At 35.9% G+C, this 104,320-nt stretch overlaps 5 protein-coding genes across 18 annotated transcripts; 1 reads left to right on the top strand and 4 right to left on the bottom strand.

The window, feature by feature from the left end:
* Positions 1–2,433: 2,433 nt before the first annotated feature.
* On the bottom strand, positions 2,434–7,368 carry LOC147079366 (DENN domain-containing protein 1B-like). Its single transcript, XM_085940148.1, has 8 exons — positions 7,153–7,368; positions 6,762–6,863; positions 6,293–6,405; positions 5,942–6,050; positions 5,681–5,824; positions 5,388–5,458; positions 4,745–4,991; positions 2,434–4,406 (listed from the first exon to the last, which is right to left on the bottom strand). The coding sequence occupies exons 1-8, from the start codon at positions 7,366–7,368 to the stop codon at positions 4,266–4,268; spliced, it is 1,143 nt and encodes a 380-aa protein (XP_085796274.1). The 3' UTR covers positions 2,434–4,265.
* On the bottom strand, positions 7,276–11,273 carry LOC147079365 (DENN domain-containing protein 1B-like). Its single transcript, XM_085940159.1, has 5 exons — positions 11,093–11,273; positions 10,840–10,998; positions 10,222–10,359; positions 9,877–10,071; positions 7,276–7,410 (listed from the first exon to the last, which is right to left on the bottom strand). Exons 1-5 carry the CDS (start codon positions 11,107–11,109, stop codon positions 7,401–7,403), a joined length of 519 nt encoding a protein of 172 aa, XP_085796285.1. The 5' UTR covers positions 11,110–11,273; the 3' UTR covers positions 7,276–7,400.
* Positions 11,274–13,332: 2,059 nt separating this feature from the next.
* Positions 13,333–22,807, bottom strand: LOC147079364 (DENN domain-containing protein 1B-like). The gene is made up of 12 exons (XM_085940244.1): positions 22,610–22,807; positions 22,357–22,515; positions 21,739–21,876; positions 21,420–21,588; positions 20,761–21,018; positions 20,370–20,471; positions 19,901–20,013; positions 19,550–19,658; positions 19,289–19,432; positions 16,296–16,366; positions 15,653–15,899; positions 13,333–15,314 (listed from the first exon to the last, which is right to left on the bottom strand). Exons 1-12 carry the CDS (start codon positions 22,624–22,626, stop codon positions 15,174–15,176), a joined length of 1,668 nt encoding a protein of 555 aa, XP_085796370.1. The 5' UTR covers positions 22,627–22,807; the 3' UTR covers positions 13,333–15,173.
* Positions 22,808–29,583: 6,776 nt separating this feature from the next.
* LOC147079363 (RNA polymerase-associated protein CTR9 homolog) lies at positions 29,584–57,899 on the bottom strand. 13 transcript variants are annotated; one of them, XM_085940489.1, is made up of 7 exons: positions 57,634–57,899; positions 44,865–45,054; positions 39,873–40,059; positions 33,607–33,848; positions 33,143–33,381; positions 31,916–32,111; positions 29,584–30,024 (listed from the first exon to the last, which is right to left on the bottom strand). In XM_085940489.1, exons 4-6 carry the CDS (start codon positions 33,676–33,678, stop codon positions 32,027–32,029), a joined length of 396 nt encoding a protein of 131 aa, XP_085796615.1. In that variant the 5' UTR covers positions 33,679–33,848; positions 39,873–40,059; positions 44,865–45,054; positions 57,634–57,899; the 3' UTR covers positions 29,584–30,024; positions 31,916–32,026. The 13 variants fall into 13 exon arrangements, with proteins under 13 accessions (XP_085796615.1, XP_085796594.1, XP_085796632.1 ...); XM_085940468.1 differs by lacking the exons at positions 44,865–45,054; positions 57,634–57,899 and adding exons at positions 43,574–44,348; positions 44,555–44,833; XM_085940506.1 differs by lacking the exons at positions 44,865–45,054; positions 57,634–57,899 and adding exons at positions 43,574–43,631; positions 44,555–44,833.
* A 1,483-nt stretch (positions 57,900–59,382) lies between these two features.
* On the top strand, positions 59,383–99,634 carry LOC147079362 (E3 ubiquitin-protein ligase UHRF1-like). 2 transcript variants are annotated; one of them, XM_085940131.1, is made up of 17 exons: positions 59,415–59,670; positions 60,176–60,317; positions 65,436–65,985; positions 67,500–67,643; positions 74,576–74,775; positions 76,072–76,172; positions 77,532–77,736; positions 79,872–79,960; positions 80,833–80,917; positions 81,026–81,152; positions 84,498–84,560; positions 86,530–86,679; positions 87,505–87,643; positions 87,738–88,026; positions 89,937–90,157; positions 96,484–96,582; positions 97,431–98,575. In XM_085940131.1, exons 1-17 carry the CDS (start codon positions 59,521–59,523, stop codon positions 97,572–97,574), a joined length of 2,898 nt encoding a protein of 965 aa, XP_085796257.1. In that variant the 5' UTR covers positions 59,415–59,520; the 3' UTR covers positions 97,575–98,575. The 2 variants fall into 2 exon arrangements, with proteins under 2 accessions (XP_085796263.1, XP_085796257.1); XM_085940137.1 differs by lacking the exon at positions 84,498–84,560 and having other exon boundaries at positions 59,383–59,670; positions 97,431–99,634.
* The last annotated feature ends 4,686 nt before the right edge of the window (positions 99,635–104,320 follow it).

The following is a 104,320-nucleotide window of genomic DNA, read 5'->3' as shown; positions in this document are numbered from 1 at the left end:
AAGTGACACTGACAGCTCGCGCAGATCGCCGCCATTTTAAGTTTGGTGCGCATTCCTGTGCGCATCTCGTGACGTATGCATTTTTTATAGTTTCCTTAATCGGCCGATAAACGGCTTACTACGTTGAACGCGGTTCAAATGTATATGAATACGGCAGTTAGACGACAATCGAACATATTAAATTAATAAAATTCGTTAGGTAGGTAATATAAAGATCATTCCGGGTTGATTTAACACAGTTTGTAGTTTAGAATCTCCGTTACAAAATATAAATAAAATGAAAATCCCGGAAATTTCCGTGATTAATGTTTATTCCGTTTAGTACCGGACCCGGAAATTTCCGGTTTTTTTTCCGGGCCGTAATTAATTTAATATTTTCAGCCATCTATTAACTTTTTCGAAAAACTTTTGATGCAGTCAAGTAAGCAAAGGTTCAATCCACACTTCTGCATCATTTGTTAGTAGATACTACTATTATCGACTGGAAAATATTGTTTACAAAACATCGTTTTTTTCGGGTGATGTCGCGATTTCACCATTCGTGCTTACGTGTTCATTCAAGTGACAGCTAAAATATTTTATGCCTTTCGCAACAGAATTTGTCACTATTCAAAAAGAAGGATAACAAAAAGGTAAGCTTATATGTTTAAATCATTTCTAGAAATATTTTCCTAAGTTTTTGTAAAAATTAAATACTACCTGGAACGTTCATTTTCTAGTTTTTTTCATCTGTCATATTTCTAACCTCAACATCTGTATACAGTTTTGACGTTTATGTTTATTACATTCTATTTCTAATACTTATAAGTATCTAAGAGTTTATTGTTTTTCCATATCATTTCTAGCAATAATATCCTATGTTTTTTAAAGAATTCAGAGTATTCCGAATCGGAGAATCGGAGATATTGGAGACAGTTGACGAGAGTTGGAGACACTTGAAGACAGTTGGAAACATTTGGAGACAGTTGGCGAGAGTTGGGGACAGTTGGAGACAGTTGACGAGAGTTGGAGACAGTTGAAGACAGCTGGAGACAGTTGAAGACAGTTGGAGATAGTTTTAGACAATTGGCGAGGGTTGGAGACAGTTGGCGAGAGTGACAGTTCGGATTCTCCGAATCCCGAATTAAATGAATTCACCGGCAATAATGGATTGTCTGGAATAATATCCAGACATACTCTGAAGGTTGCATCCACCGATTGCAAAAAAACAGTATCCATCGCGAGTCTGTGTATGTGATGTACCTATGCTGCAAGTATGTGCTGCGCATAAGAGGCGAGGAGAGACCAGATACCTTTGTCAAGAGTGCTATGTGCCTCTTCACAAATGATCTTGCTGGCAAAAATACCACACAATAAATAAATATTGATTGCATTGTAAAAAAATCTGAGTTTTATTCCAATGTCCCCATAAATATATCTTTTGTAAGCATTTTAGTACAACACTATGAAATGAAAGATTTTTCTGAAATCTCGCCGGTGTGGGAGGGTTTTCTATTTTTTTTGCCGGTATTGAAAGGGTTAAATCGAACTCTTTGGATAGAACATAATATCTATGGTTGGATTTTGAGATAATAAGACCAAAAGCGGCTTCTTGTTCGCGTATGGTTACTTATGAATAATAGGTATTGATTATTAATCTATAATATACATAGTGTGTAAATGTCTAACATATTAATATGAACACCTCACGATATTATAAATGCCGAATAATGAGGTCCACACAAAAAAAGTTGGAGTTTTAACATTGGGTGATCCAGGTAAATGGACCTACATTTTGATCATGAAAATGTTCAAGTATGGCTGAAAATTAATGTCAATTACTATGATGCGGGAGTGAATAAGTATGCACAGTTAGTTACTTTTTAGTACAATTACTAACAAGCAAAAGTTGGCAGGTAGAATTAGTATCAAGTAAGAGTTGGTAAGTACAACCAAATTTTTATTTCTTGTTGAAATGTATGGTAAAAAGGTGATATAGGTATATACTTTTTATAAATAAATACATTTAAGGAATAAAACGAAGATTTTTTTTTAATATTTCACTCGTCGTGTTCTTTTATTGATTGATTTGGGATGAACTTCAAACTTTCAAATCGCAATATCTCACAAACGGCGAAATGTTAGTTACCGATTTCTGCCAGCAACCCGATGATGTGGCCGAAGAAGAAAGATGCGTGTGTTTGTGTAATTGTTTGACTCTCAGCTTAGCTGTTGCTAATGCAAAAGAGGTAAATAACTATGACCTGAATAGGAAAGACAAATATGCCTTGATCATATAAAATAATGTGGTATAAAATAGTCGATAATAAAAGTCTACACGAAAATTTCTTCTGCCGAGCTCTATGGGTTAATAAATTGTAAAAGTATGTTTATGTGTGTTTGTAGACAATACATAATATGGATACTCGTAAATAAAACAATATATTTGATCATAATGATTTTTAATACTTTTGGTAAGTTTCAACAAAAAATTATCATAAATCGACAATTAACAAAATGTTTCAAATAAACACTCGGTAAACCCATATCCGTAGAGGTATTCATATAATGCAGCACAAGTGCAAATTTCATTGTCTTTAATTGACTCAACGACCGTCTTAAATATAAGACAAAATAATTGCTTCAATGTGAAGCCATTTCTTTATTATTTATCGCAACTCAGACTAGCGACACAAACTAGATATGTTTTATAATTATTAGGAGTGAGATAGCAGCCCGTAGGTCTTACTAATCGGTTATATGTACATAGTAATGATTAAATACTAATACGCATCAATATTTCTAGTGATTTGATTTTACGAAGCTCAAAAACAGTCGCATTGACACGTCAAGAAATAGCAGAATACTGCTATTTCGCTAAATCTATCAGTTCAATTTATTGTTTTGTTCATAATTATATTTTTTTACTAAGTTACTAAATCACAGTCATCAAACGTGAGTATTATTATTATTTAATATTAAATAACACAACAAGAGAAAAGAACGTTAAATGTTACTCTTCTAAATGAACATTACTTTGGTATAGATTAAATAAGAATAACTGAATATAAATAAATTTAATAATATATCTTGGAAATGGAAGTACGTTTATTTACTGGCTACCTAATACAATGTACTTATATTAATTTTTTCATTGATACATTATCAGTCCTTCGTTCTCTATCGAGATCTATAATAATTACATTATGGCACTTCATTGGAAAAAGAGTTGTATAGTATAGTATGCAAAATGCATTAATTAATAGAACAAGATCAACATTCTTAAACTCACCACGTAGGTATGTATATTGATTGAATTCCTATTTTTTACTTCAAAACAAATTAGTACACCGTTCAGAAACAAAAAATCTCCGAGCAGAAATACCTATAGCTATAGCATAGTGACTATAGTTTCTACAAATATTGATAATTTCAACACCATGTTTGGAAATCCAATAATAACAATAACAAATTCATTATAATATTGAGCAAAGATTCTTGTATACAATACAACATAATATAATAAATTATAAATTAGAATGGAATTCATCAGAAATCAATAGAATATCGGGAGATCGTGTAAGCCGTGTTGCGGCCTAATATTAAGTAGTATTTATAAAAATCGTGGGGGTAATATTATTTAAATTTTCTACAATTTCAGAATTCAGTTAGAAATGCCCGAAAGTTGCCTGAAATCCTTAAATATTTCATATTTTACCAAGTTCCTAAATCACAGCCGTACAGTCTTATTTGTGCTTTTAATTTCTTTTCACCCCTATATCATATAAACTTTGGTTATAATAATTATTAAATAACTGTAAATAAATAATCTCGAAAAATGTAAATATAATATGAATTTGAATCTTTTTATGTAAGTACTTAAACAATACTTTGTTAGCTGGTATAGCTTGAATAAGACAAAAAGCTGCACTGTCGACCGAAATCGAAGCAGACATATTTGCTAATTTGTGAATTTACATATCAGTCATTTTCTTACGAGACCTACAACTACATAATAAATAGAACAAATTCCCATTTTTTTAATATTCTGAAACAAATTAGAAATACCCTTCAAAGACAAAAAATCTTCCGGCAGAAAACATAGTGACTGCAGTTTCAGTAAGGAACAAACGCTCCGGGAATATTAAATATAACAACACATTGGCAACTTAACACTGGAATAATAAAAACAAACATCTTAAAATCAGTAATAGGAAATTAATCATAAATCACTGGAATTGTTAAAGATCATGTGAGCCGATTTCATTCTGAAGTGTGCGATGGGTCTAATCGAAGTGGTGGTCGTCGCGGGATATTTTCAATTTGTCAAATTCTATTCCGTACTTTCTCAAAAGGTCTGTATCTCGCTGCCTCGCAGGTGTGGACTGATCATCATCTCGGGTGAGATTCGAGGCCTCTCTGCTGGGCTGCAAACCGAAGAGTATGAAGTGTTAAGACATTTCTATAGATCTGGCAAAAATAATATTCTAGATGAAGTGTTGCAGTGCAAAATTTTGAAGCGGAATATCTTTTAATTGACATTAGGGCAATTGCAAATTTCAGAAAACATGCTTTTCTATATTCAAATTAAAACATAAATCGGTGGGTGGACTTTTCAGTATGCGAAGTCACCTGCATCAGTAGACCAGAGGTCCAATTTTTGCTTCAATTTCATACATTTAGGCTCCATCTCTATAGAAGAATGTTTGTTTTCAACATTTTCGATTATGACTAAAATTAATAGATAATATATTATAATATTTACCATTGGCACGGGTTGGGGAGAAAGCCGCAGAGGCGAAGACCCACATGACAATCCAAGACTTGAGTTAGGAGAATTCTGTGTGAAAATTGTGGCAAAATCCAGTGAGTGTGTCAAGGAGTCCGAAGATGCTCCCTGAACATCCAGCGATTGGGTGACATCTGGATTGGACGACGTTCCGGGAAAGTCAAGCATCTGGAAGGTATTCAAGGCATCGAAATCGACATTCTCAGAGAGGCGAGAAGATGGTCTGCAAAGAAAGATATAAATTTATCTCTGTGAATTGATGTTAATCTGTTGTATTTTTATAAATTAGCCCGCAACATCCGTAATTATTGCTATCACCCATTTTTCACTAGTTTCCCGCTTGTCAGACGTTAAAGTGAAGAGGTCAGTAGGTGTAATTAGATGTATATATGACTCGAAATAGTTTTATTGGAAAACATTCCTGTTCTCTCAGTGGGGTGGGGTTATCTCAAGGATATTGCCCGTGTCTGCTGTAAAGTGTATTTATCACAATCAACTACCTGGATGTCGACCTCTTCATGATCAGTGTGGATCTTGGCATTTTGCGATATTGATTTAACATCGATTTTACATTGATATTATGATTGCATATTTGATTGTAAAGTGTGATATCAATTACCTGGTTGTATTCTTCTTCATTCTTAATTTGGATTGGATGGCTTGCATGACCTCACGACCGCCTTGGCGAACCTATAAAAAGAAATTCATTTAAACATTAAATAACAAACAATCGCAGTAGAATTATTAGTTTCAGCGTGCACCGGACTCGCAGACTGAATCTATCAGATTAGAATCACATTAGCCACGCATAGTTAATCATCGAGTATTGAAAGTCTCTGTGGAAAGTGATGCATTAATGTACTGAACACGTGCGGATTAACTTATAAAAAGCATTGGCATTTGCAAACTTACCGATTCTACCGCTGTGTCTACGGCCGCTGATAGTCGTTTGCCACCGGACAAGTTCTGTGCGGACTCCCAAATGGCGTATTCATATTCGAATTCATCGGAGTGAGTGTTGCCATCGACGATACGGGCCAGACGCTCATCGATAAACTGAAAATCAAAATACAGAATGTGTGAACACAAGTGGAACGGCCCTAATTTTTAGTATACAAAAAACAATGGACCAATTCCAGACAGAAGTAAAATATATATTTATTATAATAATACCTGTTGGAATTTTTGCGTCATTAACAGTTGTTTTCTGAAATTGCGGGTAGAATTCTTGGAACCGCGGACGAAAAGATCTCCGTCGAAGATTAAATTTCCTTCATTATACCTGAAAAACAATGGAAAAGGTATACAACTTCAGACTGAATAAGAAACGGAAGATGTGTTATGCAATATTTGGAGGCATCGCAAGAGTATCTTTGACGACAATCGGCCGTTCGCTCAAACTCTCGGGAAAATATCATAATAGCACACTGAATCGACAGATTTATGCATAAAATTTCCTATTCAGATAGAGATTTAACTATGTAAAGAACTGATAATGACATTTTAAAAAAAAATCATATTCACTTGATGGAAGCTTTGTATCCTCCGATGATTTGCACAATAGTCTTCAGAAAAGCTCTCGAGACTGTATCTTCTCCAGGCTCCGGAAGCTTGATGCTGCGGTGCAATGAAAATTGCTAGAAACCAAACCATAATATATTTAAACATAAAAATAGGAAATCATATAATGCTATCATGAAGTACAAGACGAGCTCCTGAAGCAATCTGATGAAATTGGTCTCAAGATTCAAGAATAGGCAGCATGTGAATAAAATTCATCCATATAGGCAAGTAGGGCTCTACGAGAAAGTGTTGATACTACAATAAATCGATTGCCACAAAATTTAATTCCAAAGATGATGAAAAGTAGAATAACTATTGGTATTTCATCAGGTCGGAGAGGGCGAGTTTCCTCCTGATGCGACAGATTAAATGAGAATACCACACGTTTTCCATCGGATTGCGTTTGTACGCCACATTGAGGAGAACTCACCATATCAACTGGCAGCAAAGACAGATCATCAAACGGTGTTATAAAGATACTCCTATCAGCATCCAGCAAGACAACTTCGCCAATTTCAAGCGGCGACAACCACTGGAAAGTATACAGTAAAAATGGTATAGAAAACATTTTATAAAGTAATTTTATCTATTACGAATATTAACCGCAAAAAAATAAATGCCTTTCTGAATGAATTCTAACGAGATAAAGACAGTAAAAGATATTATAAAATGTTTTCCGAACATACTACCGATTAATAAATTAATTATTTAGCTACGTACAGAGTGAGGTTACACGTTATTCAAATAAGATAAACCTAATGTAATTAATTAATAAACGCTTTGGACAGATGTATACACGAGTAATTAAATTACATACGTACCGAGTACATGGCTTCCGAAACGCCAATGAGGAACGGCATGGGGGCCGAAAGATAATCGACCAAAGACTCGGGCAGGATAGGAATAAAAATGTGCTGCCAAACAAGGGGATATAGAAGATCATTCGCTGCCTGAACGCAAGCCGAGAGGCGAGTTGGATTCTTCGACTTCACAATGATACGTCGCTCGTGGAGAAGAGCTCCCAGCATCCCGACCATGGCTCGCGAATCCACCGCATCGAAGTAGTCTGTCAGGTTTCGCTGTTAAGAATTAAAGGAATTTCCGAAGGTACAGTGAATGTTAATAACATCCAAGGGAATCGTATAATAACATAAATACAACTCGCATCGTTAATCGTAATGCAATAAAATAATCAAACGGTCATGATAAACATGAACATGCGCTCATATTCAATTATTTCTCATATATTTTTTGCGAAAATTTATGATATTTGATATAATCAACAATCATAAACCATACAGGAGCCAATACAGTAATAATTTAATTCACGAGTCCATGTCAATATAATCGCTAACGCTATATTTAGAGACAAGAACATTAATGATGAAATATCGCAGATGCAATTTCGCCAAGATAAATATTAATTAACCAGTAATCACAGTCAGTGACATCACAATAAGGTAAATGTACCAATTATCGGCACCAGAAGGAAAATGTGGTCATGAGATCAAAATAATAGGCTCAGCTTAAATATATTTGTATATTTCTTTTTTTGTATTTATATTTACAAATATTGTTAACAATAAAAAAGTTCAATATCAACAATATTTTAAGTTAATTATTATTTTTTTTATGTTTTAACAACATAAGGACAATTGATCCTATTATCGGCACCTGAATTAAATTTAGGTACTAATTTCCGGCACCTTATGTTCGTATTATCGGCACAACTAAACTTATACAGGACATTTCTATAAAGTTAAAAAAACTTAACTGAAAACATAAGTTTAAAAAATGTAGGTACAACAATTACTTTGTAAGTAACATTTGTATTTTTCTTCATTCATATTTTGCTACAATATAATATATACAGTAGAACCTCGATAATTCAAAAATCGATAAATCAATTCAATTTTAACCCCCAAGAATCATTTTTCATACAAAAAAATCGAAATATTCGTTATTTCGTAATTCGAAATGGAATTTGGTCCCAAAGGCCATTTTTATCCATATAAATCGAAATAAATAATAGCAAAATACTTATTTTCTTGGAAAGTAATAAATTTAATGACTGCAATTAAGTAGGCAAAAACCTGCAAATTTACTGATGGAGGCAAAACCCAAAGTTTAAGTTGTGGAAATACCCAAAAACTCCAAATGTACTATGACACAAATTGCAGTGGATGTCAATCAAGGGTTCATTTACTTGTCATTCATGTAAATTCAGAATCCATTATTTTATTAATGTGAAAAACATGTTGTTTTACAAGGTAATCTTAGCACATAGCTATTAAATGGTTTTCAGTGAAAAAAAAATATTTATTCACGAAATTTCGTAATTATTAAGTGCTTAACTATATTGTGACATTTTTTTATCACTGACAGAATTACGTTTTTAATATTATGTATTTAAATAAACAATGAGTTTCTTTTCTTTTCAAATTTAAGTTGATAACAACTGAATGTTTAGATTAAGCTGACAATAATGAATACAGTGACCCTTTGTTTGACAGGACTATTTCACTAATTGACTTAATGAGTTCACTTGACATTTTTATTATTGTTTATAGAATATTAAAGAATTTTATTTTAAAGCGGCTGCCGGCTGTATAATTTTCGCACCTTCTTCATCATTAAAATAAAAATGTTCCAATTATCGGCACCATTCATGCTTATTATCGGCATACATTGTAATCGTATTTTATAAAGTAAACTATAATTTAGATTTTATTTTAAAAAGTTTTAAATTAAGAAGGAACAGTATTTCTTCCTAAAATATCTGCTACTTGTGTAATCAAAAATAATTTAATAACAGTATTTAATATTTTTGCATAATGATCGATATCTCTTATTACCGGCACACTATGTGCTAATTAACGGCACACCAAATTTTTAAAGTTATTATTCAATTTTAAAAGATTATTTCTGATTCTCCTGATATAAATTTGGTGTGCCGAAAATTAGCCAGGCGATTAATTAATATTTAAATAATTTAAAAAGATTTTAAAATATTAAATTATTTAATTTCTATCCAACAATAATGTGCTTTTAAAAGTTTGTTTGCATGTCCCTATTATCGGCTTTGTGCCGATAATAAGAACAAATGCAAATCGTATCGGTGCCAATTACCGGCAGCAAAATTTACTTGATTTTTAGATAAACTAACCGCTAAACACATAAAATATTTTACAATTTCGGCAAAAAAACAATTTAAATATTAAAATATAACCATACATTTAATAATTCAGTTTAAAAAACGTTTTAAAATGCTTAACACTAAATATTCGAAATGTTTACTTACTTGTCAAGCTTTTGTCTCAAATATCACAGTAGGTCTAAATCACTCGACATATGGCAGAAAACTATCAAATTTCACGAAGTACTTACAAACATTTAACAAAAACTTTGTATCTTTCTATCGCATACGAAATGTGGATTTCGGATAACACATTTTTACAACCATAGAAGTCTTGCCATTCTTATTTTTTTGAATTTCTTCTAAAATTGCCGATAATTGGAGCAGTGACGGAAATTGGTACATTTACCTTATGGTAATAATTAACGTTCTCACATTTCCCGGAATGCGAGGGAGTTCATGTGGTATATAATTATCAACGGCTGTGGCCCGGATCTCCCTCAGGTAGTGATTGAGCTGAAATGTTTCTCCTTCGTATTCCCTGCTAGGTGTAGCCAAATCGGCGGGGTCCGAGCCATTCCTCGAAGCAATCACATCCAAATACCTGAAAAGAATAATACAAATAATGCAAATATTTCAATAGGTAAATCATTAATAAATTCAACAGTAACAAAACATTCATATATCAAAGTAGGACACAGAAGTTGAGATTTATAACGGCTTCTGAAATAATCATGGTGTGAAGTGAACTTACTTGTAAAACTCATCATGATTTTCGATATACGAGAGGAATACTGTGGCATTGTCGACGTGCGGATCGTGCCTGCAATATCCATATGTAAATTTGGCATCCGCGTCCGTTAGAACGAAGGAGAAATGCTGTATGAGATTCCTGAAAATTTGTAATTAAAATATTGATACACACAAATCATAAACCTTCATATTATGTGGCCTATGCAGAAGCAAGGAAAACCCAATGCAATACAAAACACATGAACAGGTACATACATGAAACTCATCCCAAAGTATTTAAAAAAAACAAACCAAAAAGTGAGGTTATGTTCAATGACGGAATTCAAAAACAACATTATGCATGAAAGAAACACAGCAATCATACATATTATAGTGATAAAGTGCAGTATTTTTTCAATCGTTATGCATGTTTACCTTTAATAAAATACAATATGTACCGACATGACTCTGATCAACGCTAAATTGGCCATTTAAATCTTCGAGATTGACATCCCGGTATGTATTTGAAATTAATAGAATAACGATATAATAATATTATACTTTCAAACATTCGATTGCAGAAAACACCGATTCACGATCGTATCGAATAAGATAATCCACGATAAAAGTATTTATTTACCTTTCAAATTCGAAAGGGAAGACAAACTTAACCGCACTTTTCACGAGATCATCATTTTCGCTGGAGGTTGGAAATTTATACACAATTGTGGGCTCCGAAGTCTGAGATGACGGCGGAGCAATCTCGCAATAATATTCGAAGTACCTATGGACGACTTCTCTGAAAATTAAAGGAAATAAATGATTATGAAGTATGCGGTCTAGCGGCAGATATTATCGTTCACGTTACGCACTTTTATTGGATAAATAATCACCTTTTACGCGAACCCATACTGAAGATATGTGGCTCACAATACAATGTTCACAATTTTCTCAGCAATTATCACCAAACCAATGTAAAATAATGTAATAAAACGGTCGACTACAATGTTATTTCACAATAACGTCAAATTTCCTAACCTATTCCTAATATCAAGTGTCAAGCGTCACCCCACCACCGACGAATTTACAATGGCCGCCACACGGATGCCAACGTAGAAAGTGAAATCACTGGCTGAACGTAAAAAATTCAAGTATTAATGATAATAATATTATATTTTTATAATTTCGCTGTAATAAATAAAATCGTATAGGTTATAATTTAAATTAAATCCAATGTGGAATATATTAAGAACACACGATTTTAAATATTACATCGAATTGATTACAATATTATAATAAAAAATATATTATCAATATTACACGAACATTTTGATCATGAAAATGTTCAAGTATAAATGATAATATTATTTTTCACTTAATGTAATCGCATATTTTAATTTATTGAATATTATTTGCAATCCAATACAGTTCGCTGTGAGCTTTCTTATCGGAAAGAGATGACCGTATACCATATGGTCTCCAATTTTATTAGATTCAATAGTAAGATTAATTCAATTTTCATAGCTGATTTTAGCAAAATTCAAGAATGAAAACCTAAGCTAACTAACTTAACGCTGTCCAAGGGACTGGGTGAACGGTGAAATCATCACACTTCATAAAAAGGTGACCCTCTGAGCTGCGACAATTACCGAGGCATTACGCTACTCAGTGTTCCGGGAAAGATTTTGGCAAACATCCTCTGGATAAGAATAAGGGACCCGATATTCCACGTCCTCAGGAAAAACCAGGCCGAGTTTCTACCTGATCGAGCGCGTGCAGACCAAATCCACAACCTTCGATGTTTCTCCAGCAGAGCCATGAGCTGAACAGTCCGATGGCTTGCTGCTTTGTGGATTATGTGAAGGCTTTCGACAGTCCGCACCGCCCCTCCCTCTGGATGATACTGGGAGCAAACGGGATCCCTCCCAAGATCATTGCCATAATCAAAAGTCTGCACGAGAATAGCGAATGCTGTGTCAGAATTGGAGACACTGTCACGGAATGGTTCGGGGTCACGACCGGAGTCGGACAGGGTTGTGTCCTTGCACCGTTTCTCTTTGACTTCATACTACGGAAGTCAATACCACCCGACCGAGGCATACCTGTTACCCCCACAGTGAAGCTGTGCGACCTGGAATACGCTGTCTTATTCGACAACTCAACCGAGGGCATTCAAGAGACAATCGACAGGTTGCATAACAACTCCTCTCGCGTTGGTTTGAAAATCAACGCGAAGAAAACCAACGTCTTGTGTAATAGCACCTGTCCTGATGTTGCTAATGCAACAGAGGTAAATAACTATGACCTGAATAGGAAAGACAAATATGCCTTGATCATATAAAATAATGTGGTATAAAACTGTAATTATTGATCCTCAAGAAATCGAAAGAATGCTAAGCCGTTCGATGTACAACCACTCACATATTCTGATATGTTAGACTTATCTGGATTATCCAAAAATATTATTAAAAATCGGAATAAAGATGAGAACGGTCAAACAGTCAAATGGCTGAAAATTAATGTCAATTACTATGATGCGGGAGTGAATAAGTATGCACAGTTAGTTACTTTTTAGTACAATTACTAACAAGCAAAAGTTGGCAGGTAGAATTAGTATCAAGTAAGAGTTGGTAAGTACAACCAAATTTTTATTTCTTGTTGAAATGTATGGTAAAAAGGTGATATAGGTATATACTTTTTATAAATAAATACATTTAAGGAATAAAACGAAGATTTTTTTTTAATATTTCACTCGTCGTGTTCTTTTATTGATTGATTTGGGATGAACTTCAAACTTTCAAATCGCAATATCTCACAAACGGCGAAATGTTAGTTACCGATTTCTGCCAGCAACCCGATGATGTGGCCGAAGAAGAAAGATGCGTGTGTTTGTGTAATTGTTTGACTCTCAGCTTAGCTGTTGCTAATGCAAAAGAGGTAAATAACTATGACCTGAATAGGAAAGACAAATATGCCTTGATCATATAAAATAATGTGGTATAAAATAGTCGATAATAAAAGTCTACACGAAAATTTCTTCTGCCGAGCTCTATGGGTTAATAAATTGTAAAAGTATGTTTATGTGTGTTTGTAGACAATACATAATATGGATACTCGTAAATAAAACAATATATTTGATCATAATGATTTTTAATACTTTTGGTAAGTTTCAACAAAAAATTATCATAAATCGACAATTAACAAAATGTTTCAAATAAACACTCGGTAAACCCATATCCGTAGAGGTATTCATATAATGCAGCACAAGTGCAAATTTCATTGTCTTTAATTGACTCAACGACCGTCTTAAATATAAGACAAAATAATTGCTCCAATGTGAAGCCATTTCTTTATTATTTATCGCAACTCAGACTAGCGACACAAACTAGATAGGTTTTATAATTATTAGGAGTGAGATAGCAGCCCGTAGGTCTTACTAATCGGTTATATGTACATAGTAATGATTAAATACTAATACGCATCAATATTTCTAGTGATTTGATTTTACGAAGCTCAAAAACAGTCGCATTGACACGTCAAGAAATAGCAGAATACTGCTATTTCTCTAAATCTATCAGTTCAATTTATTGTTTTGTTCATAATTATATTTTTTTACTAAGTTATTAAATCACAGTCATCAAACGTGAGTATTATTATTATTTAATATTAAATAACACAACAAGAGAAAAGAACGTTAAATGTTACTCTTCTAAATGAACATTACTTTGGTATAGATTAAATAAGAATAACTGAATATAAATAAATTTAATAATATATCTTGGAAATGGAAGTACGTTTATTTACTGGCTACCTAATACAATGTACTTATATTAATTTTTTCATTGATACATTATCAGTCCTTCGTTCTCTATCGAGATCTATAATAATTACATTATGGCACTTCATTGGAAAAAGAGTTGTATAGTATAGTATGCAAAATGCATTAATTAATAGAACAAGATCAACATTCTTAAACTCACCACGTAGGTATGTATATTGATTGAATTCCTATTTTTTACTTCAAAACAAATTAGTACACCGTTCAGAAACAAAAAATTTCCGAGCAGAAATACCTATAGCTATAGCATAGTGACTATAGTTTCTACAAATATTGATAATTTCAACACCATGTTTGGAAATCCAATAATAACAATAACAAATTCATTATAATATTGAGCAAAGATTCTTGTATACAATACAACATAATATAATAAATTATAAATTAGAATGGAATTCATCAGAAATCAATAGAATATCGGGAGATCGTGTAAGCCGTGTTGCGGCCTAATATTAAGTAGTATTTATAAAAATCGTGGGGGTAATATTATTTAAATTTTCTACAATTTCAGAATTCAGTTAGAAATGCCCGAAAGTTGCCTGAAATCCTTAAATATTTCATATTTTACCAAGTTCCTAAATCACAGCCGTACAGTCTTATTTGTGCTTTTAATTTCTTTTCACCCCTATATCATATAAACTTTGGTTATAATAATTATTAAATAACTGTAAATAAATAATCTCGAAAAATGTAAATATAATATGAATTTGAATCTTTTTATGTAAGTACTTAAACAATACTTTGTTAGCTGGTATAGCTTGAATAAGACAAAAAGCTGCACTGTCGACCGAAATCGAAGCAGACATATTTGCTAATTTGTGAATTTACATATCAGTCATTTTCTTACGAGACCTACAACTACATAATAAATAGAACAAATTCCCATTTTTTTAATATTCTGAAACAAATTAGAAATACCGTTCAAAGACAAAAAATCTTCCGGCAGAAAACATAGTGACTGCAGTTTCAGTAAGGAACAAACGCTCCGGGAATATTAAATATAACAACACATTGGCAACTTAACACTGGAATAATAAAAACAAACATCTTAAAATCAGTAATAGGAAATTAATCATAAATCACTGGAATTGTTAAAGATCATGTGAGCCGATTTCATTCTGAAGTGTGCGATGGGTCTAATCGAAGTGGTGGTCGTCGCGGGATATTTTCAATTTGTCAAATTCTATTCCGTACTTTCTCAAAAGGTCTGTATCTCGCTGCCTCGCAGGTGTGGACTGATCATCATCTCGGGTGAGATTCGAGGCCTCTCTGCTGGGCTGCAAACCGAAGAGTATGAAGTGTTAAGACATTTCTATAGATCTGGCAAAAATAATATTCTAGATGAAGTGTTGCACTGCAAAATTTTGAAGCGGAATATCTTTTAATTGACATTAGGGCAATTGCAAATTTCAGAAAACATGCTTTTCTATATTCAAATTAAAACATAAATCGGTGGGTGGACTTTTCAGTATGCGAAGTCACCTGCATCAGTAGACCAGAGGTCCAATTTTTGCTTCAATTTCATACATTTAGGCTCCATCTCTATAGAAGAATGTTTGTTTTCAACATTTTCGATTATGACTAAAATTAATAGATAATATATTATAATATTTACCATTGGCACGGGTTGGGGAGAAAGCCGCAGAGGCGAAGACCCACATGACAATCCAAGACTTGAGTTAGGAGAATTCTGTGTGAAAATTGTGGCAAAATCCAGTGAGTGTGTCAAGGAGTCCGAAGATGCTCCCTGAACATCCAGCGATTGGGTGACATCTGGATTGGATGACGTTCCGGGAAAGTCAAGCATCTGGAAGGTATCCAAGGCATCGAAATCGACATTCTCAGAGAGGCGAGAAGATGGTCTGCAAAGAAAGATATAAATTTATCTCTGTGAATTGATGTTAATCTGTTGTATTTTTATAAATTAGCCCGCAACATCCGTAATTATTGCTATCACCCATTTTTCACTAGTTTCCCGCTTGTCAGACGTTAAAGTGAAGAGGTCAGTAGGTGTAATTAGATGTATATATGACTCGAAATAGTTTTATTGGAAAACATTCCTGTCCTCTCAGTGGGGTGGGGTTATCTCAAGGATATTGCCCGTGTCTGCTGTAAAGTGTATTGATCACAATCAACTACCTGGATGTCGACCTCTTCATGATCAGTGTGGATCTTGGCATTTTGCGATATTGATTTAACATCGATTTTACATTGATATTATGATTGCATATTTGATTGTAAAGTGTGATATCAATTACCTGGTTGTATTCTTCTTCATTCTTAATTTGGATTGGATGGCTTGCATGACCTCACGACCGCCTTGGCGAACCTATAAAACGAAATTCATTTAAACATTAATTACCAAACAATCGCAGTAGAATTATTAGTTTCAGCGTGCACCGGACTCGCAGACTGAATCTATCAGATTAGAATCACATTAGCCACGCATAGTTAACCCGGCGCCCGCTTCTGTCACGAGTGTAGTACGCGAAATTTCGCAAAACTACGGGGCTACAGCGCTTCTGTCGCCAATGTTGTACGCAAAAATGCGCCGGTCGATTATGTAGAATATACATGACGCATGATTTTGAAATCTCTACCATAATTTGCCTTATTTCATTACCAACGGTGACATATATGTAATATTGTCAAATAAATTGTGTTACAATACTAAAACTAAGATGTTTGACATGCCTTCGACAGGCCGTCAATCTACGCTCATTTAATTTTGGTTTGAAACATCGTGCCACTTTACTGCGTTTGCGCAGTATGCGTAATATCACTGTTGTGAGAGGACTGTGCAAGGAATCGCTCTTGTCGTTTTTCCGTACAAAATATTACGTATTTTACGCGATCTATTGTATTGTGTGAATTTTATTATAATATTTTGTCTGTGTTATTGTTTATGTGTTTTTAACTATACCATTCATGTGTATTAAACTGTTATAAAGTGTTTTGACTATATTTTTTTGGACTATTTTACCTTTGTTACTGTGTGAGTGTTTGGTTGAGAACTTTTTTCAAACTTCAATATGGCTGGTTTAAGTGAGGAATTGGAATCCGATTACGAAATGTCTGAAGAAGAATTGGAACCATCTGACCTCAGTGATGTAGATATATCAGAAGAGCCAATTGAACACTTGAGAACATGGACATCTGGACCCCATGTTCCGATCGTATATGAGTTTGATGATTTTCAATCCGGCATAGCAAACAGCGATTTGACTGAGACTTCGCCTGAGTGTCTTTTTTTGAACATTTTTTAAACCGTGATATAATGTTGAAGGTAGTCCAACAAACAAACATTTTTTTCCACTACCAGTATAACACTCAAGAACTTGGACCAAAATCACGTTCTCATAATTGGATCGATACAACTGTATCAGAATTATATGCATTTTTTGCGGTGTCAATGCTCATGACACGAAACAAACATTTGTCACTAGAAGAACACTGGAGTACGGATTGTTTTTTAAGTGCACCCATTTTCGGTCAGACGATGCCTAGAGACCGATATGAGTTATTGCTCCAAATGCTCCATTTTTCCGATCCAACAAGTGTTACCTCAGATAGACTAAATAAAATTAGGTTACTTTTAGAGCATACACGCAAAATTTTCAAAGACACGATGATTCAGCATCAAAATCTCTGTATCGATGAGAGCATTATTGTTTTTAAAGGGAGACTTATTTTTAAACAATTCATTCCATCGAAGCGTCATCGTTTCGGTATCAAAATGTTCGTGCTGTGTGACGTTATGACGGGTTATATTTTAGATTTTATTATTTATTGTGGTGACGGGACAGACATAGTGGATAGCCAAAACTTTGGAATTTCCGGAGCTGTTGTGACAACGCTGCTGACCGAGTATCTGGGCAAAGGGCATTCGTTGTGGTGCGATAACTGGTACACCGGTCCACAGTTATTCAAACACCTCCATGAAAATAAAACCAATGCTTGTGGGACTGTACGTAAGAATCGCAAAGAAATGCCATGCTTCAAAAAGCTGAAATAGGGGGAGACAGAGGTAAAGTCAAACAGCCCATTGTTGGCTCTCAAATGGTGTGACAGAAGAGATGTCCACATGCTTACAACCATGCACGATGACTCCTTCGGTCCAACCGGTAAAACTAATTTTAGAACCGGAGAACCCATTATGAAGCCAAAGTGCATCTTAGAGTATAATAAAAATATGGGGACTGTCAACAAGGCCGACATGATGCTCAGCAGCTTGTCGTGCATGAGGAAATCTGTGAAATGGTACAAAAAAGTAGCATTTCACATGATTGACCTCTATTTATTAAATGCGTTCTATATGTATAAATCTGTTACTGGTAGTAAAAAAACTTTAGGAGAATTTCAGTTAGTCGTGATAAAACAATTAGTAGCTAAGTACGCTGTGAAAATCACGAAAACTCCACAACCCAGACCATCGACTAGTGAAAATCCATTGAGGTTGTTGCCTAGAACTTTAACAGATCATTTGCCGCAACACATTCCGCCCACGGCAAATAATAAAAAGCCCAGAAGACGCTGTCATGTGTGCGGAAATTCAAAAATTAATAAAAAAAAAACATCTCTATCTAGATATATGTGTTGTATTTGCAATGTGGCTTTATGTCTCAGTCCGTGTTATAAAATCTACCACTCTTCAAAACAATTTTAAATGTGTAAAGTAAAAATAAATATGTAACTCAGTAATAATATTTAATAGCTGTTTAAGTGTCTGCCTAAAAGTTTGTTTAGTCTAAAATTATTGTGCTATTTTTACGACCCTACTCAGGGAAAAAACATTATGTGTGATTTTATTACCATTTGTGAAGTGTTTCTATACTCGCGTCAAGCACGAGCGTGACGAATAACAAAATGCAAGCCTTGCAGTGCTCCATATACATAAAACAAAATGGCGGAAATCTTATAAATGGTGAGTCTTTGTATAGAATTAATTTCTTCGGATATTTTTGACATTATGACTGATTTATTACGGTTTTTTAATGTTGTAAAATAATCTGAACATGTCTAGGCGCCTAAAGAGCCATAAAACTCATTTTTTATTGCCATTTTTATTATGAAACACAGAAGTTAAATTAAACAAAAACCGTCACCGCGGAGAGTGAATTCGTCATACTACAATAGGCCGCGAGTGCCAGGTTAATCATCGAGTATTGAAAGTCTCTGTGGAAAGTGATGCATTAATGTACTGAACACGTGCGGATTCACTTATAAAAAGCATTGGCATTTGCAAACTTACCGATTCTACCGCTGTGTCTACGGCCGCTGATAGTCGTTTGCCACCGGACAAGTTCTGTGCGGACTCCCAAATGGCGTATTCATATTCGAATTCATCGGAGTGAGTGTTGCCATCGACGATACGGGCCAGACGCTCATCGATAAACTGAAAATCAAAATACAGAATGTGTGAACACAAGTGGAACGGCCCTAATTTTTAGTATACAAAAAACAATGGACCAATTCCAGACAGAAGTAAAATATATATTTATTATAATAATACCTGTTGGAATTTTTGCGTCATTAACAGTTGTTTTCTGAAATTGCGGGTAGAATTCTTGGAACCGCGGACGAAAAGATCTCCGTCGAAGATTAAATTTCCTTCATTATACCTGAAAAACAATGGAAAAGGTATACAACTTCAGACTGAATAAGAAACGGAAGATGTGTTATGCAATATTTGGAGGCATCGCAAGAGTATCTTTGACGACAATCGGCCGTTCGCTCAAACTCTCGGGAAAATATCATAATAGCACACTGAATCGACAGATTTATGCATAAAATTTCCTATTCAGATAGAGATTTAACTATGTAAAGAACTGATAATGACATTTAAAAAAAAAATCATATTCACTTGATGGAAGCTTTGTATCCTCCGATGATTTGCACAATAGTCTTCAGAAAAGCTCTCGAGACTGTATCTTCTCCAGGCTCCGGAAGCTTGATGCTGCGGTGCAATGAAAATTGCTAGAAACCAAACCATAATATATTTAAACATAAAAATAGGAAATCATATAATGCTATCATGAAGTACAAGACGAGCTCCTGAAGCAATCTGATGAAATTGGTCTCAAGATTCAAGAATAGGCAGCATGTGAATAAAATTCATCCATATAGGCAAGTAGGGCTCTACGAGAAAGTGTTGATACTACAATAAATCGATTGCCACGAAATTTAATTCCAAAGATGATGAAAAGTAGAATAACTATTGGTATTTCATCAGGTCGGAGAGGGCGAGTTTCCTCCTGATGCGACAGATTAAATGAGAATACCACACGTTTTCCATCGGATTGCGTTTGTACGCCACATTGAGGAGAACTCACCATATCAACTGGCAGCAAAGACAGATCATCAAACGGTGTTATAAAGATACTCCTATCAGCATCCAGCAAGACAACTTCGCCAATTTCAAGCGGCGACAACCACTGGAAAGTATACAGTAAAAATGGTATAGAAAACATTTTATAAAGTAATTTTATCTATTACGAATATTAACCGCAAAAAAATAAATGCCTTTCTGAATGAATTCTAACGAGATAAAGACAGTAAAAGATATTATAAAATGTTTTCCGAACATACTACCGATTAATAAATTAATTATTTAGCTACGTACAGAGTGAGGTTACACGTTATTCAAATAAGATAAACCTAATGTAATTAATTAATAAACGCTTTGGACAGATGTATACACGAGTAATTAAATTACATACGTACCGAGTACATGGCTTCCGAAACGCCAATGAGGAACGGCATGGGGGCCGAAAGATAATCGACCAAAGACTCGGGCAGGATAGGAATAAAAATGTGCTGCCAAACAAGGGGATATAGAAGATCATTCGCTGCCTGAACGCAAGCCGAGAGGCGAGTTGGATTCTTCGACTTCACAATGATACGTCGCTCGTGGAGAAGAGCTCCCAGCATCCCGACCATGGCTCGCGAATCCACCGCATCGAAGTAGTCTGTCAGGTTTCGCTGTTAAGAATTAAAGGAATTTCCGAAGGTACAGTGAATGTTAATAACATCCAAGGGAATCGTATAATAACATAAATACAACTCGCATCGTTAATCGTAATGCAATAAAATAATCAAACGGTCATGATAAACATGAACAAGCGCTCATATTCAATTATTTCTCATATATTTTTTGCGAAAATTTATGATATTTGATATAATCAACAATCATAAACCATACAGGAGCCAATACAGTAATAATTTAATTCACGAGTCCATGTCAATATAATCGCTAACGCTATATTTAGAGACAAGAACATTAATGATGAAATATCGCAGATGCAATTTCGCCAAGATAAATATTAATTAACCAGTAATCACAGTCAGTGACATCATAATATGGTAATAATTAACGTTCTCACATTTCCCGGAATGCGAGGGAGTTCATGTGGTATATAATTATCAACGGCTGTGGCCCGGATCTCCCTCAGGTAGTGATTGAGCTGAAATGTTTCTCCTTCGTATTCCCTGCTAGGTGTAGCCAAATCGGCGGGGTCCGAGCCATTCCTCGAAGCAATCACATCCAAATACCTGAAAAGAATAATACAAATAATGCAAATATTTCAATAGGTAAATCATTAATAAATTCAACAGTAACAAAACATTCATATATCAAAGTAGGACACAGAAGTTGAGATTTATAACGGCTTCTGAAATAATCATGGTGTGAAGTGAACTTACTTGTAAAACTCATCATGATTTTCGATATACGAGAGGAATACTGTGGCATTGTCGACGTGCGGATCGTGCCTGCAATATCCATATGTAAATTTGGCATCCGCGTCCGTTAGAACGAAGGAGAAATGCTGTATGAGATTCCTGAAAATTTGTAATTAAAATATTGATACACACAAATCATAAACCTTCATATTATGTGGCCTATGCAGAAGCAAGGAAAACCCAATGCAATACAAAACACATGAACAGGTACATACATGAAACTCATCCCAAAGTATTTAAAAAAAACAAACCAAAAAGTGAGGTTATGTTCAATGACGGAATTCAAAAACAACATTATGCATGAAAGAAACACAGCAATCATACATATTATAGTGATAAAGTGCAGTATTTTTTCAATCGTTATGCATGTTTACCTTTAATAAAATACAATATGTACCGACATGACTCTGATCAACGCTAAATTGGCCATTTAAATCTTCGAGATTGACATCCCGGTATGTATTTGAAATTAATAGAATAACGATATAATAATATTATACTTTCAAACATTCGATTGCAGAAAACACCGATTCACGATCGTATCGAATAAGATAATCCACGATAAAAGTATTTATTTACCTTTCAAATTCGAAAGGGAAGACAAACTTAACCGCACTTTTCACGAGATCATCATTTTCGCTGGAGGTTGGAAATTTATACACAATTGTGGGCTCCGAAGTCTGAGATGACGGCGGAGCAATCTCGCAATAATATTCGAAGTACCTATGGACGACTTCTCTGAAAATTAAAGGAAATAAATGATTATGAAGTATGCGGTCTAGCGGCAGATATTATCGTTCACGTTACGCACTTTTATTGGATAAATAATCACCTTTTACGCGAACCCATACTGAAGATATGTGGCTCACAATACAATGTTCACAATTTTCTCAGCAATTATCACCAAACCAATGTAAAATAATGTAATAAAACGGTCGACTACAATGTTATTTCACAATAACGTCAAATTTCCTAACCTATTCCTAATATGAAGTGTCAAGCGTCACCCCACCACCGACGAATTTACAATGGCCGCCACACGGATGCCAACGTAGAAAGTGAAATCACTGGCTGAACGTAAAAAATTCAAGTATTAATGATAATAATATTATATTTTTATAATTTCGCTGTAATAAATAAAATCGTATAGGTTATAATTTAAATTAAATCCAATGTGGAATATATTTAGAACAAAAGATTTTAAATATTACATCGAATTGATTACAATATTATAATAAAAAATATATTATCAATATTACACGATCATTTTGAAGGTCCATTTACCTGGATCACCCAATGTTAAAACTCCAAATTTTTTTGGGTGCGTTTGTTTGTGCATCGTTAGTGCACGTTTGTGCACGATTTTTTTTCGTTTGTGCACCTATAATAACCGAAAAATTCCAATTTCAAATTGGGTGTTCCAGCTAACGTTGGGTCACCCAATGTTGAAATTTCAACTTTTTTGTGTGTATTCGTTTGTGCATCGTTAGTGCACGTTTGTGCACGCGTTTTTTTCGTTTGTGCACGCACATTAAGGGGGTTATTCGGATTTCAATTTGGGTGACCCAGCTAAATGCTGGATACTTGTGTCACTAAACTTAGATTTTTTTCAAAATTTAAATTGTAAACACTAGTGCGTTGGTAGTGAACGTTAGTGCACGATTTTTTTTTGCCTTTTCATCTATATTCAGCGCGCTCTTTAATTTTTAAGTTTGTATGCAAAACCTGACTGCGTGGGTTTAAAAATATTTTTTTTAGTGAAATCTCTTGTCGCATAGCTAATGCGCAATTTTGCATACTTTTTTAAATTTTTTCTCATATAGTGCGTGAGATATTTGATATGAAATATTTGATGAACGTTAAGTCGAACCACCCAACAAACTTTTTTAACTTTTTATTAGGTCATCAATTTGTCTATTATTGGCTTACGTTTGTGCACGTGCTTTTTTGGATTTCGAGATTATATCTTGAGAGATATTATTTTTTTTAATTTAGTGACTTGATACTTGAACCGTTAAATTTACTTTAAAATTGTTTTGTTAAGTGCATACGATTACATATATTTTTTTAAACTTTTAACATGATTTTTAAATTTTTATCTTTTACATTAAGCTATAAATTTGATTTTGAATGGCCGTCAAGTTTTAACATCGAACATTTTTTTTCACATTTTTTAAATGCACAGCTTTGAGTAATTTAATTACATGATTTTTATGTATTTTTTATTGTTTTTTCATGTAAATTACGTGAAAAATTCTCATTTTTCCATTTTCACTAAGTACCTCGTCAAAATATCCCGAACAAAAACAACCGCATCCGCATGGATGGTCTGGTCAAAAGAGTTTCGCAAAACAGCCAATAATCCATGATAATCAACATCTTCGTGCTTCAATTTGGAAAGCACCTGTATATATTTTTATTGGTGCGTCTTCAAAATATACTTTGCGAAGCCATTCGCAACAGTCATAGCTGTCACCAAAAATGTTTTCACCACTCCAATGTCACAATATTATATTATTTATCTTACAAATTATTGATGGCTTTCACTGTATCTTTAGACCTCGTGCGTTCATAAATGTTTCGTTATGCATTAATTTATGACGAGCAAGCTTTATATCCAACGCTAGTTAGGTACTTTAAAAATCCCAATTTTAAGACATTAATAAGACAACCAATAAACAAAATTATAAGTTGTTATTATCCACCTTATCGTTTCGAATGACAGCAATAAGAATCATGTATAATTAATAATTATTAAATATTAGTATTTTGTCAAATATTGTCTATGAATATAAGTATATTAAGTTTGTTGTCGTTGCCTATCATACGTCAAAATCATCTGTCACATGAGATGCGCCTTTCATGTTTAGGGTACTGGAAATACTATTTAATAAAACAATGCAAAGTCAGAATGAAAATAATATATTGACGTGCTCTGATAAACTAGAAGGAGTTAAGACAAGGATCTCTACAAATGTTTCAAAGGACCTACCAGACCACCATTAAAAACAAGCAATTAATTTTGGATCCGTCTCAAAAACAACTAACTTTGCTGCAAAAGAAATTTCATCATTACATTCATACAATCAATATGACTGGATTCGAAACCGTTTCGCAACCAATGCCGAAAATTCTATAGAACCGCTTTCTCTATAAATTTGAGAGGAATTAATTGAATTGGGAAACGATGGGACTCTAAAAACTGAATTTTGCCGATGTTCCATTGGCTATTTTCTGGATTTCGGTTAAAAAAGAATATTCTTGGATTTCCTACAAGGCTATTGCAGTTCAGCTACCGTATCTACGATATATGTGTGCAAAAGTTTTTAACTCAACTTATAATTAAAAATTTCGAGAATGTAGTATAACCAAGAACTTCGGGTTGTTCTTTAAAATATCAAGTCAAAAAATACACAGGGTGGGGGACTGATAGGCCTCTAGCCTGAGGGACCAGGCTCAGGGGTGGGACTGCGTGGCAGGTCAACCAGATAAGAAAGATAAACACAAATTACTAATTTGCTCACATATTAAAAAGAGTCGACTGCAGCGCTATTTTACTACGCTGGTAAACGTTCGATTGTAGGTTACAATAATTATTTATTATTATTGTGTCAATATTCGACAAACAAATCGTCCCCGTATTGCAGAACTAGCCTAACTGATTTTTGGACATTTTACAAGAGAGCACTTTTAAACTTTATTTTGTCATTAATTTGAAAACTGTAAATATAAAAAAATTGATTTAAATATATGATAATGCATTGGTTAAATGCTTTGTTTATGTGAAAAAAAAATACCAAAAAGTATATTCCGTCACATATTTTATGCAGATAGGCTTCTTTTGCACTACAGTATTTGAAATCAGCACTATCTTATTTGAGTTAAGCTTGTTCTGCATAACTATTAGGATATAGTTGTACTACAATAATTCAGATCAGAACTATCTTAATTGAGTTAAGGTATTTGAACGCGAACATAAGGCAATAAAAAATGGTACCTTAAGCGCATTAGGAAGTTAGGCTAAATTTGTATAGCACTACAAAATAAAAATTAAATCTCACGACATAGTTTTTTTATTCACAAAATCTACCAAACACTTCAATGAACATGGGTACTTATAATATACTGTAGTTATTAATGAAAGTTAAAGTTCAAGAAGTTATATAAATGAAAAGGCAATAAAACCTATTACTCATAAGCACTATTTTTAATTTAATCACTGTAAGTTTCATCCCTATTCACTTCTTGTGGTGAGGTGATCAGTCCTGTATAGAAAGAATGGTAGTCAACAGGGATTATTTTCTCCGGGCAAAGTTACATTAGGTCACAATGTTTTAGCTTAGCTATTGGTATGACCGAACTTCTTACTGGCATCAATTTGAAGTCAGTTATCTTTTGAATTAGTGGTCCACGGCTACGCTCAGCTCTATTAACTGGTGCAGGCGAATCTTCAAAGTTGTACTCGATTTGGAGTGTGTGTGGATTTTCTGGCATTACTGAGATTCGTTTTATCTTTTTCCAAGAAAATTTGATTCCACGTTCATCCTAATCCCAATTTTTGGTTGTTGATTTCAAGCAATGTAGGCGTAGGGTCTCTTCCTACATGCTGATCGTGCTATTGAATACCACTAGCTCGGTGTATATACTGGTATTTTCTTGGCAGCCCTTTCAATAACACTATGAATCGAATCAACTTCATTCTGCGTGTGACCTTTTTCTGAAAAGATATGTGTTATTTTACAAGAGAAATTGGCCGCACAGAACATGTACATACAGTACATGAAATGGATACAATTTTTTCCAGCACGATTATCTGAAAAAAATATGAATTCTTTTATCCCTTCCGATACCTGTTGTTTGATGAAATCAAAGACACAGCTTCCAAATTTCACACACTCCTCTCACTCCAATTGATCCATGCCACATAAAACAATGATCTTGTTGTGATCCTAGATCATGAATACTGAGATTGTATGTGGCATACTTTCGTTTATGTTTATAGTATAGTTGTGCGGCTTCTGCTCTGGGATTTGTAAGACTTGTTGCGCAATAGGAACGTTTTATTTAAGTTTGCCTGCTCCTTGACATTTATTTTAACTTTCGGGTAATTTCTTTATTTTTTAAATGAGTATCATAATATTCTGCTTTCATAATATCTTTTTCTTCATTACTGCTCTGCTCATATTTCAAGAAAAAGTCACACTGGTCCTTCTTCGGAGTAAAGAATAATTAAATTCATTACTAAATATGCCTCTATATGTAGGTAGGTACATTGAATCAATGGCTACTGTCAAGCTTTTTCCTTCGTAGTCCTTTTTATATAGGTCAAACATCTTTGTTATATTTAATGCTGCATCCAAGTACTGCTTCGTGGTCTTTTTTCGGCAATAAAGGCTGCTTACTGTAGAAAAGCTGTTAATGTGATCCCTCACGTTTTGCTTCATGTGGTCGCTTACCGCAAATATCCTCTGCGACCCTCTGCTGTCATCAGCAACCGTGCTTGAATTAAGGTGGTATGAATTCTTTGCAGCAGTCTTAACCATTTGATAACGTATGCTCAATGAGTTTAAAAACAATTGGCATATTTTAATCTTGTTAAGATCTTCTGAAAGAAAATTTGAGTTGTCAGTCATTTTACGATGACTTCTTTCTCGACCTTCACTTATATCAATTGTAGTTCTTTTTTTTTATTAAATTCAACGAAGCGCTTCACGTTGATTATTTATATCACCTAAATTCCAAAACTGATGAAATATTGCAACCCTCTGTTCTTGGGTAATTTTTATAGAACAACCAAATTTGCATGTTTGAGGAGAGGGTTCCTTCATTTGACGCTCACATATTACATTGTTTTTCCAGTTTATAAATTCGTTTCCAGAATTTCGCTACTTTTTTACTACATTTCTGCGCCACAGAGCTTCATTACGATGTCTTTTCCTAGTCTTTTTTTCCCTGCTTGACTTGAGTTATACACCTCTAGGACAGGTGCTGAAAGTCGATTTACAATATTACCAATACCATTTGATGAGTTTTCATCACTGTGTGATGATAGTGAATGCTGTGGTGGTTCATAGTCTGATACACTGTCGGTAGAAAATGGGTCCACTTTCCCATCATTATCAAAGGAATCAGATGTCGAAAGAACCTCTTGATCATCCATAAAATTATTGCAAACCCTGTCGATGATTACAGAGTCTGAAAATATATACATCATTGAGCTAATGTGCGGGATAGAAGCAAATTGCAGTTCTTATTTCAGTCAAGAAAGTGTTTATTTTTGTTGTAAAAGTGAACAATAAAACTCATAATTACCTCGTTGTTCTAATGTAAAGTGGGCCACTGTGGCACTGATTTCTCCTTCGTTATTTCGAGTCAGCGGGATCAATCGATTTGGTGTTGATTGAACTCCAGTCATGCCACTGATTTCGGTAGAAAATGTGTTAACTATCTCATCATCATCAACCGAATTAGATGTGGAAGGAGCCACTAGATGGTCCATAGAATAATTGCAATACTTGTCGGTAATTACAGCATCAGCGTAATTAGGTTGGCAGTTGACATTGACAGCGAACTAGTACAAATAAATCCTAACTGCAATAGAAAGAGGCGATATTGCCAACGTGTAGGTGTACTTTTGCGTGCAGAACTAGCTTAACGTCAGTTAGGCTAATTTAGTTCCAAAATATTTTTAAGATTGAATTTAGGCTTGGAATGATCTAAGCTGATAACTTTTTTTATATTGATAATTCAGATACGCCTGTTCGGACTCCAAATAGAGAATCAAAAAAGGAATTTTTCTATCAAATAAAAAAAAAATCACAAAAAATCAGTTAGGCTAGTTCTGCAATAAGGGGACGAAATATTCTTAACCAGACAACTAACCATAATTCAAGTGGATGTATTAATAAATACAAACATTCAATACCATTAATTTTACCTCAAACACCATTTTAAAAACTCTATTTTAGAGTATCACACTGTCTTTAACCTTAGCGATAGGTAGGAGGGGCAAATATCCTAGTCTGTGGTCCCCCTTCAGGATGTGGGGTCCATGTTTTGGTGTATAAATTGTTTTACATGTGGTGTGTCACTATCTTCTGCGAAAACCTGTGGTGTGTCTTGGGTGAGAAAAGGTTGCGGGGCACTGATTTACGTATGTAATAACCGGTATCGGTGCAAGTCGGTTTACAGGAAGCCAGGCGGGAACCGCGCCAATTTTCATTGCTGATTTTGGCAAAATTCATGAATACAAAAATGAAAACCTAACCTAACAAATAATCCAGTAGGTACCTATACCAGCTATTTTCAAAATTTGTTTGCCGCTGGCTTCCTATATACCGACAAGAACAACATACCTACCTACCTGCACTGTATGAAAACACCTCAGAAACATTGGTACTTGAAAAAATATGACACCTGACAGGATTCGAACCTGTATACATCGAATTCTGGCCGATGTGCTTTACCAATTTAGTCACCAGTATTATATCCAATTACGGCATAACTAGCCGTAATGTGACTGAAGCTTTTTACAAATTATGCTAGTATTATTGACCTTTGCGGCTTGGTCAGAATACAATGGGACACAGCTTCCAGCGGTTCCATTATTCGAGCAGATATGTTTTAAAATTGTGTATGTTCATAAAGAATGTCACCCTCACAAATATTGTGATATAGTATATTCTATAAGATCCCTTTAGAGCACAGTGTAATTAGTAATATAATGCTTTCTGCGAATATTATTTAATAATATTTTATAACTTAACAGCTGAGCAAAGGAAAGGGTGAAAAAATGAAAATAAATTTATCATAAAACATCAATTATTTATTAAAATACTTAAAACTACCTATCTATTAAAAATCATCAATCCAAGAGGTACTTAACTGGGTGGTCGATTTAAACTTAAAAATGTAAGGAGGTGTAACATGTAATTTCTTTGCTTGGTCTAAATATATTACAATAAATCATCAATGTTATAAAGGAAAAAATCAATGTGGGTAGGTAGTTACATAGGTAAGTATTAAAAGTAATAAACTTCTGTGACCAATCAAAACGTGGGCGGACATTCTTCTCAGGATGAGCACCATGGTGTAGAGTAGAGAGCCGTTACACGGCCCAACTCATCTGGCTCGTAGCAAAGCTATATTGGCTTCCTGGAGTCGATTCGCATACGACACTGCTCGGGCCATGTAAATCAAATCATCCACATTATGGTGAGCGTGGAATTTGTTTAAACAATTCTCGTACTGCAAACAAAAAACCATTGATAAGATTAAGCAAACGTGTACAGAAATAACACAGAAATAAACAGAATATTACTTAAAAGTATTTGCTGTATAAACGTATACATACTACGTAGTCAACAATTTATTGTTTTTACATTTCATTGCTTGTTTGACCATTAGATGGGTGAGCAGCACATTGCATAGAAAGCCTTGGGGCATAGATAGCAGTGGTGAAGGGTGGAGGTAGGCTGTTAAGAACTGCCATAAATAGTGCACATTAAACTTTGTCAGTCATGCATATTTTTTTCATTGAAATAAGACAACAACTTACAGATGGTGTTGGGTTAGTTTTTTTAAATTCAATTAAACCCTGCAAAAACAAGTCTTTTACAGATTAACATCCACATAGACTTTTTTGAAATACACTTTTTTATCCCAAATTGCTCCATGAGATTTAGTCGACCAACCTTGTCATATAGATACACATATTTCGGAGCATGAATTGGATCTACAATATGGCTGCTGCTCTATATAAAGACGTGCTTGGTGAATTGTGAATCTGAATCACTAAACTGTTTTACAAGTTTCACAATGCAGATAATAAACGCCTCTTCTCTGAAGTGTATATTGATCTATCTAGTATCAACGATGAAACAAAGACAGATGACAAAATGACTAAGATGGTTATACATAATTATTATATCTTTAAAAATGAAAGTTTATGTCTTGTATATTAATAAAAAATGGGATGATATAACTGCAAATCAGACTGCTCTAATTAAATCCAAGCTTCAATGTCATCTGGGGAATTGATCAGTGACTTTCTTGAGATGTGCACGAGCTACATCTCGTTAAGATTGAAAGTTGATGTAGCGTATAGGGATCCAAGAATTTTTATTATCTCGTAGTTGTTTGGTTGAGCCTTTATGACATTTTCGAAACATTGGGAGGCCCAGTGAAGGAATAATTGTTGAATACAATAAAACAACTTAATATATTTATACATTGGCTTTGGATGAATTATTTTAATTCGCCTACTTACAGTATTGACAATAATAATTACAACATTATATAGACTAGAACATAAATTTCAGTCCTTATGCTTGATAAAAAAAATAAGAAAAAACTCAGCAAAAAGTTGGATGGCAAAATTAAAAAGTGGGCACGATCCTCAGCCATGAGTGAACGACCAAGAAGAAGGATGTATGTGGCAGTGAAGAATTATGGACCGAGAAAAATGGAGGAAGCTAAGGAGGCCTTCATCCAACTGTAGATCGACCCCGGCTGATGATGATGAATTGTTAAAAACTTATTGTGTGAACAAAACAATTATTGTAAAGCAATTTTCTTAAGTGGTGAATACCAGGTCATATTCTATTATATACAAAATTTGATTCATAGATAGCATAAGGATCTCTTCGAATTTTCATACTGACATACTAGTACTTTTTAATAGTTTAAATTAAATTATAGATTCTTCAAGATGTTACACAAGATTTAACAATGAAACATTCATCAATCTTCCATACATAACTCGAAACAGGTTCAGAAACAAACCAAATTGATAAAAATGTTGGAACATGACATGGGAATCAACCCTAGATCTATCGCATGCCAGCTGAGTCAGCTTGAGAAGATCCAAGATATTTCGAATAGGTATTTTACTGAGGCTGTTCCAAATTAAATATTTTCAATGAAGACTTACATTCTTAAATCACGTCTATTATTTAGGAATATCAACTGTTAAGCTGTGGACCCAATAGGTTGAGCAAACCATCATCTATTTCTTGTAAAAAATATCTGTTATGAGACCTCTTCGTGAGGCAGCCGAGATCCACATCAGATTGTAGGGCCAGTAAAAAATATATTTTTAACTGTACGCCTATACAAATATGATATAAAATATACATACATTCTCTGAATCCCCTCGATAAAATTATATACATCTGCTCGAGGCCAAAGTGGGGCAGGACAAATGCAGAAAGCGCAAACTGCGTAGCCTGGTCGTGGTGTCTCGTGCAAGTTAGTAACAGCTCTCCGCACACAACCCCTGATTCTCTGTGTTATGGAACGCACGCAGAGTCAGGTACTGGACTTGGATTGCAATCCTGAAAACAAATAACAAAACAACTGAATGAACTCAACTGAGAAAAATTTTCACCCTGCTGAATTAAGTGGATACACAAGGAGATTGAAATACTATTATGATTACTAGATAGATGGAGCAACGAGATCTTTTTAAAATGTATGTAGAAAGAATTTTATTCTTTTCCTCATAAATTTCATACTCATGTGATATATGAAATTTACATTATGTATGTAATTTTATTAATCAGACATTATTATAGGTTCATATAATTTCTTCATGTTTTCTTTACAGAGATTAAATGGTCCACATGCTGAGCGTAGGTCAAAATGGAGCTTTTATGGTATATTCAGAGCATAACCCTGGACATTAATAAGACGTTTTAGATAATCAATTTATATAATTTTGAAGCCTTATTATCCTCTATATTTATTTTAAACATTTGATGACTGTATAAAGTATTTTTATTACATAAAATAGTATTCTTTTAAACTTCTCGCTCCAATGTTTTAGAATATAGTCAAATTTCGGTACATCCATGTGCAGTGGTGTTAATATTTTTAAGATTCATTAATTTTTAAACGCATTTACAAAACCATTAGTAAAATTAATGTTAACATTATATTATAGTGACATATTTACGATAAAAAAATATATTTAATAATCTTTGTGATTTATATCTTGATTAATAATCTGAATTTTATTATTAAAAAATTGACACGATTAACACATTTAAAGATAATTCTAAAGATACTAATTATAAGCTATGTCTTTGAACATTCAAATATGATAAACATCCTACGAATAATGTTTGAATTACAATAATTATTGACCTAGGAATAAGGTACTTAGTATTTTTTTGAAATACGCCATTTCTATTGGCATTTCCCAGTGGTTAAGCTACAACATACGGCCGTAGCCATAAATTGACAAACGATAAATGAAGTAGGGAGTAAGATCATGGTAACGCGCGTGTTTGAACATGTACCGATTTAAAAAAATATTTTTTTTTCGGTTAGGTTAGATTATGGTTACAATGTAAGTATCCCAAACCTTGCTTTATCCTGATTATTTAGCTTTATAAAGCAATGGCCCATGCCGAAACGGAGAACAGCCAGGCGGTTGGAGTTGGTTTTCAGAGTTTCCCTGTAGAAGCCGAGAGCGCTGCGGTAGTCTTTTTTATTAAAAGAGATGTACACTTTCCATTCAACACAAAATTGAATTGAGCATCCGCCATCCACCACTTTATTACCCTCCAACAAGCACAAGTATGCTCGGCCCAAAAGATGATTCTGCAAAAAAAAATGCAGCTGTAGGTACAGCATTTATGCCAGTAAATAAATTTGGCTGTTGTATAATGAAAAATCAGTTGTTTTTATTTTGTTTTTCCAAGTCATGTTGTGAATGGATTGAACTTGTAAATTGTAAAGTTCACTTCATATTATTAAATATACTTAAATAAATTTGAACAAAATTTGACTAGGTTGAATAAAATAGGTAATGAAAGTGGGTCTTACATGATCGTACTTGATGATTTTGTCGGCAGTGGTGTATACGTTTGTGGCTTTGGTGAACAGATCCCGTTTCATGTTTTAATTCTTTTCATGGTTAGCTTCCTGCACGCAGTATGCGGCGAGCATGTCCAGGCACCGCATCTGATCTTCCTCTGAGTTAGAATAATCGATGTTGGCCGCGGTTAGTGCGGCCCGCATCCAAGATTTTGATGAAGTCATCAGTTCTTTTTGTTTACGTACGGCACCTGTATAGAATACAAACATTTATATGAGAATACGCAATTTGAAAAAATAAAAGGACCCTCGCAAACGATGACAATAGAAATCAAGATCCGACAGGTCCCATCCATTCATTCAAATATCATTCTCTCTGGACATAAAAATGTGGATAAAAGTGGTTGAAAAATTAACCCTGCCTACATCGCAAAAAGGCTTAATGTTGTACAACATTTCTTTCCAAAACGCTAATATATAATATAATATATTATATTGTAGCAAGTAGTTAAATATTAACTTTACCCACATTGCAAAAAAAGGGTTATTCAAGATTTTTGAAAGATGTCTTTGACCTATTCTGCAAAACTTGCCCACTTTATTATTGTGATGTGTGTATGAAACGGTGTATTATCATGGTACTTATATCAATGTATACAAACGAGTAAGTTTTAATACCCGCTCGGTTATTGTAACTTGGTTTCTATGGGGCACTATTTCTTTCAAAAAGTTTGAAACGTCATATGATGAGCAAGGTCTTTTTTCATTGAGGCATAACCATAATAGATTAAATTGGACTAGAAATCATGCATTCTTGCACGCCAATCGAGGTATCGGGAAGATTCTACAGGTGTCACTCTTAGCACAGCTATGAAAAACGCCCAACGTTCGGTACACCATGGTATACGCTCGACTATGTGTGTCGAGACGTGGTGGTTGGCGATGGAGAAAAGCAAACACCAGAGAGTAATCATTACCCATAAAAATTGATTAAAAAAGTATTCATTTACCAGTTATTTAGTATAATATTAATATGATACCTAGTTTTTTTTTCTACTATAGACTGTTTTCCCTAGGAAATTGATGGTGACATTCTAACTTCATTAGGTAGGTACCTACATACCATGCGTAAAATCTTATAAGTATTTACTACTTACGCCAACATCAGTGTTGCCAACCGTACTATAATTATAGTATTTGTACTATAATTTTGGTCCGCGTACTATGTACGATATAAAATAGGTATAGTACGGCCAAAATACTATAATTTTGAAAATCGTACTATAATTTTATATAAAAGTACTATAATTCTGCATTTGCCATTTCGCAATCGAGTGGTCTTCGAAAATTTGGAAATCTGCGGCCCGCGGCGAAATATTTTTCCTAAAAAAAACAAGCCGACCACGAAAAATCGGGAACCTGCGGCCCGCGACGAAATATTTTTCCTAAAAAAAACAAGCCGACCATGAAAATTTGGGAACGTGCGGCCCGCGTCGAAATATTTTTCCTAAAAAAACAAGCCGACCATGAAAATTTGGGAACCTGCGGCCCGCGAAGAAATATTTTTTCTAAAAAAAACGAGCCGACTATGAAAAATTGGGAAAATTTTCATTTTCAAGAGATGACAACGCGTACTATATTTTATCCCCAAATACTATAATTTTGGAGGCTCTGTACTATAATTCCACTTTCAAAATATGGCAACACTGGCCAACATTGGACCCAGATGATAAATGGGATCTCTCTAGGCGAAGAATGAGCATTTTTTTCATCTCATGCGGTAGGTAATAAATGTTCGGGATACAACTTGATCACCTAAAAATAATTTAGATTAGGCAAACGACATTGGTTACGTAAATCACATGTCATAAAATGAAGTAAAATCACACCACAAAACTTTTGCTAGTTCAATGTAATAATTATAACGAAACTAAACAGTCAAAACGACAAAAGTCAAAAGTCGCATGACCAAGCACTAGCAGTAGGCATGAGGAACTAAAGAATGACGTCATTACATTTTAAACATACTAGACTACTAGTGTTATGGGAATTCACCGTCTTCGAGCTGCATTGAGAAAACGAAACTTGGGATGCCCCGTAAGGAATTATTACTTTGCCGTAATCTATTTTCACATTGCTGCAGAATTCATAATATATTAATTTTCTTATACGGAATAATCGTCAACTTAACCCTTTGTCTATTGTATGGTATAACGATACGCTACGGCGTACGCCAATCGATGTATGAAGCTTCTCTAAGCAACATAGAAAAATAATGAATCATTTCAGCGTATAGGCATGTGGGGCTTATAAAATTTGTATAAAAAATACGACTTGTGGTACGTTTACATTTGACACTAATGTCGTCATATTTATGTATGACAATCGTCATATTTATGTATGAGTAAGTATATTTGTATCTGCCACTTATTTTGCGTGTGTCGACTCTCACCTGCCACTTATTCAATCTACTTATATACGCAAATGTAAACACCGCGTATTCGACAAGTTCGAACTTGGAGCGATATATCACCGAAGTTGGACCACCGTCTACTTTTATGTCAAGTACCTGACACATTATTCGTAGTTTGACAGGTACCTAGTGAATTGCATATGTATATTTCTAAAACAACGGACAATCAATTATCATAGGTACACCATGAATGTATGCCCAACGTTTACGTTAATACATGTACTGTAGCGATCTGTCAAAAATCATAGACAATGAGAAATAAATCGGATGTGCCGTGTTCTATGGATTTTGTTCGAAAATAAAATATCGCTTGTTCTCGGCACATACGATTAATTCTGATGCACTCTGTGAAGAAAAAATGCGCTTCAAATGGTATTACCTAATTCATTTTGGCCCACACCTGCACTCGTATTAGGTACGATAATATTATATTGAATATGCAATGACGATCAAGTGCTAGATATCGCAATGTTACTGTTAATCGTTCTTCTACGCATTTCTGAATTGTGTGTCTTGTTTTTTGGCAAAAGGTCCAATCTTGCAAACTAAAGTTCACAAATTGAGTTGGATCTTCGATTTTAAACTCTGACATTAAACGGAAGGCACCTAGTTCTTCTCGTCGCTGAATCCATTCCCGCATCCATCTAGACCATTTTTTCCACCTTTTTGTTGCCAAAAGACTTATAGAAAGATAGAAAATAATAACACTCGCTGCTTTCTTTTTTAACATTCCCATATTGACAACTGACATAACGTTTTTGAGAAGTATACGAAATAAGTGTCCGAATAAGTTACAATACCATATGTAAACACCGCATATATTTATTCCAAATGTTGCCATTGAATAAAGTGTCGAGACTTTATTTCAACGAGAAGTATACGAGCATTTTATGTCAGATCCATGCAGGTGTAAACATTAAGTGAATTTTTATGTCAGACACATAAAATAAGTATAACGGTATAAGTGTCAGATGTAAACGTACCATAAGAAGTTAAAGGCTTAACATAGTATACGATCACTTCGTTATAGTTTTTACGATCTGCTATCACATAAACAGTAAAAAAACACAGCATAATAATATTATTAATGATTTGCTGTATTTTTTACCTAACAACGATAGTATGTAGCTTACTGATTGTTTATCTTTTTACACAAACTGCAACATCGCATGCAACTCTAGTGACGTTGATATGCCTAAAAAATGTGTGCATTTTTTTTAACAGTCGTGAGATAATAATGATATTATCATGGGAAAAATGACTCTGTTTTGTACAGAGTACTACAAGAAGAAACACCGCTAGATTAAAAACTCAGGTTAAATAGACGAGGCTCAAAAACAGCAGTTAATAAAATTGACAAAGCTCCAATTTCTGCAAATATTTAACTACTTATCTATTTCATTACACTATTTCTCATTGTAGAAGGAAACAAGCCCTACTATTCAATATTTGCCCGGTGACATTACAAGTACGTTTATGCATAAAGACTTCATATCAAAAGATACGTATCTCAACTGGTCACAATATGACGTTTATAAAAATCTAATCAAAGAAATTTAATGAAGATAGGTACCGACCTACATTTTTTACTAAATTGGGACATGAGGAATATGATTCTTTGGATGTAATTCTAGATTGCGACATTTGCGTTTCATACAAAACACATAGGTAGGTAGGAGTAAAGAAGAGTTGATTAAATGGTTGATTAGCACGTTTTAGACCTTTTCACTCTCAAGCGTGACTTCAAAAATATTACCAACCGATCAGTGCGAAACAAAAATTTGACGTTATCTGCTTTCTTATAATTATTATATTTTATGATAAACTCAAACAACATTCATGCCGAAGAGACCACTCTTAAATGGTTCCATGAATAAACAGAACTTAAGAAAAAAAAACGGTGACAAAATAGAGCAGCGATGAACAGAACTATGACATTTCAGGAGAAATATAACTTTTAATATGGTATTTAAAATTGTCGTAGGTACCTATCTCTATAAGGTGAATAGATTTTTAATAACACAGGTTTTCAATACGCCGTAATAAATCAAATTAAATATGAGTACTTATATTATAATATAGGTAGGTAACTATTCTATCCATACATATACTGCATTCCTAATCGCTGAAAAGAGGACTCAACTCGGTGTTGCCGGCAAGTTAGGTACCCAGCCAAAGCTGACTGGAAGAACGAAATAATGAATTTAATAATTCTGTGAAGATAAAAAAAAACAGGAAGATCGTCTGTCTTCTAATTATAGCAAGGAATCAATCATTTTGAGGCTGCTGTTGAGAGATGTCCCATGACTACAAATTTATTGTTATAAAGTTTTTACAACCCCATTTTTTCATTGTACCTAGTCACCCAAGCATTTCGAACCTATAAGATACCTAGACGAAATAATAATTATAGCTTGCCAGCGATTATTATTAACCAATGCCCATACAGGTCACATTGAAGTTAAAAAAATGTATGATAGGTAGGTACCTACCTACCATTAGTAATCGAGTGACAATAGTCATGCATGATTATCATTTTTGAGGTTTTTACACCGAATATGTATAATATGTACATATTTCTTTTATAAGTATTTAATTAATACATAGATAGGGTGACTTTTATATATGAAAATTGGCCATAGTATAGTAGTTGGCCGTTTCAACTTTTAGTTGATAAAATAAGGTGTCGGTAATTATTTTATTACGTCGTCTGTTGATATTATGTATAGCTTGGTCTCCATTTTCACACAGAACAACTTGAACCAAAATTATTCCCTGTGATTTGTTGGTTGATTGAAAGTTATTGGTGAAGAAAAATACAAAAACTTCAAAATGATAAACACTAGAAAGGCTGTGAAGATACCGCCAAAATTTATAACTTGTTTCAATATTTTGGAGTTATTTTAAAACATCAGAAAATGAAAAGACCAGAGCAGCATTAAATTTCACTGCCACAAGGTAATAGCTTCTACTGTGCAAATACACAATAATAAGCAGTTACAGTTACAGAAACAGTAAAGAACACTAAATGATATACAACCACAGTCTTATCACGAACCGACAATCATACATAATATTATTATCTCAGCAAGATGACATTCAACCATCCACATCTGTTTATTTGATCCACTGTGTCGCAGTTGAAAAACTATGTATTCCGGTTAAAAAACCTAAACGAAAATTGAAGAAAAAATTAAAAACTTCTTTTTGCAATAGTGAAACGCAACAGTTGTTATTAAAATAGGTACGAGTACCTAATTCGGAAAATATTATTCTTTGCAGATGATACATAATAGGAATTATCGATATTAATGATATTTTAATAATTATAATATAGTACTTATAGCAATTATTATTCGAATTTGACTTTGAAGTCCTTGAGATAGGGTTTGCTCTTTCTTCTTCGCGTGAGGATATATTCTACTAATTTATTTTCCCTTTTCTTGTCGTTGGTCGTTCCTGTTTTTATTTACTGGTCATACCCGCGCGTAAATTTTTTATGTATGTAATTTGGGATTCTTTTGTCTTCATTATGGATTTGCCTTTTGACAGTTTCAGATGTAGCCTATGATTTGACGTTTCTAATTATCAAAAAAAAATTATCTTGGACGAACGTTAAGTGATAGTTAAGTGAACGTTAAGTGATCAGTGATTATGGCGCAACATCTGAATTACCGTGAGGAGGATATTCTAAAAGCAATGGACAACAGACGGCGAAGCAGAACTGCTACAGGAGGAAAAGTTCAACGTAGGTACGAGCGTCGATTAAGATGCTAATGTTTGAGGTATCCTCGTTACGTACCTTATTTCAGCAGGGGGACCAGCAAGGAGTGGCACAACGCCCAAAAAACAATTCTTGCCCCTACGGTCGTAGAGTTAGGTCTAAATGACAAGTTGCGTCGGTGCGACCACTCGTCATCAGCTAACCATCTGACGAAGAGGACCATCGCGGCCCTCCAGAATGCGATGTTTTCCCATCGGGACAGCTTCTGAAAGCGTATGCAAGGGTTAGTGGATTGAGCAACCAATCCTCAAAAAATCATAACAGCGATGAGCCTGTACCAAAAAATCGAAGGGGGTTTTGGGGACAACACATAATAAAATTTGCGAGAACATGACTCAGATCCTTACCGGAAGGATACCTTCACTCGGGAGGCACTATCAAGGATTCCTCCGAGCTTAAAGTCCCGGAAGGCCCTCGAACTCAAATTATGGCCGGGGTACTCCCAAGGGGCGACGTCCTGTGGGAAGGGAGTTCTCCATCGGAGGTACGGGCTCCACCAGGGATCCGTACTCTAAGCGAAGGTGACCGCATCTGGACGACCAATAACATTGGGGACCGCCTAAGAGACTTTCGGGGAGTCTGAATGGCGTAGTGTACCCCACCCCAACATTGGTAAAAAATAATAGCCGTAGCCCGCATACCTTTTGTGCGGATACCACTATTGGTAAGTCCTTCTTTACTTTTACGGAAAGATTTTAAAACGCAACAATCAGCAGAGGTCACTCTCGAGATCGAGGACTTAAAGAACTCAGGGGTTCTAGAAGAAGCGGGTCAAACCCCCAGTTTTTTCTCTCAACCCTGTTTCTGATCAAGAAAAAAGATGGGGCTCTATGCCCTGTTTTCAACCGAAAGCGTTTGAATGCGTTCCTACAGCCAAAGCCATTCAAACTAATTCACCATTACGAGGTTGCAGCCGTCTTACAAACAGAAGACTGGCTAGTAATAATAGATCTAAGCCAGGCGTCCCTCCAGGTACCAATGGCTTCTCAACATCGTCGATTTGTTCGACTAGCCTATCAAGGAGAGCTCCTACAATTCACGTGACTCCCGTTCGTGCTGCCAACCGCTCCGATTATGTTGGCATCCCTGACCAATTGGGTCGCCGAACACCTACGAAAGAATGGCTGAGAATATTCACTTACCTAGACGACTTCTTAGTAGCCAACCAATACGAGAAACAGTCTCGGTTCAGGTGGAATACAGGATAACCTTCCTACAGTCTTTAGGGTGGTTAATAAATATTAAAAGATCCTGTCTGAACCCAAGCCAACAATGAGGGTCCCTGGACATCACGTAGGACACACACACCAAGCGGAGGTTCCTGTCGCCGGAGAATTGTGTAGCACTCCGTCACCATCTGCTAATGCAGGTACAAAAAGGCAGTTGGTCCCTCAGACAGGCACATATCCAATCCCTTCTGGGGCGACTCAACTTCACATCCTACCTCCACGAGGAAGGTTGCATTGCCGACGGCTACAACGCTCCAGTCATCAATATGGCCGAGGTCCCATCCTCGCCAATTGATGACAATCCCACCACAGGCCCAACGGGACATCACGTGGTGGCTCTATGCGATAGGATCCTCAGAGTTGACATAACGCAGGTACAAAAAGGCAGTTGGTCCCTCAGACAGGCACATATCCAATCCCTTCTGGGGCGACTCAACTTCACATCCTACCTCCACGAGGAAGGTTGTATTGCCGACGGCTACAACGCTCCAGTCATCAATATGGCCGAGGTCCCATCCTCGCTAATTGATGACAATCCCACCACAGGCCCAACAGGACATCATGTGGTGGCTCTAGGCGAAAGGATCCTCAGATTTGACACAACGCGGGTACAAAAAGGCAGTTGCTCCCTCAGACAGGCACATATCCAATCCCTTCTGGGGCGACTTAACTTCGCATCCTACCTCTACGAGGAAGGTTGCATTGCCGACGGCTACAAAGCTCCAGTCATTAATATTGTCGAGGTCCCATTCTCGCCAATAGACGACAATCCCACCACAGGCCTAACAGGACATCATGTGGTGGCTCCAGGTGATAGGCTCCTCAGAGTTGACACACATCAATCACTTCCTGATGACAGACGCAGCTGACACAGGCTAGGGAGCCCAACTGAATGAACACCACCTATCAGGTACGTAGGAACAAGACCAGTTACCATGGCATGGCATTCCAACAGGAAGGAAATGTTTGCAATTCAATCTCAGGTACAATCAATCATAGGATCAGTTCTGCTTCTGCAGACAGACAACAAAACAGTGGTGCCATACATCAACAACGAGGGCGGCACAAAATCTGTCACCCTCCTAAACCTATGCCGACAGACACTAGTATTTACCAGTCTAGCCAACATCATGTTTACTACATTATACACAACTGCGTGGCAGATCATCTCTCCCGCAGACAACTCATTCCCGAATGGCACCTCATCAACACCGCAACCACCCCCCTGTTTCTGTTCCCGAGGTGGATTTATTCGCAAGCGAAACAGCACATGTCATTGCAACGTATGTGTCACGAGACGTTACAGACAGTGGCGCGCTGTTTCACGACGCCTTCAGCCGAGTGTGTGACTTCAGATTGGCGTGAATATTTCCCCCACCAAACTTAATTTCACGAGTCCTAGCGCACCTGAACTCAGAAAAAGGGAAGTACTTACTAGTGGCACCGAGCTGGAAATAATGCTTTTGGGGAGTGGACTTACGAAAAAGGGCGATAGTACCTCCTTATACAATGCCGCACCTACATACGACACTAGTAGGTATGGAGACCAACCGTCCACCTCCAAGGACCCAAGACCTGTTCCTTTAACTATGGCTAATTTCGGGTGGGGTGGAAATAACATCAAATTGAATGGTGGAAGAAAGGGCACTCCTTACTTTCAGATGGCGGCCTTAGACTCTAAAAACTTACAAACCAGCTTGGAACAAATGGAAGACAATGACATGAGTAACAAGAACCTAATGGATCATAATAGCCCTCAACGAATGGAATTGGCCAGATACCTAGGCAACATGCACAACAAAGAGGGTTTGTCGTACAACACCATCCTGGTGCATAAGTCAGCCATAACCACTTTTTGCAAACCGATTATCATTGTAGATATCAGCATCAACGTGGTAGTACAACACAATATGTTACAGGCAATTTCGGTACATAAAACGAAACCCGTCAAACCACCGGTTTGGGATCCAGGACGAGTGGTAGATCATCTTAGGAAAACAACACCGGTGGAGTACAACCTATTCGAAACCTCTCGCAGGACAGCTACCTACTCGGCTGCTTCTCGCATCGGGACGAAGGGTTCATGGCCTCACACTACTAATAGTAGACAATGGATTGGTGGAAAAACGTGACTACATAATTGTATGGCCAATGTTTGGCGCAAATACGAATACCGCCAAGCATCGTCAATCGGAATGGAAGCTAAGCGCTTCCACGTGTCAAAACATCGACCCAGTATTATTCTGGCGTAGTGAGTCAATATTTCACGACAACTACCAGAGAACGATGGATACACCACCATCAGAAGGGGAAAAGAACCCATTAACTTCTCTATTCAACCATATACATGGAAAGTCACGATGGTCTTTTACCTCGTCAATGAATCATTGTCACATACAGGAATTTGGCATACCCAACACCAGGTGATAACAAACAGATATCTCAAGGACTTCAAAGTCAAATTCGAATAATGAAAGGAGTTTTACCTACCAATAAAACTCTTATTATTCATGTTGACTTTGAAGTCCAGGTAACTTCTACCTGGTTCCTTGAGCCATATCATAATGAAAACAAAGGAATGCCAAACTCCCTACATAAAAAAGGCGAGCGGGTATGACCAGTAAATAAAAACAGGAACGACCAACGACAAGAAAAGGGAAAATAAATTAGTAGAATATATCCTCACGCGAAGAAGAAAGAGCAAACCCTATCTCAAGGACTTCAAAGTCAACATGAATAATAAGAGTTTTATTGGTAGGTAAAACTCCTTTCATTATATTTAACAAAAAAAATATTGCTCCAGTATTAGGTTAAAACTAATGACTTATATTCGAGCACTGCAATATAATGGATCTAATAAATGGAAATATTAATTTCAAACTGCGTTTTAGTGAAGAATAGCAAGAGCTCCCTGTACGATTAAATTAAAGTACTATTATGCAACCAAAATTATTTGCATCCTCCCCTCAACTATATCAAGAAAGGCATGAAATAAAATAAAATAAGTAAGAATACCTTCAGTTCTTGAAAACAAGTTAGTATGGTGGCTGATTATCACTAATTTTATAATAATCTGTCATTTGAAATCTAACTCGAAAATTAAAATGAATTAAATATTATTTCGTTCATTTATATTTATGTGATGCTTATTACCCCTATTTATGCGATTTTATCAAATTTTCCAACATAATGTAGACAAGCAATATATACTGTAAAACTTGGTACTGTTTATTTTAATTCAAACATTGTAACTCCCAGCTCAAATCTCAAAAAAACAAAAGCAAACCATATAACTCCTCTATATTCTATGTTAATAAATATTTTGTAAAAATGACCAGATTATTCGAATTTGACTTTGAAGTCCTTGAGATAGGGTTTGCTCTTTCTTCTTCGCGTGAGGTTATATTCTACTAATTTATTTTCCTTTTTCTTTTCGTTGGTCATTCTCCCCTTTTTATTTACTGGTCATACCCGCTCGCCTTTTTTATGTAGGGAGTTTGGCATTCCTTTGTTTTCATTATGGATTTGGCTTTCTTATAGTTTACATGTTGCGCTGACAGTTCATTCTAACTATTAAAAAAAATTATCTTGAACGAACGTTAAGTGATAGTTAAGTGAACGTTAAGTGATCAGTGATTGTGGCGCAACATCTGAAGTTAGGAGGATATTCTAAAAGCAATGGACATCAGACGGCGAAGCAGGACTGCTACAGGAGGAAAAGTTCAACGTACCTACGAGCATCGATTAAGATGCTGATGTTTGAGGTATCCTCGTTACGTACCTTATTTCAGCAGGGGGACCGGCAAGGAGTGGCACAACGCCCAAAAAATAATTCTTGGCGGCCCTTACGGTCGTAGAGTTGGTCTATATGACAAGTTGCGTCGGTGCGACCACTCGTCATCAACTAACCATCTGACGGAGAGGACCATCGCGGCCCTCCAGAATACGATGTTTTCCCAACGGGACAGCTTCTGTAAGGGTATGCAAGGGTTAGTGGATTGGGCAACCATTCCTCAAAACATCATAACAGCGATGGGCCTGTACCAAAAAATCGAAGAGGGTTTTGGGGACAACGAATAATAAAATTTGCGAGAACATGACTCAGATCCTTACCGAAAGGATACCTTCACTCGGGAGGCACGTCCTGTGGGAAGGGAGTTCTCCATCGGAGGTACGGGCTCCACCAGGGATCCGTTCTCTAAGCGGAGGTGACCGCATCTGAACGACCAACAACATTGGGGGCCGCCTAGGAGACTTTCGGGGAGCTGGATGGCGTAGTGTACCCCCCCCCCCAACATTGGTAAAAAAATAATAGCCGTAGCCCGACACCTTTTGTGCGGACACCACCATTGGTAAGTCCTTCTTTACTTTTACGGAAAGAATTTCAAACGCAACAATCAGCAGAGGTCACTCTCGAGATCGAGCCCTTAAAGAACTCAGGGGTTCTAGAAGAAGCGGGTCCAACCCCCAGTTTTCTCTCAACCCTGTTTCTGATCAAGAAACAAAACGGGACCCTATGCCCTGTTTTCAACCGAAAGCGTTTGAATGCGTTCCTACAGCCAAAGCCATTCAAACAACTTCACCATTACGAGGTTCCAGCCGTCTTACAAACAGAAGACTGGCTAGTAATCATAGATCTAAGCCAGGCATACCTCCAGGTACCCATGGCTTCTCAACATCGTCGATTCGTTCGACTAGACTACCAAGGGGAGCTCCTACAATTCATGTGTCTCCCGTTCGTGCTGTCAGCCGCTCCGATTATGTTTGCATCCCTGACCAATTAGGTCGCCGAATTCCTACGAAAGAATGGCTGAGAATATTCACTTACCAGACGACTTCTTAGTGGCCAACCAATCCGAGAAACGGTCTCGGTTCAGGTGGAATACAGGATAACCTTCCTACAGTCTTTAGGGTGGTTAATTAACATTAAAAGACCCTGTCTGAACCCAAGCCAATGAGGGTTCCTGGACATCACGTGGGACACACACAAGCGGAGGTTTCTGTCGCCGGAGAAGTGTGTAGCACTCCGTCACCATCAGCTAATGCAGGTACAAAAAGGCAGTTGGTCCCTCAGACAGGCACATATCCAATCCCTTCTGAGGCGACTCAACTTCACATCCTACCTCCACGAGGAAGGTTGCATTGCCGACGGCTACAACGCTCCAGTCATCAATATGGCCGAGGTCCCATCCTCGCCAATTGATGACAATCCCACCACAGGCCCAACAGGACATCATGTGGTGGCTTTAGGCAATAGGATCCTCATAGTTGACAACGCAGGTACAAAAAAGCAGTTGGTCCCTCAGACAGACACATATCCAATCCCTTCTGGGGCGACTCAACTTCACACCCTACCTCCACGAGGAAGGTTGTATTGCCGATGGCTACAACGCTCCAGTCATCAATATGGCCGAGGTCCCATCCTCGCCAATTGATGACAATCCCACCACAGGCCCAACAGGGCATCATGTGGTGGCCCTAGGCGATAGGATCCTCAGATTTGACACAATGCAGGTACAAAAAGGCAGTTGGTCCCTCAGGCAAGCACATGTTCAATCCCTTCTGGGGGCGACTTAACTTCTCATCCTACCTCCACGAGGAAGGTTGCATTGCCGACGGCTACAAAGCTCCAGTCATCAATATTGTCGAGGTCACATTCTCGCCAATAGGCGACAATCCCACCACAGGCCTAACAGGACATCATGTGGTGGCTCCAGGTGATAGGCTCCTCATAGTTGACACACAGAACGACATTCAATCACTTCCTGACGACAGATGCAGCCGACACAGGCTAAGGAGCCCAACTGAATGAACACCACCTATCAGGTACGTGGGAACAAGACCAGTTAGCATGGCATGGCATTCCAACATGAAGGAAATGTTTGCCATTCAATCTCGGTTACAATCAATCATAGGATCAGATCTGCTTCTGCAGACAGACAACAAAACAGTGGTGGCATACATCAACAACGAGGCCGGCACAAAATCTGTCACCCTCCTAAACCTATGCCGACAGATACTAGTATTTACCAGTCGAGCTAACATCACGTTTACTGCACAATACTTCCGCAGAAATTACAACTGTGTGGCAGATCATCTCTCCCGCAGACAACTCATTCCCGAGTGGCACCTCATCAACACCGCAACCACCCCCCTGTTTCAAAGATGGGGTGTTTCCGAGGTGGATTTTTTCGCAAGCGAAACAGCAGATGTCGTTGCAACGTATGTGTCACGAGACATTACAGACAGTGGCGCGCTGTTTCACGATGCCTTCAGCCGAGTATAGGACTTGCGTGGATATTCCCCCCACCAAACTTACTTTCACGAGTCCTAGCGCACCTGAACTCAGAAAAAGGGAAGTACTTACTAGTGGCACCGAGCTGGAAACAATGCTTTTGGGAAGTGGACTTACGAAAAAGGGCGACAGTACCTCCTTATACAATGCCTCACCTACATACGACACTAGTAGGTATGGAGACCAACCGTCCACCTCCAAGGACCCAGGACCTGTCCCTTTAACAAGGGTTATTTCGGGTGGGGTGAAATAACATCAAATTGAATGGTGGAAGAAAGGGCACTCCTTGCTTCCAAATGGCGGCCTTCGACTCTAACAATTTACAACCAGCTTGGAACAAATGGAAGACAATGACATGGTGTAACATGAACCTAATGGATCATAATAGCCCTCAACCAATGGAATTGGCCAGATACCTAGGCTACTTGCACAACATGGAGGGTTTGTCGTACAACACCATCCTGGTGCATAAGTCAGCCATAGCCACATTTTGCAAACCGATTATCATTGTAGATATCAGCATCAACGTGGTACCTAGTACAACACAATATGTTACAAGCAATTTCGGTACACAAAACGAAACCTGTCAAACCACCGGTTTGGGATCCAGGACGAGTGGTAGATCATCTTAGGAAAACAACACCGGTGGAGTACAACCTATTCGAAATGTCTCGTAGGACAGCTACCTACTCGGCTGCTTCTCGCATCGGGACGAAGGGTTTATGACCTCACACTACTCAGTAATAGTAGACAATGGATTAGTGGATAAAGGTGATCACATAATTGTATGGCCAATGTTTTGCGCAAAGACAGATACCGCCAAGCATTGTCAATCGGAATGGAAGCTAAGCGCTTCCACGTGTCAAAACATCGACCCAGTATTCTGGTTACGGAAACTCGTCTGCATGTCAAACCCAAGGAGAGAGGAAGGATATTTCGGAATTATTTATATCTTCAAGAGAACCACCAAAACTAGCCACCAGGACAGTTATAGGGAATTGGATAAGGTCAGTACTGTTGGAAGCAGGTGTACAAGAACCACCAGGCAGTGTCCGCTCAGTGGTGGCTTCCTTAAACAGTAAATATACCCAATAGATGATATCTTAAAGAGAGGTAACTGGCGTAGTGTCGACATTTCACGACAACTACCAGAGAACGATGGACACACCACTATCAGAAGGGGAAAAGAACCCATTAACTCCTCTATTCAACTATATACATTGAAAGTCACGATGGTCTATACCTCGTCAATGAATCATTGTCACATACAGGAATTTGGCATACCCAACACCAGGTGATAACAAACAGATATCTCAAGGACTTCAAAGTCAAATTCGAATAATGAAAGGAGTTTTACCTACCAATAAAACTCTTATTATTCATGTTGACTTTGAAGTCCAGGTAACTTCTACCTGGTTCCTTGAGCCATATCATAATGAAAACAAAGGAATGCCAAACTCCCTACATAAAAAAGGCGAGCGGGTATGACCAGTAAATAAAAAGGGGAGAATGACCATCGAAAAGAAAAAGGAAAATAAATTAGTAGAATATAACCTCACGCGAAGAAGAAAGAGCAAACCCTATCTCAAGGACTTCAAAGTCAACATGAATAATAAGAGTTTTATTGGTAGGTAAAACTCCTTTCATTTACTCATTTATAACATTTAAATACATACTAAAAGTGTTTTTCAAATTTCCTAAACCAGTCCGTTTTATTTTAAAACAGTTTTTTCTTCCTTCTGTGAAGTTGGTCAATACGATGTTCCGCGCTCTCTCCGCGCTTCTTTTGAAGAAAACATCGTTGCATAAAAATACATTGCATTTTTAAAAAATATGCATACCAACCTAATTATTGTATTATAACTTATTTATTTTTTATTCCGGATCATAAGTTAAAAACAGTAGGTAAGTATAATTATTATTTACTGCGTTTTTGCTTATGAAATTAAAATTGATCCATTCAAAATCATAAATAAAAAGACAAATTTTAAGTTTAATAATGATTTTTTTTTAATTTTGACACTTTTGAGTATACAAAATATTAATTTTAAGAAATCTATTATAAACCGAAATATTTAGAGAGCATACACCGTTTTGGCTTTTATGCGAGACTCTGTTGACTGGATCTTCCAAACGGATGCGGTTGTTTTTGTTCGGGATATTTTGACAGGGTACTTAGTGAAAATGGAAAAATAGGAATTTTTCGCGTAATTTACATGGAAAAACAATACAAAATACATGAAAAATCATGTAATTAAATTACTCAAAGCTGTGCATTTAAAAAATGTGGAAAAAAAATGTTTGATGTTAAAACTTGACGGCAATTCAAAATCAAATTTATAGCTTAATGTAAGAGATAAAAAATTGAAAAATCATGTTAAATTTTTTAAAAAATATATGTAATTGTATGCACCTAAAAAAACAATTTTAAGCTGAATTTAATAGTTCAAGTATCAAGTCACTAAATTTAAAAAAATAATATCTCTCAAGATATAATCTCGAAATCAAAAAAAGCACGTGCACAAACGTAAGCCAATAATAGACAAATTGATGATCTAATAAAAAGTTTAAAAAGTGTGTTGGGTGGTTCGACTTAACGTTCATCAAATATTTCATATCAAATATCTCACGCACTATATGAGAAAAAAATAAAAAAAGTATGCAGAATTGCGCATTACCTATGCGACAAGAGATTTCACTAAAAAAAATATTTTTAAACCCACGCAGTCAGGTTTTGCATACAAACTTAAAAATTAAATAGCGCGCTGAATACAGATTAAAAGGCAAAAAAAAATCGTGCACTAACGTTTACTACCAACGCACTAGTGTTTACAATTTAAATTTTGAAAAAAATCTAAGTTTAGTGACACAAGTATCCAGCATTTAGCTGGGTCACCCAAATTGAAATGCGAATAACCCCCTTAGCGCTTGGCCGTAGTCATGGGGCGTGTAATACGCGGAATAGGCGCGAGGACGGGCACGGGTAGAGTGTCCGTAGTAGCCCGCGCGCGTCCGGTCGTTTTCAGCGTCAAATCAGGGATAGGAAACCATAAACACAGAAAAGTTTTTGCTGGAAAACTACAATTTGAAATGGCAAAACTTTGCAGCAAAATATGGGGACAATGAAATCAATATGGAAAGCACTTTAACAGAAGAATTTTATAACTTATACAAGAAACTGCGGGAACAACCAGACAAATTTTTCTAATAAGAGTAACATGAGCAAATATTTGATTAAGTATATTCTAATTGACTGAAGGTTTTTACTATTCTTTTTGAGCCATTTTTTGCGATCCGAATATCGCCTTTCGGCATCTTCAAACACTACCAATGGTGAATACACACTGTCATCTAATACAGTTAATTCCTGTTTATTTGTTAAATTTATATTTTTATTAATTTAAATTTAAATTCCATCAAGTACCCTTGGTTGATATTATATTTTGATAATATATTGGATAATATAATTATAAGGAAACTTAGTTTAAAAATGACTTTTGGGTTCTTAAGGTGTGAATGAATGTAGGTGTAGAGTATACGCTTCATAACTTTGCACCCCGGCTCTAGGATGGAAATGACGTACCTACTTAATATATTTAATTTTTATTGTGTTTATATTTTTTTAATTAAGGAAAACAAACATTTACATAGATTACAAATATGTATAAAATAGACTAGAAAAAAGATATTGCAACCAGCAAAGTTTCCATATAAATTATAATATAGTTAAGCCTAACAATATATAAAGCAAGAAGAACATAAAATACAGAGAAATTAGATAAAGAGATAAATGAGAAAGAATATTGAATAATTATATACAAAAAAAAACATTTTTTAAGTACCTTTATAAATATAAGTAAGATAAGTATACAATATTATAAGTATGTGTGTTAAGAATTATTGAAATTTAAACATATTATTTTTACATATACTTAATATTATTTATAGGGGCAAGTTGTGTTCCTCTGGACAATCTCCAGTTTTAAGCTTTCCTGATTTTTTTTCTCAAAAACTATACAAAAATTAGAAAAAAAGATTAAATTATTTTGAGCTCAGATAAATGATGCATCACTTTTTTTTTTTTTTCAGTGAATGTTTTTCAATAAGCGAGATATAGACACTTTTATAAAAACCTCTAAATTGTCCAGAGGAACATACCCATGTATGTTCCTCTGGACATAGGGTCATGTTCTTCTGGACAGTGTTGTTCCTCTGGACAACACAAAATCAATCATTTTTAACCTTGGAATAAAACGATATTTAGGTATTACTCAAAATATTTTTATTTAAATTGACAATAAAAATGATACATTTTTGTTATACATAAGTAGGTACTATTTAATGAGACAAACATAGTCAAATTTGATGTCTTTGTAAGTACATCTGCAATTATTGACACTCACTACTAAAAGATTTGTCCGATTCATTATTTCAAATATTACACTTTTCACACACAATAAAACCTTCACGTCACTCCCTGGTATATTTTCTCTGTGATTCTTAGCAATACATGACCTATGAACGTATTACTGGCATGTATCAATCACATTTTACTAGGTACGATAGGTTCAGTACACAACCTTTTACAAATGCTACAAGTAACCATTAACTCATTACTTAAGATCTCTCGATGCATGTTTTGTGGCATTTGGCTGATACCGAGATCGAAAGAATCAATAATTGTATTCCTTTTTCAGATTAAGTTTTAGCTTAATATATCCCGTATAATTTTGTTTTTAGATTCCTTTTTTATGCTTCTTTTCAATGTCACTGATATTAATGCATTTTTCTCTGGTGTGTTAGTATTGACTAACACACCGATATTGATCCGGGATTTTCCTGGTTTACTTCCACTTACGATTTTCTTTGGGGGTGCTTTTAGGTAAGGACTAACTATTTCAGGTAATTTGCTTGTATGCAACATTTTCCTGCAACTCGAGGTAAGAATAAAATGTCTCGTGCACCTGCTCAGTTGGCATCTGAGCAACTTTGATTGACTCAGAATTCTTTGTTTCTATGACTGAAATCAAGCCATCCTCCTGTTGGTTTATTATAATTGGTTTAAGATTTTGCGGAGGATCTTTAACGTAATGCTGATAAAAAATCATCTTCTTTAAAAATAGCATCGTTGAGAGGAGCGTTACCTGTTACTTAAAATTGCTTACGACATATTGTCAGTAAGTTATGATCCACGAGGTGATCCCGTGTCTTTCCAAGTTTGCTGCGTGACACTTTAATATGAACTGGGTAGAGATTAAGTTACTTTGTTCATAAAAATATGATGCATTGTTCCTCTGGACACGACCAGAGGAACAATCAAATATTTGTCCAGAGGAACATGACATGGCTATTTTTAACGGTTTTTAATGTTATACTTTTTGGAGTTAAGTTATCAAAGAGGTAATGAGCTCTAAAGCATTCTAAAACAATACACTATTGTGTGACATTAAATAGTGCCATACACAAGGCTTCTTTACAATAAAAAAGTCACTTGATAATAAACAAAAATACTTACTTTTTCATTGAAAAAAAGACAAACACTATGATTGTCTTTCACTTTGAGACATGAGACTAAACGTCAGGACAGTTTTGCCTGGTGTAAAAATGTGCATTCGAATGTGTTGAAAGAAGAAAAATATGATTACCCGTTTACGAGAAAACACCACTGTCCAGAGGAACAATCGTCCAGAGGAACACAACTTGCCCCTATAGTAAAAAGTGCAAAATTATAATATACCTATTTTACATCACTTCGCACTATCTATGCTTTGCGAAGATAATACCACAAATGCACCTGACGCGCGCGGTAAGCTCATGATGGTTTGAGACACCCGCTGCTCGCTCGTTTCCCGCGTTGGAGCCCGTCCATTCAGTGCGGACATCTCTATGCGCGCAGTATGGGAAGAGCCCGCCGCATGTACGATCTTGTCTGCGCCAAGCTACACGCGCCAAAACAACACGCGCGAACACCCGTCCCCGCGCACTGTCTACGGACACGTCGAGACGTGTACATACGTTTGAGTTGCCCGCACCGCCGCCGCCCCGTGCCCGCCAATCCACCACGTCCGAGCACTTAATGTGCGTGCACAAACGAAAGAAACGCGTGCACAAACGTGCACTAACGATGCACAAACGAATGCACACAAAAAAAGTTGAAATTTCAACATTGGGTGACCCAACGTTTAGCTGGAACACCCAATTTTAAATTGGAATTTTTCGGTTATTGTGCACAAACGAAAAAAAATCGTGCACAAACGTGCACTAACGATGCACAAACAAATGCACCCAAAAAAAGTTGGAGTTTTAACATTGGGTGATCCAGGTAAATGGACCTCATCTCAAGGGACTTCAGAGTCAACAAGAATAATGAAAGTAGTTTTACCTACCAATAAAACTCTTATTATTCATGTTGACTTTGAAGTCCTTGAGATAGGGTTTGCTCTTTCTTCTTCGCGTGAGGATATATTCTACTAATTTATTTTTCTTTTTCTTGTCGTTGGTCATTTCTCCGTTTTCATTTACTGGTCATACCCGCGCGTCTGTTTTTTATGTATAAAGTTTGGCATCACTTTGTTCATTATGATATGACTCAAGGAACCAGGTAGAAGTTACCTGGACTTCAAAGTCAACATGAATAATAAGAGTTTTATTGGTAGGTAAAACTCCTTTCATTATTCGAATTTGACTTTGAAGTCCTTGAGATATCTGTTTGTTATCACCTGGTGTTGGGTATGCCAAATTCCTGTATGTGACAATGATTCATTGACGAGGTATAGACCATCGTGACTTTCCATGTATATGTTGAATAGAGAAGTTAATGGGTTCTTTTCCCCTTCTGATGGTGGTGTATCCATCGTTCTCTGGTAGTTGTCGTGAAATGTCGACTCACTACGCCAGTTACCTCTCTTTAAAATATCATCTATTGGGTATATTTACTGTTTAAGGAAGCCACCACTGAGCGGACACTGCCTGGTGGTTCTTGTACCCCTGCTTCCAACAGTACTGACCATATCCAATTCCCTATAACTGTCCTGGTGGTTGGTTTTGGTGATCCTCTTGAAGATATAAATAATTCCAAAATATACCGACCTTCCCCTCTCTTTGGGTTTGACCAGCGCTCGAAATGGAAAAGATTACAAACCGGAGCGCTCGAAAATTAACATGGTTATCAAATTTTATGTGTATTTTATAAACATAAGTGTGCTAGATTTTTTTTTTTTTTTTTTTTTTTTATTATATGGCATATCTAGCTCGGACGGTCAAATTATTTTGTCCACGAGACGGGGCGATAACTTTACAGATTTCACGAACCGGAACGGCGCTCCGGTGCGTTCCGGTCCATTTCGACCCCTGGGTTTGACATGCAGACGAGTTTCCGTAACCAGAATACTGGGTCGATGTTTTGACACGTGGAAGCGCTTAGCTTCCATTCCGATTGACGATGCTTGGCGGTATCTGTATTTGAGCCAAACATTGGCCATACAATTTGTGGCCACTTTTTTCCACTAATCCATTGTCTACTATTACTGAGTAGTGTGAGGTCATGAACCCTTCGTCCCGATGCGAGAAGCAGCCGAGTAGGTGGCTGTCCTGCGAGAGGTTTCGAATAAGTTGTACTCCACCGGTGTTGTTTTCCTAAGATGATCTACCACTCGTCCTGGATCCCAAACCGGTGGTTTGATGGGTTTCATATTTTCAGTTATCATAACCGAAATTTCCTGTAACATATTGTGTTGTACTACCACGTTGATGCTGATATCTACAATGATAATCGGTTTGCAAAATGTGGCTATGGCTGACTTATGCACCAGGATGGTTATGTACGACAAACCCTCCATGTTGTGCATGTAGCCTAGGTATCTGGCCAATTCCATTGGTTGAGGGCTATTATGATCCATTAGGTTCATGTTACCCATGTCATTGTCTTCCATTTGTTCCAAGCTGGTTTATTTTTAGAGTCGAAGGCCGCCATCTGGAAGTAAGAAGTGCCCTTTCTTCCACCATTCAATTTGATGTTATTTCCACCCCACCCGAAATTATCCATAGTTAAAGGGACAGGTCCCGGGTCCTTGGAGGTGGACCGTTGGTCTCCATACCAACTAGTGTCGTATGTAGGTGAGGCATTGTATAAGCATTGTTTCCAGCTTGGTGCCACTAGTGAGTACTTCCCTCTTGCTGAGTTCAGGTGCGCTAGGACTCGTGAAAGGATGTTTGGTGGGGGAAATATCCACGCCAATCTAAAGTCTTACACTCGGCTGAAGGCGTCGTGAAACAGCGCGCCACTGTCTGTACCGTCTCGTGACACATACGTTGCAATGACATGTGCTGTTTCGCTTGCGAAAAAATCCACCTCGGGAACACCCCATCTTTGAAACAGGGGGGTGGTTGCGGTGTTGATGAGGTGCCATTCGGGAATGATTTGTCTGCGGGAGAGATGATCTGCCACGCAGTTGTAATTTCTGCGGAAGTATTGTGCAGTAAACGTGATGTTGGTTCGACTGGTAAATACTAGTATCTGTCGGCATAGGTTTGGGAGGGTGACAGATTTTGTGCCGCCCTCGTTGTTGATGTATGCCACCACTGTTTTGTTGTCTGTCTGCAGAAGCAGATCTGATCCTATGATTGATTGTATCTGAGATTGAATTGCAAACATCTCCTTCCTGTTGGAATGCCATGCCATGCTAACTGGTCTTGTTTCCACGTACCTGATAGGTGTGTTCATTCAGTTGGGCTACCTAGCCTGTGTCAGACGCATCTGTCGTCAGGAGGTGATTGATGTGTGTCAACTCTGAGGAGCCTATCACCTGGAGCCACCACATGATGTCCTGTTAGGCCTGTGGTGGGATTGTCGTCTATTGGCGAGAATGGGACCTCGACAATTTTGATGACTGGAGCTTTGTAGCCGTCGGCAATGCAATCTTCCTCGTGGAGGTAGGATGCGAAGTTAAGTCGCCCCAGAAGGGATTGAACATGTGCCTACCTGAGGGACCAACTGCCTTTTTGTAACTGCGTTGTGTCAAATCTGAGGATCCTATCGCCTAGGGCCACCACAAGATGTCCCGTTGGGCCTGTGGTGGGATTGTCATCAATTAGCGAGGATGGGACCTCGGCCATATTGATGACTGGAGCTTTGTAGCCGTCGGCAATACAACCTTCCTCGTGGAGGTAGGATGTAAAGTTGAGTCGCCCCAGAAGGGATTGGATATGTGCCTGTCTGAGGGACCAACTGCCTTTTCCTGCGTTATGTCAACTCTGAGGATCCTATCGCCTACAGCCACCACATGATGTCCCGTTGGGCCTGTGGTGGGATCGTCATCAATTGGCGAGGATGGGACCTCGACCATATTGATGACTGGAGCGTTGTAGCCGTCGGCAATGCAACCTTCCTCATGGAGGTAGGATGTGAGGTTGAGTCGCCCCAGAAGGGATTGGATATGTGCCTGTCTGGGGGACCAACTGCCTTTTTGTACCTGCATTAGCAGCTGATGGTGACGGAGTGCTACACACTTCTCCGGCGACAGAAACCCCCGCTTGTTGTGTGTGTCCTACGTGATGTCCAGGGACCCTCATTGTTGGCTTGGGTTCAGACAGGATCTTTTAATATTTATAAACCATCCTAAAGACTGTAGGAAGGTTATCCTGTATTCCACCTGAATCGAGACTGTTTCTCGGATTGGATGGGTTTGTAAGACGGCTGGAACCTCGTAATGGTGAATTAGTTTGAATGGCCTTGGCTGTAGGAACGCATTCAAACGCTTTCGGTTGAAAACAGGGCATAGGGCCCCGTCTTCTTTCTTGATCAGAAACAGGGTAAAGAGAAAAACCAGGGGTTTGACCCGCTTCTTCTAGAACCCCTGAGTTCTTTAAGTCCTCGATCTGGAGAGTGACCGCTGCTGATTGTTGCGTTTGAAAATCTTTCCGTAAAAGTAAAGAAGGACTTACCAATGGTGGTATCCGCACAAAAGGTATGCGGGCTACGGCTATTATTTTTACCAATTGTTTTGAGGATTAGTTGCCCAATCCACTAACCCTTGCATACCCTTTCAGAAGCTGTCCCGTTGGGAAAAAATCGCATTCTGGAGGGCCGCGATGGTCCTTTTCGTCAGATGGTTAGCTGATCACGAGTGGTCGCACCGACGCAACTTGTCATTTAGACCTAACTCTACGACCGTAGGGGCCGCCAAGAATTGTTTTTTGGGCGTTGTGCCACTCCTTGCCGGTCCCCCTGCTGAAATAAGGTACGTAACGAGGATACCTCAAACATCAGCATCTTAATCGACGCTGGTACGTTGAACTTTTCCTCCTGTAGCAGTTCTGCTGCGCCGTCTGGTGTCCATTGCTTTTAGAATATCCTCCTCACGGTCATTCAGATGTTGCGCCATAATCACTGATCACTTAACGTTCACTTAACGTTCGTCCAAGATAATTATTTTGATAGTTAGAATGAACTGTCAGAAGCAACACGTAAACAAAGTAAGTGTCAAATCCATAATGAACAAAGTGATGCCAAACTTTATACATAAAAAACAGACGCGCGGGTATGACCAGTAAATGAAAACGGAGAAATGACCAACGACAAGAAAAAGAAAAATAAATTAGTAGAATATATCCTCACGCGAAGAAGAAAGAGCAAACCCTATCTCAAGGACTTCAAAGTCAAATTCGAATAATAAGAGTTTTAATGGTAGGTAAAACTCCTTTCATTATTGTCAAAACGGCGTCGGCGTCCGTCAATATCACGGAGCGTGGTATAATTCACTTGAATAAAGGAAGAAAACGGACATCTAATGTTTTAAACTGGAAAAATATCAAAGCTAAGAAGCTGAAAGATGTAGGAAAAGAGTATTTATCCAGAAAAATTATTATTAAGCCTGCAATTGACCCGTCGAAACAGTTTTGTAGAATAATGTTGTATAGGTACCATTTGACAGTTCTGTTGATCTCATGAATAAAATTATTACGTTCGACATATTATTAATATGTCGAATGTTAATCGATTGTATTCAATTGATTTATTTATATTGTTATGTATTGGAAATGTTGTTTGATAATTATTCTGGCATTATAGTGCTCTATATATTGTAACTTAATCTAATACCGTTTCAATTTTTTTTAATCGTTCCTAGTTCTATTTTGCAAGGTTGCGTATGTGCCAAAAAAAATTGAATCCGGGATGTGTTCTCGATTTTAATATCAAGACAAATATTCAATTAGAATTCAGGTTACTGAATCACAATGGAGAAAGTCATCATCTCGTCTCATGTATTGAGATTCGAATGTCGGACGCTATGTTCAGAAAGCAGACGAAGATAATTCTAAGCTCAAAGACCTCAATGACATGTGTGAATTCATGTTAGATGAGCATTCTGTCTTTTTAAGGTAGTATTGAGTGAAGCAGAATAAATAAAATACATTTTGCGGAATAATTTTGTATGTGAAATCTTCATATACAACATTTTCCCACTAATTTACTATATTTTTTGTAGTACATTCAAATTAAATTGCCTTTATTCACCACTTTACATTTAAAACTCTTAATAATTGTATGTTTATTGTATTTAAAATATAAAATGTAACAAAACATAACTGGTTTAATTTTTTCCATTTTTCTCAAAACAAGAATATTGTTGGATACAACGTTATTCCGGGCAAGGGCTCAAATAACACTGATAGTTAATATATTTAAATTGAGAATTTTTTTAATTCAATTTGAAACGAGAAAGGGCGAATCAATATGTCAAGCAATCCAAACAGTGGACCACTCGTTACTTGTGCAAAAAGATAAATGTTCAGGCTTCATTAATCTAAAGATGGCGCTGGTCTGTTCACTATAATTTCCATTCTTATCGACAATGCGAAACAAATTCTACGCTTAATAAGAATTCGAATCTTTTATTGAAGAATTTACGCCGTAAAAAATATTTGTTGTTACATACCTACAAGATTAATAATAAACAAATGGTGATTGTTCTGTGTACACTCATTAGCCATAAAAAAATAAATTGTTTTGGTAAGTTCGCGCCAAAAATCAACACCGTCAAACAACGCGTAGTTTTTCGACTGTCAACACGTATAGTTTGTGCACGTTTTCTTAATAAATATTTAACAATAGTACGACTAATGGTGGTAAAACACTGACAAAATGCACGTGAGGGTAAGATTCTGTGAAAAACCGGCGGCGATAGTGGTTGTCCCTTCAAGATTGACTACAATCGACACCTTTCGAAAGTTGCTCGAGGATAAGTTCGACGTTGAACCTTCTCTCCAGAGACTCTTCTACGGCGGAAAACTGGTAATGCAATGTTAAATTAGAATTCTTTCATTCAACGAATCAATTGGTATTTCCTAAGGCTTCGGCCACATAGGCAGGTGCTTCACTAGTGCTGAGCTAGGTGCTATGCTTGTCTACGCTACTGCCATATTGCACACTACATGCTTAGGTACAAATTCATTTGACATTTGGGAGCGCTCAGGGGCCCTATGTTAGAACTTGCGAGTGCCAGCTGCCCGGTCGACATGACGTCATATGACATCATTATGACGTACTACCGAAGTGATAATAGCACTCGAGAATATAACGCTACTCATACAGCGGCGCTATTCATTGTCACCATACACATATAGGTGTTTCATCATAATATTTTCCTAGCCTAAGCGAAATGTATGAATTTTCATATCAATTTCTTTAATAAAAACTTAATTTCATTAGTTTTTTGCTTAGGAAATTATACGTTTTCACTATACTTTACCTACTTCATGACGTTTAGTATTTAAAGTCTTGATTATGCTTATTCTAGCTTGAAGATGGATATTCTTTTTATGACTACAACATAAAACTGAATGATGTGATCCAACTCATGCAGAAAGTTACACCGCTTGTCCTTGAAAACGATAAGCAAACTGTGGAAATAGTAGGCGAGAAGAAGATTGAATATGATGGTAAGCTAATATTTATGTAATGTATGATAACTGCTGTTTCATTGTATACAGCGAGATACAGAAGCTACCGTTAGTACTTACTGGGAAATTAAGAAACAACTGATTTATGTAATTTCTTTACACCCCTGTTTTATAGTGCCTGTACACGTGACACATGAAATTACTGTCGGCAATAGTGCTTATTTTAAACTATCGTGACAATAACTAACTGTTTACACGTAAAAGAGCTGACTGTCTCTGGAGTAAGCAAGGCGCGATGTCATTTTATAGTACTATTTGACAGGACGTATTGAAAATCGGTTAACCTCAAAATGAATAGTTTGGTTTTTTTACTGGCAGGTTCGCCATTATCGTTCTACTGCGCAGGCGCAGATCTTACTTGCGCGTAAAAAATCTTCCAAGCTCGTTTGATTAATACATGCAATCTTGCCGACTGCATGATAATACATGTTTCCCCATACATTTTCTTGTTGTGCACAGTAAATCTATGCACGTGTAAACAGGGTATGAGTTTTGTACTGTTCCATCTAAGTCATTTTGTACGACAGAGCATTCAGTTAAGTCGTTCAATGCGTAAACCGCACCTGGCGCGTAGCAATTAACATTATAATTATGTGGTCATCAGTTAACGAGTTAATCGATTATGAATTACTTATACCTTAATATTGTTTATTTGTTTTTTTATTTAGTATATTTAGGGACATTTCTCATTAGATACCTAATTTTATTATCCAGGCTTTATGGGTACTATCTGTGGCTTTATACAGTTTCATAAATCCTCCAGTGTTCAAATTTAGAACTAAGCCCATCACGGTATAAAGAGTTGAATGATGTCAAATATTAGCATGAGGCGCCCAGACAACTTATACTGATGAACCTTTCTTCTTCTTCTTTCACCCTGTCACATCCCAACATTGGGGCATAGGGCAAGCACAAGTTGGCGCCACTTCCCTCGGTCCATCGCCAACTCCTGTGCCTCCCGCCATGTCAGACCTGCAGCACGTAGGTCGCTTTTGTAGCATCGCTGCAGGGTGAGGGAGGGCCGGCCACGGCGACGGAACCCTTGAGGCTGTGCCACAAGGGTACGAAGTGCCGCACTCTTTGGCGGCATCCGGAATACATGTCCCAGCCACGTGAATCGTCTCTTCGTGATAACTTCAATCACCGAAGGCTGTTGTGTCTGCTCACGAACTCGGATATTTGTAACGCGGTCGTACCAATGTACCCCTAAGATTCTGCGGAGACATCGATTCTCAAAGCTCAAAAGCCGTGACTCTTGAAGCTTCGTAAGATGCCATGTCTCACAGCCATACAGGAGCACAGGTAGCACGCACGCGTTAAACAAACGACATTTGGTCCTCACAGAATACAGCCTTGACCTCCATGCGACTCCAAGTTGGTTGAACGCAGAGCCCGCCACACCCATGCGGATTCCAAGCTCACTAGAAATACCACCATCATCGGCAACCGTGGCACCCAAGTACTTGAATCTGGACACCAGCTCGACGGGCAGACCAGAAACCCGCAGAGGAGTGTCGGCGTCGATGCAAGCAGCACTGCACATGGATTTGGTCTTAGCGGCATTCAGATGAAGACCCACACGCATCGAGTTCGCGGCTAGCCTGTTCACGGTCACCTCCAACCTCTCGATCGTCGAGTCAAACACGACTGCGTCGTCTGCATACTCCACAGTCTTTCTTCGCATAGATCGCTTGTGTCATCATGATGTAGGCGTATCCCACTGTCGGGGCAAACCGTCTTACGCATTATGAAATCCATCATGATGATAAAAAGAAAGGGCGCAAGTACACATCCTTGCTTGACTCCTGACGTGATTTCAAAGAGGTCAGAGGATGTTCCGGCTGCTCTCACGCGACACTCTGTATTGGTGTAGAGAGCACTTATCACGGCGACCAGTTTCCGTGGGACACCATATCCTAGCAGAATTTGCCACAGAGATTCACGATGAGGACTGTCAAATGCCTTTTCATAGTCCACGAAGCAGCAGGCGACAGGTATATTCATCTCTTGGTACTGTTGCAGAAGGCTTCGGAGAGTTGAAATATGCTCTGAGCAGGACTTCCCCGGGACAAATCCACTCTGCTGCGCACGCAAAACGTCCAGCATGGGACTTCTAATCCTGTACAGGAGAATCTGCGCCAACACCTTCCCGGGAACGCTGAGGAGAGTGATTCCTCTGTAATTATTACAGTCTTGTGGGTTACCCTTTTTGTGCAGAGTAACAACGGTACCATCCCTCCAGGCTTTGGGGCACTGCTCCCTTTCCCACACCTCGTGCAGAAGGTCACACAAGGACGGCAATACAGCGCTCAGTCCGCAGAGCAGAAATTCTGCATGGATGCCATCATCTCCAGGAGCTTTCCTGCGCTTCAGTCTTTTGACAGCCTCTTTAACTTCAGCAGTTGTCGGAGGATCTTCGCAGAATCCCGATGCAGTAGTGATTCCGAGGGCGGTGATCTCCGACGGAATATCGAAGGGATGCAATGGAGGTGGGCGATTCAGGACATCACTGAAATGTTGGCGCCATAGCTCCTGGACCTTTGCAGGTTCGGTGACTGTCACTCCGTCAGAGTTGCGTAATGCAGTGACCACTGGACGTTTCTTACCGCAAATTGCTCTGGTGATGCGGAAGAGAGCACTTGGATTATTCTTGCAGGCAGCAGATTCCGCATCCCGAATGAGGTCATCCAGGCGTCGGCGCTTATCGCGGCGGGCAGAACGCTTTACCACGCGGTCCATTGTCTGGTATTCCGCGCTGCGCTGTGGGTCGTATGTACCATTGTCTCGCAATTCTTTCAGGAGCTTCCTCTTCTCAATCATCTCCCATGTATGAGGTGACATCCAGTCCGGTCTGTGCGTATGCCGCTCTCCTAATGCAGTAGTTGCGGAGCTCATTATAGCATCCCGGAATAATATCCATTTTCCTTCCAAGGGATCCGAGTCGATGGAAGACGTGAGAGTTCTAGCATCATATAAGCGCTTCTGCAGCTCCAGCTCATAGGTTGCACGCACACGGGTACTTTTCAGTTTTTCCACATCGAGTCTGACCGTCCTTTTGGGTTTTGGGACTCGTTTGAGGTCTATACGGGATTTCCCGACCAAGAGTTCGTGGTCACTGTGGATGTCTGCACCTCTATATGTCCGCACGTCTAGCAGTTCATGCCGGTATTTCGCTTTGACCAAAATGTGGTCGATCTGGTTTCTTGTATTACCGTCTGGCGATGTCCATGTATATTTGTGGATGGTCTTATGAGGGAAAAGACTACCACCAATCACAAGACCATTCATTGAGGCAAAATCTACCAGACGGGAACCATTATCGTTCATTTGGCCAAGGCCATGTTTTCCCAGCACAAAGGGTCCACGCGAGGGGTCAGATCCTACTTTGGCATTAAGATCACCAAGGATAACTGCATGATCACAGCTGGGGATATTTCCAGCGGCTTCCGCCAAACTTTCGTAGAATGTATCCTTATCTGCATCGCTAGCAGCCTCTGTGGGAGCATAGCACTGCAGAAAAGTGATGGAGCCCGACTTGGTCTTGAAAGTAGCGCGGAGTAGACGTTCGGAGATAGGTTCCCAGCTGGTGAGGCACTTGCAAGCTTCCTTGGACATCAGCAATCCGACTCCACTACGTCGCAATGTGGCGTGTCCGGAGTACAATAGACGAAACCCACGAATAAACTTCTCGCCAATGCCAGTGAGTCGACCCTCACTGATCCCGAGAACATCTAACTTGTATTGAGAAAGTATTTCTGTTAGATGCTCGGCCTTTCCAGGGACATTTAGAGTACGGATATTGTAGGTTCCAAAACAAAATCGTTTACCGAATTCAGGCGAGGTCGTCAAGATGGAAACGGGGGTCCGAGGCTTCCCTGTGCTTGGATTAATCTGTTGTTTTAGGGTGTGCAGGTGATCATCCCACAGCACCCGAGTTCACTGGTGGGGCTGCCACCTTAGGGCCCGTGAACATGCCCTGGTTTTCTGTAGGGGTTTTCCTTCCCGTAGCCAGAATGTACCAGTTTTTAGGCGCTGGTGATTCGCCTTGCACCCTCCTCTATCTGCTACAGCATGCTGCATTGCCTAGGGACCCCCACGGAGAGGTTAGAGGTAGGATTTGTTGGCAGAGCTATCATGGATAGTCGACATACTCAGCATTTCAAATGGAAGCACACCTGATCTGGCATCAAGGCATACCCCACTGAAGTCATACCAACCTTTAGTATGCTTACATATTTCTTTTGCCCATGTCCGATCCTAATAAGATCATATGTGGCTCCACAGAGTGGAGGTTTGTATTCAGTTTTTGTTTTTACGAGGAATGGACGTTAGCCAATTGTTCAATCTATTAGGTCCATACTTTGACTCCATCCACAAATTGAAAAACAATATATGTATTTGTCAGAACCAGGATTCGAACCTGGGACTTATGACATTACAAGCCGCTTGGTATTGCAGCATTGTAGTAGATACACATTTCAGTTCTCAGTTTTTTTCTCAAGCTTGAACTAACAATCACAAAACTTGGAGAGAAAGTGCCGGAGAAAAATAAACATCCGGTCACTGAGACGGTGCACTCCACCACCACTACACCATTGTTAATAATGCACCAGTTTACATGTCTCACTGATGCATTATTATAATGGTGACAATACCTATTTGGTCTTTAAAGAAATCGAAAAGGTATGGTACCTATTCATGTTTCGCTCTTGTCTACCAAAAATTCTTCTATAAATGTCGTATTCCGTTCCACAGTACAAGATGTCTATGGACGTCCTGTCATATCACATCTCACAGAATACGACGTCTACAGACGTTGAGTCCGTGGATGTGTTAATAAATTTGAGGTTCTACTGTGCGTAATACGCAAGAAACACGGCTTCATTTTGCTGAACAATAGCCACTCTCTTTATATTATTACTCTGAAGTCTTATGTTCCCGTTTTTCATGAATTTTGTTTTTTTTTTATTATTACTTTTGGTTATGTCATCTGTTACCTTGACCTGAGGCTGATTTCAGATGAAGCTTTTCCTGTCATTTTTGTTTAGTCCATACAAAATAAAAATTAATTAACGTCATTATTTACTCTTTTTATAGATGCTGTCAGTAAATTTTATCGTGTCGGCGACCTTGTTGATATCTACGATAAATTTCTCAGCGGCTGGTTCGAAGGAAAGGTTTCACAAATAGTGAAAGATCCAGAATACGTATCTCCGTATGATTGTACGAATGGAACCCACTCAAATTCAAATGAAGTAGATGAACCTAGTACTAGTAGATCGCCATCCAAAAAAACCAGTCAGGGAAGTCTGGAAAAAACACCACAAAAAAATAATAAGGAAGATAAATTTACAACTCCAAACAGTAATAGAAAGTCTCTGCGGAAAGATGCTGATGATAAACATAGCAGTAGTAAATGCGATACAAGTCCTGAACAACCGAAATCGCCCCAATCTGCCAACACGACTCCTAAACGTGCTGTCAAAGACTATTTCTCTGCCAAAAAGAAATTGGTTTCACCGGAAGTAATAGAGGAAGAGGAAGTATCAGAAGTCAAAGATGAATTAATTAAGAAAAACGACACGAAAATTACTAATGGAAATGAAAGTTTCACCGATGAAGAAGGGTTATTGTACAAAGTTATTAAGTAAGTTAATTTAATTTTACACTTCATTTACGATCATTTAATTGTGTTAATTCATTCATTCACTTATATGGTGGCAGTTTTTCAAAAATAAGACAAATTAAAACACCGAAATTTTTTTCGGATTGCTACTTTGTTCTGGTATAACAGCAATGAAAACCAGTAGCATGACATGCTAGTATATTGGGGTATAAGTAGTTTTTTATACCTAATATAATTTAACCTATTAAGTATGTCTCAAGGTCCCAATTTCAAGGTTTCAGTTTGTCATTTTTGACATTGTGTCCCCCCACTATTATATTTCATCATAAATTCTTTTACACCTAGTTTACATTATATCACTTTTCAAATCCCTTCATTCGCTAAAAAAATTGTTCATTAAAAGTTGTCACTTTCAGAATTTTATTCTATTCATTTATTTATTATTTTATTCATAAAAAAAATAGTTAGTTTGGTTGGTTTTGTGACATCACATTTACTACACCCCCCATATCGCCTTCGTCACAAATCACAACCTTACGTCAGACCCCTTCCCCCACGACAAACCCTTATGCGATATGTGGATATGTAGCGAGCTTCAAAGAAAAAGATTTGATTTGTGCTGTCCCGTGGTGTCACAGTAAGCTGCCGCTACAGGAAAAAAGTGTGTAATGGTCGTTTTTCTTGGTTTTTAAAATGTTATCAGACTGATGCTCCCATCCCATTTTGAACCTTCAAATGAACATTGCAGTTAGCAAATCTGCCGAAATCGCCAGAACAACAATGAGGTCACCTCACGCGTACCGCGCTACATCGGCAACCGCATGACTCAATGAACGTTTTTTATTATGTTCTGCATGCTTACACATTTTGACTCACATCAAAACGCGCGCTCTCTGTTTTTATTTTTATTTTCTATGGATTTTCTATTAAATTATTATCTATGTCTGGTGTTTACATCTATTATCTATGGTCTGCTGGTTGGGTTCTGTTCAAAATATTATCTCTGGATAGAATATCGCAAGTAATTTTAACGTACGCTCACATAGAAACTGTTAAAATTAATTGAAATTAGCATGAATAATGAATAATAATTCAAAATACTAATACATCAGAGTTGGCACTTTCCATAATTAAATTTATAGAGATAGTGATCATTCAAAATATTCTGTGGACTGATGAAACCATAGACTAAATTTGTTGCCGTACCAGCATGTGACGTGATCATAATGTAATCGCAGCATTAATGTGCACACAATAGAATAAGTTATTTACTTGAAAAATTGGTATTTTCATGTTTACATATTTTATATTAGTAATGATTGTCTATGAAACATACACAATTAATATTGGTTGTTGGACTTATTTAAAGTGAGTTTAATGTCATATTTGGTAATTAAGAGAAAAATAGCCATACCTAAGTGGCACAATTTTCATAAAAGGTAGACGACTGTTAAACTGTTTATTCGACAGTAATTATTAATGCCTGTGATATCTATTGTATTTAGTTTGTGTTTATCAAGGTCTTTATTTTATAGCAAATGTGAATGTTCATGGCGGTACTGCAAGTTGTCTGAAATAAGACCACGGTCGAGAACTGAAATAAAAATTGAAGACCTCAAAGTTGAACAAATGGTTTTCTTAAATTATAATCCGGTGGAACCTGATGAAAAAGGATTTTGGTAAGTCTTGCATTGGTGATAAGTGATAACAAACATTTGAATCCATGAAGAAATATTTTTCTCTCCTCTCTTGAGATTAAATTATAGGAGTCAATATTGAAACTTCTTCTTAATGTGCCATCCCCTAGCGGAGTTCGGTCACCATCAAGGCGATCTTAAATTTGTCGTCTGCTACCCAGACCAGTTCAGTGGAGCTGCACTCGTACCAATCACGGAGGTTCTTAAGCCACGAAATGCGGCGCCGTCTGCTACACGTAACATTGATCTTTCGGCTCTATATTACGACAGCTTACCCAGGATAAACGTCTGATTTCTTTATTCAATACTTGAAAGCATCTAAACAACACTTTTTGAACATAGACAATCATGGCAAAACCGCTATTATAAGCGTAGACAATAAGTACAAATATAAAAATCATTTACAATGAATAAAATTCAAACATTATTAATGAAATCGCCGTTTTCAAAAATCATTTTAGCATAATGGAGTTTGCCAATGCATTTCATAAAATTAAAATAAATATAATGTAACCTTTGACACGAAGGCACTCGTGCTTAATCCTTTGTATAAAAACACTCTAAACATGCGAAAATAAAGAAATATTATTCCGTTTATTTTGTAGTCGGTAACAAGGATGATAATATTACCTATGTCATCAAATACGTTGAAACATAGCAATATTTATACATCATCCTTGTGGTCATAAATATAATTACCTATAAATTATATTAATTTATTGAATACGTAGACGGTCATAAGAAGAACGGAGCATAAAGTACCTAGGTATATATTTTTATTATTAGATAGGTTAGGCGGGTAGGTGCCTATTTTTAAAAATTTACGAAACCACATAAATATAACGAGTATTCTATGCAATATAGTATTCATCGATAGGAATTGGGGCATTAATTATTATCGACGATTCGATTAGGTACGTCACCGCTGTGCTGTTATTGTCTCATGACAAATGATATTTTTTGAAGTTATAGTTTGATCCGACAGATGGCAGTGGCCTCGCGTCGCGCGAACGGTGTCCTTTTTTAAATTTCCGTCACTGATGTTCACTAAAATGCCAAGAATATTGACTTTTCCGACTTGATATTGACGTTATGGCGTAAGTATATTCATTTGGCGTGTCACCCATCATTTAAATGCGCCCGAATCACCTCAATCCAAAGTTGATTTCATTTCTTGCAATCTCCCGTTTGAGATCGCTATGGGTTGATAAAGCGCGAGGGCACGCCGGAACGAGATAAATTTACAATCTAATTTAACTATCTTATCACTCGATGGAGAACGATTAAACTTTGGAATATGTAAATGAGTATCGTCTGAAACATATCTACAACGCGGCTGCACGCACCCTCAGCTGCCGTCGATGACAGTTAATATAAGTTTCTAATTAAGCGACTTATGTTTTAGTAAATGGACTTTTAAAAATCGGGAATCACAGTTACGGTTCCGTATAAATAACCCGTTAAGTTATCAAAATATATGAGCTACGTTTCATATTAATCGTCTCAAAACCATCTGTCTATTTAAAGAGAGCGGTCACTGAAGACCTAGCCGGGTTTATATTTAAATTAATGTTTTTTTTTTAAATCGGGAGATTTAATACTTAATTATGAATGAATAATTATCACGAACCTAAATATATATTTATAACATCAGCTTCATTATAGGAATAATCGATCAATTAAATAGGTAGGTAGGTAATTTAAAACAAGGGATACATGTTCATTCTTCTTTTTTGAATTGCAAATTTCACCTGACAAATGGCGGCACGCAGCGGTGCGGTGACGTGATGTATCGCGCGAATCGTGAAGCGATTTGAATTTAAGGTGGCTGATTATCGAGATAATATCAAATATGTTGATTTATTCCACTTAACACTCTACGGTCCGGCAACGCCACATTGGCGTCCTTTGCGAGCCGAACGTTACTATATCTACTATATCTTTACTGTGAAAAATAAATATGAAATTCAATATTTGGTTGCAAGATCTATCGACAGATGGTTGAATGACATGTGCAAGAAGTAAAAGCACGATGGAAAAAAAATATTTCGGGGTTTTTACAGAGATGGCGGACGTAATACCATTCAGTATTTTTTTGTACCCAAGACATGAACAAAAAAGGTAATAAACACTCAATGTTATATTCCAGTGTCGTCACTTCAACTTCGAAATTTAATTGTCGACCCTTTTCAGTGGTAGTCAACCATTTATGAACCTGCATTCTTTTTTTTTAAATGAACGCAATTTTTAGCTATGAAATTGCGTGCTATTTGATATGTTGTCTTTAATGGTTTACTACCCATGAAACGTTCACCATGCTTCATCATCCATGATAGAAATTTTATCTTGAAAATGAGAACAGTTATAAATGTGAACTTGTATTGCGTTGTCATTTTCGTTCGCTTTTTTCGGGAGATTATTGCTTGTGTAACTGCACAAATAATAGCTATTATTATTTATATTTGTAGCACTAATTTCTATATTATAAGTATATTTTATATATTATAATTATATAATAAGTATATTTTAGCTAGGATATATATTTTTTATTAGTTTTATCTCCAAAAACACTTTTTAAAATGGAGGATCAATCGTTTTTAGAGGAAAACTATGCGGATTGTATGTCAGATATTCCCAGTGACTGTGAAGATATCGGAGATTTTAGTGATATTGAAACAGACTCATTTGCTCCTTTGAGAACACGCGCACGTACAACATATTGCGTGAGTGATTCTGAGGATCTCCGCCGAGAGAGAACAAGCTATTTGAAGGATTATCAGGAGTAACATTTGACACTGATAATTTAAGTCCTGAAGCTAAATCTAAAAAATGAGTGAACATAACCATGTCGGAGTTAAAAAAGTGGTTCGGGTTGGTGATAATAATGGGAATTGTCAGAAAAGCGACTCAGTCTTTTTGGTCGACAAATCCACTTATAGAGACTCCCATATTTTCGAAAACTATGCCACGTAAGCGGTTTTTCAAATATTGCGATATTTACATTTCACTAATAATGAAAAATGAAATTTCACGATTTTTTGTTGAACATAAAGTTTGGATCGAGGATATACAGACATCTGAATCAATTGATGTTACGGAAACGCATGCACCTTCTATATCTTCTGATACAGATTCAACCCATAAAACCAGTTCACCTACTTCATTACAAAGACTCTCTGGCAGTATAAAACTACATCAAATATCTCCGCAATTTTCAGTCACAATCTAATATTTCCGGGGATTTCCGCAACTAATAAACGTTTAAGAAGAAAGTGTGAAGTGTGTTCCTCACATAAACTTCGAAAAGAACCTATTTACATGTCCAAAGAGTGTAAAGTACCTCTACATCTACATATTGGTAATTGCTTTTCTTATCATTTAAAAAAATGTATTAGTTGTTAGTTCATTTTACATTCATAGTTTTATAAACTATTTCAAATAATTTCAGTTTTAGTGTTTAATTTGTTTTAAATCTACTCGTACACTATAATATTATGTGCCAATAATTATTTCGTGCCTAACCAGTTATCTAAAGGTATTATCCATAAGATTGAGTGTTCATTCAAATATTTTTGTGGAATATAAGTAGATGTTTGTTTTACAATTTATTGCTCATAGATTTTGTTATATGATTTTTTACGCACGCCTCTGCACTGTTATTGGATTGTCTCGATTCTTACAAAAATACCAAATTGTAATAAGCGGTGGGAATGTATATGCGTGCATTTTATTTAATTGAATTTACTCGAAAATATGCACGCCACTGCACTGCCTCTATCGGCTAGGCCTCAGCCATAAAACCAATAAATCAGTAATAAGTGTTCGTTCGGGAATGAATGTGCATTTATTTTTAAACATTTCACAGTTTGTGTGAAGTCTTTGTTATTTTATTATATTTGATAATCAGAGATATGAGTAGCTAGCGCTAAAAATGAATTGATACGTATTCTATAGCGGTGTAAAACATTTTGTATTTGAATATATTATTACATTTTTTAATTAAAAAATAATATATTGTGATTGCTTTATATCAATAGGCTGTTTCCTTTACATTATATTTAACAAATTGAACTAATCTAATAACATATAATAAACAATTTACGAAAATTTACAAATTATATACTTTACATTTATGAAACGCGGGCCAGAGGTTGACAAGTTTTGAATAAATGACACAATTTGATGCATTGATATATTTTAAGTATTTTCTGAAAATTTAATAAATTTATAATCAAAAGTTATATCATTTTTAACTTCACGATCAAAATTTGTTGATTTTCATTTAAAAATACCGGATATTGGTGTAGGTACGTCGCGAAAATTCGCGGACCGTATAGTGTTATGACATTACCGCATAAATATATTCAATAGGCGTGTCACCTATCATTTTAAATGCGCCCGAATCACCTCAATCCGAAGTTTATTTAATTTCTTCATTAGAGAACATAGATCAGGTATAGAGAATATTATACGCAATGTAAACGAGAGGTTACAATTACAATTAGGAATATTATACGCAATGTAAACGCCCACAGTGGCCGCGCGGCATAAGCGTCGGACTATCATGCCGTGGGTCCCAGGTTCGAATCCTGGGTCTGGCAAGTACACATATTGTTTTTCAATATGTGTGTGAGTCAGGGTATGGACCTAATAGGTTGAGCAAGTGGCTGACATCCATTTCTCGTAAAAAAAATCTGTTAATACAAACCTCTACTCTGTGGAGGCCCATATGATCTTAGTAGGATCGGACATGGTCGAAAAAAAAAAAAAAACGAGAGGTATTGTTGCCAACTTAATAACTGTATTGTTAATTATTAAGTTTATTAAAATATTTCACTGTTCTCTGTGACCGTACTTATTGTCTACACTTATAATAGCGGCTTTGCCATGGTTGTCTATGCCCAAAAGTGTCGTTTAGATACTTTCAAGTATAGAATAAAAAAAACTGACGTTTCTCCGCAGTGCGCTCTCGTAACATTGAGCCGATCTTTCCTTGAATGACAAGTTAGGGAATGCTGTACTTTTGTCCCCTCATACTGTGGCCGAGGTATTGTAGTTTCCTGGTTTTGATACTACGCAGAACTTCTCGGTTCTTCCCCATTCGATTGAGAATTTCAACATTTGTCACCCGGTCAGTTGCAAGGAATTTTGAGGATGCGTCTATATAGCCACATCTCGAAAGCTAACATAGAAAAATTATTGCCTTCTACTGTAGAAATTCCATCATAAATCGTCCGGTGTACGAATTTAGAACTAAGTTCATCACAGTATTAAATGATATGAAGCGTTTAAAAGCAAACACTGATATTTCCAATTTGTAATGTTACTAGTAAATGACGTTTTGTGTTTTACTTTTAAATTATTAGTTTTAACGATAGTTTAGTTTTTCCATCATATTGTATTTCCAATTAAGAACAATATGCATATTTTTATTAGAGATTACACTCACGATGGCCGCGCGGCTTAAGCGTCGGCCTATAGCGTCGTGGGTCCCAGGTTCGAATCCTGGGTCTGACAAGTACACATATTGTTTTTCAATTTGTGTTGAAAGTCAGAGTATGGACTTGGTACTTGGTTGAGCAAGTAAGTGGCTGACATCCATTTCTCGTAAAAATAAAATCTGTTATGCAAACCTTCACTCTGTAAAGGCCCATATAATCCTATTAGGATCGGACATGGTCAGAAAAATCAATAGTTGCAATAAATATAAGCAAAATAAAATAATGATATCGGCATTTGCCTGTAACTATTTAGCTTGTCTTATGTATATGATATTCTATGCATTCATTGTGTCGATTTAGTATGAAGTAGTTAATTTTATCAAATGACATGAATTAGTTTTTTTTTGTCAATCATTATCTATTAGAACCAGCGGCGGCTGATCTAACATCATACAAGTGCACTGCACTGCTTGCATTGCTATGAAACATTGTTCAACATCGTAAATCATATTTTTTCTTCATAGGTTTTTAATATTATCGCTCATTTATTGTAATGCAAACCATAAACCGATGTGACCATATTGTCAATAGGCGATAATACAGTCACTATGCACCGTATACGTCATCCTCGCTGAAATCATTTGCGCCCGGGCAACATATTTAGTTTACTTAAAATGAACCTAAAGCTTAGTATGAACTAAAACCATTAAAAAACAACTTAAACCGTGCTAATACGTTTCGCCATACGTAAAGTTCCAGAATATCGTGCGCCGACCCGGTAAAATGAGATTATTTGGTCTGAGTAGAGAGCAATTACAGATTTTAATTATGGTTTGTTATTATGTTTAGTATTATATTTAGCAATCTCGTATGTAAAATGTCTGTAAAACTAAAAACAATAGAATTCATTATTTTCTAAATTTAACATCGGTAAGAAATACAATGTCGGTAACATATTTTGATTTATGTGTACTCTGTGTGTTGACTAAATGCGAAATGATGTCGGTTATTTATAATATAGTAAATTATTAATTCATGAATTCTAGTGATAAGCTAATAAATCTTAATACTATTTCACAAAGTTCAGTTTCATAATAATCATTATTCATATAGTGTACAAATTGGTAAAGATACCTAATTTTACAAAAAAATCACAAATTAATACAAGTACAAATTGGTAAAGGTACATAGAATAAGATGGTTTTCTTTAAAAGTAAGAGGTATTTATCTACTATAAGAGATACAATCGTTTCTTAAAACTAATCAAATAAAGATTTAATTAACTCGTATCATGTTTTATTAAAAATATAAAATATACAGGTAATTTTCCAAATGTCAATAACGTTTTGTCAAATCAAAAACAACGCCGAATTGATTTCATTTTTCAATAAGGTAAGTTTCCAGCGCACTCTCAAAAATTACAATCCAAAAAATCACCGGCCGCCACTGATTACAACTATAATTTTTTTTCAGGTTTGATTATTGCATAAAAGAGATAGTAAAATTACATAAATATACTGAACTCATCGGAACACTATACCACAGAAAAGACATTCCACAGAATGACGTGAAGGTGAAATGTCATGATAAGATTTTCGCAATCGAAACTGTAATTCCTCTAGCCGATAGAACGGAAGAATATGAGATGTTGATGGTGACACCAACTGAAAAACGTAAAATATACATATTATATCCTATTTCAAATTGATTATTTAATATCTTAATATGTACTTGACTTATAGATTTATCGAGGGATGGTTGAGCATCACTTATTTTATTTGGTTTTATTTATATAATGTTTACTTGTTCATACGTCATATTTTTATCTGTCAAACTTCGTGATGTGCATGTTTATCCCGGCTCTCAAATCTAAATTCGCCTCGTCTGCCGCACAGCCATAAATCAAACCTTCCAAGAACGTCTGAACGGTGATCGGCGAGCCGGTATAGGAAAGACCAATTCGTAGGTGTTTGTATATGCGTCCAGGCGTCTTCGACTCGCAGCCCGAGAAGCATGCAACAGTAGATTTTTTTTTCAAACTAAAAAGTCACATTTGACCAATCTGTGGAGCTCCATTTATCAATGTGTGTTTTGTGAATAACGATGATGTCACATCGACATATTCGACACGTTGCAGGCGAGATGAGTTTTGATGTGAGAGCCGGCTGTATGACGCTTGCAAAATGTGTGTATTTTTTAGTACAGTCCTAAATGATATGTGGAATGAAAGTAAAAAAAATAATACTAAAAATGTTCTCCTAAAAAATCCTACCATGAATATGATTGGCTTATTCAATCTTCCAAGCCATGATTTATTATATCGCAGTAATAACTTTGTTTGAATTCAGATTTAGAATTAGTCCAAAAGTTGTGTAATTTTTAATTTAGCAATTGTAATTTGCTAATTTTTATCAAACATTTCTGGTATATGACATACTAATTAAAGACATGTAAACTGTTCATTGATGATTGGATAGATTATGACTTTTTTGTGTTCAAAATCAATCGAAAATATACTTTTTCCCTTGAATTTAGGATCATTTTGTTATATAAATAAAGACATAATTTAATAAAAACTGCCACGGAGACTTAACAGAAATAAATCAATTTAATGATATATGAGATACAAAAAACAAAGCTAAAACAAAATTATGCGAAGAGATCTTCACGTCTGCAATAAGACACCGCAAATTTTTTAAATGCAATATAGTTGGCCTTTGTGGGGACCAGGTTGGACGGCCCGATGGGCCCAACAGCTGGTTGAACCGACTTAATGCATCTCTTCCCTCTCGGACCACATTCTTGGACATTTCCAGAGGATATGGTTTGCATCCTGTAGTTCTCCGCCACATGAACATGTTGGCTGGGTAACAAATCCAGCAGTGGCAGCGAATTCACCATGGCCTGTCAAAAACTGACTGGTGTAGTAGTCAGTTATACTACAATTAATTTGTTTTCATGTTAACTAGGTGCTGCTCCTTTGACGTGCACGAAATGCCGGGACAATACAGAAGTCCCTTGCAGAGAATGTGGCTGCTATGTCTGCGCCGGAAAAAATTCACCCGAAGAGGTTTAAATATTATTTTTGAAGTTATACTTCTTTTGGCGCGTTTGGGAAATCAGATCAGTGTATTTTTGGCGTGTGACATGTAACACATAAATTATTTTTTCACATGAAAAAAATCGCACTCGATTGGATTCGAACCACCGATTGTTCGGTTATCAGGCGAACGCACTACCTTTACGCCACAGTATGATACTGCAATCGTGACGATTGTACAGTATAATATTATAGTTTAGAATTGTTCTAGTGCCTAGGCAGCGAATTTATTATTGTCGGCCATTTGCAATTCCTTACGCAAACAAACGATTAAACGTCAGAGTGACAGTTGGTACTTTAAAAATAAAATTGACGAGTAACCATTATATAATTTAGTAATATAAGTTAAAGTGTATAGAAATAAACCAACAGCATTCTAATAAGCTGTCCTTTTTCTTGAGTGTGTAATTTAACAAGATAATTAAGAGCTAGTCAAAGAATCTAGTTTATCACAAGTTTTATTTTTGTTTTATTACGCCAAAGAATTATAACTTGTAATGCGCGTACATACTTTCCAATTAAAGGGTAGTTGAGGGATGACAGCAGTAAAATATCTAGATTTATGCAATTAAATCATACATAACTTCGAATATTTTCGAACGATATAATAATATTTTCTATCTATTATTGTTTGGTTAGACAGGGCTTAAGAGCATACTTCAGTGAAACGGCAAATAATTTTCAACTATAGGTGCGACGAAATTTCGGACTCGCTGCCAAAATCGGAGAGCGAAAGTCGAGCTTTGAACACATCAATTTGTTTTGTGATGACGTCGGGGGAATTAATTCTTAAATCCTGTAAAGATGACTAAAAAACGTTACCCATTTACTTGAAAAAGAAAACATGTCAATGAATATATTATTATTATTAATAGAACAATAAACATAACATTAAATGGACGTATGTTGAATTTTTATGATAAATTATGTTTTGTTCTGCACGCGTCGTTTGCAAAATCGTCGCATAGTCACAATCGTTTTAGACCGTGCCCCAGCTGAAGTAGCCTTAATGAATTTTAAAAAAATTATTCAGCAATATTTGTACTTTTAATTGTAAAAAAGTCTAGATATTCCCTCCTCTTCAAGCAAACCGGATTTTGGTATCCAAGAAACCCGCTAAACACTTTGTACTGCATGGTATCTGTATTGTCCAACCGAGCGATGGTTGAAGAATATTTCATCTGGTATTTTGTCATTTTTGCTCTGTTGAACATATTATGAATTAGTGACATTTATAATGAAAGAACCAAGAATCACATTCATGTTTTTACTGCATGGTTCATTGTGAACATTGAATTGATACTTACTGCTGTGATATATCGTTTCTAGATGGTCATGTGTAATGAATGCGGCATGATCTACCACATGACGTGCTTGCAGCCTACTATGGAGTGCTACCGCTCCGACGATTGGTACTGCCCCGAATGCAAGACAGACCCTGATTCAGTGGTCGCTCCCGGCGCCAAGAAGCAAGTCAAGAAACCCAACCAAGGGAAGTCGTCCAGGGACTGGGGCCGAGGGATGGCTTGCGTTGGTTTGTATATATTATTTGGGTACTGTTCGGTTATTAACCTAACATATAATCCAGTTTATCGGCTATTTTCAAAATGTTTTTTCCGCTGTATTCCGTATAACCGAACAGTACCATTATTTGTTCATCCTTTAATTTAATGTTTCAATAAGATTAGGCAATAAGCAATATTGTCATGTGGGTATCAGTTAACGCAGTGTGGGGTTCTGGATTTCTGTAATAACTCTTCATTTGTCTCCAGAGTGACCACTCGCCAATTTGTGCCTCATAAACAGGTTTTTTCGTAGCCAGACTGTTCCGTTATAAGACAGTAATACGGCAAATATAAACATTGCAATCTTGCTGCTTGATTGATTGAGATTGAATTGTTTAAAATTTTCCATTATGTATTTTTTCGAGTCCGGAAATTTGTATGTATACAATTGACCGTAAGACACTTCTTCGTGAGCCGTTGTTCTTGAAACATGTGTTTGTAGAGTATTTAATCAAATGACGACTTGTTTGTTGAACATTTTACCATTGAACGACTGCGTATGTTACTAGATGCGACAGTAATTTACAATTATGTTCCAATTAGATAGCTACATTAAGTATTTTCGAGAAATAGATAAAGTTATGTTTATACCGGTAAAACTGTAAATTATTTATATTGAAGTAATTTCGCTATTTCGGTTAACTGTACGAACACATGTTTCAAGGAGAACAGCTTACTAATGCGTCAATTACATTGAGCTACTTTACGAGCTCTTTGTTAGCGAATTTACAATCTGCCTGTAAAGTCGCCCAGTGTAATCATTGAACAAGCTAACAAGCAGATTGTAAACAATCTACCGAGAAAAGTTGAAAGCCGGTCAACTTTACACGCTACACGCCGGCGTGTGGGCCTACTGCGTCTGCGCAGTAATTTTTAAATAACCTTCTTGCTTCCGCCGAGATGCATAGAATATTGACAGTCAAATCAAAATAACGTTTAAAGCCATGCATTATATAAAAATAGAATGACAGATGCGAAAATCTTATTTAACAAAGCAACGCTGCGTTCCGCAATCAAAGTTATTGACATTTTTTAAATTTCGATTGCCTGATAGTTATTAAAATATTTTTTCTTCATTGAACACTAGACACTGATTACCCGAAAATAAAATAATATGATACGCGCGCCATTTTTACGTTTAATTTTCACTGAGATGTGTTTCACAGGTTTTTATAAGATTATTTATGTATACATGCTTACTATATTGTTTTGGATTATGAAGATGAAATATCTTGTATCGCGCGAGTGGCATAATGTTTTTGATGGATGTATCTGTTTAATATGTATATATTTGTTGTCAGAGGTGCAACTAGCTTTATTAGCCTGAACTTAAGCTCAGCGCATCTATTCTATACACAAGACTGCTTTCGTCCGCTACGGCAGCTATCTAGGGTAGGTTTGTATCAAAGTATTAGCACTTATTGTAACAATTACATTAAGATAGTTGTAATTGCTACAAATACAAGTGCTGTTTTAATAGCACTTCTTTTGGCCGTGGTAAATTTTAGAGTGAGATTGATAGTTTTGACTGTTTAGACGCCTAACTTATTGTAATTATTACAATAAGTGCTAATACCGAAAGCAGTCTTGTGTATAGATAGATGCGCTGGTATAACTAAATATTAGGATATGCTGTTTTTTTTTCCACTGGTGCATGTTGAAATCTGGCCACATTTATTATTAATATTATTAATTGATGGATGAATTCAATATTTTCGCCTTCTACTTAAATGTCTGCGGTACCAACGTATAATAATCTATGCTTCAGCGTTTGATGACATTTTGCTTAATAGCGTCTGGCTGGGAGTATATTATTTTGACGTTTCAAGACGTGAGTGTCGCTAGTGGCACTAGTAGATGTGCACGTTCGTCATATGCAACAATGTTTCGCACAGCTGTGAACGAGGCGAGTTTTGATATGAGAGCTGCCTAAAGCTTAAGGACCGACCTATGTAAATATATATTAACATTAAACGTAGGTAATGTTTATTCTTGAAGAGTATTTACCTGCTATTTTTTGTACAATGCGATCTGTCATTTATTATTAGTATAGGTATTTTTTTCTCTTAAAACATTGCAAAATTTTATTGTTACGTTATTATAGGAAGAACTCAAACATGTTCGATGCCAACCAACCATTTTGGACCGATTCCTGGGATAGAAGTCGGGATGACATGGAGATTCAGAATCCAGGTACTGTTTTTGGAATTCATGGTTATTGCTGCATGTTCAATGTACAGAAAACCTCCTTAATACGAATTCCACGGCACCGAAAATCGAACAAAAATTCAAAATACGAAATATGAAATATATTTAAATACAATTTTTTTTTTTTGATTTTCATTTCGTTTACAATCAGATTATTGTTTTTAATCACAGTTTTTGTTTTTTCTCTGAGTGGAGTGCAGCTGTGCCACTGATAATGGATGTGATAATGATTTTATTAATACGTCATAAAATGTCAGGATTATTTTATTACCTTCATAAAATAAGCAATTTATGATGTTTTAAAAAAGTCTGTCACAATTTCTAATGACGGACTCATGAAATTATGTACTTTCTTACTAATAACACCCACGGTGGCCGCGCGGCTTAAGTGTTGGACTATCACGCCGTGGGTCTCAGGTTCGAATCCTGGGTCTGGCAAGTACACATTATTGTTTTTCAATTTGTGTATGAGTCAGGGTATGGACCTAATAGGTTGAGCAAGTGGCTGACATCTTTTTCTCGTAAAAAACAAAATCTGTTAATACAAACCTCTACTCTGTGGAGGCCCATATGATCCTATTAGGATCGGACATGGTGGGAAAAAAAAATATATAATTATTGAATATTTTTATATGCTAGGACTCTGAAATCATTTCGTATTACGAAATTCGAATTAAAGGTATGGTTTTTATGAAAATAATGTTCAAGGGACTTTTTTTTCGCGAAAATTTCGATTTACGGCGAATTTAGAATTATCAGTTACTGTATTGTCTTTCAATACACTACAGAATAAGCAAAAGTTTTAATTTGAAGAAATATGTACTTTTGTCTGACAAATATGCTTGCTTTCTTTCTAGTTATCAGAGTCCGGAGTCCATCGACCGCCGGTCGCCGGAATACACGGCAGAGATATGGAAGGCGCTTACAGCATTGTTCTTTCAGGTTAGGATACATCTTATTTAAATACTTTTGGCAAGCCAGCTAAATTGTTGGCCACAGTTTATGCCTGTCATCAAAAAATTATAAATGATTTTGTGGTTTCATCGACAGGTGGTTATGAAGATGATGTGGACCATGGACTTGAATTCACGTATACAGGCAGTGGGGGACGGGATCTCTCTGGGAATAAGAGAACCGCTGATCAATCTAGCGACCAGACACTAACCAGGCAGAACAAGTATGTGTGGATGATTAATTTAGTTTTTTTTCATTTGCATTGGCTTTATAATTATTCTTAACATCAGTACTAGATCTAGCAAAATGCTTGGTTTTGTTATGAGGGTTTCAAAATCATTCGAAAATGTCCGAATGCTACGTACATTATACGTATCATACGTGTTAAGTATTCTTGAATATTCCATCATTATTTGGATTCCTAATAGGTCCATCGACACAATTAAGTTGGATCGAGTCCACAACAGATTTTAGATTTCTCTACTTAAGGGGGATGTCATCAAAAGTTTCGTTTTTATAGAGCCATCTATTCCCCGAATTACAAAGCATATAGGTCAAAATTATATCAGAATCTAATTCCAATTACAATCCAATTTGAATGAATCTTCGAGGCATCTTATCTAGATGTCACTGTAATTGTATATTAATAAAAAATCTAAAAACAGATGATATAATTACAGTTATTATTTAAACAATGGTATATATATTTTTTGCATTTTATTTCAATCGGACTTTTTTATATTTTGTCAGATTATTATAAAAATATACGTGGACCATCGACCTGGTAGTACCTTAAAATAATTACTTATGTGAGTTTAATTGGAATGGATTGGATTGTATTAGAATTTGGATTTTATAGTAATATTAAAAAAATATATACATATAATAATATTGTGTAATGATATTTATATGTGATAACAATCTGTGAATTATTGACATTCTCATAGTAATGAAGATAATTAATTAGGTATGGAATCATTAGACCATACACATGATCTCCATAAAAATGGCGTCATAGACTATTTTACAACACATTTTTAGAAAATAATGATTAGGTTACCTAAGTAAAAATATAAATATTATCAATACATTATTAGAACAATCCGAAGATGAGAAGCCGGTTTGGTGATTTAAAAATAATTAAATATACCCAAAACATTGACAATAATAATTTATTCTCATCATAAGAAAATATACCGAACATCTGAATAGAATAGACCGGACTCAAAACAGTACGTCGAATGTGTTGATAATTAATTTTGTTGTTTTTTGTAATAATAATAATATGTAGGCAGGCACACTGCAGGGTTTATTTGGAAAGCATCTGTCAGTCGTGCAGGTACCTACCTAGTAATATATCAATGCTAGCTGAATTGGCTCGCACAGGGAACTCAGAAATATTTTTTTTCTTTTCTGTGGTCTCGGACCATCGCAAACAAGCAATGTTGCGCCAGTTTTAATTTGTGACTAGGTATAAATATGCCAGTCGAGATTATTTTTGGTAGGTAAATACTTCTGATTACTTATACAAATATTGGAAACTGGTTAAGTAAAACCAAATAAGGACTGATCTAATTATTTAAATCTGAATAGGTATATCCCAAATTAATTTTATAATTAATTTTGACATTATTTAGTTTGCATATATTTTATAAGTAATGTTTTTTTTATGTAGCTACTTACAAACATTGTGTCAATTTTATTTTCGATGAATATGTTTTAAGTAGGTATGTTAATTACTTAACACATTGACTGCTGATTAGATAATTGCTTTTTAATTACCACTTTTAAATAGTATGCTAATTATGTCGATTGGCCACCTAATCGTTACGCACTAGGTACGTCTTTAGTGTCCAAGTCGATATGCCCTGGATCGAGGGGCCCTGGCACCTCCAAACATGAAAATTATCAGAATGATTTTAAACATTGAAATTGAAAGCCAATAAACTATACCTTTGGGCTTAGACAAATAAAAACACGGCAAAAAAATTATTTGTAATAATTTTCCAGCACCCTTTTTAGAAAAATTTCTTAGATTTTAATTTCTAACACAAAAATTTCGAAAAAACCAAAAAAACAAACAAAATTTCAGAAACCCAATCCCTAATGAACTGTCAAAAAATTCTCGGTGTCCAACTGAATTCAGGAGTGGTGTTGGTCATGGCTGGGGAGGGCTGACAGGGCTCTAGTCTGGGGCCGGGTTGTGGGGGGCCCGGCGTGTCGGGTTGACCAGATAAGTGAGATAAACACACATCATAAAGTAGCTTTAATAGTAGAAAAAGTCGCCTGCGGCGCTATTACACTTCATGGCCATGAACATTTTCAATTACTAATAGATATAATTGTGCAATATATTTTTTGATTATTACGTGTCGATACTCGACAGCTCCATTATTAAAGTAGATGTATTAAAAATCGCCAATAATTCACTGTATAAGTAGCCTTAATTTGAACTAAAACACAATTTGAAAAACGTTAATGTAGTGTTTCACACTGCCTTTAATCTTAGCGGTAGGTAGGAGGCCCGCCAAATATCCTAGCCTGAGGGCCCGTTTCAGGATGTGGGGACCATGGTGTAGGTACACCGAGTGCAATAGACAAAAGACCGATAAACGATAAATTAGGCTGTGTAGAAGAAAAAGAGCCTATGGGACTAATTTACATTCCCCCCCCCCAATATTAAATCCTGGGTGCGCCACTGCTTATTGGGGTAATAATTAGATTCATTTGCGAAAATTCGCGTTCACATTCACTTGAAGTAATGGTAATAGAATTCAATGCATATAATATATCAAACGCGATAGTTTTTCAGGATATGTATGTCTTTTCATATAAGATGATTCAGGAAAATTAGCTTGCACCTACCTACTACGTAAGCTCGAACATTATTTCGTCTAATTGCTTTTTTATAACTGAGAATGTCTCAGGAGCAGTTACCCAAACTGAGGTTGCCATGCACTCAAGTGTGCTTTAACCGAATTTATATGACTAGTCGAGAGTGGCCATGAAAGAAAGGAACACATAAGTAAAATTAAAAATTTTGGTAGCTCATACAAAGCTGATAATTATGAATTATCTAAGGAAGTAAAAACATCTTCACGTTGACAGTATGACGCCGCAAATTTTCTAAATGCAACAAATTGGCTTTTGTGGGACCAGATCGGGCGTTTTACTTTTTTTCTTTATTTCCTATTTTTTTATTTAAGTAGGTACTTCAAAAATTATCGTTGTTAGTGTTATTATTATAAAAAATCGCTGAAATTAATAAATAGGTACCTACCTTAACAATATAAGTTTTAATGAAAAATTGTATGTGTTTGTTTGTGGGGGGGGGGGGGGGGGGTGTAAATTTACCACACCGGCTGACGGGTGACACCAACCCTATTTACGCCACTGCTCAAATGCGTTGATGATCCGCACACACACAATAGAAAAATTAGAGGGAACGTTGCTAGCAGTGTATTGAAATTTACTGATGAATGTTTGCTTTATTTTATCAATATACAAGTAAACAAATGAGAAGACGGCTTAATGTAAATGCTAACATAAATTTCTCAAATTGTTTCAGACCATTCGTAATAAAATATATTACCATGTGCATGCATACTAACCGCACGTATCTACATACGAGGTAGGTACCTATTATTCATGCGAACTAGAATCTAATACAGATGACAGTTATTTCGGTATCGCACGTTGTTGCCGCTAGAGGCAGCACGTCCTTGACGACTGTATTTAATTTGAAATTAGTAAATAACATAATAAATTTAAATTAAAATATTACGTTAAATATATCTAAAAAGTAAGAAAAATATATTGAACAGGCCCACGTTTTCGCTTGATGCAATTATTGAAAATTGAACATTTTTATTTTTCGTAAAAATCGATTGATTTTAGATTGAAAAAAAAACATTAAAACTATAATTAATTGACAAGAGATTCACTAGTTCCAAGAAAACTTATTAAACAACATTAAATCGATACTTTTGTTTCAAGAAATTACTTGGAACAATAAATATTTATTTTAGTAAAACCCTTATTTTTAGCCGTTTTTTCAAATTTGTCGCTTTCTCTTTGAAATAAAAAAATATATTTTATTTTTCCCATTGTATTTAGATAGGTATCGATCGATTAAAATATGTTTAAAGCTTTAATTTGATAATGAATTTCTATGCCTCTCCCCCTTAAGAACATACTGGTTCTTTCCTTATAATAATGATAATAAAATGAATTTCCCGACTCGTTTTCTTCTGGGTATGCTATCAATGCAATCCTTGTTCACCCGAAGAGTGATTGCTCTATTAAAGCATTTCTTTTTACTTCTTCGTGGATTCATTTACAATCTGTATATACTGGCAAATATTAATTTTCAAGTTCCCACCAATATCACTCGTAACTCTACGGTCTTCAAGATACCTCGTCGCAGGACAAATGTTATGTTTCATGATGCTGTGTATCGTGCGATTAATTTATTTGATGGCACCATAAAGGTTGATTTATTTTTATTAACTATTATAAAGTTTGTGGACGTGTTAAATAGGTTAAATTTATAATTGTATATGTTTTCATACTACTTTCTACTTTCTTGTTATATTAGTTGTTATTTGTAATTAAGATATTTTTGTAATTTTGTATTATGGCGCATTGGCCAATCGCTGTAATGCCGTAATACTCTTTTTCTAAATAAATAAAAATAATTCTCAGGTTTTAGAGTCCTTCAGATAGTGTCACTATTCCTCGTCTCTAATTCAAGACGCTTTTATCCCAGTGGAGCCCCGGCAAATAAATCTCAGCTTCAAGTTACTAAAAATTAACTTTATCTACCTAATTATTTAACGTATCCTTATCTACTTCACTTTAGCTCAACTTTGATAATAATAATTAGGCTTCATCTTTATTGATCAAGGTTTTCTTTGTCTTTGGTTAAAATACATTTCCTCAGCTGAATGCAGAACTATTCTACAATTACATTTGAAATTTTTGAGGAGAGTTTTTTTGTAACAACTTTTTGAAATTATTTATTATCTTTATGGATAAATATGCATCATTTTTTAGTAGGATTATTGATGAAGTAAATGGTACATACATTTTTTTGTGTATATAAATAATAAATAACTGAAGTAGGCTGTTTTTTTCAAAAAACTCTTCTGCAAAATAGTTCTGCATTCAGCTGACAATTTGACACTTTGTGAATCAAATTATTATCCATTATATCATTACTTAATCAAGCTATTCAGGTCCGTGGCCGACTGCACAACCATCCTCCAGGTATCTCTATACCGAGCTCTTTCTATCTCTATCTCTCTAGTCGGTCACACCCAGCCTCTCTGTAACCCTCTTAACATTATCCGCCCATATCCTTGGGAGGCGGTCTAGGAACTGAGTGCCTACAGGGGTTTTTTCATAAACTTTATCGAGAGCTCTTGATCCATCGCATCCATCAACATGATTAGGCCATCTGATTCTTCGCACCCTCAAGACATTGACTATATTGGATTTAAATAAAATTGTTCACAGAGCTCAGTATTCATAGAGATGCCCTGTTTTCTTTTGTTCTTCCAAGTATTTTTCGGAGATTTATATCATCACAACTGTTTCAGAGCCCTCGCAAGGAATTGTGCTGTGAAGGAAGTGAAAGAGGAGGGCGCAGATGCTGGTGCCAAATGGAGGGATGGAAAACCAGTCCGTGTCGTCCGATCTTATAAGATGCTCAAGCATTTCCCTGAATATGCACCCCAGGAAGGAATAAGGTATATATTTACCATGTGGCTACAATGGGATTTTACTGATTAAAAATCACAAAATATAATTATGCAGACACGACCATTATCGTGTTGTTGCGAAATGTACTGTATTTCCCATAGTGTTTGTTGGTGCGCCGAATACATGTGACTTGCTGCGATGGTGGGTCCATAGGTAGTGCAGTTACTGATCACCGATCATTGTGTATGCACCAGTGGCGAAGAGTGGAGGTAGATTGTTACCCGCCATAAATAGTGCACACTGAACTTTGTCAGTCATACATATTTGTTTTCATTGACAATTTACAGGTGTTGGTTAGTTTTTAAAATTCAATTAAACTCTGCGAAAACCAAGCCATAATAGATAATGTCCAAAAAAAACCCATCTATCCAAAATATAACTTTCTGTAGATAGAATAATATTTCTTATCTCTTATAGTTTGGTTTAGGCAGGGCTTGTATTCTTAATCCAACGTAAACAAATAAGCGTAAATGAAAAATTGCCATTAATTTTGTCGTAACACCCAAAATATACCAAAACTATCTATGGTTTGGTTGATGCAAGGTTTAATTGATTTTGAAAAACTAACCAACACCATCTGTAAATTGTCGTCTTAGTTCAATAAAAACAAATACGTATGACTAACGAAGCTTAATGTGCACTATTTATGGGGGATCTTAACAGCATACCTCCACCCTTCGCTACTGGTATGCACACACCCATTAATCACCCGTAATGATGCCAAACGGCGAACACATGGGCTAAACATGTGGATGTTACTGGGCTGAGACTTTTCTAAATTATATATATTTCATAAATATGTATAATTGCAGATATGATGGGATTTACAAGATTGTGAAATATTACCAGGAGACAGGGAAGTCCGGCTTTAAAGTCTGGAAGTATCTTGTCAGACGAGACGATCCAAATCCTCCTCCATGGGAAGAGGGTGGAAAGACTTTCCCGATTGTGGTAATGTATAATTTCTATTGCTTGAATCAGGCAAATTTTTCATCTTAAATGGTCTTGTGCAATTGGTTTTAATTTTATTTTGTTGTTTTCACAGTACCCTCCCGGCTATCTGGAAGCAGAGGCAGAAAAAAAAGCACAGAAAGAACGTGAAAAGTTGAAAAAGAACCCTTCGTCAACAGTAGGCACTCCCACGAGGGTATTACGGGTGAGCAACGGCAACACTGACGAGCCGGGGAGCAGTACAAACGCGGATACACACCACAATAAGAAGAGGAGAAGGTCTAAGAAGGACGCCGACAGTTCACCGCCTCTCAAGAAAATGAGGACGAGATCATCGATGGGTCAGGATTCCAAAGATGAGAACAAACCTAAACTGATTAAAGGTTTGTATTTATATTATAAATACAGTCGAATTCGGTTATTACGATCACGGATATAGCAAGGTCTCGGATGTAATGAGGAAACATTCGTTGACATTTTAGTTGATGATTTTCTCCATACATTTATTCACTGTTATAACGAGCAACTTATCGGATATACCGACCTAAAATATCATAAAAAATTTTCTTAAAGCTGTTAACGTGTCGATCGTTTAAAAATATTTCGACCCAAAGCAATAAAATCCGACCGGACAGGATACTGCCGGGATCGCATTACGCTTATGACACTAGTTAAGTGTCTAAGTATCTACCTAATTGGTGTTTTTGCCGACGATATTGAAAAAGTTTCCACGTATATGCTTGAAATTGCATGTAAAAAATTCCAAGGTTTGTGAAGTCAGTAGGTACCTACCAGCGTTCATTACAATAAACAACTTCTTTTGTAGTTTATGAATACCATGCTTGTTTCGGGGATTTTTACGATGGCTTTCAAATTTTTTATTTTCGACTTTTTGTGTTTTGTGACCGCTCATTTAAAAATACCAATTCTCTGATATAACGAGTAACGCTTATAACAAGCAAATTCAGTCGGTCCCATCTTCCTCGTAATAACCAAGTTTGACTGTATAATGAAACTGGAGATAAATCATTCTTATTGTTGCCTTCCATAGGATTTAAACATCATAGGAACAAAAAAAAATCAAAAATGTTTCTTTTTCTATAGAGATGGAGCCTAAATATATGAAAGTGAAACAAAGTATTCCATGTCTATTAATTTTCACACAAACTGAGTAATGTTTTTGAAAAGTTTTGAAGGTAGTACATATACAAAAACGGCATTGATTACGATTGGGAAAAACATCTTTGGATAAAACCGTCCAGTGTAAAATAAAAAGTGAATACTCATGTATAGTCCTACAACAAGAAATCGGCAAAACAGGAAGTCACTGTAGTCGCATATAGAAGACTTCTCAGTGACGCACCTATCATGGCGGCAACGCGCACACGGCAGGCGTGTTTAAATAATGTATCAGCTCTCTTTTTATAAGCGAATTCTTTTTCTTCTTCGCAATAAACCAAAAGTTTACTAATAATAATTCTAACATCACTCCTGATCGTTTTAGACATATTTTTATTATAAAAACTTCAAATTAAGTAAATTCGTAGATCCCGTACACCATGGGAGTGTAAAATGAAATGATAAATTTGGGGGCGTTCCTCATTTGAAAACGGAAGTGTTATTAGCTCCACTAGAGGGAATTGTTAGTTCACAGTTTTAAGACGTGGACGAGAAGTTCTTGTTTGATAATAGCGTAATACATATCTACACTGCTCATCTATTCTATACACAAGACTGCTATCCGCAGCTATTTAGGGTAGTTTTTCATAAGTTTGTATCGAAATATTATAATTGTTACAATAAGTTAGCCGTCTAAACAGTCAAAACTGTCTATCTCACTCTAATATTTAGCACGCCCAAGAGAGGTGCTGTTAAAACATAGCACTTATTGTAACAAATACAACACACTTTTTGTAATTGTCACAATAAGTGCTAATACTTTGATACAAAACTACCCTCGATAGCTGTCGATAGCAGACCTGTGTATAAAATAGATGCGCTGGAAGTTAATTATTCCCAACCCTTTTTATATTAAGTAAGCTGTATATTGATTGTACCTTAAGAATTTATAAAACACCATCTACATGTAAACGCTCACCCAAGTGGAATATATCAATATCTGAAGCAATACCCACAGTTATTGTTCCAATTGGCATCACCATTGACAGGTTAGTTCTGAACTTTGGGAGAACAAATGGTACACTGAAATTCTTCGATCACAGATACAGATCCAACACTAACAAAAATTGTTGAGTCATTATTGTCACATAAATTTGTGTTTTTTTTTTAATAGACGAGAGTGAATCAAAATCTCCTTCCAAGTCAACAAATCCATTCGCCATGGCAGCGAGCAGCAAAAAGTCCAAGCTTTCAAACGGGGTTGCTGATGCGCCAAATGGAAACCTTGAACACGATGTACTGTCTAAGGAAGATAAGGAGGCGATCAGAAGTGATGTACTTAATAAAAAACTTTGGGATGAGTGCGTAGAGGCATTGAAAAAAGAAGGAAAACAGGTACATATGCATTGTCAATCATTCTATCTTGAACCTGTTTCGTTTCCTGCAACTTTTTAAGTTTATGAAGGGTTTACATAAAAACATTGAATAAAACCCTTTTCTCAACTGTTGAGCAATTCTTACCATAAATAGTAGTGTCAAAACTGCTTTGCTAAAAGGATTTACAGTGACAGTTTGAATAGGAGTAAACTGTGTTTGTATCTATGGGGTTTTACTGTAATGTTCCCACAGAATATTTTATTCTAAAAAAATAATGAATTTATGTTTTGTTGTTAGTCACATTTTCTATAACTGGCTCTTCTCCAGACCGTGGCCATCAGTCCGCGATACTAAATTGAAAGTTTCGATGGTAGTGTTGGTTTACAGTAAATGAAGATTTTCGTATTTCAATAACAATAACATAACTATGATCAAAATTCACTATTTCGTGCTGCAGCCAGACTATAGAGCAGTGGTTCTCACCTGAAATTTAACTATGGCGGCACAATCGACATTGACAGTTCTATAGAAACGTCTGGTGGCCGCACCAAATCTCACTTTTTGTTGTGATTGAAAAAATAAAGCTAAATTTTATTTATTAAAAAAATGGATCAATTTATTTATAGACAAGTCCATTTAATAAAAGACATTTGAACATTATATACATATCTATTTTGGGTGGGTCGCCGTTGGTCCCAGGTTCGAATCCTGGGTCTGGCAAGTACACGTTATTGTTTTTCAATTTGTGTGTGAGTCAGGGTATGGACCTAATAGATTGAGGAAGTGGCTGACATACATTTCTCGTAAAAAACAAAATCTGTTAATACAAACCTCTACTCTGTGGAGGCCCATATGATCCTATTAAGATCGGACATGGTCGGATAATAAATTTATTTTAAAATAATGTAAATGGAAATTCCTCAATACATATTCTGTCAACTAGCTTCGACATTTGTTTTTTATGCAGTGTATTACACTGAATACAATACAATATGTAGAGGGAAAAATTGACAATATTAACCCTATCCCTGCGTATGGCATGTAAACATGCCATAGACTTTATCTCGTATTTTTGACCAAACTAGAAGAGACACTTGTGGATAATATGCTTTAAAAATTAGTTCAAACCTTTAGGTAGACATATCAGGCAACAGATCATAAAAATGTCAAGTAAAACACAAGGAAATATATTTTTGAAAAGAACACTCGTTATTCAGTCGTTTGAATCGCGCGCCATTGCGAAGACGGGTGTACTAGATGTGTCACCAGGGTTATCAAAACAAAACATTGGTCATGCATCGAAAAGTGTGCATCGATAATATTTTTATTTACCTTTTAATTAATTATTATGATTACGTTAGTGTTATGTATTTTTTCTTAGTGATCTGTGATCTCGATAGAAACATTTTGAAGATTTGTTTTTAGTATTTTTTGTCATTATAAATATATGTGAAATAATTATTTCACCCGCCAAAATGTCACTACCACATAATATTATCGAAAAAATAATGCTGGAAAATATTTTATCGATGCACAGCTCTCCAGTAAACTTGTTTGGCTTTGTTCATTGTTCCATATTTGATATTTACATTATTATAATGGGTAATAATTTTTATTTTTATGTGCCACGAAACTGTGTTAGCTCTGTTCACATGCTCATATTATGCCTGGCGATTATTCGACAGGCCCTTTGTACAATGAAAAAGCCGACGGCGCCTCATAAATTATATCATAATAGTATTTTAGCAGTGCGGTAATTATTTTTAGTGTTTTATTCTCCAAAACATCCTAATGAATAAGTGGATGACATTATTTTATGGCGACGAAAATAAATATAGGTTCAGAATTTGAAATGGTAATAAAATTTGAGTTTACGACTTACTAAATGCGATAAGCGATAACCCACTGATTATTCCACAAGTGATTTAGTAATATATCTGTCATAGACCGTAATCAACTACGGCAGCATGTACTCAACACAGCCCTGTGTATAACGAATACAAACGCGGCGAGTTGTTCGGTAGTATGTGTTGAAACTGTGTATGTGAAGACTGGACAGCCGCCATTTTGAACGCGCGGTCAAAGCTTGGATATTTTTTAGCGTCTTCACTTTCTTCGATTTATTTTAGTGAGAATGTAACGAATATAGTTTATTTCTTGGTGCATTTGGAATAACTGATATATAGTTCATCTAGTAATCTATTTTTTAATTTTGGAATCGATCTGTTTTAGCTGTAGTGACCGTTTTAACAGATCACTTGACTGAAAATAAATTCCCGCGAAAATGGCTCGCAGCGAAAGGGTTAATAAATCAATTGTTGCCAATTCTTTGAATTGACTTGATTCTTGGTCAATTTATAACTTCGACCAAAATTTTTCAACCATGGTATTATTAAAATGGTTTTTAAGTACTTGGTCATGACTCATTTCCAATAACGCATACTTAACGTTAGCCCAGTTAATTAAATTAAATACTGATAATGATGTTGGTGGCCGCAGCAAAATCATCTGGTGGCCGCATCATGACAACCACTGCTATAGAGGGCCTTGCTCCAGATGGTTCACATCAATACGTATTACGTTACTTATAATAATGTTAAATATAAATATAATATGTTATAGAAAATTATGTCATTGTTATTTTTACAAGGAGATAAAATCTATTTAATTCTATTAAGGCTATACTTCTGGCTGGGCGATGCGTGAATGGATTGTGCAAATGACGTGTGCCGAACGAAATATAATTTGTCATAAAAATCCAAAACGCATCCATTTAATGTTATGTTTATTGTCATATTACTAATAATAATAGTATATTTATTGATTTGTTTTCTTTTTTAAGTACATACGTAAAGTTTTTTAGTCATCTTTACACGATTTAAGAATATTTTCATCCGACGCCATGACAAAACAAATCGACGTGCGGACACGTGAGAAATTTCATCGCACCTACTGTTGAAAATTATTCGCCGTTTCACTGAAGTACGCTCTTAATACTATCGACCGAGGGTACTTGATGAATTTAAATTTTAATGGATTTAAGTAGTTACAATTTTACGCCTATTGATTGTGTTATTAGTGAGTAGTTATCTAATGATTTATTTAGGGTTTTGATGATTTATACACTTTGAATGTATTATTAGTAAATTTGGTTGGGTTTTTTTTACAAACACCTCAACTATTTATAATTTGTTTGTTATATTTTTATTGTTGTTTATTGTTGTTTATTGTTTTAGTTTATTATATAAGTTGTAATTGACACTGTATTCATTGTTGGTGTGTATTTACCATTGGTGAGTGTGCATGTATTTGAAGATGCCGAAAGGTGAAACCCTGGTCTCAAAAAATTACTCAAATAGAATAGTACAAAATTTAAATCCGAATATAAATAGGTATATTCGTTAATCGGCAAACTGGGTGTAAAAATGCGAAATAAGCGATTAATCGGAGTTCAATTCCAAAGTGTAACAATATATTTTACTTGGTACTGCGAAATTTGATCTTAAGGTGAAGCCTTTACTGAGCTTTTTTTAAAGAGGCACCTAGGCATTTTTTTTTGATAATTTACAATTTCAACTGTTTTAAGTAATAAATATGTATCTGAAAACATTAAAAAGAAAAATATTTTTTATTTTAAGTCAAAGATAAACTTACAATTCGCACCCCTAGTTTTAAACTATTACAAGTCAAAAAACTGACATTTTGAGTTAATAATGCAGAAAGGTTGAAAATATCATTATTTATCTGGTGAAAGACTATCAGAAGTCTAAATAAATTCTACGGAAATACAGGACAGAAAGAATAGTCTATCATTATTATAAATAGTATTGTGTGATATTTAAAGACTATGCTATTTTGAGTTGTTATGGTCTTAAATTAGGATTCAAAATTTTAGCGAGTTTAAGACTATGACATCTTGAATTATCATAGGTCAGGAATGGACAAAATAAATAAAACTTGTGTTGTGGTCACACTGTTGACTAGCCAATCTGAAAATGAACAGTAGTTTGTTGATAAATACAATAATAAATAAAACAAACAGTGATGGAATCATAGAAAAGGATCTCAGAGGAACACATGAAAACCATAAGAAAATTGATACCGAATTAAAACAATATTTTAGAGATCACATCAATTGCATTCCTAGGGTAGAATCCCACTTCCTGAGAGCTCAAACTGTCAACCATGTCCGATCTAATAAGATCATAATATGGGCCTCCACGGTGTGGTTTGTATTAACAGATTTTTGTTTTTTTTTCGAGATATGGATATCAGCCACTTGCTCAACCTATTAGGCCCACAATCTGACTCATACACAAATTGAAAAACAATATGTGTACTTGCCAGACCCAGGATTTGAACCTATGACCCACGACGCTTACACCAGACTAACTACCAGACAATTTATTGATGGCTCTTTAAATTTAGCAACACTATAGGCTATACAAAGGAAAGTGTCAACAAAATGATCGACCTTTCGTGAAGTTATCTCAGTATTCTACGATCTTTAATACAGAATTTAATATTGGGCGCTTTCAGTCAAAAAATATCAATGGTCAGCACAGCATATACAAATTTAAATGATACACAAAAAGCAAAACAATTAATTTCGTTCAATGTCATATCCTAAAAATGGCGTGAAAAATGGAGCTATCCCTGATCCAGATATTATTATGATAGTTTCATGTTTCGATTTGCAAGCAGTTCTCTCATAACCTTGTGGTGAAGTCTCAAACTTCTATTACACCAGAAAACTTGCAACATATTTCACCATCTTTGATATTGCTGAGAAAAAGGGTTTTGTTGTATCTGGAACGAAGTGACTGCTAAAAGAGGTTCTAATGAAATTGGTAGTTATATTTACATACCATTACTTGAAAAAAAATCTAAATAAGAATGTGCATTTTTGGTCCGATAACTGTGCTAGACAGAATAAGAATAAATATTTAGTTGCGATGTATTTATCATTGGAAACAGAAAATGTAAAGTCTATAAAGCTAAAATATTTGATGGGTCACACCCAAGATCAGTGGATTGCGATGCACTCACTCATTGAAAAAGAAAAAAAGAGAATGCTAAAAGTGCTTCAGTATTCATACCAGCTCAATATAGATACCCATTATAGCCATGGCTGAAAAGAATGGTGAACCTTATAGAGTTAATGCAATGGCAACTGATGATATATTTGACCTGAAATTGCTGTCCGATGAGCTGGAACAAAATTATGTTATAACTACCGTAGGTACAAAGGTAACATGGCAAGCAATCAAAGTCATGCATTTGAAAAGAGAATCACCGTATAGTTTTTTCATTAAAACCAATTTTATTGATACTTCCTACGAGTAAATTAATATAAGGCATCGCATGACGGGTCGTCCGGTTCACATGAATATGATAATTTTACAGAAAGCTTATAATGAGCCACCAGGAATAACCATGCAGAAAAAGCAAGATCTTTTAACTATATGCAAAAAAAAATGATACCGATGACGTACCATAATTTTTACAATAATTTGAAAGTCGCTAGAAGTACTCAAGTGGCAAGAAATGACTTGGTTCACGAAGAGAGTGATGGAAATTACTCTGATTAATTCTAAATTATATAATAATTTTCATTACGTAATGTGCAAGAATCTTGAATAGGTAATCATAATCTTATACAATTATATATTTTAAAAATTCGGTAGGTATGTGATGGTTTACCTGTTCCAGTTATTTTATTTTGAAATAAAAATTTCAAATAACCATTTCGTTTATTATTTTACTTGATATGCATAATATATTGAAGAGATTTTATGTTGTTTCATATTAGTTTGTATTGTGTGCATGATGGGTTATTTCAAAATTTATCAAAATAATCCAATTTTAGACTATGACATTTCAAAAAAACTACCAAAAATATGTGTTCTGTATAATTTTTCAATATAATAATAAGTTCATACAAAAATATAAGCCCTGATACACATCGAGCAAGAAAATCAGTTTGGTACATACATTTTTAGATTTAGTTGAGAGGGTTTGAATCTTTGAATCCAATTATCTCAGAATGCTGTTTTTTGACTTGTCATACTTTAAAACTAGGGGTGCGAATTGTAAAAAATGTGAATTTGTTGAATCGGACCACATCTTATTATTACATATTATATTTTATGGTCATATTTATTATTAAAATTTAGTTTATTAAGTTTTCTAAGCATCGCCTAAGAGATTTTTGACTAATTCATAGTTTTAATATTTTTTATATCTATTTTATAAAACATCGATTTTTATAAAAAATATAAATGTGTATAACATGTGTTACAGTACCTAATGTCTTATTTTATTTGTTTTTTTTTTTGTTTCAGGGTTTGATAAACAAAATGACGACACACTTCTTGTGCATCATTTGCCAAGAGATCGCTGCTAATCCAGTCACCACATTTTGCGGTCACAACTTTTGCACGGTAGTAACACAACCAATTGTATTAATATGTTATTGAAGTTATACTTCTTTTGGCGCGTTTGGGAAATCAGATTCTATTTTTGGCGTGTGACATGTAACACATAATTTATTTTTTCACACGAAAAAAAACGCACTCGATTGGATTCGAACCATTGATTGTTCGGTGATCAGCCAAACACACTACCTTTACGCCACAGTATGATACTGCAATCGTGACGATTATACAGTATAATATTATAATTTAGAATTGTAAACAAGCGATTAAACGTCAGTTAGTAATATAAGTTAAAGTGTATAGAAACGTCAAGAGTGACAGTTGGTACTTATATAACAACGAGAAACCATTATATAATTTAGTAATATAAGTTAAAGTGTATAGAAATAAACCAACGGCGTTCCAATAAGCGGTCCTTTTTCTTGAGTGTGTAATTTAACAAGATAATTAAGAGCTAGTCAAAGAATCTAGTCTTATCACAAGTTTTGTTTGTGTTTTGTTACGCCAAAGAATTATAACTTCTAATGCACGTACATAAGTACACGCACCGATTTTTTTTAGTCAATTTGAATATACATGGCTTAAGAATGTTTTATTCTTATTAATGAAATTGTCTAAAAAAAATGGTCTAAGTACGGCTTTATACCACACCCAGTAGGTTAAGCTAGTTCCTATTAATTTTGTGTTCCCTGTCTCTATATTACCACATAAGAACACACCCAAAGTTTTTTTTGTGCACATGTAACATAAAGTTGAAGAGAACAATGCTTTCATATTATATTCCAATTTTATATCTTTCTTTTGTATATTAAGTTGTGGTGAATTTCTAATTTAGATATTATTTTAATTTTTAGAGCTGCTTGAAATTGGCATTCAAAAGTACTGAGAGTCAGGTTTGCCCGCACTGCAGGACAGACCTATCGAAAGAAGAATTGACGAACAATGACAACTTGAAGTCGGTCCTGAGAGCTGTGCTGCCAGGCTATGACGTTCGCTAGAAATAATAATTACTTTAATTATTTAAGACGTGGCAATTATTTGCTGAATTAAGTATTACAAGTTGTGTTCTGAAAAAAGAGGGTTTTATAAATAGCTGTGATGATTTAGATTGTAATTAACACATGTAAGGTTGCTAATTACAAAAAGCGATAAGTTCACAATTCGATATTTGCAGGAAACAACGTTTTTATGTTTCAAGCTTCAATTATTTGTTTTAACATGAGATTATTTTTTTCGTTGTATTCTATGTCGAAATTAGAACCAAATGGTTTCAGCCGATAAACTCTTGAATGTAACAAATATAGGCAAAATAAAATTGTACGTAGCGCTACTTGAACCTCACTTTTTAATTTATCCTGCATAAGGCACATATTTCCGTGGCACTGTCATGAGTTTACTGGATGCTACAGCATGGGAGACGCCATTTCCAATATTGAACGTTCCCTTATTGGCTGACTTAAACACACCAATCAAGCAAGCTTTAAATAATATGAAACACGGACTTGGCGCTTTTTGTAATAATAATAATAATTTTCGTAGGGTTTTGTTGCGTTTTGGAATTTATAGATCAATACATATTGTGTAACATTATGCAAAGAATACGTGCATATTTTTTTCATGATTTTGACCAAATGTGGACTTATCGCTTTTTGGAATTAGACGCCTCATATATTTAAATCCCCTCACTACCTTTATAATATTGTTTGTGTGAATTGCATTAGACTTTTTAGTATCTAACTCACTAAATTATTTAAATTCCTCTATATGGGAAATTAATTTAAAATATTCAGGTTAATATCTTGACTGTTCATTCTTATTTTATAATTTCTAAGGGCCAGGTGAAGCCACACGTACATGCGTGAAACTTAGTTGCTCCACTTGATGGCAAAATCGTGAAATGCAAGTGACAACTGTCAAACTAATCGAGTATGTCATACACAAAGAAGAGCATTTAATTTACTCATTTGAAATAAGCAAATTGTATGAGTACTGATTTTCGAAGAAAAAATATTCTATCATAAATAGATAATATTTTAAATGTGCATAAGGAATGATGGCCAGTGAACGTATGTTTGACGTAGTGTTGTCATTGAAATATGCTAAGAATGCAAGCGGCACTGTATTTGCGGTGTGTGAATTTATTCAACTAAGCCTCTGATTATTACACAACCATTATGACCCGTTAACACGTTCATGGATTTACTGCTGACTGTACATATCGCGGCCATAAAAAAATGCACGTGTAAACACATATTATCGTGCAAATTGTAAGATTGCTTGCATGGGTCAAAAAAGTTCAGAAACTTCTAAATTTTCACACAACAATTAGGAGTGCGCGATATCTGCGCATGCGCAGTAGAACGATAGTGGCGAAACAGCCAGTAAAAAAACGAACTACACCAATACACCTACAGTTAACCGATTTTCACAACCTGTCGAATAGTACCATAGTTACGGTACAATGATAACATTGCGTCTCGCTTACATTTCACAAAGATACCACAAATTCTTTATTTTTGCCCATAACGGAGATTGCATTTATTAAATTTAAGTTTTGTATTGTCTTTTAATAATTATGAAGCCAAACGTCACCATGTCGTCGTAGTGGCATGAAGCGATTCGCAGTGTCGTCTTTACATGCAATCGTTGAACATAGTCATCGAGCCAGGCATGGCAATAATATAAACTTTCCTATTTTGTGTCTTCAATGCGACATTTTTATTGTACAGATAATGGGACTGATGGTTGGAATTGCATTGTTTCATGTAATATGAGCATTGGTAGCATAGTTGTGAAATGTCCATTTTGGGTTTTCATATTTTGATCTCAAATTGCAACATGCTTGTTGCATAATCCCCAATCATTGATGGGATGTGTAAACTATGTGTTATGGGTGCATTTGCTTCCATCAATAAATACATAGTTAAATTTAATATGACAGTCATGCCAAAGATGATAATTATGTGTCTGTTTACAATAATAATTTATTGTTTTATTCTGTAATTGAATAATTAATAATATGTTTAATATTTAGTTTGAATTGATTAATAAATGTGCCATTTTAAAATAAATATTTGTTTTCATTTATATTTCCTCAGTGCTTATGACACCAATCTCCAATGCCGGTGAAATTAATCTAGAGTGTATTCATGTAAATAAACACGGGATTTGAAAAAAACTTAGAATGTTTATATATACAATGATTCCCAACAGGTCGACCGCGAAGCAAAATTTGATTGATCCCAATTACGATCGTAAATTTTTAATTACAGTTAGTTGAATTACAAAATGATGTTATGTTGACACAATTGAAATCTTCTAACATGGAAAGTACTGAACCCAGAAAAATACGTTAAATTTAGAAAAGGACGTCTTTTGCGAGGTCTTATGGTTAGGGGAGGAGACAGCTGGGGATGACCAGGAGGTGTAGATGAAGAGTCTTCAGGAGGAGAGATGAGTAGTCGAGATTTGGTGAAGGTTGCTCCGATGGATGCAGGAGCGAGTTTTATTTGCAGCGTAAACAGTTGGTACAAGAGTATGTTACAATACTTATGATATCTATTGACCCAAGGTCCGAACTCGTGGGACAGGAGCGACTTACACAATGCTTACCGATCGGACGGTGATTATGATTGATACTAATACTGCCCCCATAAGCAAAAAGGCAGCTATTCGCCAAAGTAGCATTTTGAGATGATGACACATTTACGTTTTTTCAACTTTTCTTAAGAAAATTTCCAATAATGTAGGTAGATGAATCTTTTGATTTATGGTACATAATTATATTATAGTTGTTTTTAAAATCATTAAACTTACATAAAATATCATTTAATAATTAAAATCATAGTATTTGTTTTTTTATTTTATATTGTGAATATATTATATGCTACATAAATATAAACACAGTATGTCACTATTCATAACAAAGAAACCCATGTGATACTTTGTTTTTGCTTATGATTCTTGATCAAACTACACTGTTCTATGCAGTATTACATATTAATCATTCAAGACGTACCTACATATCTTTTATTTAATTTTGGTATAATTTATAATTTACTATTAATTTATTACACATTAAACAGTGATATATCATTACAAGTAATTAAATTTAATATGTCCAAATATAACTAGAAATTTTTGTAAACCTTTATTAATCATGGAATTATATTAGTTTACAAATACAAGTTGGATATAATGATAATTTTAAAACTTACAAAATATCACTTTGTTTACATGTTTACAATAGAATCTTGTCAAAAAGTGCATTTCATACTCTATGGAATCATTGTCGTAAGAATTTCTATATTTTAAGAATTCAGATCACTAATTGCTTTAACATTTACAATATTTCCATGTATGGCCAGACCACATTCGCTACCATATTATTTACAATCGGTATATATCCTAGATATAGACCTAGGAGAGCTTCCAACAAGTGATATTACGTGTTGTACCTACAGCTATTTGCACTGAGGTTCTTGAAAAAAGACTGAATCCAATATTGATACATAGGTATCACCTCTCCTGTTCATTCATATTGATTTATTTACTCCAAGTGATCATTTCAAATTATAAATTCAAGACGTTCTCAACATAATATGAATTTAGTAACAAGATAACATTCACTGTAATGCAGAAACCCGTGCATCGACATCGACAGATGCACTAAATTTTGTAGCAGACTTTTGACTGTGTGAGTGTCCTACAAAAATTAAACACATTATAGACGTGCAATAGTGTGTTGCAACCAGTGACGACCCGTGGAGGTAGGCAGATTGAGCGTTGCTTGGGGGCGGCAGTTACATGAAGGGCGGCAAATCGAGGAGAATCATTGGGTATATAGAAATAACTCGAGTGCTTAAAGTAAGACAACGTTATCTACAAAAAAGTGTTTTTTTTTTTTTTGAGATAACGTTATTTTACATTTACGTCTACATGATAGTCAAACAACGGTATGTCAATCTTTTCTAATTTCTTATTAAATCGTCAGTAAAGTTTAACGCTAACTACATAAGTTACCCTTGTTTTCATATTTTTTAAAAACTATCCCTATAAATTTTAACATCATCATAAGCAAGATGAATGTACAATACACAATAAATTATAAAATATTAACATTAGGTTTTTGAATAAACATTTCCTTTGTTGAGTTACAAGAATCTAAAATAACGATTTTTGGCTCTCCTGTAAAGTTGCACTTTTGTAGATAGTGTTGTTTGACACTAAGCCCTCGAACTGTACCTAAGCTTAGTTAAAACGAAAAATTTCCATTAAAACATTCAACTCACTGGTTGGACAATTACTATAAAAGTTTTAATATGACTATAATTTTTGTCGACTTCACGATGTCTAGTTTACTTCCGTTGTCCTTGGACGTCACATCCTTAGTGAATAGCAATGACACATGCAGATTTGCGAGTTATATTTGAATTAGGTACAGGTAGGTAGGTAGTAAGTACATACTTACTTAATTTTGTGTAAAATGTTTGCCAGTCACTCACGAGTTGTCTGGTGTATTTTAAATGTATCTGAAACCGTGGCTTCGTAATATAGTCTATTGAAGCAGAGATTGCATTTAAATTAAATTTAGTGGTATATCTTGTTAGTAATGTATCCATACAACACATTCCTTAGATATTGGAGTCATGAAAGGATGATAAAAACTGTAAAGAAATGTGGCGGCATTTTGTCTAGGGACGTCACTGGTTGCAACCGTCAAATACACCAATATTGAATTAGCGTTAGTGCATAAACCGAGAGCAGTAAAGTTGTCAGAACAAAGGACAAGCGTATTCTTAACATGTGTTTAAGTTTATCCCATATTCTTCCACACTCAAGGTCGATTGCCTGTTACTCCACACCCGTTAGATATTTCAGTTCCCATTAATTCTCTGTTCCCTGGTATGTACTTATCTAAGAAAATTTTGCAAATGTCGCAAATACTGTCACTTGCATACTATCTACTCATTTTATGGTAGATTTTAAAAAATCCGTTTTAATCTGTCACTTGCATATTATTAAAGTGTCATTTACAGAACATATTTATTATTTTGTTTATTTATTGCTACGATTTAAAATCCTATCGGAACAACGTGGATGTTCTGAGAATTTTTAAACTGTATTTTCTTTGTCGAACTATAATAAATTTTCGTTCAGTTTTCCCGATCTTAGTGAGATCTAAGAATTATTGCTTATCTAGCAAAATTTGATATGGAGTGGGTAAACAGGCCGCTTCAAAGAAATTCAAATATATATATACTACAGCAACATATATTATAATCAACTTTACTATATCGAAAAAGATGCGCACACAGAAAAAGTGTTTGTTTTGAAAAAAATGTCAATAACAATATTGATTTTTAAGGTCGTGGAAGTTAATTAAAAAATCTAGCAGCACATGTGTTCTATGCTCAAGACTGCTATCGAGGGTAGTTTTTTTATATTTTTGTATTGAGGTATGTAGGTAATATAATTTTTACAATAAGTTAGTTGCAATATTGTTACAATAAGTGCTAATGTTTTAACAGCACCTCTTTTGGCTGTGCTAACTTTTAGAGTGAGATAGACAGTTTTGACAAAAATTTAGACGGCCAACGTATTGTACCAGTATTATTATACCTCAATACAAACATTTATGATAAACTACCCTTGATAGCAGGCGATAGCAGTGTTGTGTATAGAATAGATGCGCAGGTGTCACTATCTTCAACATTGACACTGCCCGCGGAATACCGCAGTTTTCCGGGTACATTCCCCATACCCAAAGACTTCAAACTATTACTCTAGCAATTGCCTGCAGGTATAATAATTAAGGGTGTTCAACTAGGGTTATTGCGAGCTGTCGCGTCCACAAATGCTTATCAATTACGCGTGGCTTAATGGTCATAATCATTAGAATTTGCTAGGATGTAGTTTTTAGACACGCCGCATTGAAATATTAAAGCAAACATTAGATGCCCTAGATCAGTGGTCTTCAAACTGTGTTCCGCGGCTTCTCTCTGGGGGTTCCGCGAGTTAAAAAAAAAATCGACAAATAGACCTAGATTTCAACAAATTTTGTAAAAAAATGTAATTATTTTAAGATATATTTTTCTAAGGATGGGATGGGGTTCCCCGAAAAAAAAATATAATTCTAAGGGTTGCGTGAGTCGACAAAGTTTGAAGAACACTGTCCTAGATAATTGCACCAATTCATGAGTGCCACGGTTTTTGTAAGTGTGTACTGGCCTTGTGTGTTGTAGAATGCCTAGAGGAGTGGGGTCAAACCGTTGAGAACGCTGTTTGACAGTCAAACCATCCGGGTCACAATCCTCAGTAATGAGGTCCTGACAAAGAAGAAGAAAAACTGGTTTTATACGTTTATCCTGGATACAGCGGCAAACACATTTTGACAATAGCCGATATACTGGATTATTTGTTAGTTTAGGTTAGGTTAAGTTATCCTAACAAATAATCCAGTATATCGGCTATTTTCAAAATTTGTTTGCCAGGATGCAGGATAACCGACTAGTACCGAAAAACTAATATGCGATTTACCTCAATAATTTGTAAGTTTTTTTTTCCATTTCTGTGAGGATCCGGACTCGATTATGTGAGTGCCTGTATCGAAGTGATTGGATCCTACCCGTTGTCATGTGATGGTATTGTTGGTTCAGCAGAATAACTTGGCTGCTCTCAGATTTTTTAAATATATTTTTCCTGTCGACTTATGATACATTTTTATTCAGATTTTGATTTTAGC

The sequence above is a fragment of the Rhyacophila brunnea genome, unplaced genomic scaffold, assembly GCF_057557595.1.
Source record: "Rhyacophila brunnea isolate RB1 unplaced genomic scaffold, BYU_Rbru_1.0 scaffold_1, whole genome shotgun sequence".
In the NCBI taxonomy this organism is placed as follows: Eukaryota; Metazoa; Arthropoda; class Insecta; order Trichoptera; family Rhyacophilidae; genus Rhyacophila; species Rhyacophila brunnea.
This window is presented reverse-complemented; position numbering and strand designations above follow the sequence as displayed.

Bases quoted from the DNA above. Each gene is read 5' to 3' on its own strand.
- LOC147079362 (XM_085940131.1), top strand. From the start codon at position 59,521: ATGCACGTGAGGGTAAGATTCTGTGAAAAACCGGCGGCGATAGTGGTT. The intron at 81,153-84,497 runs GTATGTGTGGAT...AAATTGTTTCAG, and splicing joins ACACTAACCAGGCAGAACAA to ACCATTCGTAATAAAATATA. The intron at 87,644-87,737 runs GTAATGTATAAT...TTGTTTTCACAG, and splicing joins GAAAGACTTTCCCGATTGTG to TACCCTCCCGGCTATCTGGA.
- LOC147079364 (XM_085940244.1), bottom strand. The intron at 21,877-22,356 runs GTAAATAAATAC...ACAAATTTTCAG, and splicing joins TTCCCTTTCGAATTTGAAAG to GAATCTCATACAGCATTTCT. The intron at 20,014-20,369 runs GTGAGTTCTCCT...TTTGGTTTCTAG, and splicing joins CTTTGCTGCCAGTTGATATG to CAATTTTCATTGCACCGCAG.
- LOC147079363 (XM_085940489.1), bottom strand. From the start codon at position 33,678: ATGAAACGGGATCTGTTCACCAAAGCCACAAACGTATACACCACTGCC. The intron at 33,382-33,606 runs GTAAGACCCACT...TTTTTTTTGCAG, and splicing joins AAATCATCAAGTACGATCAT to AATCATCTTTTGGGCCGAGC. The intron at 32,112-33,142 runs GTTTGGGATACT...ATTTGTTTTCAG, and splicing joins AATAATCAGGATAAAGCAAG to GATTGCAATCCAAGTCCAGT.
- LOC147079365 (XM_085940159.1), bottom strand. The intron at 10,360-10,839 runs GTAAATAAATAC...ACAAATTTTCAG, and splicing joins TTCCCTTTCGAATTTGAAAG to GAATCTCATACAGCATTTCT. The intron at 10,072-10,221 runs GTAAGTTCACTT...TATTCTTTTCAG, and splicing joins AATCATGATGAGTTTTACAA to GTATTTGGATGTGATTGCTT.
- LOC147079366 (XM_085940148.1), bottom strand. From the start codon at position 7,368: ATGGTCGGGATGCTGGGAGCTCTTCTCCACGAGCGACGTATCATTGTG. The intron at 6,406-6,761 runs GTGAGTTCTCCT...TTTGGTTTCTAG, and splicing joins CTTTGCTGCCAGTTGATATG to CAATTTTCATTGCACCGCAG. The intron at 5,825-5,941 runs GTATTATTATAA...TTTGATTTTCAG, and splicing joins TGACGCAAAAATTCCAACAG to TTTATCGATGAGCGTCTGGC.